Below are 126429 nucleotides of genomic sequence, written 5' to 3' on the forward strand. Positions count from 1 at the left end.
TATAGCTGCTCTAACAAGAAAAGACTTGGGTACACATATATTAACAATTAATTGTTCAAACACCATGCAGCGGGTTATTGACGGCGTGAGCTTCACTTCCTTGTAGTTCACTGGTAAATTATTCAAGTAAGATGCCAGAAGCGGCGGAAAAACTGTGTGTAGTCTATTTCTTTGTAAAAGGCGGCTGCTGCAAATACGAGTACTATTACGCTGTTTCTGGAGTGGATGAGCGCAGTGAACAGATAGAAAGATCCCTGGAACAGGTGAAGGAAAGCTGAACAGAGAAAAAACAACGACTTTAGGAAGGATGAGATACACTCGACAAGGTGACTGGTGTTTTCCAAGCTCTGAGTGACTAGGCGCATGAAAGCGGAAAGGGTGACTTCCGATGGATTGTTTTCATGTTTCCAGTTTTTTTGTTTATGTGTCTCACCGCGAACATCGCTGGGCCTCAGGCGCGCTTTCATGGCACTTATCAGCCATAGGAAGGCCGGGCAGACGGCCAGACGCAGGTTGAGGATGGCCAAAAGTAAGAGGGAGACGGATTCAGCCGCATAGCGAAGACACAGTTTCACATGGCGTATTGTTCGATCTGAAAATAAAGAAAGAAACGAACTATTTCTGTCAGTTGAACTAATCAGACTATTACTTTATTACTAGACTATTACAACTGACTGAATATTCGCGTACTCTGAATCCCGTTCCTATGAGTCAATCTGATTTATTAATATTCACATATGACAAGTCCTTCCAGACATAACACATCTTCTAGCTTTGCAGAATAAAATGGTATTTATTACCGGTAAATCTCATAAGCAAAAACTGTCTTCGTTTTAGTCACTGAAAGGGATACTCTAGATTCACGCAGTAAATTGTCCCTCATAAATAACATGCAGTTTTACTATATATGCCCCTAAAGCACGATTTTGTGAGCTTTCTTTCTTACCATCAATCGCTATAAAGATCAGACCAGCGACCCATATTGATACATTTAACGGATCCATTATGACCTTCCGCGATTATGCTTCGTGAATTAGGAATTCTTTCCTTCTCGACACATCAGAAATGAAACCGAAACACGCTTCGTATACATTCGTAAGGATCGGTCCCTGTCCTGCCCCTCCTTCGTGATGTCTCGTCGGATCAAAATACTTTTGAAGCCAGCTTCATCAGTTTGTTTGTATTTGGTTTTCTGTTGCCCTTTTGTTTCCTAGTGCTTAGTACTTAGCATGATTCCCTATTTTGATTTTCCCCGCTTCTGCTACGTTTTATTATTCCTGTGTATTCTTATATATATATATATATATATATATATATATATATATATATATATATATATATATATATATATATATAGTCCTAGTGCTTCCTAGTGTCGCTATTCTGGTGTTTTGCTGTGTTTCTTGGTTTACAGTTTTTGCTTGCCTCCCAGTTTCTGTGTTCATTCAGTGTTATTGATTTCATTTGTTGCTTGTTGTCCTGTGTCTTTTGGTTAATTGAGTTATTGGTTCCCACCTGCCCCGTGTCATGTCTCATTAGTTTACCATTTAAGTGCTTGCCCTTTTTTTCTTCCTTGCTGGTTCAGTGTGTGTGTGTTCGTTCACGATTACTGTGCATTTCGTACTCTGCTTGGTTTCTAGTCTTGTTCCTTGGTTATATATGTTCAAGATTCTTGTAGTTAGTTCTTGTTTTCCCCATTTATTTTTTGACTCCTTGAGGTCCTGTTATTTTTCTGATTTTTTAGTTTCCCCAATAAACCCCTTTCGTCTTGTAGCTGCTAAGTGGATCGTCACCTTTTTCCCTGCCAGTGCTGTGACAGTTTTTTTTAACAAAATAAATAATTAGCTTGGCCACATGAACGCTATAATTAGAGAAATGTAGAAAGTTACACTACAATCTATGTAGCATAAGTAGCTAAACTACTGTACATCGAAGCTACTTTAAAATGTAGTCTCTAGGAATAACTTAAAAATAATATTCACGTTCCCCATTTTTCAAATTATTTATTACAATCATATTGTTATGAATTAAGGTATCTGGAACTTCTACTACTGGCTGGTTAGAAACGTGGCTGCTGTGGTGCATCCAATAAGTGCGTAGAAGATGTTTTCTTCAACTTTAATAAAGACTTGAGTTTGAGAGTTAACAATTAATGCTCTGTGGTTGTGTAGTTCTGAAAGTAGAAAATAACAGTGAGAATGCATATTATATATAAAGCACCCAGATTACTAAGGGTGTCACGATCCTCCAAATCCTCGATTCGATTACATTTTCGATTCTAAAGTCACGGTTCGATTCGATTCTCGATTTAAAAAAGAAAAATTTGAAAGCACAAGCTATGCCATTTTAAGACTTTTATGCAATATAATAATATCTGACCTTTGTTCGCAATGTACCACACACTACATTGTCAAATTTAAAATGTTTATTAACAATATAATGTAACAATAACTTAAATCTTCAGTCAATTGGAAACTTATACAAAATAACCTGCCATCTAATTTCTCTTTTGTAACTGCAGTTTTCTTCACAGATGATGACATTCAAGTTCACAAAAAAAAATAGCAGTTTCAAGTTCTTGTTAAAGAGGAATATGAAAAGAGAACTGCTAAAAATATTGCAAAAATACTGTCAAAAATATTAACTATTTACATTTATATGGGCAGATTTTTTTTTTTAGTTTCATGTTCTTCTTTAAGAAAATGAGAATTTCCACATTCTCTGTGGGGAGGGCTGCTCTTTGAAATGTCACAATGTCCCCAGCTGTTGAGAACACTCTTTCACTTGCCACACTTGTTGCTTGTACAGCAAGATAACGTTTGGCAAGCTTGGACAAATTTGGGTACTGGTTCTCATTATCTTTCCACCATTTCAGTGGATTTGAATCCGCAGAAATTACTTTACATTTTGTATAGCTGAATCTCGTCTTTTACAACATCAGGCCATGGTTTGGTTTCTGATGATGATGCAGTGGAGGCTGTGCTGAAAAAATCACCAAACAGTTCACTGAGTGCTGTTCTCTTTGTTGGGGGGCTGCCTCCACTGGTTGCTATCCTCTGCAGGGTTTTGGCTGGATCCTTCTCCTGAGGCATGAGACTGAAATAGTCACACACAAAACACTGTTGTTTAAGGTAATAAACAGGCAGAAATTATATTTAAGTGTGACAACAACAAACAGAAAGGATATTGTGATTAGTCCTATTCATGAAATATTATGAATGTGAAATTATGTAAATACAAAAAACAAACTACTTTAACTTAATCATATTAGCCTATTAGCATCACATACCTGTGTGGAATGCTCTTGCAAGATTTTCTCCTCCAGACAATTGAAGATATCATTCCGAGATATGTCATCCAGGTGGGGTAAAGTTTTAAACCTAGGATCCAAGACAGTGCTCTCATTCAGGAACTGTTGAAGTCTTGAGTCTGAATACCTCTCTTCAAAATTTGCCTCTATAGCAGATTTAACATCCTTTACAATTGTTGAATCTGTGTCACTGTGTTTCAAAGATGTCAGGATGGTGTTTTGTAGGGGCATGACCATAGACACAGTAGGCTGCTGTTCGGAACTCATGAAGGTTGTAACTGTTTTCAGGGGCTTCAGTACCTGACATACATCTTCCAGAACAGTCACGTCTTGATCAGAGAGGGTGATAAGGTCTTTAGCATTTAGCTTTTTCTGCAAGTGCAGAATAGATAGCAGCTTGTTGCTCTAAATAGTGTGTGATCATGTCATAGCTGGAGTTCCACCTTGTAATGACATCTTGAACCAGCGTGTGAGGAGGAAGCTGAAGCATGTCTTGTTTTAACTTTAAGACGGCTGCTGCAGTGGTGCTTCTGTGGAAAAAAGTGACCACCCTCCTTCCCAAAAGACGGGAAATCTGGTTTACTCCCAAACCCTTCTGGGAGGCCAGATTCACAGTGTGGGCAAAACATCCAATGTGTGGAGACAATCCAGCTGCATGTGAGGCATTGACAATGTTATTTGCATTATCAGTTGTCACAGGAATTGTTGCATTTTGTCTGTTCAACTTCCATTCCAGTACCACTTCCCTCAGCACTTCTGCTAAATGTTCACTTGTGTGAGCTTCATATACAGTATGGGGCGAGTTTGAAGTACTGGATTTTGAATTTCCGAGTCATCATTAATGTAATGCGCTGTGACAGTCATGAAGCTCTGTGTTGCTCTGGAGGTCCAGCAATCTGTAGTCAAGGCTATTAAATGTGCACTGCTAAGACCTTCAATAACTTTCTCCTTCACATTATTGTACATGGAGGGTATCACCGTAGCTGTGAGATGCATTCTACTTGGGATTTCGTAGCGCGGTTCTAGCACGCTAATTAAATGCCTAAAACCGGAGTTTTCTACCACTGAATAAGGTTGCATGTCCGCGGCTATAAATACTCCTACCGCGCTTGTAATTGCCTTTGCACGTGTTGAGTTACTTGGAAGTTTTATTCCAAATGAAGACGGGAGAGTAGTTTGTGTTACACTTGTCGGTTTAACAGATAAATCTATGTTTTTGTGGTGCCTGCGGAGATGCCCTGCCATGTTAGTCGTGCTGCCGGTGGAATAATGTGGTATACGTACATAGCAGAGCTTGCAAACTGTGTTTTTTTTTGTCGACAACACGAACGTTGTCAACATAACTCACTGGAAATCCAAAATACTTCCACACCGGCGACTTCAGTGAAAGAGGAGGGGGTTCAAGTTCTATCGACGGGTCTCCTGCGTCTGCAGTTGCCATGCTATCTTTTGGCTGTTTGTTGTAGCTGTTAGGTTGACTCGCAGCACTTCAACAAGCGTGTTTTTTTTTTTTTTCGCTTGGCAAGCCAAGCTGATGTGACATGGGGGCGTGGCAGCATCGACGATTCCATTTTTTGATTCGATAATCGAGATTGAGCATGAATTTCGATCGATTTCGATTTAAAATCGAAAACGTGACACCCTTACAGATTACATTATCAAATAATCCATTTAACATTAACTTCACCGTTAGCTTACTACAACTTTACGTTGACATTCCGCCAGTTTAACAAGCAACAGTAAAATTTTATATTAAGTACGCCTAATACATGAGGCTTATGCTGGGCTAAACTAATAAACCGACATATTAACAAAGGCACTGCAACACTTAAATATGTAAACCACGGCAATCATACAAGGAAGTACACGAACCTGTAGGCAGCAAATACAAGTTGTATTATGGCAAGTCGTTTTAACATTTAATTGCTAGACTGGATATGTATTGCAGATATCTCTAATTCAATTCTTCCTAGTCAAAAAGAGCATTTCAGATATACACAATGACATTCTTCCTATCCACAATTGTCATTTCAGATATCCACAATGTCATTCTTCCTAGGAGAAATTCATGTCTATTGGGCTTTCAATTTCAGATATCCACAATTACATTTCAGATATATATAATTAACATTCTGGATATCCGAAATTGAATTCTTACTAGGAAAAACTCCCATTTTAGATATCTACAATCCAATTGTTACTAGTCATAATTTTAATTTCAGATATCCGAAAGGAAAAAAAACATTCCAGATATACTGTATATAATGTAGTTTTGAATATCCAAAAATACATTGTGAATAGTAAATATGTCATTACAGATATCCAGAATTCATATTATGACTAGTAAAAATGCAATTGCAGATATCTATACAATTAGAATTACGCCTAAGAGCAATGCAATTGCAGATATCTACAATTGTATTGTGGATATCTGTTGACGAGTAGATAGGAGCCCAATAGATATGAATGGCAAAAGTGACGTAATTTCTCCTAGGAAGAATGAAATTGTGGATATCTGAAATGACAATTGTGGATAGGAAGAATGTCGTTGTGGATATCGGAAATGCTCTTTTTGACTAGGAAGAATTGAATTACGGATATCTGCAATACATATCCAGTCTAGTGATTAAATGTCAAAACGGCCACTTATACTTTGTGAAAATTTAAAGATATCTTAAATAGAATTGTGACTAGGAGAAATAAAGTTTTAGATATCTTGAAATACATTTTCTACTAGTAAGAATGCAATTGTGGATATCTGTAGGCCTAATTGTCATTCTGACTAGTAAGAATATAATTTAATAGAAATGATATTGTGTATATCTAAAATGTAATTACGGATAGGAGTGTGACTTGATTAAATGTTAAAACGGCTTGCCATAGTTGTATGCCTTTATTAATGTTCGCTAAATGAATGTTCACTGCGTCCGAGGGACTCATTTACCGTTATCAGTATATAGATATATATCCCAACGTAAAACGCACCCTCATACAAGGCACATGTGTAAACTAACAGGTATATGAATACACATAACTAAAATGCCCGGCTCGGTATACCGGCCATTCTCTCTCGATATGAATTAAAGTCACATTACAAAATAGGAAGGGAAAGGCATAGCGGCGATGACGTTATGTTACGCGATGGCTCAGTCGAGTTCCTTATTGGTTGCGTATCCGATGACGTGGCCCATAGCAACGGAAAATGGACTTGCCTCGCGGGACACTGCTGAACAGAATAACAGCTTCGCTTAAGTGTGGGTGTTCTGTATTGCATTTGTTGTCATCTTCAGTGGTATTGATTGGTGTGGAATACAGAAATAATAGACCCCCCCCCCTCCAATAGGAGTACTAGCTCCAAACAATATTAAAGCATGTTAATACGTTGGTATAACAATGGTACACAAACAGCAACCCGAAAAAGACAAGTTAAGAACACCCCGAAAAGAGGCTGTTCACATAGTCGGATTGCAGAGGTAACTTCATATATTCCTCATTAGAAACACCGCTATTGCATTAATTTAGAAAAGGCCCTGAAATAAAAAAAAAACGCAAAAAGTGACAACAACCTAACTAGTTTCTGTTAATTTCATTACATTATCGAGGCAGGGCCTCGAAGCTGCCGCTCCCTCAGACAGGGTGAATGGCGGTTCCAGAAAAACAGCTGGTGTAAAGCGACACATATATAGGGAGATATAGCGATATAAAGTTTGTCAGAACTGACATAGGAAAACATAGTTAAGCTAATAGCTTCGCTATTTGTAGCTACGCTACTGCCCAACAATGCCAATCGCAGCCTCAAAAATGCCCAAGGTGTGTCTGTGTATGTGTGTGTGGACAAAGCGTGTGTCCTATGCTGCCTGGGATAGGCTCCATGCCCTCGCAGCCCCGACCAGTGCACGCGGTTGTAGAAGCTATGGATACCACTGTAACTCCATGTGATCGTATCACTGGGGGAAATGAGCAGGGGACATAGCATGATTGGACAGCTTGGTTTCCAAAGCATATCTCTGATGTCCGATTCGCCGAGGTGGCGTAGGGGAGGCCAGCATCCATAAATACCCCATGGAAACAGAAGCAGGTTATAATACCGTTTTTTAGTTTTTTTTTTTTTAAGCTTTAAATGCTATATATTTTCAGTCTATTTTCTTCACGTCTGGAACTTTATTTCGTACTCATTCAACTGCAAGGATTTTTAAAATCTATTACGTTAATGCTGAACATTTTTATTCATTTTAAAATATTTATTTGACAATATAAAATATCCCACGGGAGTAACTATTGATTAGTTAATCAATTATTTGTGTCAGACAAGAGGGAGGATGTTTTATTATCCTAATGTTTTACAACGACATACCGGCTGTTTTTCAACTATATGGTGAGTCTTCAAGATCTTTTTGAACCTTAAAGTGATAATAGTGATTTAGGTATGCGGTGGCGCGGTGGTTAACCCTGTTGCCTTATATTGTCTGGGATCAGGGGTTCGAGTCTCTTAAGCGTCTCTGTGGGGAGTTTGTATGCATGTTCTCCCCGTGTCGCTGTGGGGTTTCCTCTAGGTACTCCGGATTCCCCCCACAGTCCAAAAACATTCTGAGGCGAATTGAACTTACCTAATTGCCCGTAAGTGTGAGTGTGTCCTACGATGAGTTGGCGCCCCATCCTGGGTTGTTCCCTGCCTTGCGCCCATCAATCGCACTATTAATAGTCTGTCGATAACACAGGCAACGTCGTATAGACACCAAGCTAATTTGCCATATTAAAGCGATTAGTTAATATTTAATACTTTACTCATTGTTCGTGGGCTGCTGTCACAGTCAAAACCGCTTCCCACCATTCAGTCATAATAGTAACAGCGGGTATATGTCGAGCAACGCCAATAGCATAATTTTTACAGTCAAAATACAATTATTACATTCAATCGCTGCAGTCGAATTAAGAGTGACACTTTCTGTATGCATCATCATTAATGATCGGGTTTATCTCGGGCATAATCAAACCAGAAATGAAACTCTTACGGTTACATACGATTTGTAAAGCGGACGCAGACTTAATTAGAATCAGTGATTTATTAAAAGATATTCTCCACCTCGCGTTTATGCTTCGGTTCCTCGACTGTATTTAATTGTATTTGTATTTAATATAAGGCAACAGGCCTATTAGAATAAAATGTTATCCCGAGGATGATGTGACCATCCACACACGCTCTTCGGGTGAATGGCTGTGTGGGTATGCGAAAGTTCGGCAGCTTAACTGAAAATGATGGACACTCGGTGTTGGACCGTGGCTATGAATCTGTCGGTCTCTTTCGTCCTTCAGGCTAGCAGCTACGAAGGGGATCAAAATAACCCGCAGGGATTATCTCAGCGTGAACATCCAGCGCACATGGTAACGTAAAACTGTATAAATGCCTGTCAGAGTGGGCGGTACGTTTCAGTTTATTAATGTGTGAATGCAGAAAGTACAGTATAATAATGGAATGTCAGTATAGTCAGGTAACCACACTGTAAAAAATGCCCCTGTTGCCTTATATAAAAAATACGGTAAAAATACCTTAAATGGCGACGGAAAAATACTGCAGAAAAAAAATCAGGTAAAATATAGGTGAAACCAAGGGCGTAACTTTGGCTGGAACATTGTGGGGGTTGAGGTCTCCACCCATTACGGGAGAAACATGATTATTGGGGGGAGGATTGTATTAGCTGGTTTTGATTTATTGATTTATACAACCCCACCCCCCATCCCCCCATAATTTACGCCCATGGGTGAAACATAGAAAAAGAACCGTAAATGTAAATACAAAATATTTATGTATATAATACATTGTTAGACTGTACAATTTTTAAAAATGCCGTAAAAATACTGTAAAATACCGGGAAAATACTGTAAATATCAATCAGGTAAAATGCTTTTTAAAATATATAAAATATTTCTAAGTATAAAATGTATCTTTATTTAATACGATTTGTAGTTGTAACATAAATTAATTTCAGTTACTGGTGTAATCTGTAACATGATAATGACGTGAGAATATGTGTTAAAATACAGTTTTATGTAGTTCTACAGTTTATGGAAACAAGGTGTATAGTATACCGTTATGGGGGCGACATGGTGGTGGCAGTGGTTAGCAGTGTTGCCTGGCACCTCTGGCACCTGGGCTCGAGTCTCTGCCTGGATTACATGTGTGTGTAGTTTGCATGTTCTTCCCATGTCGTCGTGGGGTTTCCTCCGGGTACTCCGGTTTCCCCCCGCAGTCCAAAGACATGCTGAGGCTAATTGGAGTTACTAAATTGCCTATAGGTGTGCATGTGTGAGTGTGCCCTGTGATAGGCTGGCCCCCCGTCCTGGGTTGTTCCCCGCCTCGTGCCCGTAGCTTCCGGACCCCCCGCGACCCAGAAGGATGAGCGGTTTGGAAAATGGATGTATGGTATACCGTTATACATTAAACAGTGCTCCTGTAATTTATACTATAGCGTCGGTGAACAAAGCGCCGTCTGGCTTATTTGCATGTATCCCAGCATGCCACACTGTCGTGCTGACAATGGCCGCTGCCTATGTTATGCATGTAGTTAATGTTCCAGGTTCCATGCATTGTATGTTCTGTATTGGTGCCCTGTTTAAGTTTAAGCTTGTCTGTTTGACTGTGTATAAGTTACCCACCATGTGTAGTTTCCATTGTTCGCTCTGTGACCCTCCCCCTGTTCCTCCCTTTAGAAGTAATGGTTGTTTTTGTGTGCTGTTATGCAAGCAGGTGTTGCGGTGATTGGTGTGATTCATAATCCCGTTAAGGGCTACGAATAAAGGAGCTTTAATCAGACTGCATTTGTGACGTGGCATTATGGCCGGTGTTCTGTCGAGTTGAGCTAGTTTGTCGAATTAGGCTACCGTAGTACTAATCGATATTCCTAACCCTAACTCTTACCCTAACCCTAAAACCCCTAAAACCCTTACTTTAACCATAACCCTAACCCCTAAAACCTAACCCTAATCCTAAAACGGAGGAACTGCACATGCGCAGAAAGGCTCGATAGCACGTCTCGATAGGTAGCTCAACTCGTCAGAACACCGGAATCAATGAATACAGTAGAAAATCTGCACCTGTACATTTTACAGTTACAATTTATAGGTTTTATGGTTTTAAACTGTTAGTTTTACATAAAAAAACATAATATTTTAATCTGAAAATGTTTGGAAAACAGTTTATTATACAGAATTATAATATGTACCGTATTACATTAAATAGTACTACTGTAATTTTTACAGTGACATTCTGGCAACCACAGCTGCCAGTAATTTACCGTAAATTTAATGAATTTTTTTTTTACAGTGCCATACAATATGTATAGATTATGTATTATGTATAATAATAACAATAATAATATGATTATTAATTATATATAATATAATTAATTCATTGTATAGTTATATATAATGAAAATGATAATATATAATTTTTATTTTTATGTGCAATCATATATATGATGATGGGCATAAATTACAGGGGGCTTGTAACTCCCCCAAGAATCAAAACTGGCTAATACATCTCCCCCCAATGATCATCTCTCCCCCTAAATGGGTATTGACCTCAACCTCCCCAATGTTCAAACCTAAGTTACACCTTTGTATACTGAAGGTCTTACTTGTTACAGTATAAATGTCTGAATTGCAATTATGACAAAGATTCCTTGCCACCTTGTCTGCTGACAGCAATGACATCATGGATTATGTGCTGGTCCGGGCCTCACCTATCCACCCTGGACTGCCCCGGCCCCGTTTCTCCCTGTACCTGTCGTCCCAGCTGCAGTTTGGCGTCATCATTGTCTACCACCAGCAGTGTGTCATTCTGCTGGGTAAGGGTTGGTTCAGCACAGACGGTGCAGCACAGTTAGCACAGGGAAGCACTGAAATGGGGCCCTCAGTGACACTCACTGGCATCTGCCGTTCCAGATGAGATCCACCAGACCATTGACAGACTGCTGCGCAGCCAGAAGGTGTCCAGGATTGACCTGGTGGAATCTGACAGGTCCAGGCTCAGAGGTTAATGCGCTCCCTGGGGATAGGCCCACCTGCAGCCACAACTGAGGCTCTGTCTGCTCCCACAGGTTTGTGCTGGCGCATCCTGACTCCTTAGCTGCCCTGGAGGAGACAGAGAGGGCGCTGGACCCCTTCTTTGGGATGATGAGACTCTCCTATGAGCTGCCAAGCCCCAACACACTGATAGAGGTATGCGGGAATGCTCGGGCTCCAGTCTGACAGGCGCGGAGGAGTAAATGCTGGGCCCGGCGATGCACACGGACACCTTTAGACGTGACACGCAGCACCTGAGTTATTCAGAGCTGGTTTGCTGGAGCTGTACTATTCACAATTGCCTTAATGACCCTGGGGATGGTACTAATGCTCTTAATTACCGATGATCTAAAAGCATTAGTTTGCTGCAAGGTCGATCTGACCTGTCTGTCGTTCTTAGCAATGGGGGATGAAGGAGCCCCCCCCTAAACCTGTCAGCCCTGAAATTCCCGCGGACGGTGAGTAAAGCCGCGAGGCTCCAGGCGGCTCTGTCCCTGTTTCTCCTCGTCTCCCTGCCCAATTCCGATCTGCCGCCCGCAGGCATCACCGCCTCCCCCGAATCCATCACTTTGAGAGAGGGTGAGGTCGTGCCGGTTTCGGAAATTCAGGTATCACCTCTATGAACCCGCCACTCCCCCCCCCAGCCCCTCCCTGCGGCATCCTGCTAACCCCCCGCCCTGCCCGCAGTTCGACGGTGTGGAGCTGCCAGAGGTGCTGGACATCGTCGACATGCTGCTAGAGCAGCAGGACGACTTTCCCACAGGTCAGCGGGGGTGGGAATGATGGGCTAGCATTCTGGGCATATGATGGAATTTTCTTAAAAACAGCACGCTGTGTCACTGCTGTGCCACACATACACAGCTCATTGCATATTTATAGTGTAGCATCTTCAATGCCTGTACTGATCATCAAAAACATGAACTTGCACATGTTGATACCTGCATATGCTTATCAGTCTGAGATATCAGAGGTGGGTTTTTGGGGGTCTTTTGGGCACAAGAGTAGTCCATTTTGCCACCAGTCTGTCAGGACACGTGACAGCAGGGGTGGGAGGGCCAATCAGGCATTAAGGCGGGGCCTTGTCTTCCAGAGGAAAGGAGGGACATTGTGCGAGAGGAGCTGAGGGAGCAGCCTGTCGCCGGGGTTTCCGTCGAGCAGTGAGTCACTGTCACAGTCAGGGTACAGCCAAACACTGCAGATACAGATAACAATGACTACAGCGCCCCCTTCTGGCAGACTCAGGGTCACAGACGACGACAGCATGCTGCTGCAGGTTGAGGAGACAGTCCTTCCGGCTCCGGAGGAGAGGGCAGCCTTGCCCATCATTGTGCTGAGCCCCCAAAGGGGATTAAGAGAAGAAGAGATGGAGAGGCGTGTAAGGATGGGAGTTTCTGTAGGATGGGGAGGTTTCACAAAGCCAGATTTCTTGCTTAGCCGGATAACTTAGTTTGAGCTGGATGTACTTTTATGTTTGTTCATTTACATTTAGCCCAGACTACCTTAAATCCAACAAGTAATCCGGCAAAGCAAGAAATCCTGGTTTGTGGAACACTGCCAAAGAAGGGTGGGTTGAGGCGGTGTATCCATGTTATGCTTGGATATCTCCTGCAAAGCAGGGTAGTTTTGGAGGGTCACTGGGTGGTGGGAGTGTGATCTCATACCCTCAGGGTTTTGGGTAACTGTGCATGTGCCCCATGAGGGATTGGCTCCCCACCCAGGGCGTACCCCTGACCTGGTCCGTTCTGCATGTAACAGCAACCCCCGCGCAGGCCGAGGTTGCCCCCCTTTTTGGACGAGCAGATGCAGATCCCTAGGGAGGGGCTGCTGAGGCAGTTGGCTACACCCATGATGGAGACCAGGCAGCTGGTGAGAGCTAAACACACTGCGACGCACTGACTCAGCTTAACGTGGGGACCCCGGCGTACTGGCCAGGGATGCTGATTCAGCCTTAATACAAGAACTCTGGTATACCACCCGGGTGCGCTGACTCAGCTTAACGTGGGGACCCTGGTATACCACCCGGGTGCGCTGACTCAGCTTAACGCGGGGACCCAGGTATACCACCCGGGTGCGCTGACTCAGCTTAACACGGGGACCCTGGTATACCACCCGGGTGCGCTGACTCAGCTTAACACGGGGACCCTGGTATACCACCTGGGTGCGCTGACTCAGCTTAACACGGGGACCCTGGTATACCACCTGGGTGCGCTGACTCAGCTTAACGCGGGTCCCTGGTATACCACCTGGGTGCACTGACTCAGGTTAACACGGGGACCCTGGTATACCACCTGGGTGCACTGACTCAGCTTAACACGGGGACCCTGGTATACCACCTGGGTGCACTGACTCAGCTTAACACGGGGACCCCACTGTACCACTCGGGCACACTGACTCAGCTTAATGTGGGGACCCAGGTGTACTGCTCCGGCCTGCTGTCACTGACACCTTGTGGGCTGGGTGTGTGAGTCTAACCATCTGTGTGCCGCAGCCTGAGATAGTGCTGCCCTCGCGGAGAACAACGCCCCCAGCAGAGCTTCTCAGCAACCCCTGCTTACGTGAGTCACACGCCGGGCTCTCTGAACACCCTAATTAGACACCCCCAAAATAAAGGAGAAAGGCACAATGAACCCAAACACCTCTTCCTGGATTCTGTAACTTTTGGCAGTGCACTGGGGGGCCAGTCTCCTCTTGATAAGGGAAGACTCCACATTACAAACAAGCCTGGATGAGTAAGGCACTTGGAACACTCATTAGAGCCAGTACAGTGTTTTAGAAACATCTAGGACCCATCACAACCAGATGGTGCTTCCCAGTAAAGCAGAGATCACCAAACACCATGGTATACCACACATGGCTGTTCTGTGAGCGTAACCATCTCTCCATCCCAGCTCTGCATCCGGACATCCTGCCTTCCTGGAAATGGGGTGCCATCATGGGGGTGTTAGAAGAGAGGGAGATAGAGATGGAAGAGGTGAGGGGGTCTGTGCCCAGAGGGCTGCCGTCTGCCCCACGTACCCCTGTCCATGGTGCAGCTCCCAGTCTGTGTGACACCCCATGTGAGAGAGGCTGATCTCTGCTCCCTCGTCTCCAGATCCCGCGAGCGGCAGCAGAGCCGGCTCTGGTCCCCGCTGATGTATCAGGTGAGACCAGCGCTGCTGTTTACGTGTCGGTCGCTGTGACCAGCTGCAGAGGCAGGGGGTGGGTGGGTGCAACCAGCAAGGTGAAGCAACGAGGACGTGGAGGGTCTTCCTCTCCACTCCAGTGGCTAAGTAAAGTGTCGCTATGGTTACTGCCATTCCAGAACCGACTGAGCTGCTGCTGGAGGTGTCAGAGAGGGACACGTCTCACACCGTCCCGTCTGTGAGTCGAGGGTGAGAGAGAGCTGGGAGCAGAAGGAAAAGGGGGGAAATGGAGGTCCAAGTCAGATCAGGAGATCAGGAGGAGTGTAGGGACAGGAGGAGGAGGCAGGCAGTTATGGGAGGGAGCTAGTCCTCGGGGTGACCTAGCATGAGCCTAGCTGACAGTCAAACTGATGATCCCAAGTGATGCTGACTCCCTGTGTCCTCCTGCAAAGGTCTCCAGCAGCAGAGCTCCTCACCTCCCTGGAGGAGATAAGAGAGGAGGGAGTGCTCCTCCCAGAAGGAGAGGCCAAGGAGTGGACGGTGACTGGGGAGGGCCTGCTTGAGTAACTCTCGTCGTCTTCTCGCTCTTGTCCCGGGACATGTGACCCCTAGATCTCAGGGGTTCTCTGACCGTGTCACTCTCACGCCCCATCATCCTCCCAGACAGGTGCAGGAACCCCTGGAGGAGTTTGGCTCGGTGACCTTCCACTCGCTGCTGCCTCCTGCCGCTGATCGCAGAGACTTAGCCAGGTTCTTCTATTCCTTGTTAGGTGAGGAAAAGGCTCGGAAGCAGCAGTATTTTGGTCTTGTGCATATTAAGGATTTACACGGCTGGATTGCGTGGAAGTTACCAGTAACGGAGAGTGTTGCTCCGCTCTGGTAGAGCTGGTGACGGCAGGAAAGCTGAGCGTGGAACATAGGCAGCCTTACGGTTCCATTGTCATCTCAGCGGGGCCACTCTACAAGTGACAGGTCGCGGATGCAGAGGGGCATCACCACCATCCCCTGAGTGTCCTGCTCGGGGTGACAGCAGTTCCAGTTATCCAAACCCTGAGGGTATGAAGCCACATTACCACCCAGTGACACCCCAAACCCACCCGCTGTTATTTGAATTGTTGTTGTTGCAACACTATTAAAATTTATTTGTAGCCCTCATGGATTTCCTCAGATTTTTGAGATAGTCCTTTCTATACAGCAATAAACTGCTATAAGTTTCTACATAAAGACCGTCCCAGCTGCATCTCTCTGATAGTGTTGATATCTAAGATCATCAGTAAAAGGTTATTTAGAATTGTCACCAATAATTTTATATTTAGATTGATTACCCTCTGTATACTCCTCAAATGCTCTCTCTCTTCTCCAGTTCTCCGTTGAATCATATTGTATCGCATTAGTAGTTCATTTGTATCTTTAATGAATCGGATCATTGGCAATGCATCGAGATTGCATCACCTCAGTGATGGAGATGCACGTCCCTAGTAGGTACAGATCATATTGCAGAAACTTCCTATTGTAAGTTAGGAACATTGACTTAAAAGTTGTTAATCTCTAATGGCTTTTTCCTAAATCAGGTTCTAACCCTAGATACCACGGTTACCACACTATTAAGGCAGGATCTGCAAGTTATGAAGTTTGTGTAGTATGGCCTGGCGAGAACCTCCCCTCCCTGCTGAAATGCTTCATCTGAGTGCCTCAGAGTTTTTATAGGAAAGCAAATTTCTATCCATGATTTTAATCAATCATCAGCTGTAAGTCCCACAAGTTCTCAGGTCTTTTTAAACTGATTTTAATCACCTTAACTAAACCTACAGTCCCCAGTTATATGCAAAGACTACGTTGGAACAAGTATATCAGACAGTGTCGCCTTTTAGGATCGGCACGTGCAGTCAGACATTCACATGCGGCTTTGGCTGTGTTGGCGGGGTGTCCCGTTAAATTTTGCTACTTAGTAGCACATTGCCAAAGTTGAACTTTAAAAGACAATTCTGGGTGATGCTAAAAGTCCATAAATACATTGGAGGAAAAGGATTTCATTCCACACGTACAGTACTTCTGTTAGTTAGTGACACAACTGCAGACAGATGTGAGGATTGAAAACACTGGATGGATAATCCCACAATTCAATGTTTGCCATTTGCTTAAATTTACTGAACAGGAAAAAAAAATACCACTCTCTGCTGGAAGAGGCTGAAAGCCTTGATATGCTATTTATCAGCACATTCCACTGAGGCTTAAACTGGAATAAGTTAATATTGAGTAACTGGCTTGGGTCTGGCTCACCACAATTCCTGTCTTCATTTGCAGTCACTTATTATTCATTTGATGTGATTATTTAACCCTAATGTTAAATCTCCCAAAAGAATTGATACCAGCTTACAGTTAGTGGGTCAGAATTCAGGCTAGTGAGAGAGCAGTGCCAGGGCTGAGACAAATGCCTGAGAACAATGACACTTGGCTGAGGGTCATGTGACCTGCATCACTGTCCTCACAGGCCCAGAAAAACCCTGTCCTACTGGGCTTGGCGCACACGTACAGGGACTTTGGAGTATTACACCCGAAGTAAAATTCATCTTAAATTTTGCTTTTATATTTTTCCTGTTTCTGAACTTAAAGTCACGGCAATAAAGATGTCAACAGATGAGAGCATCAAGTTATTCTCCAGGACAATGTGCAAACCTCAGAGAGGTTCATCAGGTTCTCTGACACATTTGTAGGCAAACGCAAGCGTTTCCATCACCTTTCACAAAAAGGGTGGTAAAATCAACAGCCACACTCTAACAAGATAGCATCCCTTCATATTGCCGTTAAAATCCACCCATAAAATTTCGGCAAATGATTCACAGATTGCTACCAGCAAATTCCACTGAGTAGAGTGAGGATCAAGTGTTCTACAGCTGCCGTTTCCTTCCTTTGCTGCCACCTAGTGCTGCTGCTGCTTCATTTGTCTCGAAAACAGTTGCGTATTTTCATCCAGGTAATGTTTTTGTGAAATGGTAATAAGACCCATTAAATAATTATGTTCACAAGGTCAAATGTCTTCTGCAGTCACTCTTGCCTTTGCAGCCACTAAGCAGCGTTGATTCAAATTTGTCGCAAGATTTAAATACTACCAGAAGAGTACCCATAAAACGTGTTTACAAAGGTTTGGAAAAGATTCGCTAAATGCTTTGTGATAGTGTCTGCAGTAGCAGTGGATTGGTCCTAAATCCATTCCATTCATCCATTTTCACCCAGACTGACATCCTCATTACTTGGAAATATTGACTCCAGCTGCATACAAACATACTCCATTAAACCCACATGCAGCCTTCAGGAAGTGTGACACACATGACGGACCTGCAGGGGGTGATCAGATTCCTCAGTGTCCATAGCATACAGGCAGTCTCAGGGTTCCCGCTGCCGCTCGTCACTCTCGTCATTGACGAAAACGGAACCCATGGTGACGAAGAAAAACGGCATCAAATCGTCACTCTGGCGAATTCAATTTTCAAATGACGAATTTTGAATTTTTGAAAAGTCGAATTTCATTTTTCCCCAATTTTCAACCGTAGCACCCGTAGGTCCTAATCAAAACTGGCCCGGCGCCCCGGACACACGATCGTCTATCATCCATGTCAAATGAGCATGGGCCGTTCTAAAAGTAGCAAATGTTATCGATCGGTGTGGGGACATTATAAAACGCTTAATGTGGTTTAATGTACCAAAATAGCGACCAATAATCACCAAATTTCACACACACACATCTGGTCATAAAGACTTTCACCTGACAAAAAATCAAAACCGAAATACAAGGAATATGGACTTTATTTTACATTAAGCCTTTTCCTTATAATGGGCGTCAATGGAGGGGAAAACGCTTAACGTAAAATAAAGTCCATATTCCTTGTATTTCGGTTTTGATTTTTTGTCAGGTGAAAGTAATTATGACCAGATGTGTGTGTGCGAAATTTGGTGATTATTGGTCGCTATTTTGGTACATTAAACCACATTAAGCGTTTTCACATTAAGCGTTTTAGAATGTCCCTCTCAAAGGTACTATGAAACACCGGGAAAGTATTAGCTTACCTTATATATATAGTAATTAGAACATTATTTCCGAAATGCGTACTATACATCATGTTTTCAGCACGCAAATTTTTACACAGTATTCACGATTCTCCCAACCTTATCAAGTAGACTCGTGACTCGCCCATGCCGTTAGTTGACCAATCACAGTGTGGCTTGTTCCAAATATGGAAGAAGGGATTCCCCATGCTTTGTACCCGGATGTACTTTTTTAGTATTTCCCCGCCAAGCTAGCACCTGTCAGATGAGTGAATCATGTCGAAACAGCCTGGACTTTTAGCATTCGGGTTCTCTAAGGCTGCAAAAGGTGCTGATAACGGTGCACCTCGCACTGAACGGTCGTGAGTTTAATGATTAATTTATTAAGAAGCGGCGATAGAGTGACTAAAAAAAACGGATGCTGAAAAAAAGTGAAGAATTTGATTAGTAGAAGCAAAAATACAAAGAAAAGTGAAGAATTGAAATCAAACTCCAGGGGGAACCCTGCAGGCAGTTGACCTCCACCTCCAGAGGCTGGTTTACTCCATGACTCCCAACAGTCATCAAGCCGTTTGCTGTGCATGAACCACATCTTTTTGCTGCTTTGCCATCTGCCGCAAACAAAGCACATTTCGCTCCTTTTCCCTAGCATGTGGTCTCGATGCATGCAGCATACTGATCTTACAGGTCTTGCTAATCTCCACGTTCTGATGTGTGAATAAGGCTTTTCAGAGCATGAGAGGGGCAGTAAATCTACCTTAGAGTTAGAACAGCAACCACAGTGAAATAACATTTTTTAGGATAAGCTGCCTCCTGCAGGACCTCAGCTGAACAACAGGAGTCCTAACTGGTATTTGTACCTTGCGATGACCTGCTGACTATATGACAGCTTGTCCCTGGTGCTTCTCCAAACCCTGCAGATGACAGGGCAGCCACTGCTCCATCTCTCAGAGCAGTCAGTCTTCCTTCATGCCCTGAACACAAGAACCTCTCGGAAGCCATCACAGATCTTCCTTACAAATATTTCTCCATTCCCCAGTATTACACCCAAAGTAAAATTCATCTTAAATTTTGCTTTTATATTTTTCCTGTTTCTGAACTTAAAGTCATGGCAATAAAGATGTCAACAGATGAGAGCATCAAGTTATTCTCCAGGACAATGTGCAAACCTCAGAGAGGTTCACCAGGTTCTCTGACACATTTGTAGGCAAACGCAAGAGTTTCCATCACCTTTCACAAAAAGGGTGGTAAAATCAACAGCCACACTCTAACAAGATAGCATCCCTTCATATTGCCGTTAAAGCCAGGACAATGGGGGAACACATCGATAACTTTTATTCATTTATGATGAGTACACAGTTTGGTCTGTGGGAACAGGGGAGGGGAGAATAGCGAAATACAGCTTTAAGGGCATTAAGACAAAAAATTTAAAGAATTACCTAACATGACAGAAACAAAAAAAAAACATTACAAGTGGGAAACGGTCGCTGGAAGCAGCCAGATTCCCACAACATACACAGTAGTGCGCAAGTAACGGAGGCACAATGAACAGGGAAGGGCCATGTTGGGGAGGTCACACACACCTCCTACAGCAGCCTCCCCCGGCACTCGGTGGAGCCGCAGCAGCACAGCAGCTCCTTGCCTTCCACGCTTCCCACTTCATAGTTATAGTCCCAAGTGAGCTCGGTCCCCGCCCGTATCCGCCTGAAGGGGGCGACACAGGGCAGAGTCAGATTTGTCTCCAGAATGATATGGAAACTCTGCGGTAAATGGCAGAGCTCTACAAACTGTATCCTTGAGTCACTTGATGGTAGTGGTATTGTTTCAGGATCAGTTGGACCATCTAAAAACACAGCATCATCCTGCAAGAACATTAAAAGGCTGAACAGCCACAGAAACCCCAATCTCTGGGCAATGGTACTTACTTGCTGGCAAAGAAGGCCACCCAAGGAAAGCGCAAGTCATGAGTGTCCACAAACACGTTCTGCACAAAGAGGTTCGGGCTACAGCTGTGCTGTTGGGCAGAGAGGAAGAAGACAGTGAGCAAAGGATGAATTACATCAAACATGCCCTCTGCTTGAACATGCCTCATCCCGTTATCAGTTTCAGCCAGCTGGTCGTCCTCCTCCACCCTTCCATGCCTCCACCCATCCTGTAGCTTGCAACTCACGTTGAGATAGCGCCCAAGGTTGCCCTCCAGCTTGGCATCGATTATGTAGCAGGATTCCTCGCCATCAAAGAATTGCCTAGTGTTCTTCCTAGCTAGGCCGCCTTCTCCCCCTGCCCCCCCAGGTCCCGCTGTCCCCCCGCTTCCACCACCTCCACCAGTCTTGACCACCAGGCTATGAGTGGATTTGAGGGTGAATCCACGGGTAGACTTGACAGCCACCTGCCTCTTTAATGGCCCTTAGAGTGAAGAGAACACAAAGAACTGATGAAGAGGCCATAAATGAATGACAAAACCACCAGAACATCTTTGAATCCCCGGTGTCCGTTTCCTTTCTCCACTAACCCTGAGCCTGTCTCTCCCGCTCCTTGTCGTCAGACCCAGAACTGATGGTCTGGACGTCGTCGCTGTCGGAGAGGGTCATGACATCCTGAGGAGTAGACAGACCGTCAATCTGCCGTCATACAGTCAAACTCAAACAGGGGAAGGTGTCACTTGACAGTCCACTTCCCATACAGACAGCATTTATTCGGCAGAAATCCACAAGCACATGACTAGAAGCCAAAGCCCGGTAGCACACCATGTTGCTTCCAGGAGGCTTCTTGCCGGTCTCGGTCTTCACAGAGATGGAGCCCCTAAAAAAAAAAAAATGGAAGGATCATTGGTCACATTGAGCAGCTAGAGAGGTGTAAAATGTACCTTGCTCTAGAAGTCATTCCTTTTCCATATCCAAACTGGCATTGCATACTCCACCGTCTTTGTTTCAAAGTTCTTCATTACCAATCAACACCAGCCTCATTAGGACACAAACCCAGTGATGGACTAAGGACTTACAGCGCAGGCTTCTGGTCCAGCGGCTCCTGTCAGACAGCGAGATCAGAGAGCCCTCAATGTAAGCTCCTCAATTCTGAGGATGGTTATCAGTAAAGCCGAGAGCTGAGCCACCACAATGCACCCACCTTCTTCTCGGTCTTCAGTCCTTCCAGTTTGACTGCAGGCTGCGTGCCAGAGGAGGATGCCTGGCTGGTCAGCCAGGAGGCCACCTTGCTCTTGCCGCTCTCTTCTGGCATGACAGGTGGCTTCCTGCCCTCTGTCCCTCCTGTTGACACGCTTAACCCATCCTTACTGTCCTGGCTGCCTGTGGACCAGCGACCAAAGTCATCGGTGGAATTCTGCAAGAACTAACTTTAAATCAAGTACAGTCAGGTTAATCAAAGAGAATGGCTAAATAAAGCAAGGGTGTTCACTATGTCCTTTGGTGTGGAAACGCCGCTCCATAGTTTAGATGCCGTGGACTAAGCCATGACCTAACTTGCTGGCTTACACCCGCCCCAGACACCTCCTCCCCCTGTCTCACCTTCCTTCAGCCCCTTGGCCTGCCTCCGTGTAGTGTAGCTTCTCCACACTGAGCTGGAGCTATAGTAAGCATTCCTGATGAAGTTCTCGCCAGAGCTGTCGTCATCATCATTCGAGTCATCTTCTTCATCATCATCATCTTCCTCCCCATCTCCAGAGGAGTCCTCACCTCCTGGGTATGGCACAGAGAGAGGGGGATGTTTCCTTTCTACCCAAAAATGAATGGGGATTCCCAGTAAGGAGTATCTCTCTCCAGGAACTGTAATACTCCTAATGGTACTGACTTTGGGCGTCACCTTGGCCTCCGTTGCCACTGTTGGTGTCGTCCTCAGCTTTCTGGTAGCCTTTCCTCTGCGAGCTCCTGCCAGGCACCCGAACTCTGCTCATGTCCACCCCGCTGCCATCACTGTCAGAGCAGTGAGCCTCGCTCTCATAGCCCTCTTTGAAGTTCTCCACACTCTCAATGTGGTCCAGGTTGGCGAAGTACTCATCACCCATCTCCAGGCCTTCCTTATCGGCAAAGTCATCTGTCAGGATTTTACCTGTTGAAGAACAAGACACGCAGAAGGGAGAAGTCAAGGTACAAAGCACAGTGATGAGTTTCCTGATGGAAAAACCGAAACACCAAACCACCAACACACACACACACACACACGTTTTCATATCTTTATGGGGACTGGCCATTCATTTCTATGGCCAACAATGACAACCATAACCCCTACTCAGCCCTTAATCATAACTAACCAAACAGGGGGACACCCTAAATGGGATGCCAGTCCACTACAGGGTACAAAGAGAGACACACAGAGAGACAGACAATGGGCAATTCAGGGACACTAAACAGCTGCAGGTCTTTGCCTAAGGCAGGAAACAGGAGTACCCGAAGGAAGCCCAGCTGACATGGGGAGAATGCGAAGGTGAGATTAATACCCTCAGCCCTAGAGACAAGGCAGCAGCATTAACCAGTGAGCCAGTGTGCTGCCCAAGGGCCCGGGGAACAGGCCGAAAGCGGTACCCATCTCCATCACACACCCACCGGCATAGATACAGACGAAGGAGCCTTTGGCCACGTCATCCAGGCAGCGGATGCCCCAGCCCTTGTTCTGCGTCTTGAAGAGCTGCAGGCGCACTTGGAGCCCGTGCTGCACCAGCCGGTTGATGCACATCTGGGGGTTGCAGCGGCATCGCTTGTTACACTCATATACCCTAAACGAATGGAGGGAGAGGCCAGTCACATCATACAGCCAATAGGGAAACCGGAATCACGGGATGAGGTGAGAGCATTGGGGGGTCCCTACCCTGTGGGAAGGCACTCCTCGAGCCTCTTATAGGAGTAGCCGGCGTTCGTGTTGATCTGGCCCCCAGGGGTGCAGGCGGTTGCCTGGAGGGTCAGCTGGTGACAGGCACACTTTGACCTGCAGCAACAAGCAACTTCCCAATCAAACCGGTCCCTCATTCCCAAGCAGAGGGAAAACAGGACCAGAGGGACCAATCAAGGGGACAAATCAGGAAGGTAGCAGTTCCCCCAGAGATACATGGCATCTGGCGGAGAGCTAATGGGGGGGGGGGGGGTGGGCGTTGGGGACTGACTTGTTTCTGCAGCCATCGGTGCAATCACAGCCCACCAGGAAGTCCAGGCTGGTGTTGATGAAGACCCCGTCTGCCGGGATGCGCTCCTTGCTGTAAGCCACACTGGGCGGGGGGGTCCCGTCGATCTCGTTGACGCAGGACAACGGGATGTCCTCGCGGCCATTCGTGATGTCCTGGATGAAATAGAAGGGCTTCTGCGGTTGGAAGCGCCGGTCCACCAGCACGTAGGGGTCCAGGCAGAACATCTCCAGGAAGATGAAGTCACAGCCGGTCTGGAAGAGGTAGCGCTGGATCTCTGCCATGCTGCGCAGGCATAGCCCACAGGGCGACTTGTAGATCACGTGGAATGACATCTGGAGCCAAAGGAAAGGTTAGGAAGCGTTCAGCTGACGCCGGCGCTTGAGTGGGACCAGCTCAGACCCCCTTCATAAAACCCATCCTATGTGATCAGCACTGTAAAATAACGGCCATCACTGTGCTAAACCACAACGACCTGACAAAACATCTTGGACACAATGTCACCCCCTGCAGGCTCCCCATTTTTATGAAATATGTACAAACCTGAAAGTTTGTGATTAAAACGGCAATGGGTGGCTGGTGAATTAAAGGGGCTCAGGGGGCATTGCAGACTCTCCTAGGCTACAGGAAGGAGCACGGGCCCCCAAATCACCTTGCGGTTGACGCGGCGTCGGCCAGTCATGCGGCGGAATTCGTAGAGTAGGGGTGTCAGCAGCGGGTTGCGGCTGCGGTACTGGTCCAGGCGGGCTGGCCGGACCCGGCTTAGACAGGCGGGGGAGCAGGTGTGCAGCAGGTAGAAGAGGCGCTCGTTGGGGGCCTGATAGGACGGCTCCTGGGGGACTCGGTCGCAGGAGTATGAGAGCTGGGGGGGTGGGGCAGGCTGCAGGGAGGTGATGGGGGACACCGGGGTGAGGGTCTGGATGGAGCCCGGCTGCAGCACAAAGACCCTGCAATTATTGGAGGGGGAGGGTGGCAGGGGGAGAGAAGAAGGGGGGGGGGGGGAGGGAGTCTTGTTATTAGATTCAGGGCAGCTTCACATTTCGCTTGGCAGCCATTTTCTCCAACTACAGTCCTGTCCACTTCCAACCCCGAATCTTTGGGCCGCGTTGCTGCCCCGAGTGCTTCCCCAACCTCAAACCTACAACTGGAATGAAAAATCAGGGGCGGTGCTAAGGCCGTTTTGCAGGGGGCTTTAGCCCTAAAATGTTAATTAATCACCCCCCTCCCCCCAAATAAAGTACACTCATTACAGTGTGTTCATTTGTTTTCGCTAAAATCAGACCTCAGGCTCAGCCCTCCGTTTCAGAAATCCCTAGTGACGCTCCTGATCATAATGTTACTATGTTTCCATATAGACCCAGTCCTCCGAGTCCCAAAGTAGTTCTGGTTCCTAAAAAATGGCTCAGAAAAGGTAAACTCAGAAATCAGACCAGCACAAGTTCACTCAAACAGAATAACCGTAAAACAGACAGACTCCTGTCTTGCTTTCAGATGCCATTCCCCAGACTCCCACCCAACATTCCCACTCTCCGTCCAGCACCCTCCTCATCTCCCTTGCTTATGAGAAGCCCACCCAAACTCACCAGCTCAGCATGCGCTCCTCCATGGCTCTCTGCTTACCTGGAATTGTTGGAGGGCACGATAGCAGCAGGGGCAGCGGGGGAGGGCGTGGGCATGGGGAGGGAGAGCAGAGGCCGGGGACCAGCCACCAGGGTATCGGCAGGGCCCGGGGGGCGCAAGATCGCAGCCGGGGGGGCAACAAAGGTAGAGGTGCTCTTCTTCGCTACCTGCTGTTTGGATCGAGCCAGACTGTCGGGACTCCTGTGCAAACCCATGGGAAAATGGGGCGTGAGGGTTAAAGATCCAGACACACACACACACAGACCGTTTCTCTCATTTCAATACTCAGTTACCTAGTTCTGGTAAAATTCTCTTACTGCAGCCTCCGTTCACTACAGCCAGACAAAAAATATCCCCCCCGGTCTGAACTGATCCCATAGATTAACATCCAGCTGTGGCTTTTACTTCCGGAATGGATTTGATCATTAAACTCATTAACTTGAGCCCAAAGAAGGCTGTGAAACTCTTCTAAAGCCTGCAGACGGCACTCACACTCTCACGGATACATGTAGAGCGTGGCAATGCCTCCTACAGCGAAAGGATTCCAAGCTACACATCACCCATCAAAGCTGGGGGGCTTCTTCACAATTATGAAGGATGGATGGATGGATGGATGGATGGATGGAGGGGAAACCTGTCACAGCTGTTTGTCACACTCACTCTGTGCGGGGGTGTTGCCCTGGGGTGGTTGACTGTGGAAATTTGGAGTTCACCGAAGTGCCCTGGTTCTTGCTGGTCGCCATGTTGTTTGACTCGCTGGTGTACTGAACCACGGGTCCCTTTGTCCGAATGGCTGGTGGGAGATGGACGGACACTCGAGTAAACGTTCAGGTCATAATGGTGCAGAGTAACCCCCCCCCCCTGGTTAATGGCTTCAATAAGCATCGAGCTGCGGGGGTTAGGCTCAACGAGCAAGAAGCAGCCTATTACCCATATTGGGGCGAGTCCGCTGCTGGCCGCCCTGCCTCTTCTCCTGCGTGTTGGCACAGTTGACCTTCAGGTTGAACATGGGCTCCAGGCGGGTGGAACCCCGGTAGATCCACTCGCTGCGTTTGTCATCCTGAAACGAGAAGATGGTCACCACCAGGTTACGGTCCAGCTACGCTTAAGCGATGGCCACAGAGCGGGCAGGTGCGCCCACGGACTGCGTCTGACCAGGAAGAGGATCTTGACCAGGCTGCCGTCCACCTCCTCCACACGGCTCTTCCACCAGGTGCCCTCCCACTCAGTCTTGATGACCTGACCAGCCTTAAGGAGAACCATGGGCCGGTTGGGGTAGGCAGTGATGTACTCCTCAATGAAGTCCCTGCAGGAGGCGTCCTCGATGTCCTCCCACGTCTTCTTTACTGCAAAAAAATAAAAAATCTATAGGTGCATGCCAGAACAATCAAAAATAATGCGTTCAGTTCAAATTTATATGTACCAGTGTGAGTCAATTACATCTGTAACATATACAAATCTAATTACAGACACAGATGAAAGTTTAGTGGCGTTCCCCAATTCCGGTTCTGGAGGGCCAGTCTGTGACACGGTTTGCAGATTACCCTGCAAAAACACACTTTATTCAGTTCACCAGCTAATAGCCATGTTTAGTAGGTGTGCCTGAGCAGGAAAATCTGCAAACTGTGTCACAGACTGGCCCTCCAGAACCGGATTTGCGGAAGCCTGTTTTAGGGCTTCAGGATCAGCTCTTCTGGGTAACTATCTTCATGTATGTTTTGTACTGCTGGAGCTATTCAGGGTCGTGGGGAGGAAATAATCCATCCACACACACCCACACCTTGGGGGGGGGGGGGATGGGGGTACTGGAGGCCTGCCCAACAACAAAGGGAGACAAACCCCACACATTCATTAGGAATCGTCGTGCGAGGAAAGGGGACCCCGTGACTCGCAGGTCTCCGTCCTCCCTGGACCTGTAAAAAGGTGAGCAGGTCGTGGAACTGCTCATGGACTCTTACAGGGTCTGCAGACAGGGTAGAGCTCCGGCAGACTGACGTAGGATGCATAACCGTCGTCGAAAAATATCAGGAACCTGTCAAAATAGGAATAAAATCACGTATGTGCAAAGACCCGAGGGATGATTCTTATGAAGTTCCTAGGAGTCCATCGCCCTGAAAACCCTCAACCTAAACTGACAGCACTGTCAGACTGCATTTGCTCCAAATCATTCTACCCATAGCTGCACCTAACGAATACCACTGCAACCATTTCAGTCATAAATTTAGGTCATAATTTGAATTATTTCAATAAACTTTTTCTGCTCACTATTATTTGTTCATTTTATTTACATTCCCACCCACTTTCATTCACATCCCCACTTTTCGATATTTTTTTCTGCTATGCAAACATTGTGCCCAGATTACCGCTTTTCCACACGAGAAGTGCCATGCAGAGTTTCAGGGAATGCCAGCTCCCTCTCACCTCATGCGGTTCTTGCTGTTGGGCATCTCGGCCACGATGCCGGCATACAGCCACACCTGGTTGCCGTCCTTGTACTTGGCGACGACACGGGCGCCCACATAGAGCCGCTCCAGCGTCGGGTGGTAGTTGAAGGCCACGTGGTTCCCTGACAGCAGGCTCTTCCCCTTGTTCTCAAACTTAACTTTGTACTTGAAGCCGGTTCCTGCAATACAGGGGGGGGGGGGTGTTGAGAGAGAGAGAAAGAGAGAGGTCATTGGAGAGAGCAAGAGAGAGAGAGCAAGCAAAAGAGAGCAAGAGAAAGCAATAAAGAGAGGCAGAATGGGATAGAGAGCAAGAAAGACAAAGGGAGGAAGCGAGGGAAAGAGTGAGAGAGAATGGGAGAAAGAAAGAATAAGAACGAGAGAGAAAATGTGAGAAAGACAGCAAGAAAGGAGAAAAAGCAAGAGAGAGGGAGCGAGGGTGAGAGCAAGAGAGGGAGAGAGAGAGAGAGCAAAAAGGAGGGAGAGAGAGGGAGAGAGAGAGAGCAAAAAGGAGGGAGAAAGAGGGAGAGAAAGAGCAAGAGCAGGAGAGAGAGAGAGAATATGGGGGGTGTGGAAGAAAAGCAAGGGGAGAATTTATAATCTGCTTAATCGGTGCTAAAGTAATTTATTTGATGAATCAGCAGGATAATTTCTTAAGCAGAAAAGCAAGGGGAGAATTTATAATCTGCTTAATCGGTGCTAAAGTAATTTATTTGATGAATCAGCAGGATAATTTCTTAAGCAGCGAGCCACTGTCCAAGGCCCAGTCAGCGTGCGAAGCCGGGTTCGAGAAGCACCCGGCCTTACCGACGGGGATGATGGCGATGAGCGTGCCCGGGTGCCACGTCTTGGTCCTCTTCTTGCCCAGGATGCTCATTTCCAGCTTCATCTCGTCCTCCTTCAGGGCGGGGTTGGGCTGAGTGGGCGTGTTGCGTGGGGCTTGTGACACGAACACGGCCGGCATGGACAACTGGCACGACACGTCTGAAAGAGATGGATACAGGAGGCGGCGTCAAAACCAGCCAGAGCAGCAGAGGTGAGGGAGGGGACAGGACGGGGCGGGGAAGGTGGGGAGCTGACCTCGGCGCACAATGGTGGAAGGCAGCGGTTTAGTGGGAGTGGTGGTTGGGGTCGTCTTGTTCACAGCCTGAGCCAGCTTCTGAACCTGCTGGGAAGACCTCTGAAGGGCGGCAGAGGCCTCGTTAAACTGAGAAACAGGAGGAACCATTCAATCAGACCAACACGGGAGGCTAGCTTTGTTCCAGACACATGGCGGGAAATATAAACAGCCCCTCACCGCGGGATCCTTGGATGGTGTGGTGCCCTTCTGGGGTGGAACCACTGGAGAGGAACGGAAAGGCAAAATGCACGGATGCGTTTCAGGGATGGGTGTCTCAGGCAGCATGACTGGTCAAATCTCTCTGACAACATGTTCCTGGCATATAAGCACCTCCATTAACTTTTTTTCATATGAACGAGGACTGAACGAGATTGGAAAAAAATTCACAAACAGACAATTAAATAAGTTGGAGTTGTGCCACCAGACAAAAAGCAGTATCAGCAAATCACTTGCTTTTGCTCAATATCATCTCTATGGAATTTTACATATTTCCCTAGAGCAGAAGATGGATGTCTTTTGGTGACCAGTCCCGGATCACTTTTCCCCTCCTCCTCACTCCTTTTTTGTTAAATTTCTCAGTAACGCATCGCTCTATGACTAAATCCAACAAGACGAAAATTATTATGACTGGCTAGAACAGCGCATGTAAAGCTCATGCACAAGCAGTGCCGTTAAACTTTAGACTGATAATCTTGAAAAGGAACAATCACTTAAACTGCAACACTTGGTAAGGTTTGTTTCCTATGACAGAGCAAAAACATTTCAGCGCAATTTCATGAGGGTCCCAGTTGACTATCACGGTCCATTCGATGTGACGGTTGAACATACATAACATGCAATGTCGATAATAACATCGCACATCGTGCAGACCTCTTACGAAATGAATTTTGTTGCTGGAAATGGATACCATAAAACAATTTTATACAGATTCTCAAATAATCAAATAATGGCTCGATCCGTCTAATACGTCTCTTTTTTAAAACTATATTCAAGAGTTCTAGTGCAATCAGTAACGAACATGAGAGCGACTACATACCACAGCCAACGGCAATGACATCGTCATCATCGTCATCGTCAATTTCGATCACCTCAGATGACTGGGCGCCGCCGCCTCCCCCCTCATCTTCAGAGCTGCTATCCTTGTACACCAGCCCCATCTTGGTGTATACGTCCTTGACGAGGGTCTCGCATTCCATGACGGAACTGAAACACATATACACACGTAGGGGGAATTAGGTCATCCTCACAAAATAAACTGTTGTTTTTTTTTTTCTTCCCCAAAGTTGGACAAGCAAATGGAGTCATTAAAAAGCACCTTTTCTAAAGTGGACTTTACCAGCTGACCATGACGCACACACTTGATGTGAGGGAAATATTCAAATTTGTAGGGGGTGGAGCTTACATTTAACAATGACACAGAATTCACAACGACAGAACTGCATTTACTGCTGCATGTCTGGCATGACAGAGAAGAGGCAAGGGATAATCACAATTGTTTTACACTCATTTTTCAATGATTTTACAACCAAATTTAGAATCAGAAAAATGAAATCCTTCTCCTGGACCTTTCATAATTGTAACTTAAATGCAAGATTCGAGATATTTACCCTTTCACAGTTAACCCCATCTTATATAACCTCTTATCAATTGTTGTTGAGTGCTGATTATTAGGTCTCAATAGGCTGACATCACCTTCTGATTATCATTAAAACATTATTTCTCTAGAATGTCCTGGCTAACACTCTGATTCGCAGAATGTCCAGCAGCATGAAGCATTAACTACATTTATTCTTTATTAGCATGACGCTGGTGCAGAGGGGAAGGCCATGGCCTCGTCTCCCATGGATACGATCTTACTGCCTTCCTTGGGTATGGGAGGAATGGGTGTGAGTAGGTTCCCATGTTGCCTCCCATAAAGAATAAGGTCATTTTACTGGATCAGCATTTCTAAACAGCCTCTTATGTGCCTGGTTCTGTGTCTGCATCCTATGACAGACTGGCATCCTATCCATAAGACCCTGGGAGTTTGGGATATGTACCAGTTTTACTAGAAATGTGTACAGGACACAAGGCTGAGAAGACAGCTGGATAAAATTCACATCACTTTCAGGGTGCCCAGCTTGGAACTCAACCAAAATTTAGCTTCAGAAAAAAAACAAATTTAACAGCACAATGCATACTTGGAAATATACTGTAATATACATATATAATACACAAAAGATGTAAACAATGCAGGAAAAAGCACACAAAATGCAACATTGTATCTGTCATATAAGGCCGTATTTCATTACAGTGGTATGTCTGTTCTCGAACTTAATCCGGATGGAATCCTAAAAAGTTCGAGTTCTGATCGAATTTTTCCCATAAGAAATAATGGAAAACCAATTAATTGGTTCCCGGCCCCCCAAAATTACACCTAAATATGTTTTTTTAGCATTTAAACACAAAATGAACAGGATAAAACAAGAAGAGAATTTTTTTCTTAATGGCTTCCAAAACGATAAAGATCTTATCCCAACATTACCCCTGCCCTGCCCTGGTCTGCTCCTTCCATGTGCCACGCCCCCTCGTTAACCTCGTGTGGGATCCCCATGTGATCAGCTGTTTCTGGTTGTTGTCATTAGTCCTCTGTATTAAGTCCGCGTTTCAGTTTGTTTCCCCAGTCCGGTCATTGGGTGCGTTCAACTTGTTTACAGCACTGGCTTAAAGCAACGCATTCTGATCCTGACGCAATGCATTACGGTTAGATGCATTGCGACCTCTCACCCGGCTGCACAAACTGGAATCGCCTCCGTGACGACACACCTTTGCCCTTATTGGCTGAAGAGTTTAGTTACACGCATGACGTTTGTATCCCAGGCAGTTCCGATGCGTAATCTGCTATTTCTCCCGAATATCACGTAAAGCAGTGAGAACTGGTTTTCAGTTAATTTACCTGGTAAAATAAAGTTTTAATAAATGACATAAATGCTCTAATAGTACATGTAAGTTAGTAGTTTATTTATTGTTAGTTACCGTAATGTTGCGCTGTTTTATTTGGTTAATCGTCCAGTCTGTGAAGAAGGCATTCAAGTAAGAATTGCATTGTAGTATGACACATTTCCTGGCGCGTACAATTTATATTAGGTCAGCGTTCACTGTTCGACTTCTGATATTCAGATGGAGTTCTAGGTCAAACTGGTTTGTTCAACTTCCAAGAAATTCGAGTTCTAGTGAGTTCGAGAACCGAGGTACCACTGTATTTGTAATTTTATAATAATTTAGCAGACGCTTTTATCCAAAGCAAGGTACAATTGAGAGAACAGGGTCAGCCGGGCACTGGGGCAATCAGATTAAGGCCCTCGCTCAAGGGCCCAATGCCGACCACAGGATTTGCATCCTAACCTATGGAACCACTTACATACCATCCTTATATTTATCCTTCAAATGACTGAACAAAAAGGGACAGCCGGCTTTCAGGTAAACTTTCCACGACACTGTTTATATATGCCCCTTCACACAGTGATCTTATGCTGTTTGCAGTCCTAGAATTAATAAAGTTCTTCTTATCTTATTTAAGCAACTCAGTAACCAAGGTGAAACATGGGCTGCTCATGCTCACACACACTTACTCAGAGGCACTGCTGAAGAGCGAGTCCACAGCAGCCACCTCTCGCTCCCGCTGCTCCACCCAGTCCTGCAGTTCAGCTAGCTGGGCCTTCCTCTGCCTCACCACCTCACTGCGTTCCACCTCCTCCTCGATCCAGTGCCTGAGCTCCTCCAGTGACACACCCAGGTCATCCATCACGCATTCCTCCAAGTCCTCCATCCTTGATATGAAGTCAGAGAAGTACATCAACACTAAAACAATTCTAGAGTAGTCTTTAGAACGGAAATGGCATTATCTGCATAATAAATGAATACATGTAAAAGGAAAGAGGTCGCTAACCCACCACAGCTTCCAAAACAGCAGTTAAGACCACCTATATGTACAAAGCTTACTCTTACTGGTTTAACGTAGGAGCTGAAAGTTATAAACAAAATAGTACAGAAGGAGGGTATGCAATCGAATGCCTATGTATAGTCATCAGATATACTTAATAATATTTAAGTTTTTGCGTTCCATTGATTACTGCATTACTTTTTGCAGGAGCGAACTAAAAGGCTAAAAACTGAACAGAAATTATTTAGTACGGATTAAACTATGAACAGAAACGCAATCGCTGTGGACTAATGTAATCATCCAAGAAACGATTTTCCGGTCTTCTGAATCAACACACAATATAAAAACATCCTATAAAAAAAACCTAAAAGTCGATCAGGAACTTGTCGTTCAAGATCATGGTTATTGTAGTTTTTAACAGGAACAGAATTGTCTTTAATAATGCCTGTAGTTAAATTTAATAAATTTTTATAAAAACCGCCGTCATGAGGAATTACTAAGTTATGAAGGAGAGGATTTATATAACAATAAGCCTTAGGAGGCATTTCATTTATAACCAAAGGTTTGTCTAAATAAAACTACAACTACCTTGATTGACATCTAACTAGTTGACACCGGGAGCATAATTACGTAATAAAAACGCGACGTTTTCGCTGGACTGCGCGTGAATTCAAATGTCTTGTTTTGCTTATTTTGTACTTTAACCCATTATATAGTTCACTTAACAAAAAACACCTTTATATGTAAAAATACATATATAACTTAGAAGAGTTTCCAGGCAAAGGCTGTATTCGACCTCTATAATATCCCTTTAGTTGAATACTTCCACAACAACGTCGTCGACTCAGCGAAGCAGCTAGCTAGAGGTATTGCAGTTAACTTACCTTAATTTGCCACCTGCGATTCTCCCCCGTTTACTTCTTGTGCCGTCTCGTGCTCAGTATGTATATAAAAAGACTTATTAATTGATTTGTGCATCTATAACTTATTTTATGAATTAAAACACTACCAGTTACCGTTCAAGGCAGTACATCTCAATGCAGTATTTCAGCCCGCTCTGACAGCCAATCAAGTGGCCGTGTCTTCTATTTCCGCCTCCAGGAAATTCCTATTTGCTGATTCGCTGATTGGCGTTTGTAATGACAACTAAGTTTATGAAGAGGTATCACCAGATCCCTCCTCCTATATTTTTTACCAGTTATTCGGGAAAATGTTGGCCTCTGAAGCTGGAACCGGCGGAGTACCGGCGTGTGTGTTAAGGTGCTAATTCGTGAGCTGGACTTATTGACCGTGATTCTCAGACAAAAGGTGTCATAAATAATTATGGTGATATTGATTAACATTAATAGTAATATTTGAATATTTAACAGAGTCATTAATTGGCCATACCTAGTCTACAGAAAGTTCTCTTCCATCCATCCAGGACATTGTGCTCAAACGCCATCTCAGCTGAGCCTGTAACATCCTCAGAGACTCCGCCCACCCCCGCCACGGACTGTTCTCCCTGCTGCCCTCTGGGAAGAGGCTTTGCAGCATCAGGACCAGAACAGCCAGATTTTGTAATAGTTTCATTCCTCAAGCCATTAGACTCCAGAACTCTTAATAACTCATGGCAACCCCTCCCCATCCATGCACATGTCACTTTCAAGAACTGTTTTTTAAAAAATGTCTAGTGCAATATATCCGAAATGGTGATGTACACTGGTTTTTGCTGCTATACTGCAGTTAATATATTTTTATGTATATTCTATGTTAATTCCACTTTCTATTCTATTTTCTGTTTATTTCATATTTAAATTTATATTTTTAAGTTTAAGATTTTTAGTATTAATACACTCTGCTAGGCCGATGGTGAGTCAATGCAATGTAGTTTCATTCTGATGTGCACTAACCGCTGTATGTTTTGAATGACAACAAAAGTAGCTATTCTATTCTGTTCTTAAAATCTTTTGTGTCAAACTTTTTCAGTATAAATATGACTGCATATAGTCATATTGCTTCTGTTCTTAATTTAGAAGATTTTGGGATCGAAGAACAAACTGACAGTAATAAAAGCAAAGAAAAACAATAACAGAAAACATGATGTAGCTGGTGCTTTGCCCCTCCGTGTTTGGTTCCTGCTGTGTATCATCGATGTGGGTGCAGCTAAAAAGGAATAGGCAGGAGACTCAGGTAAGATGCAAAAACCTGCACATATATACTTCGCCTCTGTCAAAGTCTCCAGAACATTAGGCTGGATAACCCCACGTTCAGCCGTGGGTACCAGGATGAACACACTAGTTCTGCAGAACAGGACCCTGGTGGCTGGGAGACCAAGGGTCCATGGCAATAGAAAGTCCATGGGCACTCACAGGGTCTGCCTGTAAATTAAGTGGGTTGTTGAGGACTGGAGATCCTTCTTAAGTGCTGTCCTGATTAGTGAAAACGCTCACACAACCAATTGGTGTGATGTTAACCAAGAAGAGCTAACATGTGATCCATCAGCCCAGAGGGCTTCGAGCCCTGCCAGTGCAAGCAAATAGTGCACACGTTCCATTTTGGACAGGTTGAAAGTTTACAACAACAGTGCTTCTAAAATTCCATATTTGTTTGTATCTGGAGGGTTCTGAAGCAGACTTACCACTCTGATCAAAGTGGAGTTGTACGCCATGTGCCCCTGCACGGCAAACTGAACCTCCACCAATTCAAACCAAACTTTCTTCTGGCTGCAACCTCTCTGAAACATACTCGCAGAGAAAATGCAAAATACTTCGAGATATTTGGGGTCACCACGTTGGAGGCAGGTGCAATGAAAAAGGAAGTGGCCGAGTTCTAGTGAGTTGTTGGCAAAAACCAACATGTCATATTTCTCAGCAGTGCACTTCTTAGCTCCCTAAAGGGGCATCGCATCCTATCTCTACCTGTGCGCATGAACATAGGTAAGGAGTATGTAAATTATACCTAAACAGTAGTGATGGGCAAGTGAAGCTTCATGAACCATTTGCTGTATTTTCTGACTCCTCTAGATGGTGCTGTCTGTTCATAAGGGCACAAAACACGCCCCAAAGCAAACCAAGAGCCAACCCATCACAGGGCACACTCGAACACCGTTCACTGACACCTATGGACAATTTGGCAACTCCAATTAACCTCTGTATGTTTTTAGACTGTGGGGGGGAGGACTGAAGTACCCAGAGGAAACCACACAACAACATGGGGAGAACCTGCAAACTCCACACACATGGAATTCCAGCAGAAACTGTGAGGTGACAGTGCTTAGGCACAAAGCGATGATAATGCAGGGGTGGCTTACTGACTACTCTGTGAATGCCCTGGTGTGACCCCACCAGAGTCCAGAACCCAGTTGAACATCCCCAAAGAGACCTGGATCTAGCTGTCCATTGACAGTCCCCATCCAAAATGACAGAGCTTGACAGGATCTGCAGTGAAGAATGGCAGAAAATCTCCAAATCCAGGCGTGCAAAGCTAGCTGCATCATACTCAAGAAGACTCAAGGCTGTAATACCTGCAAAAGGTGCTTCAACTAAGTACTGAGTAAAGGGTCTGAATATTTAATTCACAGTTTTTAAAATAAATTTGCAACGATTTATAAAATATGCTGTTTTCGCTTTGCCATTATGTAGTGTTGAGTGTAGATCGATGAGGGAAAAAATGAATTTAAATGATTTTAGCATAAGGCTACAGCATAACAAAATGTGAAAAAGTGATGGGCTCTGAGTACTTTTTGAATGCACTGTAGCTGTATGTATCTGATTACCAGATTGATTACAGAAATTATTTCATAATGGTGGCTCTGAGGTCAGTGTAGCATGAGAAGGTACATCTTATGGGTACGTTCCCTAGTCTCTGTTTTTCACTGCATATTTTCTTTATCTTGTAATGGTTGCATATTTTGTTACTTGATATCTGAGTGCTATCATTTGCGGAGCCTGGGGTGACCTGTCCTGCTTTATGAATTGTTTTTACCTGCATCGCGGGGGTGCCAATGTGTCACACTGTGAAAAGTGGCCTAATTGTATTTTTGTGAGTTAAAACGTCCTTCAGAAGCCTCCAGTGTATCTTTATAATGAGTGTCTGTGGTGCGGTTTGTTTGAAGCTCCAGAGTGTCTATCCTTGATGTATAAGAATGGGATGGTACTCCAGTATCCAGACGCGACACAAGAAGGAGAGTAGTGAAGATAGACACTTTGTTAGGGATGTGATGACGTCCTCCAGCATGCAGTGGGCAGCCTTCATGCCCTTTGACCCCTGTGGCTGGATACAGGTGTGGCCTGATAGACCCATTGCTGATCTTACTAGGTGAGATACAATCTCAGCACAGAAACATGTTCTGACAGTAGTGGGTGATGCAGCATTTAGACTTAACTACGTATCTTACCTGGCTTAGAACAGGCATTGTTAAACTGGAACTCTCTGGACCTGCAACAGCATTTCTTTGTGCATTTTCAGCCATCAAAAGAAAATTCTGAAATTGTTGGATGTCCAACATCAACAGCCTGTTGCCTTGCTACAGATTACCTTGCAGATTAATGTTCTTATTCAGCATAAGCAACAGGCCTACATTATCATACTCTTAAAAAATAATATTGAACTTTAACTTCCCTATATCCAAAATGTGTTGTCTTTAATGCATCAATAATAAGCATGTATATTTGTCACACCCTGCCCGTCCGATCCTCTGTGTACCACGCCCCCCTCGTTAACCTCGTGTGGATTCCACGTGTTTACCAGCTGTTTCGAGTTGTTTCTATTGGTTCGGTGTATTTAAGTCCGCGTCTAAGTTTGTTTCCCTAGTCCTGTCATTGTATTGTTATGACGATCCTGTCCCGTTATAACAGAATGACAGGACTCCAGAAGAAAACGCCTCGTATGACAGAGGAAGAATACCTCAGCATTACTGATGAGGTAATTAACTGGCTTGATCAGCCCGAAATCCCGGATGATCACTTACGTCGGGCTCTAGCCCACCGGAGCAGGGACATACTAGAGGAGCTGTTCCTATCCGGAGACGCGCACCTGACCGAGGAGGTGCACGCGAATCTACGACAGCTGAGAAGAGGGGCCGCGGAGTCAATGATGCGGCGGGTAGCCTTGGACAGCGGACTGCTATACGGCCTAATGTCCAAGCTGCCTGAAGTGCCCCCGACTCCGCCTAAAACTACGGGGAAAAAATAAGCAGAAGAGCTGAAGATGGGAGGAAGCACCAGAGGTCCTCCAGGGAGCCATCACGGTCTCTGCTGCCTCCCCTGCAGTGAATCGGGAGGAAACCCTCCCAATTCTTAATCCCGTGGTGTTTGCCCCTGACACCGCCACTGCTTCGCCACCGTGGTTGCCTGACCTCCAAATCCACACCACTTTGTTGCCGGAATAAGCAGCTTACCCCTTTTCCGGGATGCACCTGGCTCTTAAAGGGGCCAGTGGCCTCATGTATAATGACGTGCGTAGAATTCACAGTAAAATAGGAAGTACGGACAAAACTAGGAATTTGTGTACGCAAGTAAAAATCCAGATGCACAAAACTGTGCGTAAACACCGATTTGCGTACATTCCCTTTATAAATCCCAATCAGCGTGAAATTTTACTCAATCCCCCCACCCGCCTATAATTATGTATATTTGAATATGCAAATCAATATAAGTACCCACTTTGTTCAACGTTTTTTTTTTTTTAAACAATGGCTAAGGCACATGGTAAAAAGAAAAATTTCAGCGAATGCGAAGTGGAAGTCTTGCTTACCGAAATTGAGGCAAGAGAAAAAAAATTCTGTTTGGTGGATTAAGTAGCGGCACCGTAAGAGTCTCAACACCACTGGAGGAGGTAGCGGAATTCCGGGGCTAACGTTGCTGCTGTTATTGGGGACTCACTTTTAACGGGAATCTTGCCAGCGGGCGAGGGGGACTCCGACATCAGCGTGGGTGAGTTTTTATCTGTCTGTCTGTCTGTCTGTTGTACTTGTTTGATTTATTTGCATGGTTAAATTGAACAAGCAGGCAGCACATGCGTCAGTACTCATGTTTATTCTGTTTCAGACAATAGTTCAAGAAGCGACCCCCGTGCTTTGGATGATACTTCTGGCGGTGAAGGCGCTGCTGTGCCAAGCACATCATCGGGCGCTGGCTGCACACACTCCCGTGCCTCAGAAACCGAGGGGCGACCATCCGGACGTGTGCTCACGGAAGCTGTGCTGCAGTCACAAAATGCAATAGTAAATGCTGTAACAAATGTTGCAAATGAACTAAAAAATATACATGCTGTGCTATGTGACATTAACCACACGTTAAAAGAATTAATGAAAAAATAAATTCTGAGTTTGATTACCTGTTTTTACATTCTTTCTATTACATTCAAATGAAGTTGTAACGCTGCCCCATTTGCCAGAACATTTGGTGGGTCGAGGTCAGGTTAATCATTCCTCATCTCTTCAGGCACAGGCAAGCCACGATGCTGTGCCACATTATGCAGCACGCTACATGCGTGCACGATGCAACATACTTTCTGTGGACTATAGAGCAGCACCCCACCGGTCTTGTCCAGGCATCACCAATGGCCCTTAAGCTGCCCTATAGTGTGCTCTACCCTGTCATTTTCAAGATTCAAGATTCTTTATTTGTCACATGCATAGTTATACAGGTACAACACGCAGTGAAATGTATCCTGAACCGCTCATACTTTGTGCAAATAACAAAGAGACTAGAAAATAAATTGTAAATAAATAATAGAGTGTAAACAGAAAAAAAGAAAAATAACGTATGTGTCACGCCCGGCTCCGTCCGATCCTAATGTGTGCCACGCCCACCTCGTTACCTCCTGTTTCTGCCTGATTGTTCCCACCTGTTGCTCGTTACCCTTAGCTTGTCTTTTGTATTTAGTCCGAGTCTCAGTCAGTCTTCCCCAGATCCGTCATTGTATTGTTATGCGTGTTAGTGGATGTCTGCCTTCTCGTCTCGATTAAGACCCTGTTTACCCGTTCGTCCGGCTCCTCTCGCCTACTTCCCGGCTCACCTGCTCCTGACAGTATGAGTTTACAAGAGTGTATATACAAATTACAGGATGAAATACTGTGCAAGAAATGCTTATAGTCAGTTTAAAGTGCAGTGTGCAGTGTCAGCACAGCAGTGTAAGGTTGAACTGATAACCATAAGACTATGACCGGGAGAGTGGCCTGTCTTGGTTGAGGAGTCGAATCGCCTGAGGATAGAAACTCCTCCTGAGTCTCTCCATCTTGGCCACAATGACACGGAACCTTCCGCCTGAATGCAGGAGTTTGAACAGTCTGTTATTGGGGTGAGAAGTCCTTGATAATCCTAGCTGCCCTAGTCCTACATCTCCTGATGTAAATGTCCTGCATGGAGGGGAGAGCTAAACTGCAGCAGCGTTCAGCTGCCCGGATAACTTTCTGGAGGGCTTTCCGGTCCTGCACACAGCTGTTCCCAAACCAGGATGAGATGTTCTGTGTGAGGACGGTCTCAACTACGCCCGAGTAGAAAGCCTTCAGGACAGCAGGGGAAACCCCAAACTTTCTCAATTGCCTCAGGTGGTACAGGCGCTGCTTTGCTCTTTTTGTCTGAGCACAGATATGCTCAGTCCATGTCAGGTCCTCCGAGATGTGGATGCCCAGGTACTTAAAACTGCTCACCCTCTTCACTGGAGCGCCATTGATGGTGAGGGGTCTGTAGTCATGTCTCCTTCTGAAGTCCACCACCAGCTCCTTAGTCTTACTGACGTTCAGCTGGAGGCAGTTTTTCTGACACCATAGTGCCAGGTTCTCCACTTCATCTATGTAGGCCGACTCATCGTTGTTGGTGATGAAGCCCAGCACCACCGTGTCGTCAGCAAACTTAACGATGGTGTTGGAGTCATGCGTGGCCACACAGTTTGAAGTGTAGAGGGAGAACAACAGTGAAGAAAGAACATACCCTTGTGGAGTACCTGTGTTGATTGTGATGCAGCTGGAGATGCACCTGCCCACCCTCACTGTCTGAGATCTGTCCGTGAGGAAGTCCAACACCCAGGCACACAAGCGTTTGAGTCCTAGATCCCTCAGCTTTGTGAACAGTCTGAGGCACTATTGTGTTGAATGCTGAGCTGTAGTCAATGAACAGCAATCTCACATAGTTACCTTGCTTCTTATCCATGTGGCTGAGAGTAGTGTGCAAGACATGGGAGATTGCATCCTCTGTAGATCTGTTATAACGTCGCTGTTGTTCACTCTGTGGGTTTGCGAGAGGGGTGAGAAGCCACGTCTTCAGTGGATACCCTCCCCCCGTGGTTCCTGCGCCGGCGGTGGCTGCTACGCTGCCCGAGGTTCCTGCGCCGCCGCCCATGGTTCCTGACCCGATGGCTCCTGCATCGCCTCCTGAGGTTCCGGTTCCCAAGGTTCCTGCTCTTGCCCCCGAGGTTCCTGCTTCGCCCCCAGTGGTTCCTGCACCGCACATTCCAGCTCTGCCCCCAGTGGTTCCTGTCCCAGTGGCTCCAGCTCAGTCCCCAGGGGTTCCCGACCCTCCGGCTCTGCCCCCAGGGGTATTTGATCCTCCTGCTCTGCCCCCAGTGGTTCCTGACCCTCTGGCTCCGTTCCCCCCGGCCCCTGACCCGGCTCCCATGGCCCCAGATCTTGTCCCAGAGAAGGTCCATGACCGCCTGACCACCGCTCCTCCCTGCTTAGTGGAATTGGAGGAGGAACTTGAGTGGGACCCCTCACTCCGACCACAACCACTGGGTGGCAAATCCCAGCCAGGACCCCGGCTCTCTGTGTCCCATAAGGGGAGGGACCATCTACGCAGAGGTCTGGTCCTGCCCGCCCTACCCCCTGGCTCACCTTTGCTTTCTCCAGCTTTGGCTCAGCTCTGACTCCAGCTTGGCGGTTGCCTGTGGTGCCCCTGGCTCCTATTCGGCAGTCGCCTGTGGGTCCCCCTGCTCCGACTCGTCGATCACCAGCTCCTTGGCTGGCTGTGGCTATACCTTCGCCTGCCTGCTTTCTCCGGTGTCCCCTCCATCTTCCTCCTCGCTCCCTCCGTCTGTCCCTCTGCCTTCCTCCTCGCCCCCTTTGGCATCCTCTCCGGCTCTGGCCTTCCGGTCGTCAAGGATACCTCCTGCTCCACCCTCTCGGTCACCCATCACCCCTGTGACTTCTGTATTTCACCAGCCGGGGTTCCCTCTGGCTACCTGTTCCCCCCCGCCCTTTGCCTCCTCCCTTTGTGCCCCCTGTGTTTGCTCCTTGTCCCTCTGTTTTGCCTGTGTTCACGCCTGGTCCCTTTGTTCCTCCAGTTGGTGTTCCCCCTGTGTCTCTGTTTTTGGTGCCCTTATCTCTGTAGGCATTCCCCGTGGTTTGTCAGTTGTTGTCCGGGTTATTGTCCTTGTGCCTATTTTGTGTGTCAGTCTTGTTCCCGGTGCCCCGTTGATGTTCTTGTTTTTTGTTTTCCCTGGTCCCATGGAGTCCTTGGTCTCATCCTGTGTGTGCCTTAGGGGGGGGGTTCTGTCACACCCTGCTCGTCCAATCCTCCTGTGTGCCATGCCCCCCTCGTTAACCTCGTGTGGATTCCCCGTGTTTACCAACTGTTTCAAGTTGTTTCTATTTGTACGGTGTATTTAAGTCCGCATCTAAGTTTATTTCCCTAGTCCTGTCATTGTATTGTTATGATGATCCTGTCCCATTTACATCTCAATGTGTCCATTAAAACCCTTATTCCCCAAGCCTTCATTGTCCTCGCCTGCTTCCCCGGTCCGTGCCCTGCATGGTTATAACAATTTTACTAGATCATAAGTTTGAAATATTTCGATAACACTTTCTATTAATGCCGTGTCTATAAGAATCTATGAACATATTCATAACACATCATTATGCATTCTTAAAGCATTATAAATATAGCTATAAAATCTCATAACACATTATAGCTATATTTATTATGAATTCTTTATGAAGCTCTATGTTGCACTACAGATACCTTCATAATGCAGTACAAAGCATCCTTAATTCTTATATTTGATAATGGTAATGCATTAAGAAGGTATCTATAGTATATTAAAAAATGAAAGCTTTGTTAGAACTTATCAATTATTATAATCAACACTCTAATACCTCATGACTGTAAATAGAAGATATTATAATGCTTTATTAATTCTACTACCCACCATTATAATGCTTCATAAAGGAGAGCTTCACTGGAGCTTATCAAGTTTTATATTCAACACTATAATGACTGTCAATAGAAGATGCTGTAGCGACTATTATAACGCATTATTAAGGTATCTATAATGCATTAGAGATGTAAGTAACGTTAAGTAAAGTGTTACCAACATTTCAATTACAGTAAGTCTGTCACGACAGGGAAAGAAGCAACTCGAGAGCTGGCGTAACGTGAATGAACAGGGGCTTTATTGGACAATACAGAAATGGTCAAGGGAGAAACAAAATAGGACCGCGAGGGGTCCAAACGGGAGAACATGAAACCATGAGGGGAAAAACCCAGGGTCAGACGGAAACTAGCACCGGGACGGGCATAGGCAACAGGAGGAACGACGTCAATGACAGCTGGACAACTAGAGCTGACGACACAGGCACAAAACTAACAAGCCACAACAGACAACAATCAGGGCCACATCGGGGGGGGGACAGAAGGGTCAGGCAGACATGACGGACAAGACGTGACAAAGTTCTGCTACAAAGCAACTAGATTTACGCCAAATGAAATAAATTAAATAATAAATTTGAGATACCAGTGCACAACAATGTAATTATATGTATTTAAATAACAAATAATAATAACACATTAATACATTATATCACAAACATCTCCAATGGGTCTTACACGAGTCTCCCGAGAATTGCCCATTAACCGCTTCAAAAGAACGTACCAAACTAGCTAACTTGCGAGTCGAGTGCCCGCAGTCTACGAAAAACAAGTGTACGTGAATTAAAAACGTTGCTGTGTTTTATTTGATCATTTGTCAGTTTTAGATTTTTCTGTGCAATGCATTGAGTGGCGTAATACAAAAAGTTCGATTCTTATAAGCATAGACCTAAAACATAAATCTGAAAACCAGTTCAACCGATTCAGAGCCAGTGCAAAGGAACGATTCGTTCATATGCATATGGTTAGCTGTATTTGCAAGTCGTGTTTCTTGCTAAGACCGCATCGCGCTGTCGTTCGCTAATTAGTGGTTTTCTTTCCGACTGAAAATTGCGCAAATATAAATAAGATGCCACATTGTATTGGATTTGGATACTAATAAATAATACATCAGTCTCGTTACAACATGATATCACGTCTTGTAGCAGGACTGACTGTATTGTATTTTTGTAGCCCTTAATAAGTTTCCTTTAAAATCCTATGTATGTTGTTTTATGCATTTAATACATCCTGAAAAGGGGTCCATAGACTCACATAGACTTCTGCATGGGCAGAGGGTAGGAACCTCTGTTTCAGGCACAAAAGAAAGCACATCACACCAATAGTGAGGGAGTATCACGGTTCAAGAGTCTATAATGCGGACCATAGAACAAACAGCCTGTGTTGCCTGGAATTGCCCCCCCCCCAATAAGAGGGTGATAGATGTGTATATGAAAATCAAAATTAGCCTCATTTAAAAAAGTGCAATAACTCTACTAAATGCTCATCTTAACACACTAGAAATTGCCCATCAATCTTGAGTAATGTGAATGCAATGTAACTTCAAAAAGGCATGGATTGGATAGTGCTGGCCTCATCAGGAAGACTTCCCCCTATGTTTCATGCGTGACTATTGCATCCCTCAATATGATTCACAGGACAGCCAGTTTATGTTTGCTGACTTTGTAATACTGGTTGACAAATCCACCTCTCTAACATAACAGCTATTCTGAATGAATCATGTCAATATTACACTTTATGTCAGTAATATTTCTATTTGATATTAAATTTAAATATGTCGCTTTACCCACACAGATGAATTCACACACAACCCAAGCTGAGAAGACTGAAAGCTCCGTTTTCCTGTTCCAGATTTGGTGCATGATTGCATCCCTTCTCTCAGTTGTTGATCTGCTCTTCCTGGTAGGTGGAGGTGGAGATGGCGCTGTACGGGTCTACTACCATGCGGGCGCAGCGAACCACAGTCACCAGCAGGAAGAAACAGAGCAAGAAGATGAAGAACAGAGCAAAGCCGAGATCGACGTCCACCTCCAGCTTGAAAGAGGGAGCAGTCTGGTCCATTTCCCTGTTGGTGGTGGGGCAGGTTTGTCTGCTGTTTGTCTTCCAGCACAGTTACTCTGCTGTTCGGATGCGTGACCCTCTGGCAGCTCGACACCACTGTGCTCCTTAGCCTGGATCCTGTGGGGGGAGTTATGGTAAAACACCAGCAGTTGCCTCAGACTGTAAGAGGATGCATTTAGGTGCGTGCGTGTGAACACGTGTGAGAACGTACAGCCTGGGAAAGCCACCTGAACATGGACAAGGCCAGTAAACATCCCCTTCATTCATCAGACTGAGAAAGGATGCAAAACACCCTGTTTGTCTGACTTTGTGTACAGCTGCATGCAAGAGGACTCTTCTGTATATATAAACAACTTACCTCCAATATCCCTCAGTCCTCGTCTAAATGTCCAACCAAGTGACCAGTGGAGTTTCCTTAGGGACTCAATGCCTTTGCTCCATAATTACAGCTGTTTCCTGTTATCTGTCCAGCTCTGCTCCTCCTCATCGTTATGCCAGCGGCATTCGAGTCCTCCCCGTTCTCCCGAGGACGCCCCCGCCCCCAGGTCCTGTGCTCTACATGAATAGTTAAAATAGACAGGAGTCTGGTGGCTGTTTGGCTCCAATCCGCCTTTTCCAGTCCAGTGGCCTCCACAATATGTACATGCGGGGCACCCTGAGGGCGGTCAGGTATCATCAGCGATTAGCAAGTAGAAACAACATTTGTTATATTATTGGCTTGTTTAACCTCCAGGGAACCAAACATCCTTGCCTGGGTCTGGTCCCGAGGATGCGTGGGTGCACGCTGAATGGGAGGCAGTTTGGGGCAGGGTGTATGTGGACCCCAAACACCACGCTGCCCTGGAATCAGGCATTTGTAAATGAACAGGACATCATGTTTCGGAAAAGGTAAAGCGATATCACACCATTAGGAGAGATTACTCCTCATGCAGGGAGCAGAAGCTGATACCATGTGAGCGAGATGGAGAGGCCAGCTGTGCTCTGCTGCCAAGGGGGGGGGGGGGGGGGCAACGTGACACCATGTGGGGCATTGTTGGCCTCTCTCCTCCTCGCAATGATGTGCAAAAGTGCTTTTAAGTTTTAGGGAAATACCCAGTCAGTGCAGCAAATCCCAGCACAAGAGCCATTCAAAAAGAGCACACAGTGTTTCTTGACAATTTAATAAAAAATGTTTTTTTCCCCCCCACAATTAATGTGTACATATATTCATAATTGAGTATCTATGCATTATATAAACTGCAATTCACATCAGTTAAAATGTGGACATCAGACAAGTGGTTTAAAACATGAGAAGTCGCTGAAACACCGCCCTCTTCCAGAAACTAAAGAAAACCACACGTCAACTTAGACTGTATTATACACACACACACACACACACGTGTAAATATGAGATCTCACATTTGTATATACACATACAATTTCAGATAGAAGAAAATATATATCATTTACAATAATTTCCAGGACTTTTGAGAGCCACTCCCAAGAAGCACAAAATTCACACCCCAGAACTAGAGCAAGAGTCACTGCTGCTGTTCTGGTCCAGTCTGGTGCTGGTGGCGGGGAAACTGGGCTGTGCCGGCTCCCCGCCGCAGATAGTCTCTGCAGGTCCACTGTAGGTGAATGGCGGGAGGGTGCGCGGGACTCGATTACAGACCGGAACCAGAAACAGTCATCAGATCTCACATTTGTATATACACATACAATTTCAGATAGAAGAAAATATATATCATTTACAATAATTTCCAGGACTTTTGAGAGCCACTCCCAAGAAGCACAAAATTCACACCCCAGAACTAGAGCAAGAGTCACTGCTGCTGTTCTGGTCCAGTCTGGTGCTGGTGGCGGGGAAACTGGGCTGTGCCGGCTCCCCGCCGCAGATAGTCTCTGCAGGTCCACTGTAGGTGAATGGCGGGAGGGTGCGCGGGACTCGATTACAGACCGGAACCAGAAACAGTCATCAGCGTATATCGTAAAATTCTTGTCTTTTAGTATCAAAATAATCATAATAAAATATACATTGTAACAACATGAATGGCTTTAAGATATTCCTGCTGATAATTATTGCTTGATCTTTTATCCCCCTAAAATTATCACAAAAACAGATTTTAAATGCTTTTAAAAGATTAAAAAAGGCCATACACAGGAGTGAGGAAACTGCACTGGTACCATGGAGAAAGTTTGACAAGAAGCATTAAAACAGATGCATAAGTGTGCAGGGACACACATGTCTTAAGAGTTGCACATCTAGACATTTCATGTATTAGCCAAGCGAACGGGTAGTTAAATTTCACACCCAGACACCCAGGCTACATTTCATCACTGAAAATACTGCTGACTGAAACAACCATAAAAAGACATTGACAAGATTCAGTGGATCCACAATTCAAATGCTCTTTGGAACAATACAGCGCATTTCTGTGCTAACATGCAAAAAAAAATGGGTCGAAGGAAGGATCGGGGGCTTTGCAGTGCCCCAGTACGGCTCGCGGGCAACTGGGGTCCATGCCTCAATAGGTGTGGGTTCTGTAAAGCCCTGTGATGCAGACATGATGCCGTTGCGGTCTGTAAGACATCAAGCACTGAGCTCAGCCCTGCAGTTCACATTCCTATGGGAGGCTAGTTGGCAGTGATGTCATCACCTACAAGCATCATCTGTAGTGTGAGGAGAACTGAACTAGAAACCACTGGTTTTTCACATTCATCTGGTTAGATTCTTAGCCTGACAACCGAAAATGGCATCAAATCTCTTCTCAAGCTCAACATGCTTTCCCTGTGACCCTTGGGTTGCATCTATGAACACATAGACCCAATAAGCAAACGATATATGAAACTGATAAATGTTCTCACGCTGGCATAACACAGTATTTCTCCACGTATGTTGTGCAGGGTGTTGCGAGTGAGTAGTGCCATGGTGACACCATCTGCTGCCGTCTCCGTGAGAAGCCCAGTCTTTACATAAAGGCTAAGTCCGCATGGCGTCAGAACAACCCGACTGGCCGCTCAGTGTTGGGCGTTTTCAGCTGTGTGCGTAGATACTGCAATAAATTCCCTCTCCTCTCGTTAACCCTGCTCATTTTGTCCACCATTCGACTCCACCCACCCCCAAATTCCTCCATCTCTCTAACTCTGTAAAATCCGTTGTTGCCATTGACACATTCTCTGCTACCTGCTCCATGATAAATGGTGAAACACTGAGGTCAACAAAAAGACACAATACAGACTTGGGGCGGGGATAGATGGCGACGACTTAAAAGCACAATGATACATTTGCACTATGTGCAGTCATGAAAAGGCGGGAAGATGGGCAGCTCGCTGAAGTCCTCGTTGTTGAAGGCTGGTGGCTGATCGAGCATGGATAGCACATCCTGTGAAGCGGAAGACAGCAGACTGTTACGCGCAACCTCTCTCTACACACACACAGACTCAAAGTCACATGCAACATGAGGACCTACAGGGAAAATCTCAGGCTGCCCAGCCTGGGGGTGTGTCTCTGATGTGCCTTGTGCATGCGACTGGCTCTGCCATTGTGGCCACACTGCCTCCGCTGCTCTGGAGGGGAACTGCATCGTCGACTGACTTCCGTCTGCTGGGAATGGGGAGAAGTGGCAGTTGGACATTGGTACTTAAATATGTCCCCAATGTCCTCTAGATGTCCTCTGCCCTTTGGACAACATGTCAGTTTAACAGACCAGACTTATTCAGATTCCATTTAATCTAATTCAGCTGATCAAGGACAATAACTGTGTCTTACATAATATGTGGTTTACATTGACTTTTACCCAAAACTGCTCATCCAGTACAGCAGTGGCATTCAAACTTTTGATAGCCCCCCCCTAGGGTTGTTTACGACACATTTGTTCTTACACTCCTCCACCCCTAACACATACACACACACATACGTGTTTGTATTCACATCTTTGTAGGGACCTTCCATTAATTTCTATGGGCATAACCCTAATCCCAACAACGACAACCGTAACCCCTAACCATACAGTATGTAACCAAACAAGACTTCTGTCATTTTTAATTTTTTTGATTGCAGTCACACATCTTTTTTTTTTTTTTTTTTTAAATTGAGTTTCCTGTGGGGACCAAGAAAATGGTCCCCACATCATCAAAATAGCAGGTTGTTATCACATTGTGGGAACATTTGGTCCCCATGATGTAATACATACATAAGCCGTCAGGCTGTGACTCACCGAAGCTGTTGCCTGGGGTGCTGCTGCAGGAGCTGAGGGAGGGGTAGCTGGTGTTGCTGGATGGGGTTGAGGCCGCAGTACTGGGCACTGCATTAAAAGTGGACGATGCAGCTGTGGCAAACCCCCCTAGTGCAAACTGGGGTGACTGGATCTTGGACTGTGCCACCTAGAGATCACAGTTAAAAGTTCAATGACACACTCCATGCTTGCCAGCAGGATTTTCACTGTGATTGACCTTACGGAGGGAGCTCTGACCAGCACTGACCTGCGGATTAAACGAGGACCTGCTTCCTGCCCAGGTCTGGCCTGCTGCCGCTGCCCCAGCCTGAGCCTGAATGGGGCTGTTATTATTGGGGGGAACTACAGAGGGGCAAGTGGGATTGGGGGCATTTTGCCGAGAGATTTGAGCCAGCATTTGCCCGGCGGAGGGTGACGGTGGGACCAAATGTTCAGCCATTCCCACCGGCCTGGAACAAGACGAGGCATTTTCACTACAAAACCTTTCACATTCTAACACTCTCCCAAGAGTTCCCTTTTCTGAAGGTGCGGGTTGTTAAAAGGGCCCTCGTCCCGGGATGCTGCTTGCCTGAAGGAGTCAGTGGAGCGGGCTGTGCTGTATGAACTGCCCTGGGGGTAGATCTGTGTTGATGGGCTGGATGTGAGGACCTTGGGCTGATCTGTGGGACGGAGGGAGAGGTTGCATGCATCAGCATTCCTCCGCATGGGCTCCTAAGGAGGTCTCCTTAGCCTGAAGTAGGCCTGCTGAGTCTGTCTGACCCATTCCCCGCAGCCCACTAAATCAGGTCCGGTGCATGTGCAGGACCAACTAATACAATTAAGACTGAAAAAAAGCCTGTGCATATCCCAGAAGGCACAGCGGGATGTTTATTTTACTATTCTCAGGTCTGTCTGCAACCTCATCCTCATTGCATATACTTATTGTTTACTCATTCTTACTGCACAGTTTTTTCTTGTACTGCATTACTGTCCGGCATAGGAACTTCACTGTGTTCTCAGCATACATAACAATAAAACTAGGAACTCAGGGTCTTAACCAAAACAGGTGAACATGTTTAAGGACTGGGAGCGAAAAACAGGTTAATCTCTTTACTGCCTCGCACATCACAGCACAGGCTGTACTGCACTGCACATTACAGCACAGCACAAACTGGAGAGCACAAATTGCACTGGACTGCACAGAACAGACACCTGTGAACAGGTCAGGATAATGGGCCTCTCTGTCTGGCGTGTACAGCTCCGCCTTGTCCAGAGGCTTGCTGCGGTCGGACCCCCCAGCTGCCACAGGCTGGACCGGCACCTGGTGGGGGGGGGTTAAAAGGTCACGCAGAGGTCACCAAAACCTCCAACACTGGGCTGAACGGGGGAGGAGTCAGACCCACCTGGCTGGACTCGTAGAAGCCCAACTCCCGGCTGGTGCCCTCCAGCTCGGCCTGCTGCTGCTGCTGGAGCTGCCTGTGGAGGGGAAGGGGGAGATGGAGGGGGAGGGGGAGGGGGAGGGGGAGGGGGAGGCAGTGAGCGCAGCCCGTGGGACGCCGACGGTCCGGCCCAGTGCCTCGCACAGAGCCACACCCACCACCATTACCACCATCACCAGCGGCAGCAGTGACATCCCAGCAGGGAAGGGGGGAGGGGGGGGCGGTGGAGGCACCCAACACAAGGACACCCAGGGGTTTAGATGGACAGAGAGACAGAGTGATGGGGTCCAATCAAGCCGAGGTTCCCAGTTCCCGGGACGTGGCAGGGTGGGGTGCGAGGTATCTATCCAATCTCACCTGGTGGTCACCTGCCCTGGGCTCAAAGCTGGGGGGCAGTTAGGGCTGTTCTGCCCCTGTGAGGGTGGCAGTGCCATGCCCGGGGAGGAGAGGGGAGAGAGCGAGTCCTGACTCGGAGCTCTACTGTGACGCAAAAGGGGCGAGGCGGGAGAGAGACTGGTCAGGGTGGTACAGCAGACACAGGGAGCATGATACAGCCACTGGGGGGCACACAGACACACCCACACAGACACAGAGACACACCCACACAGACACAGAGACACACCCACAGAGACACACCCACACAGACACAGAGACACACCCACACAGACACAGAGACACACACACACAGACACACCCACACACACACACACACAGAGACACACCCACACACACAGAGACACACCCACACACACAGAGACACACACACACACAGAGACACACCCACACACACACACACACACACACACACACAGAGACACACCCACACACACAGAGACACACCCACACACACAGAGACACACACACACAGAGACACACACACACACCCACCCGCACAGAGACACACCCACCCGCACACATCCACACAGAGACACACCCACCCGCACACACCCACACAGAGACACACCCACCCGCACACAGAGACACACACACCCCCACACACACACCCCCACACACACAGAGACACCCCCACACACACAGAGACACCCCCACACACACAGAGACACCCCCACACACACACAGAGACACACCCACACACACACAGAGACACACCCACACACACACAGAGACACACCCACACACACACAGAGACACACCCACACGCACAGACACACCCATACACGCACAGACACACCCACCCACGCACAGACACACACACACACACACACAGAGACACACCCACACGCACAGACACACCCACACACGCACAGACACACCCACCCACGCACAGACACACACACACAGACAGATCAGTGCAGTTCATTTATTCCTCTCATTGTGGGGAAGCAACATTCATTTCTATGTCATAGCTAGGATTAGGGTTATGCCCAAATTAACCCCCTACCCAGCCCTAACATTAACCATAAGTAAACAAACAAAATACAAGACTTACAGACAGAGAGACAGACAGAGAGACAGACAGAGAGACAGTACCAAGAGCTGTCCCCTGCTGGGGATCATCCATTGTCTCCTATGACCACTGTGCTGGGTCACACGTGGGGTGAGACACAGACAGGAAATGTTTGGGGGGGGGGGGGGACTCTGGGATCTGCATCTATCACTCACTTGACGTTGGCGTTGGTGCAGATGATGTACTCGATCTCCTCAGAGAAGGGGTTCTGGAAGGTAAAGGAGCTGGTGCGCATCCAGATCCACTCGCGGGACTTGGCGCGGAAGCGGAACATGACAGACAGGACCTGCCCCTTCAGCTTGACCACCTGTGGCAGGACCAGAGAGGAAGGAGGCGTCACACTGCTGCGAGAGGCTCAGGCGGGCCTCCAGCAGGGGACCTGGGGCCCTAAGGAAGCAGACATACCTGCTGGAAGCTATCCCTCAGCAGGCCCTGATCCTCGGGGTGAGCAAACTCCAAGATGTCCTTCCCAAGCATCTCCTGGGGGTGGGGGAGGAACGGGACAAGTTAGAGAAGCGGCTCAGAGATGGAGGCCTGCAAGCAGCGCTGGGGAAATAGGGTCCCACCTGAGGCTGGAACCCCACTGTGGCCACACATCGGTGATCCACGAAGGTGAACAGGCCCTGGCAGTTGTGCCGGGAGATGAACTCCACAGGAGTGCTGAGGCTGTCGATGTCCTTGTTCCCGGGAGAGCAGGTCACCTGGGTGGAGGCAGATGGGTGACTGTACTGAACAGCACCGGCTGGTGTGGCAGCTCTGTGCAGAGCGAACAGGCCCCCCTGCCTCTGTGCCCTGCTCCATCTCACACACGTCTACATCCTCCCCCTCCCCTCCACCCCCCCAATCCCCCCCCCTCCCATTAAGCCTAGTTTATACTTGTCCTTTTCGTGTGCGCTTTCAGGCTGGGGACAGGCAGCTTGTGTTTATACTAGCTTTGGCTGTGGATGCGGATGGCTGCAGTCGGTGCATGCAAACAGCAGCGATACTCCATCAGACCAGCAGAGGGCAGATGTATTGCAACAAACACAAACAAGTAGTGTAGTGAAAGGGGTAAACTTTTAGGAACACTTTTAAAGTTAATAGCCAAGGCCTGGGCAGCATTACTGTAATAAGGCACACCACAGGATTTTTATTCCTTATGACAAAATTAGCCAGGACCCCCCCCTCACCTGCTTGGTGAATTTTATTGGCAAGAATTTTAAATGCTAGAGTTGTGCTGCTTTGTAAAATACCATATGTGGCTACCTCCTACCGTCCTTATACAGCTGCTCACCGTAACTACTACAACAACAACAACAACGTTGATCTGTGAAACTCCACCTTACCACCTACTGCAAATACCTAATCAATTGTCTTGCACAAGCATGTTCAATGCGATTGGTTTCTGCTAGACACAAAAATCTGGGCTACACATACACCGATTGCAGTCGCCCGCAGCCAACCCCCAATAACGATATTTACGTGACATCCCCTCATCTGCAACCAAAAGCGTGCAGAAGAGTGAAGTATGAATTGGCCTAAAATCAGTCCCTCCCGCCTCCTCCCTCTCCCTCCTCCCCTCTCTGTCATATGATACCTGCAGCCGTCCAATGGCCACCAGGCAGAAGCGGCTTCCCTGGTTGCTGTCGGTCTCCTCGTCAGAGAGTGACACCCCTGCAAGGCAACACTCACGCTGAGTTTCCCCAAAGACGCCCAGGCCCCAGCAGGAACCTCCCCACCCCGCCAGGAGCAGTACGCACCTGCAGGAGGCCATGACTTGATGTACCCTGTGCAGTGCACCACCACGAACTGCGGCTCGCCCTCCTTTGTTGGGCCCAGGCCATTCCTGGGGGAAGGGGGCAGTGAGACCAGAGTGGGAGGAGGTAGGAAGAGGGAGAGAGAGAGAGAGACTTTGACTTTTGCACCAGCCTTTATTAAGTCAGTCAACAACAGAAAAAAACCCTACTGCAACTTCAAATCGCAAGATGGGTCGTTATCACAAAATCAGACAAACGGAAAACAAAGTAAACAATCAACCACAAAAAAAAAAACAAGAGAAAATCACCAGGGCAACAAACAAAAAAAGGAAAAAGAGAAAAACAATACAATGGGCCCAAAAAAAAAAAAAAAAAAAAAAAAAACATACGGCGGGCCAAGGAAATAATCGACACCTTCAAGATAATATTAAAACTTCAAGATTAAGTCCCCATCATGGGTCAAGTCACATAGAACCCCCCACCATAACCCCACACCTCCGAAAAGGTCACAAGGTCACGAGAGAGAGATACTCACCGGTTCCTATTCCTCAGGAGATTAAGTCTGTTCATGGAAATGGGTTCCACTGGAGTCGTGCCACATCTAATAAACACACACACACAGGTGGATACTTCACCTATTGCTTCTTGAGCTACTTTTCATGAACTATCAAAAACCAGAGGTCTCATTTATTGACTATGCATATTAACAGATTTGTGCATAAACCGCGTGTATTTGCATTTTTACACATAACAATGGCATTTATCAATTACTTCCTGTGTGTAGAACTGTGCGTATATGTTCCCTAGCAGGAGAGAAGCGTAACTGAAGCAAACCAATCGGCACTTAAGATACGCACAGACTCCCACTAAATTATCAACCTTGACAGATTGCAAAAGAGAATGATCTAGTTACGTTCACACAAAGTGTGCGCAGGCAAATCATGCTCATGACAAGGAATCGTTTAAATATTGATGGAGAGACGCCTGAGAGCAGACGCAGTAGGACGTTGGTGGGGGGGGTATTTCTTAGTGTAACAGGTGCAGGAGAGTGGACAGCACTGCTGGTGGAGTAATGACCCACTATTCATGTCTGACATGTAATACAGTATGCATACAGTGACGTATGTGTAGTGGACAGCTACAATAAGCAGACATGATACAGATATAGATACAGTACCTGTACTGGGCTATTTCCTTACATAAAAAGACACTCACCGTACTGCACAATAAAAATTCACTGCAGCTTCATGTGCATTTTCAGCTCCTATTGTTTACTGCCATGCATCTTTAACTTCGTAGTGCAATTTATGCCTTTTATTTTGTGAAATTTGAATGCGAGTGTTATTTTATATTTACTGCTTACATTATTTGCTGTAGAGTACTTTGCGTATTTTACCAAACTGTACTTAACGTCTTACCTCTCCCCCGTAACTATCAAGGTATGTCCAAACTGATTTGCGTTCGTGGTCCCAGACCCAAATGCGGACGCAAGCTGATGCATTAACTGCATATGTCACCTGTCCCCCTGCTAGGTCCTTCTCTATCGTCGATCGGCCACTGGTAAAGTCGCCAAACAGTACAGACTTATTTATTTCTTTGGTTTTTTTTTTCCTGTTACGTCCAGCAAAACTTTCACTTCATTCTCGGTGAAGTTCTGGTTTTACCCCTTGCTCATTTAAAAAAAAAACTTTATTTCTCTATAGTAAAAGTGCAAAATATATCAGAAACAGGAATAAGGATATAAAGGTACGTCTCTTCATAGTTTCTATTTGCAACCTGTTCTTCTATCGCGCGGTGTGATGTGTGTTCATGTGGAAGTTATATGCCCAAATATGGTTCATTAACCCTCTGGGGTTTAGGGGTAGGGAACACACTTTCACTGACTGGGGCATGGTCACATATTTCATTCAATATCATAAACTTAATTCATGGCAAATAAATTATTTCTTATATGTTTGTTTTGGCATTACATTCATCTTAATTTTAATGTACTTTGTAAATATGTAAGATTTATGTTAAGTCTGTAATTTGACATGAAAGTATAGACATTGCTAAATGCAGTTTGGAACACTTGCAGAAACATTGTAAAAGTACATAAGAAGTAATGCTGGCAGTTTGTTTTGATCCCAGATATCTGATCACCAAAGTCTGTTACATGAAGATGACTAAAAGGTGTAGTTGCGACATTCAGTTGGTGAAAAAGCTAACTCATGTCACTATTGAATATGTAGGAGCTCTCATGTGTATGCATGAGCCATTCACACCTGGCCACATCCCCCCCCCCCCCTTTTATGGCGCTGATGGGGATGTATCTGGATCGCGTTTCACCGTTGCCTTGTTCATCAAATTACCATGCAAATGCAATTTCAATATGCGGTAATGCGGCTTTTCAGAATGCAAATAGCGATCTTCACGTGAGGGCGGCACTACACGCCCCCAATGCAGGTAAAACAAAGAAAGGTGACATGGTTTACTTTTTTTTACCTATTTAACCTAATTTTTAAAACTTTAATACTTCCGACAATGGACGTTTTGAAAAGAAGACAGATTTAGTCAGCGTTTTTTTCATGTTCCTACAATAAGATTTCAGCGAGTTAACCGTCGCCCCAGACGGTTAAGGGCGTTTCTTTATTTAAATTCGTCCTGCCGTCTCATTTAAAATGTGTGAGATTTAGCAACATTCACTTCGTACGGCTGTTTGTATGTACGAGTGATAAATATGAATTTGCCTGTGGGTACCGCACACTTTGAGGAACTGTTCTACGCAAAGTTTGATAAAGGAGACCCCAGAAATGTTATGGGAGGCTAAACAGCACGGCTGCCATTTACGATCACGCTGAAGAGGTCCTTCGACTAACAGGAACGTACCTCATCCTACAAATGAAGGACCTGCGGGACCCCATGCACATCCTGACTGAGGACTGTTGCCCCTCCTTCTTCACAGTCCCGGTCTTCAGGTCCAGCATTCGCCCTGAGGGAGGATGACAATGGACTCAGGGTGCAGTACCACAGGACACCACTAGAAAGTGATAGAGAGGTCAGCAGGAAAATGTATGGAGATACAGGACAATGTCAGACAGGGAGGCCAGGAATGGCACGGCAAGAAGCTGCATATTATATCTAACTGGCAGATGGGAAATTCAGGATGGGCCAGCAGGGGGCACCAGCGAGGTGACTCACCGCTGGTGCTGCTCTCGGTGGTGGAGAGTTGCTCGCGCAGCTTGTCAGTGTCGTCGGGGTGAAGCTGGTCATACAGAGAGCTGCCCAGCCAATCGGACTGCGGCTGGTTCAGCACCGGGGTCACCGAGTCGGACACATACACCACCCGGCCCGTCTCGCACGACACGACGAACAGGAAGCCATCGGCTGCCTCCAAGATGAGGTGTTTCAGCTCCTGGTCGGTGAGGAAGGAGGGCTTGTAGCTGCCGTCGGGGGCTGTGCTGCCGCTCCCGCGTAGCGTCTTCATGTGCGATACGGCCATGCGGAGGATGGTCAGCTTGTCAGGCTTGCGGGCCAGGGCACTGCAGGTGGGCACCATGTCCGACAGCTCCGTGATGTAGGCCGTCATCTTGTTCCGCCGGCGGCGTTCAATCTCGCTGTGGTTCTCTCTGTTGGGGGAGTGGAGGGAATCCCGGCCCAGGAGTGCAGGAGGAGGAGGAGGAGTGGAGGAGGAGGAGTGGATGAACAGAAGCAGGATTTGAAGTGAAGAAAAAAAAAAATAACGAAGCAAGCCGATATGGGGAAACGGAAGAAGAGAAAAAGAATGAGAAAAAACAGGGGGAGGTCAGGAGGGTCAGATTGGAAGAGAGAAGTAGTAATGAGGGCATGTTCATCAAAGAAACCAATGACCAATGAGCTACAACCAACATAAAGAATGAATGGATCTCCATGTCTCACAGAGAAACAGTGAAATAGCATCTCCAGCGATCCTGGGGGGGGGGGGGGGGGCAGAAGAAAGGGACGCTTAAAACATGCACAGAATGGGGAGGGAAGTCACCGAGATACTCCGAGCGGTGACGGGGACCCCCCACCCCAATGCGATGGGGGGCCAGATGGGCGGCTTTTTCAAACAGACCTTCCTTATGGGCACAGTGCTGCTTACCCAACCCGGGACAAAACCAAGCTGCTAAATATCACAGCAAGAAAGGCGGCCATCAAAGAACCAGGGGTGGGAGGCACAAGCCGCAACGTGTGGAGAAGCAACAAACTGCCCCCAGCCAGATCAGAGAAGCAGGAACAGCGCAAGATCGAACGGTAACGGGTATCCCAGCGTGAGAATCGGGGGATAAATAACCACACTTGAGGATTTTAGAGAGCAAGCGAGAAAGAGACATCTACCTCAAATGTCAGAAGAATGGATACAAGCAACGGGTTGGGTTTCTTCAAGCGATCACATTACTACACTGCCAACCGATAGACTGTATGCTGGGATAAAACCAAATGTAAGAATTCAATTACCGTCCAAAATAACATTTTAAAGATCCAGAAGAGATGAAACATAAGCTTAATGTGATGGAGTTACTTGGAAATGTGTCCATGGGAAAAACAGACATAGAGCAAATCAGCATGGCTTGAGACCTGCATCAGCCAACAGGCCACGGCATGTTTTCAACAGCAACATGCGGGACAGCTTCTGACCCTAAGAGGGCGCCGCACTCACGTACGGGTTCCGGACGAAAGCGTGGCAGGTTTGTCGAGGTCTGTGTTCTGTACAAAGGAATCGCTGCACACGGGAGAGTCAGCCATACCTGACACCATTGTCCGCGGGAATAATCACCCTGGTGCTGCGTAACCTCACATTACACTTCTAATGTTCTTATATGCAAAGTAATCCCATGCTTTCATCAATAAGTCATCATTCTAAGCCAAGCAGAAACTTGCTGGACGACAGATAGAACACAGGGATACCAAGGAAGAGTGAGAAAAAAAACACAAGAAGGAAAGGCCCTTGTGCTTTTCAGGCATGATGCTTCGGAGGCAGGCATGAGCGTGCAACAGATCACCTGTGAGAGCCCCGGAAACAATGCGACACCTTCATTGTTAAAGAATTTATGTCAGTCCACCTGAATGACATCTGTGACCAGGGAAGGTGACAGCATCTCACTTTTCCCATCCCCTGGCGCAATCTACTGCCTTTTCTCTTCTCCAGGACATGGTTACATGTTTTCTACAGCTTCCTATAAACCCCGAGCCGTCCCCATCATTCCCAATGCCATCTAGGCACATTCCACCGGGTATCCCCACCAACTCACACACATACCTGGCAAACCGCTCTTTGTCACTAGTCCCTCCTGCGTCGTCATCGCACCTGGAGAGAAAGCAGATCATTGCTCAGACATGGTGACTGCCGGTACGCTCACACCCAGATGAACGTTTCAGGTACATCAGTGTGACGTCAGGCAGTCGAGAAGACCAACCTGAAGACTTTGCTTCCTTCATCATCATCGGTATCTGGGCTGTTGGAGGAAGGGTGGAACCTCCATTAATAACACATACAATAATAAAATAATAATAATAATAATAAACTATGCAATTCCACATTGCTGCTAATACATCATGTTCAGGAAAGAAAGACATCTATAACCATTACCCTTATTAAGACATTTTCAAAGTTCTTTAAACTCTTACTTTCAGGATGCAAAAATTCGTTAAACCATACACCTGACATTTCTTTGGTCAGGCAAGCAAAATAACTCAAGGTTTGCTAGTGACTGCAGAATGCACATGACCACTCTGGGGTGGAGATTCTGATGTCCCAGTCATGGGAAAGACACCTATCACGACACGCAGAGAAAAACCACATGGCGTACTAAGGGAGACATCAGCACGAGATAGAGAACAAAACACATACACTTGATAAAAGAGGAGCATTTAGCCCAAAAACATACATTTCTTTAAGATCAGCGGCAGATTTTAGCTCGTCGCTTCTTCACTTACCTGGCTCGCCTCTTGTTTGCACCCTTCGGAACTACGGCCCCCCCTCCGGCCTGGTTCACCGTGGCACTCGCCATCGCCAAAGAAGGCATGTCGGACACGTCCGAACCTGGGAAAGGCAGAGGGACAAGCAGCCAGCCAGTCCGTTAACCTCGTAAGGCACATATGTAAATAAAGGCACACCCTTAATTAATTAAACGTCATTATTACTCCTGTGTCACGCATTGACATCGGGCCACACCGGGTTTGATTGTGGCAATGGTTTATCAGCATTAACATAACCAGGAAGATCCCAGGAACTGATTCTCAGCCTCACTCAAAACCTGATTCACTTCATAAAAATAAAGCGAGGGACTAAATAGTTCTGCAACTGTCCGGACAGGACTGTCAGATAAATTCCAACCACTATCAAAAACCCAAAATCCCAACACCTGCAGTATGTCAAAGGGAAAGAATATTTCTAAATATTCTAAATGAAAAAAATCCCCATATTAACTTCCCATGGAATGGAAAGTTTCAGGAAATTTTCCATCCCTGTGCAACCCTATTCAAAAATAACTTTCAGACAATGAAAATCTCACTTTGGCTGACTGAAAGCATCATGCATTCTATTCGTGATATTAAACTATATCAAATAAAACGTTGTCAGGGCTGTACCAAATAATCTCAACATTTAAAATAAATGATAGCAATGTAAAACCAATGTGCCTCGTGTTCCCTTGGGGTTTTTGATAGTGGTTTTGTGGGATATTAGTATGAGTCACGCACACACAGGCATTTTGGATAGCGTTCCCTTAACGTGTGTGTGGTTTTAAAATCAAATTAATTAATAATGTCAAACATAAAATACAATACAAAATGCATTTTCAGGTATATATCAGGTGTTTATATATTATATATATATATATATATATATATATCACATTTCAATAATACGCTTCCGAAGAGGAAGCGTATTATTGCACTTTTACTGCTCGCTACCCTGTGTTGCACAACATGAGCAGCTAGCAACAATTGCACAATCCCCATTTCCCCAAAAGTGGTTCATTAGATTTCTAGTACTGATAAGTAAACGGCAGAGGTTTAGATTGCGACATCAAATAAAACTGTCGCCAAAAATGCATTATATTAAGAGACGCATAAAACCATAGTCGAAGTACGTGTCGCCAGAAAGTGAGGATCTCTGCCATAGTATAATATACCATCGAAAGTAACGGCAATGACACTGTGGAGGGAAAAATCGAAACAAATACATAAATATGTTTGGTGTACATATGCAATCGCTTGACTGCGTGTTAAATTTGTTTTGATAGACACAAATCTGTTTTGTTTCAGTTATTCTCTATATAACACAGAACGCAGTTATATATATACACAAGGTAAAGTCTGACTAATCGGGATGATATAAAAACGAAGTTATTAGAACTGCACTTTGGGGTCCAGTTTATAAAACTGTCAGGCGAGGCAGCCAGCTTCATGTCAGATGTACAGTCCCCATTGGTCCGTGGCGTCTTACAGTGTTCACCGAAGTGATTGGAATAAGAAACTCGTCTTTACACAACAACACTATTATTCCCGAAAAAACATATTTATGTACATTTCATCGGTGACCAGTGGCGAATACAAAGTCGGCTCCAACCCAAGCAGCACACGATGGAGGGCCGGGAATGACACGTCCAAGGCGGCTCACATAACCCGTGACGGAAAGCGACCCAATAGGCGCAAAAAAGTAAAAATAACAAGCAAAAGCCAAGCAGGTGGTGTATACATATATAGGTGGGTGTCCGTACCTGGATTAGAAGAGGCCATGTGCGAAGTGAACATAAACACAACACCTCGGCACTAATGAAGGAAATTTCTCTGACCCCGTTTCCTCCTCCAAAATATATGCAAGATATATTCCACAAGGATTATACCTGGGGATACTTCATAAAAACGGTGTAACGGTCTTTATCTTTTAATTATCATGTCCTTTACATAAAATAAATACGCGTAAAAAAACAAACATAAACTATTTATTTCCTTTCCTTTTTCGGGTTTTAAATCCTTTTCGATCCAAGATGGCGGCCAGACATCGTAGTAAACTCCTCGAGACAAGCGAACTATGCAATTTCATCGAATGTGATTGGAGGATACAGAGTGACGTTAACGCAGACCCACCCCAAACTCGGTGACCCCGAAAGTTGTTGCGATATCGTGTGGGTTGAACTCCCGTACAGCAGGTGGCGACATTATGATTATTCAGATAAAATGGTCGTAAAAAAACCTTAAACAGTTTGAGTGACAGAGTCAGTACTAAGTGGGAAGGCTGAAGACTGAGGCGATTTTGCAGGGACTTTATTCTATAAACGGGTTCCTCAAGTGGCGGAATCCGGTGTTCTGACGAGTTGAGCTACTTTGTCGAATTAGGCTACCGTAGCGCTAATCGATAGCCCTAAACCCAATCCCAAAACGGTGGAACTGCACATGCGCAGAAAGGCTCGGTAGCACGTCTCGATAGGTAGCATTGGTCGATAGAACACCGGTTCGCATTCGGACCGAAATACAATTAATTTCGGACGCGTGATCGATGAGCCCCCTCCTGGGATTTTTTTTAGTAGGCCCTGGAACTTGCCTTTGTGATGTTGATGGAATTTGTACCTCGGGTAATAATAGTTGGGGACCCCTGTTCTGTAACGATATAATTTATACCCAAAAAGCTAATAAGAACGAACGACTAATAACAGTCAAGTATTTGTGTTTCTAAATATATAGATTTTAAATTGAAATTCATTGTAACTGATCAGTAAAATCGACAATCTGTGTGGTCATTAGATTGTTACCCCAACAATATCCCGGATGTTTATGCTTGTAGACAACACAGACATCAGCTCACAGAAAATTAAATCAGCATGGGAACACCGGCAGATGACAAATTTAGACAATGCTTGTGATTTACAGTTATGTTTTATTAATAAGTTTTTGCACAATAACAAAAATACTAAACAAACAATGTAATTAGGACACTGATGTTTTGGTGGCAACTGCTTTAAAAAGCTGGAGGTCTGGGCATGGTTAGCAAATGATGTGTAGGACAAGTGCATGGGAATAAGACAGGGTAGAGGAGGAGGAAGGAGATACAGAGAAAAATAAAGAAAACAACGAATAAGAAGGTAAGAAGCGAAAAGCCAGGCAAACTATGACAGCCAACACGAGGGAACTACACAACAGATCAGGGGGAAAAACCCTGTTATTCGTCATGTGCCTCATCAGTATTCACACTATTGAATATTTCTCATAAATTTTAAAAACTGTAAACCTGTTTTAAAAAATAAAAAAAAAATTGGAATCATAAACAAATTTATAATCAGAAGATAAAAGTCTGGCTCTGTCATAATAGGTCATTGCCATCTCCGGATAGTGTTATTTCGTTCTGACCTGCAGTTACTCCATACACCTCGTGATATATTACACCTCCAATACAAGCAAGTGTACTGTATATAAATGTACCAGATGACATCACACCGCAAGAGTGGATCAGAACGTTAGAAGAAGGTAAAATGAACTCATTCTCACAAGTTGCCAAGAGACATGGGTTTACCTTGAGTTCCCAGTACAAATTAATTTAATAAGAATAACCAGTTCTCCTATGGGAAATATCTGTAAAACATAAAGACTTCAAACAGTGAGCTTTTGGTTCTTGGGAAGGGTCTGTGTTTAAGACCAAAGCACAGAAAAAATGTTGAGACATATAACCCGAAAAACCCCCTCTCACCCACCCCCCCAAAAAAGACAAAAAGACAGCACCATTGGAAATAATTATTAGAAATGCTCAGAAATATGCATTATTCTAAATGGAAAAATTGTATAAAATTTGTTATCATGTAACCCAAAAAGGTAGTAGACTGATGAATTAAAAGTAACAGGTACTCTTCCACTGAGTAAGATATGCTGTCAGTAGTATTCCTGGACCAGTTATGTATACCAGCTGGGGGGGAGGGGGGTGGGCTTGTTTCCCTGATGCCGAAGGAGCAAAGTGGAAAGCTGATGCTTAGGGTCCTGAAGTACCACGCAGCCCTGTTTAGCATGAGTGCAGAGTTTAAGCAAGATGTTGTCCCTCGTGTATGGCTCTGAAAGCTGGTAAAGCAGGTGGACAACGGTGAGAATCAGCACTGTGTGATGCAGCTCCATGGGACAAGAAAGGCAAAGACACCATAGAGCAGAAATAAAGAAGAGAAGACATCTGCCTGCTATTAAGGCACTTAAGGCTAAGCTAGGCGTAGCACCCGTGCCTCTCTCCATCTCATCCTTCCCCATTTTATTACCCGCCCACCTCTATGCTGTGCCTCAGGAGACTGGCCTCCATTAGTGTGATGCACTGGGTCAACGGAAACCACAAATGATGGATCCTTGTTTTTTGTGGGTTTTGTTGTTGCAGCTGTGTGTGTGTGTGTGTGTGTGTGTGTGTGTGTGTGTGGGTCTGTGCTGGCCTGAGTGTGCTGTCTCGTGTGAGATGTTGTGAGTTCGTTTCCGTTTCTTGCTGAAATGCCTCCTTCCTTCAGTCGATGTCCTCCCAGTGTCCTTGCCGGTAGTCCTGTCCACACTCCTCTCAGGCCTCACTCTGCCTTGTGGTGATTGTTGTTGAGGACTGGATGACCGTTCAGTACCGGCCCGTTCTTCTTCACCTTGCAGTTCTCCCCATCCTTCTCATCCTCATCCCCTGACTCGTCTGTTTCCTCTCTGTCACTCCTTTCATCCTCCACAATTTCCTGGAAGAGATGAAGGGACCATCAGACCAGAAACTGTATTGGACCTGTTGTGTATGACTGTCCCCTGATGTCTTCAATAACACTTTTCACTGCAACCATGTTACTGAGACGTAAACAAATGATCATCAGAAAAGTAACCATTCCCCTCCCCCACCCCACCCCCCCTTTATGTACTAATTTTGTCAGGTCGTCAAAAACCATGAAAGTAGATAATGTCAGGCTCTTGCTTACGGCTGGCCATCTTACATTGTTGGTGATGAATTTGATGGCCATTCGCACAATGAGGATTGCCCAGAAGATGTGCAGGAACTGTAGTACCAGCAGTAGCCCGTTGAAGAAGTAATATCCGAAGAAAGGGGGATAGAGCGTCACAGGGTACACCCAGGTGCAGTACATGATCCTGCGAGGGAAAACATGGATGTAAGACCAATATTCCCAAACATACATTCCAAGCGAGAGCCAAGACTTAATCAATCAATCAGTCTTTATTTATATAGCACTGTTTTAACTACAGGTTTTATAAAGTACTTTACAGACATTTAATACAAAGGAAATAAAATATGCATACACAGAAAAAAATAATAAAAATAGAATCAATTTTAAAATGTAAATAAATAACAAAATGGCATCAAAATGCTAGATTTTAGCCACCTGTGTTCTCATTAAGGGACTTTGAACCACCCTCTGTAGTCCTAGTACAAGAACACATGAACCACTGCCACAATGGGACCCAAACCAAGTGTTCTCTGGGGGAAGCAAGTCCCAGTCGATGTCGATGAAGAAGGAACCCAAACCCTCCTTCTGCTCATAGTACAACACTCCATATTTCAATACCACTACCACAAGACCACCCTCTCTGGTTTCTGTAGGGGAAGTCATCAGAACTTGAAAAAGAACCAGATGGTGCATTCAAAACTGTCACAGCTACATGTGACCCAAGAGGGGCTATTTCTCACCAGAAGGGGAAGATAACGAGACGGGTCACTATGAAGATGGCAGCAAAGATGATGAAGATGCAGTTGCAGGTGTTCTTCCAGCCGGCATAGTTCAACATCTTCGCTGACTACCGGGGGAAAGAGATTAACCACTGAGGTGACTACCATATGGTGTAGCTGCTCACAGATGAGCGAGATTTGTTTACTACTACTGCTGGGTCTGTGTACATCAACAGACAAAACACAAAACAGACTACAGGAATAGTGGACAGTTGCTCTGAAGCAACAATCTCACACCACACTTCCTAAATGAGATAAAAGACATTACACACCATCTAACGGTGTTACACACCACTGGATAGTAACATTGACTTGTGATTCAGTCTCATCGGCAAGTACCTCCAGCAGGTAGTCCGATGCATCGTGTATCAGCATGATCAAGGTTCCCGCGCGGATGTAGTTGACGCACCAGGAGAAACTAATGAGTGTGATGGTGGCCACGTGGTGAACAATCTGCTCCTTGAAATCCTAGGAGGAAGAGTGTTTACTAGTAACACTGTCGATGGTTAAGGCCGAGGGGTATCTGACTGGCCCCTGAAACCAATCATGATTTATTAAGAACAACCTTAATCGGAAGGTTAAAACAATGTCTGGCTCTGTAAATAAAACACTTAATTGGCAAACATTTCCCAGGTTGAACTGCAAGACTTCAGCATATTATATGGCATGTAAACCTGAAAAATAAAACCAAGTGCAAGGGTTCAGTTAAGTCCCAAATGTATGTTCAGTCATACGAATAGCTGTTCAGGTTCCAGGACCTTGTGAGTCCCTCTACCAGCCAGGTCGCTTAGGAGTCACCAGCAAATTATAAAAATAAAGAAGCTTCCATCTCTGATGAAGAACACCATCATGGGGAACAAAAGTCAGCTGGCAGGGTGCCTCAGTGCATAGCACTGAGCCCTTAAACCTGCAGGGATGGGCTTCGAGCCCTACCCTTGTCTCTGTGTGTGGAGTTTGCATGTTTGTGTGTTAAGCAGGTTTCCTCTGAGTACACTGGCTTCCTCTTTCAGTGTAAAAAGATATCATTAAGATAAATGAGATAAGATATACCAGTGTTTCCCAGTCTGGTCCTCGTGGACCCGCAGACAGTTCACGGTTTTGCTCCCTCCGACTCTCTGGCAGGGTGCAAAAATGTGGACTGACTGTAGGTCCCCGAGGACCGGGTTGGGAAACACTGAGATATATTTTATTGATAACAGGAGGAAATTCTTGATCTGGTGTCTATATTGCTCTCAAAACAGCCAAATAGACTTTTCCCGGTTTTATGCCCCGGGCTTCCTGGGATAGGTCCCAGATCTTCGGCAGCCCTGTACTGAACTGAAAATGGATGGACAAAAGTAGCCAGGACTCACAGGTTCTGGCCTATGTCCCCATGGTCTGCGTGCCCCATGGCTAAGCCAGACTTACAGAGATAAGCACATCAAGTAACCCAGTGTTTACACAGCTGTGCAGTGGGCCATTCTATGAAATGCACAGCTCTAGGTGAAGCATGCTGGGGAGCCAGTAAGAAGAACTGAGGAGCAAATCTCCGACTGCGGTCCGTGCGAGGACAGGCCCAACTGGTCGGGGGCAAGCGGGCGTGTCATCATGCCTCGAGTTTCCCAAAAGGCACGTTTGACACAAGGATGGTGCTGTGTTGCAGAGGATGGTGGTGGGGTTGCACTCACTTTTCGCTTGACGTCCGATGCCACACTAATGAGCAGGGAGGTGTAGAAGGCCAACTCCAGCATGTAGTACCAGTACTGCGATGGAAGCAGTGTCTGCAGAGCGGAGGAGGAGACATTATTTACACACAGAGATGAGCAACGCTGGGTGGCAGACTAGACCAGTGTTACATACAATATACGTTCTGGTAGGGAGCAAAAATGTGGACTGTCTGTAGGTCCCCAAGAACTGGGTTGAGAAAAACTGAGCTAGATGTAACGAAACAGAACAGTGTGTAACCACAGGCTACATACCAGGGTGGGGAATCCCTTCCACATTTCCTTAAAGTCATACAACCATGGTTTCTGAAGAGAGACGCACAAAAAGGCAAAGTTCAACAGTGCATCGGCAACTTACAGACACATTCTCCATTAACAGGAAAGATAATGGCAGGTAGGATAGATATGATTATTCTGATTAAGGCAGGAAGAGAGACATGTTTCAATCTAAAATGGAAAAAGACAAAGGGCACTGAAGAGACTGATGAGGGAACGGTACTCACATCAATGAGTGCAGCCAGGCCAGCAATGAAAGCAACAAGGTAAAAGGTAAATCTCCAACTGCAAGAGAACACACAGACTCAACACCAAAAGGCCACCATGCCTGGGAAACACTGTAGCTCATGAGGGCATTGTGGCCTGGACATACTACATGACACAAGCCATGCTCCAGACTGGGCAGCGGTGAGGACCAGCTCCACATCGTAACGCCACAAGCTGTCAGCTACATTTCTACAATTATAAGGCTACACCTTCTCTCTCAGAGGCAGCAATTCGATAGGAAATGAGTAGAAACAAAGTAGAAGAAAGACAAAAGGAACAATGACAGAACATGAGGAGGAGGAGAAGGAGGAATGGCCATGGACAGAGCTGGAGAGGGAGAGATGTCTGGAACAGGGAGTCCGTTGTTTGCAAAGTAACAATGAGCCGATTCAAGACCTACACGACATGGACGGTCAACGCAGCAAACATTAACGGCGTCCACGGCCGTACACATCCCACAGCCCCTGTAACTGCCAGTGTGGTATTTTTATTCACTCACACCATAAAAAGCATTACAGCACTAACAGGGTAACAGATACACTCACATATCTTTATCTAGGTAAAGCCTATTTCATTTCTTAAGTGATGCTTCTACAATAAATTTAGCTAAGTCTATACGAGGGACATGATCAGAGGCTCTTAGCAGACTTGTTTAGACCTCGGATGGCATTGTTCACAAATTAGCAGCTGCACCTGAGAAATACAGCTGTACGGATAGATTGTGTACAACATAACGTCGTTAAGGCGGTCAGACTGGAGGAGGGCAAATAATCAACTCCACCTTTTTGGCACAATCTCGAAGAGGACAGGTGTTTGGATGGGGCGAGAACAGCTTGTGGCTCCCTTGAAACGTTCTCGTACAGGAAGAGGATCAAGTAACTGAAAGAGACTGCTTTCAGGGCTTAGCTTATTATTGATCCTCTCTGGAACCATCTCAATAATGCCACGAGGTTCTGCCGGAAGGTCACTGATGACTTATGGGCTGTTTGGTAATTAGCGCTGTCCCCATATGGGACCATATTGCACTTTACTGGCTATATAATGATTGCTTTGGTTCAGCGACTGCTGTGCTTGCATTTGTAGTTACGGCACTGTGAGAGGAGTCCTTGCCTGAAGTCACAGATGCTCATGTCCAAGATGGTTACTTCTGTAGCTTCCTAAACATCTAATTAAACCGTAAAATGGAAATGATCATTGCACTGTTACTTCCTAGATTAGCAGCTTAGACATACAGTGCAGGTTATGACTTGGCTTTACGTTTTTTGTTGAGTTTGTTCAGTCGCCTATCTGGCTGGTTAAAATGACTGACTAAACGGTTTTTCTATGCAAAACTTTTTAGGAAGTTCGTATTGCGTATTTGGGCAGTTACGCAATGTTGCCTTTGTTCTGAAAATGTAGACTCTGCGTAATGGACACTTTGCCATCTCACCATCACACGGCCGGGAGTTGGCTGTTCTGGATTTTTGATCAATAAATACCTTGCTTCCCGAAACTTCTTGAGGAGACTGGGTCGGTCCTGATTTCGGCGCCGTCGGAACCATCGTTGGATGTGACGCACCGAGCAACCTGTCACTTTACTCAAATTCTCCACAGAACTCTGAAGGACACGTGAGGAGAAACGAATGGTACATGGACGTGAACTCTTTCAACATGGATGTCTTGGAAGTCATGACAAACAGGCAGAGGTTATATTTCACTGAAAAACAATCATCACAGAGTCATAAATGTGTCTGTGTAATACCGATACATCTTGTAATTTCTTATTCCGGTTATAGTTGCTTGGCGACAGCATTCGACACATGACTGAGGTATGACATAGGATGCCAGTCCATCACCAGGCACATAAATGCCCATTCATACCCAACAGGCAATTTAGAAACCCTGATTAGCCTAACTGCATGTCCTTGGCCTATCGGAAGAAGCTCACACCACACTGGGTTAACACACAAACTCCACACACACACAAAGCAGAAATCCGATTTGAACCTCCAACCCTCTGACAATGCTACCCATTGACCCACCATGTCACCCTCTGGCTAATATACAACATGATCATTAATCAGCCGAAGTAGCCATATTGAAGGCACAACTGCATTCAGTTCTGATACCAAATCATCAGAGAAAACCACTTAAGTTTTAAACCTTACTACAACCTACACCAAAGCCACTCGAGGCTTCCGCTTCATACATAAGTATGTCAACATAACTGCGTCAACATGACGTCTGGCAAAATACCTGTGGAGGACAAAGCCATTCATTGCTATTTCATTATAAGATAAGATAAGATAAGAAGAACTTTATTTATCCCAAGGGAAATTCTTTTGTCATAAACATGCTCAGTGCAACAAGAGGAATAAAGATAAGACAGTAAAGAGCTTAAAAAGAACAGTAGTAATAGTACAGGGTATTATATTATTTCTACCCAAGCTGTTTTAAGCTATATACTGTAATCAAAAAAATTACATATGAAATAAGGTCACCTAAGTGCAGTTATTGTTCACGCAAGATGCTGAACACCAATGTTTGTTTACCTGTGTTGGGTGTATTGTTGTGTTGCAGTAGTAGGTCTCTAGAGTTGGGTTGTGTCCTGCTCTGGGGCGAATTCTGTCCCTCACCCCCAGGAGAGACGCAAGTGGAATGGCCACCGTCCTAGAAAGCAGCAAAGGGAGAATGTAAAGTTGGACATGAGGAAGCTGACGAGAGGGAACAGCAAGAGCAGACGAATGTAAGGAAATGTCTGAAAAATTCTCAGAACATAAAGATGTAATACTCAGAAGGAAGAAAACTGGCAAAATGAAAGCTGTAAAAACCAAGGAGTACTGAGGGGTGCCAACACAGTTGGCAAGTAATACAGTTGGAGTATCATTGTGAGAGGAGAGGGTGAGGCCAAGGAAGGTGGCACTGACCTCTCGAAGATCTGCCGCACTATGAGGAAGCCCAGGGCAAGCGGGATAACAACCCACAGGTCCTCCACCTTGGCATAGACCCGACCATCCCGGTCCTGTAGGTCTTTCCAGCCAAGTCCCTCAGGGAACCACAGCCGCTCCTGCCAGAAGCAGTCACTCAGCCATGCCAACATACTAGAAGAGGAGCAGAGGAATATGATTAAATGGCTTTCTGCATGGAGAAAAGTGTGCTTCCAGTTCATATCCAAACAAAGTATTTTTCCTCAAATTAATTATACTTAGGTTGTACCTGGCTACATCAACCAAAATCGTGTGCCTGCATTGAGAAGCCTAGATCACTTCCTGCTGGATGGTCTGTGTACAGTGCTGATTTAAGACTGCAGAACTTGTTGACGGGGGATTTGTGCACCACATCAACGAAAGGCTCATGCCCATAGGGGGTACGCCGGCCGGCCCACCCCAACCCAACCCAGCCCCAACTTATGATTCTCACCGCTGTGAGTTACAGCCACGGCCCAGGCTTGGCCCAGGTACAAGTATGTGGTGGATTTTTAAAAGATACAAACACGGAGATGGAGGTAAGAATGTAAAAACTGTTGGCTGCTAGACTACAGGGATTACACTTAGGTGGATCAAATGCCTCCCAGAACAGGGGGAGGTCAGCTGTCAAACTAGGATATGAAGGGTAAGACCGTTCAAAGATGGTAACACAACAACACAGGGCATGAACTCAGCCGGGCAGCAAAGCCGTGCTGGATCTGAAGAGAGGACTGCAGTCACATTCACCGGGGACCCCGATTCCATCCTCCCTCGCCTCTGGAACAGGCCAGCCAAGAGCAAAGGACGCCCAGTGCATCTCCTACAATTGGGAGTATTGTTCCATAAAACCACACAACCGTGCTCATTGATCAGCAAACGCCACAAGGACACAAGCTCTCCCTGAATAGGGCGGCACAGGAGATTGGATATGCTTTTCGGAGATGTGCTTCCTGGTCTTATGTACAGGGCGACATACAGGGTAAACCGACTGGGTACATCCCACACGCCAAACACATCTGCTTAGGTTATCTGCTGTCTCTAATTTGCCCATGGTCATGTCTTTCATGTGTGACACTGTGCCCTGCAATGTACTGACATACCACCCAGTGTCCCCTGGAATGTACGTCCTGAGGGAGGCTCGAGGTTCATATGACCATTTACTGGATAATGATTATGGAAAATGGATGGACGTTCACATTTGCTAAAATGGACAATTCAGGTTAGAAAAGAACTGAACAGTAATCATCAGCCAAATCAAGGTCAGGTGTTTAATTGTTAATTATTTAATGAGTCTGTTTGGATAAGATTCTTGTTTAGAGTATTTGGGTGTGTTTAATTAATTTAATCCTCTTTCTGTGTATTTCAAAGATTTATTAGGATTTTGACTAATAAACTCTCCCTTATTTCTCATAAAAAAAAAAAATCTCATGATAATATATGGCAATATGAATCGTGCAGCGACTAACACTTAGAAGCAGTGGTCAGAAACAGTCAGTACACAGCAAGTGCACTTTTCACACCATAAATTGTCTTCATCTCTTGGCAAATAAAAGTGCCAAGATTTATGCCATTGTGGATCTAAACCATTCGGGGTGCCTTCGAACTCCTTCCTGCACAGTTCTGCTTTGGCAGTGTGCAACCACCGGGGTTTTGGTGGCTGAAATGGATCTTTTAACAGGAACTGTAAATGAGCTCATCACAAACAGGCCCCCACTTGTCATCCTGAAATTGATTAGGTATCACATGTACATTTCACTACTCCCAAAACGTTTATTTTCAGCATCTTTCTTACTGTATTATTCTCATGGTGTTTTTTTCTATACTATTTATCCTACACCCCTCACCTGTTTTTAATACAGGAATTACTTTATATTTTGAGATCATATTTTAACCATTAAAACCTGCATCTCACTAATAAGATCTGCCTACTAATTAGGCCGCAATACATTAAATCCATATGGAGATAAGGGAGGATCAGAGTGCATCTCTCATCAATTGGAACTAAGGGCCTAAAAGTGATATGGTTACTCTGCCAGGCATGAGATTTGAACCCATGACATTTCCAAACACAGGGATTTGAACCCATGACCTTCTAACACAGGGATTTGAACCCATGGCCATCCAAACATGGGTACAGACCCGTAACCCTCTGAGCCACACACTTATTAATAAAAGCAATCAACCTTGCTCCACAGTATCTACTTCTCCATATTGATTTGCTGGCTCAGGTGACTGGACTCTGGACTATTCTACTTGTGGGCCCACCAAGAAAAATAGGGACGTAGAGAGATTACTGTTCTGTGTGTCAATATTCACTCAGTTTTAAACCAAATCATTTAATTTATTTATTTTTCTCAGTATGAAGCTGGAGGACCATTTGAAAGTGAGAGTGGACACAAGAGTACACATTTACCATCTTTGAAGGAGCACTGTGTCAAAACTACACCCTGATAAAAGTCATCGTGCGATAACGGTATAATTTATCCTCAAGGGTTTCATCTCCCTTAAAAGGGCTGCTAAGTTTCATCTAGGGAAGATCTTCTTGTGCCAGGCAAGAAGTATGTCCAAAATAACTGAGCAATTTACTAAACTGAGTGACTCACTCAGTCTATGTCAATTTGTTAAGAGTGGGTGCCTGTGAGTCAGAGAATAGCAGAAACTCTCAACAGTGGTTCCTAAAAGTAAATAAACCAAGAATCAATCTGAATGTTCCCCCCGGTAAGTGTCTACTTTCAAAACACGATACTCTATAGAAAATGTGTGTATGCTTTTAACTAGCAAAGAGAATAAACGTAAAAGCAGCTTTGTCAAACAAAAATGAGAATTTATCTAGATGCTGGATATGGATGCTTGCCATCTTAGGACACAAGGATTGTGGCGAGCAATTATTGAAAGGCTGGTGTAAATCCTGGGAAAACGCAAAGAAAGCCAATGCATAACTGTGTATGAGATTTTTAAAAATGCCTCTTCCCTTCCTTACACTCCTTGTACCATAGAAGGCACCCTTCCATCCATCCATCAGTTGCTTATCCAATACAGTATTGTTGGCCATTTAAAATATATTTCACAACAAAAATATAACAATAATTATGAGCAAAGAAGGCACTCCACGTATGGGGGCTCTGTGCACATTTCACCAGGCTGTAATGGCCAGCAGGCTCTTCTACGCTGTGGCTGGCTGAGGAAGAGCCATAAGTGTGGGCGATGCCAACCACCTGAACAAACCCACCAAGGTGGTCAGGTCCATCAGAGGACTGACCATGGACCCACCGGAGGTGGCTGTGGATAAGAGGATGATGGTAAAGTTTATCAATATTATGAACAATCCTGCCAATCTTCTTCAGGGGGCGCTATCCTGGAGCATTTAGCCACTGGCTCATTACACCACGGGTTGCTGAAAAATACTACAGGGGATCCTTTCTGCCTGCTGTCATCAGACATCATAACACCTCTCCACATGCCACTCCCCAGCCCCAGCCAAAACACATCAGGAAGCACCCTGTATTGTTACAGTAAAAGTCTTGTGCTTCCTGTTCTAATTGCATATATGATATCTGATCATTTATTATTCTAGTCTATTATTCTGTCTTCAGGATATTCTATTTGTGTACTATGTACTTTTAAATGTGTTTACACTATGTTAACTTTGTACCATGTCTGTTTGGCACTATATGCATGTTTGTCTGTGTACTATGATCCTACTGCTGTATACATCAGAATTTCCCACTGGCATCAATTAAATGCATCATAATCTTAAATGAGTAAATGCCCACTCTGTGATCCATATTAAGAAATAACATCTCAGGTTTGATGTACAGTCCTCTCAGATTACTGCAGCAGTCCATTTCACACTTGAGCCGTACTCCAAGGCTGTTGTATTATTGTACCTATGAAAAAGAGATGACTTAAGCCAAACTGTGTGTACAGCCACATATACACGTTGCCAAAACAGATACTGTAAACACTGGCAGTGGATAAGGTAAGAAATAACGCTATGGTGATTTTTTTTTATCTAAATAAGGTCGAGAGGTTCTTATGAATTCCAGTCTTACTAGGTTATAAAACAATTGTAATGGGAGTACATTAATGAAAATGGTACTATAAACTACGACTATAGTAATTATGAATACTTCCTGTAGTGAGATATGATTAAAACGTATATTGCATTGCATTCCGCCGGGTTTTACTTAAAGTCTGAACATGTACAGACGTGTAACAATGTTGGCATGTGTATTTAACGATTAATAAAACTAGTAATTAGTTAGGAACTAAACCAATACACAGAAATGACACCGTATAACGTTACCCCCCAAAAACATCATATTTAATTTTGTTCTCTCCTCCCTTCCCGTCTTAAAACGTTTTGGAAAACATTGGTCACAGACAAAGGGGAGCTAACAAAAACGAAATTTGACACATCGTTGCCTGCGCACTGCGTAATATATGGTGGAAAAAAAGGATTTCAGGATCCGTGAGTTTCTCTGCCAACAGGCCTGCAGCTCACACTGGATGGCACTTCCAGTAAATCAGTATGCAGTTACTGACATTAATACAGAAATGTACCGCTTCGGAGGGAGGATGGCTTTTCGTTCTGCGAATCGTTACAGTTTAACAAAGGGCGGTCAGGGTTCATCACTGCACATGTGGCCCGAGGCTCCCGCCGGACTTTGGAGCTTCTCGTACACGCTGGATGTAGCGTCAAGGCGCTCCGTATCGACCCAGTTCACCTCGAACAGGCCTACCGCCGTGAGGGGATCCGTCCGGCAGACGGACAGCGTACACAAAGCTGTATCAGACACGTAATTTATATCAGGAAGGCGCATGACTCAATCGTACCACGCTGGAAATGAAGACGCAGACTCTCAGCGCGCATTCACTCTCTCCCCTCCTATGTTTTCATCGATAGGCCTAGCAGATCCCGTCATGTTTAATCTACCAGTGCTCCACGAACTGCAAAAACGTCTTCATATTTTGAAATTAAGGATAAATTACGTCGCTTCTGCAAACCGCACTAGCCCTCTCAGTCTTTACACGATCGACGAGTTTAACGGGCGTCTTATAGTAAAGGCGTTATTTACTGTATTACTCTGGGTTTATACAAACAAATGAAATAATGAGTCCTTGTTTACGGGCATTTTTTAATCATCGTTGCCCGCAGCGCCATTTTTTTTTAACTGCTGGGGGTATTCAGTCAGGCGTCCACGACCCCCCTTGGGTCCCACAGAGAAGATGTGGCAGTCCTAACCACCCCAGGGGTTTCAAGATTATTCAAGCGGACCGCCACTCAGGTCCCTAGTTACTTATGTGATCACGCTTCAGTGGGGTGGAGGATCCTCTGCTCGTCTTTCAGTTGGGATTCCCTGCTTTAGCAAAGGTTGTCATCTCCTGCTTTAATGAAATCGACTGCTGCTCAGCCCCCGACGATGTAGTTAAACGATTGACAAGGATCTACAATAACTTGGTGAATCATCAATGCCAAGTGTTAAAAATACCAAATACACAGCTGCCTTTCCGGACAGAGAACTCGAATCTAAACAGGAGCAACACAACTGGTACTTTGTCAAATAAAGAATGGGCACCGAAACTTTGAAATTACCCTGTTACATAATGTCATGATCTCTTTGTTTTAAAACTGCGTTTAATAGTCATCTAGGCTGATAGATTCACTTTAGCAAAAACACGGATATTTTGCCATTAGCTGATCCTGATCCTGTTTATATATAATTACCTCAGTAGGCTATGCAAGTGCTTCTTCCTGATCGTTGGAAATACCAAGGAATAGTGCTTTATGTTGATGCAAATTCCAGCAACTCTGATGAATGAAATAGGGTGATTCTTCTCCATGGACTAAGTCGCGTTAAGTATGACGACTGTTTTTTGTTTTTGTTTTTTTACTTCTGCACGATGGCCAAACACATGATGACATATAGCGGACCGATCCATGGCTGGGCGATTCTGTTCACTACACAGACCTTTCGCTTGCGAAAAGTGGAAATATCTCACATTTAGACAGATAACGGTACTTACTTCAGTCCCGAGTTGCACGCAGGTCGGAGGCGAATGAGGCTGGATGTCGGCGATATGTTATCGAAATACACAAAGAACAGCACTTAAACAGTAATACGTCATACAGTCCGTCCTAATTTTGGAAGGAGTCGCGATTTAGAGGGGCTGGCCAGCCGCTTTGCTCATACGTTTCACCGTTTCCGTGTTTTAGTGAATTAATCGTCCGCCCTCCGTTTCTCCGCTTACCCACATCTTCCTCTCCCAAAAACTATCTTCACGGGGGGGGGGGAATAGGAAAAAGAATACAACGGGGTCAAAACGAGGTAAATGATACTGTGTATACCTTTCCTTCGTATTTCGAATTGTCTTCTTTAGTTTCAATCCGACTTAGGTGTATACTTCCAGTTTAGCAGCCTCAAAAGTACTCCGAGATGTGGAATGCAGCGCTTGTCCGCCGAGTAAAGGCGTCGGTCAGCCCGACTGCTACATCTACGGTGTAGGAGGGGGGGGAGCCAGGGCAGACGGAGCGAAGAGGAGGAGGAGGAGGGAAGGCCCAGGCCCAGGCCCAGGCCCAACAATGACGATCACCGCATTACGAGAGCAAGCAGCTTGATGAAAAAGGAGACTGCGCTGTTGCTTTTTTCCGGAGTGTTGTAACAGCAATCCGCCTCCCTCGGCTGATTGCTAACACGCAGGTTTTGAAACCCCAGCGTTCATTACACGGTTTTCAGTAGTGCCGCTCCCCCGTTTGGTGCGCCGTGTTTGCCCCCGATATTTGGGGCTTTCTTCCTGGACTCTTTTCTGCATTTCAAATATTGATGATTTGTGTTATCTCATTTCGCTTGAATGCTTAACGTAGCTGCTCGAGTTTTTAAATAGAAGTTTTTATATGCAGAAGGGAGGAGCGGGGGGAGAAAGCGGTCGCTGATTGGGCAGTGTAGTCTAAGAACTGTGTATGTTGGGTACAAAGGACGAGGACGGTGGGATCCACAGAAATCTATTACTTCGATTATTTTTTGAGTTTTGGGTTCAAATACAAGCACAATAGTGTAAATTTTAAAAAATTAGTTGATAAGTAATATAATTTAATTACAGTTTTAAAAAAAAACTTACAGTGAGTGTGTTTTGTTAAGAAATATACAGAATAAAGGGGATGAAAAGTTTTTTTGAACTGAACATATACGATCAGTTGTACTTTTATCCCATGCGGTCAATGTATAAAAATGTAACCATCTACTCTACGAATTATGTTCTACTATGGATTTTTTCCCATTAGTTTTAACCTTACATATTCCATTCAAATTGATGTCACTGTCACTGAAGAATATGGAAGAGCTGTATCCTCTTGCTTTAGAACACCGCTGTCCGTGAGGGGTCCGTGGTTAAATTCCCCGCTTTACTGAATTTGCTCCCTCTTCAGGGTATTTAGAGGAATCCAACATAGAAACCGGATATACACACACACACACACGCATTTTCCCGACATCTACAGCTAACATTCACTCATCACCATATCCATATCACAAAAAGGGCAAAATTCAAGTTTTGTCATGTTTTTTTTATTTTAACTTAAAAAGAGAGATCAAAATCAGAATCAATAAATAAGAAATAAATTATCATTGTGATTATTAATTCATAATTACAATTATGCAATCACAAAGTCTGACATACAGACCCACAAAAAATCATTTCTCTAAAAAATCCTAAAATTAAAAAGTCCTCCAATTCCTTTTATTTAGCATTCCTCCTATCATCAAAAAGGAATTAACAGATTGATTAATAAATAAAAAATACTTAAAATATTAAAACTTACCCCCTAATTTCCAGCCCTCCCACCCATATATCAACAAAAACTAAATCGAGATTTTAAATCTTTTCAGTTTTCAATCCTTTCTCATTTGTAAATGCAATAATAATAATAATAATAATCTGATTTTTTTGTAATTATTTTTATGTATTTTTTTCACTTTTTATGGGTTTTTAAACTTTAATCTCCTTAAACTAAATTATTTACAAGTATAAGGTTTTTTTCCCTTAGTCACACTAACCTACACTTTTTGTGTAAATTATTTTTCCAGTTGCCTTTTTAAGAAACAGGAGCTATCACTTAACAACATAAGGTAGACTAAAAGAAGTGATATATTCAGTCGTTCCACTTTCCATCCGTACTCATCACCATCGTCTGTTTTTTCCCTGCCTCCCCTCTTTCACAAGCTGTACACCATTGTCAAATGCTCCTTATCAAACTGGGTTCGTCGGTACGGCCAAGATGATCGACGTGTGTTCCTGGTGAGTGTGCGTGTACATGTGCGTGTGTGCATGGCTGCATATGCACCGGGTCTTCGGTCCATACACACGAGTAAATATGTTTGTACTGAGTCGTCGGCTATTTTCACATAGCTGTGTAGTCGGGTTGCCTGGCTGTCTAACGGACGGAGACGCAGAGGAGGCGCTGAGAGTGCATTCCGCTTGGATTTCTGTTACAGGAGTCTACGGAAACGTTACCTGAAGGAGAGAAAGAGAGGATCTCTTTACACATTGACCGTGACCATCGCAGCTGGCCACCCAGTGTCTTCTGCCCTTCACCCACTAAAAGCCCCCAAGAGATTCAAACTGGCAGCAGATCACAGAGGCCGGGCCTTTCGGCTAGATTTTGGAGTTGCAGCAGTTCGACACCCTTCCGGTGCTACTTTTACTGAGTTGTACGGCAACCGTTTCTCATTGGATAAATTTTGTGCATTGAAGCGAAATGTGTTTGATCATTTTTTTCTGGTCTCTGTGCACATCTTGGGACAGCAGGGTCTGAACAGGAGAAGTCACTAAGTGGAGATAAATCACGGCTTTGAGCCAGCAGGAGGTCATTTGGACACCAAAGGTTTTATCCTGAAATTAGAACCATAATTTTTAAGAGAATGGCTTAGCTTCATAATATCCCACACCCGAGAGAGAAAGCATTCACATTTGTCAAACTATCTCAAAGGTAGCAGATTTTTAACTAAAGTCAATGCACAAAAAAATTCAAATGAAGGGTGCGTTTTATTGAGAGTATTAAGTACGGTTGACGTGTATATCTAATATGTTAAACATATTCAGCTGGGCAGACCTTTTTGGTTTCCCCAAATAACCCAATAGGCTAATTGAGAAGAAGTGTGTCTCTCAAATATAGCCAGTTTATTGTAACACATTGTAATACATAAATATTACACCCTTCACTTGAAACAGGTCTGAGGATTTGATTAAAAAATGCTTTTCATAATATATCACTATTTAGATATTTACCACAATTTGTAGCCCTTGAGGACAAGTTAATGATTTGAACCAATAAAGAAATGGGTTGAATTGAACTAAAACCCAGAGTGTTAATGTTACATCACTTTAGAGTACACAAAGGCACTGTGTGATATTGTCTAGGAAGCCTCTAGTTTGAACTTAAACAATCACTGTCAATTGAAGATATTTTCATGTGCACATACAGTGTCCATGCAGGTCTCACTGAAAATGTTCAGCGTGTGTGGATGCGACCACAGATGTGTCTGTGAGTGTATGAGTAAGTGTTGTATCATTAGTGACAGTATAGTCTGGATTGTAATTGTAGCGTTATACTTGGCAGGCAAACAATTCCCAACATGCACCACTTTCTAGCGGTAACTGCGATATAAGAATTCTGGGTAACATTTTGGCTAATAGTCATATTTATTCATATATGATTGTAAAATATTTATTAAAATATTCTTGTATTCATTTTTCTGTATTTCTCATTCTCATATTAGGACAGATTCTTTATCATACAGAAAAATGAAATTGTATTCCGAAATAATAACTATCTTTAACATCGAAACTTAAACCGCTATTGCAACTGTACAGTCAAACATTTTAAAAATGCGTAATCTGACCAACAGCTCTCAGGAATTTTAAATGTCTTTAGCTACCCAGAATCCCTAATGAGGAAGATTTTCTCCAATCGGCACAAGGCATTTGTGTTTCACCATGACAACCACAAACCATTACCTCAAAACACAGGCCAGGGAGAGTGGAGGTAAAATTTTGGAAGAAATAGAAGGATAAAGGAGAATGAAACAGAATGGGGGAAACTAAAGAAAAAAATGGCAGGGAAATAAAGTCATGTGACCTTCAACCCAATCCACACTTACCCAGCCAATCAGCAGTCCAGCACAGCGGAACATCATTTCAAATAATCAGGAAAATAAATGCATTTCTGCCTGTACAACACAGTACAGAGAATATTGACAAAGTTTAACATATTTCAGTTGTAGTCTAATGTACAGTTAGCTTCCTGATTATTTCAATGAGATTATTTTGAAAATATTTCCTTGCCTTGTAAAAATGTTCTTCATAATTTTACTTCACTTTTCCTTAGTGATCCAGTGTAGTACATTTTAAGGAAAATAATGATCTGTTAAACTGGATTGGACTGGATTTGGCGGGTTCCCTGGGGGAGAGATCAGGTTGGAGCTCTAATTTACAGAGGGCTTAAGCCACACAGAACCGCAGGTCACAACCACAGAACTGTGCTCCAACTTGTCTGAGTTTGTCAGGAACAAACGGCGCTGTAGTATGAGGGCTCCGCCAAAAACACCCAGATATGCAGAGTGACACACTGGGAAAGGGCTGTGTACGCACTCTCAGCCTTTCACACTGGGTGTGCCTGTTTGTACTCCCAGACACACAAATACACTCATACACAGAGCACCCACAAAATATCTAGTTTAGTAATGATAACATTATAACATGATCATGTTAATATGATAATGTTATTATGGCAATAGTAATAATAACATTAAGAACAGGAAAAAAGTGAACCACAGTCACCACAACAGTAAATATGTAAAGTCATGATAATAATGGACATAAATCAGCAAAAAACCGACTGGAGAATTACTATTTTTATCATGTATAAAATTGTAGCGATAAGTCACTATAAAAATGCCCGAGTCACAGTTATTGATCAATGTGAGCAGGGATACAAGTCAAATAAACTCACAGTGCACCAAACACAGTCCGTGGTCGCCACGGCAACACGGCATGCAGTTCAGCGCATGGCCGGTCGCTTGGGGCAGTTGGCAAAAGAAATAAAATTTCCAACAGCAACCCAAACACAGGCAATCGCCACGGCAACCCAAACACAGGCAATCGCCAACGGCAACCCAAACACAGGCAAATCGCCAACGGCAACCAACACAGGCCAATCAACTTACAACCACCTGAGAGGAAGGGGGACGGGGCTTTATCGGTTGCTAGGTAACCATAGCCATAGCGACGTGGTCTTCACGATTTATGATTGGACAGGAGGATCTTGAATGTGGTGTGTTGTTTTCAGGAAAAAATTAAAACAGCACAAAAAATAAATAAAAGCAAAGAAAATTTAAGTAGGAGAACAACATCTTTAACGTTTTTAAGGTCTAGTTGTCTAGATAAATCTAGCTAAAATCACAGCATTAAAAATCAATGAACATTCAACGTTTGAATCCTTTGGAGTGCTGCTGTAAAAGCTGTAAGGCGGCTTCCTGAGTGTTATCTTTGGCAGAAAACATGAGCTGACAGTACCCTGCGCTTCAGCTAATTTGAAAGACTGTCACTCATCTTCCTCTCTCCTGTTCATCTTCCCTTGCTTGCCATCTTCCTCTCTCCTGCTCATGTTCCCTTGCCTGCCATCTTCCCTCGCCTGCCGTCTTCCCTCGCCTGCCATCTTCCCTCATCTGCAGTCTTCCTCCCACCTGCCATCTTCCCTTGCCTGCCATCTTCCCTTGCCTGCCATCTTCCTTTCTCCTACCATCTTCCCTTGCCTGCCATCTTCCCTCACCTGCTGTGTTCCTCTCTCTTGCCATCTTCCCTTGCCTACCATCTTTTCTCGCCTGCTGTCTTCCTCTCTCCTTCCCTCTTCCCTCGCCTGCAGTCTTCCTCTCTCTTGACATCTTCCCCTGCCTGCCTTCTTCCCTCACCTGCCGTCTTCCTCTCTCCTGCCGTCCTCCCTTGCCTGCCATCTTCCCTTGCCTGCAGTCTTCTTCTCTCCTGTCGTCTATCCTTTGCCTATCATCTTTCCTCGCCTGCTGTCTTCCTCTCTTCTGCCATCTTCCTCTTTCCTGCCGTCTTCCTTCGCCTGCAGTCTTCCTCTCTCCTGCTCATCTTCCATTGCCTGCCATCTTCCTCTCTCCTGCTTGTCTTTCCTCACCTGCTATCTTTCCTCTCCTGTTCATCTTCCCTCACCCGCCCAGGCCGTCCTCACCTCTCCCCTTCTACTGGCATCTCAGTATGGCCGGTTGGCGTCCTTGGGCCTCTTCAGCTGGACCTTCAGCCGCTTCATGCCAATCTGGAAGCCGTTCATGGCCTGGATGGCTGTCTGGGCACTGGCCGGGTTGTCAAAGCTCACGAAGCCTGGGTGGGCACACATGGAGGACCAGTGCTCAGTTCTGTCTCAATGGGTCGGAGATGCAACCAAAAGGCAGGGCTAGGGCCACTTTAAAGGATTGTACACTGGCCAATGGGAGGCTAGGGTTCTATTTGACCTGCTCTAGGACATAGACAGCTTTAAGTTTGATTTATGAGTATAAAATATAATTTGTACCTCCTGGCATATAAGCGTGACTCAGCAGAGCGGCTCTGCCTGTCGCCTCCCTGCCTTCAGCCACCCTCCCTGCCCCCGGCCCCCCATCTCCTCCACCCCATCCACACCTCCCTGTTCCTTCCATCCTCACCGAAGCACTTGCTCTGGTTGGTGGCACGGTCAACGAAGACCTTGGCAGAGATGACGTTGCCGAAGGGCAGAAACATCTGCAGCATCTCCGAGTCAGTGAACTCTTGGGGCAGATGGTAGATGAAGATGTTACATCCCTCTGGGCCTGCAGGACATGTGTGTGAGAAGGGGCAGAATAGTCAGAGAGGGGTTAGGGGTGAAGAGGTGTATAAGACAGCCAGGCCTCACACGCAGAGTGTGTAACAATGGTAATGACCATTGTTAGCAATCACTGCACCAAGAGGATGAGCAAAAGAACTGAATGGGTAGGAACTGATGGAGTGTAACACCGGTGCTCACACTACAGATGCAAGCATGACAACAAGGTTCATAGCCTGGCAGGAAATTACATCACCTTCTCTCTGCTGCTGTTGCTGGGGTTGTTGATGTTGCTGGGCAACCAGGGCAGGTTGCTGTGGGAACGGCTGGCCAACCAATCCATAGGCAGCAGGGTAGGCTGCTGTAAGGTGGGGACAGACTGGTGATAAGTTAGGCATTGAAGCCACAGGTTTTGGAAGCACACAAGCACATGCTTCAGTGTGCTGATTCACAATGTAACTGCACCCACAGAAACACAAACACACCTGTGTAGTGTTGCATTCCTGCATAAGCTTGCTGCAGTGGATCCAAAGCTGCAGCTGGACTCTGAGCTGGGGAGAGAACAGGCCATCAAGAAATATTAGAACATGATGGAAGCACAGGGACAGTTTCAGCTCCTGTGCTCCTGACACAGAGAAGGCAGGCATGCCCAGATTTACATATGTATACACAAGGGGAAAGATTAAATATTTAAAAGTGGGACATTGAGTTTCAGTTTTGCACGACTGGATCATAACCTTGGTAAGGATGGACACCATTGGTGTACAGAGTTTCAGATGCCGGCTGCCCATTGGCTTGAGCAGGTACCGGGCTATAGCCGTTGACTCCAATTGGTGGAGGTAAGGCTGGCACTGGTGTGGCTGCGATGGTAGGGGGGGTATTTGTACCTGCAGACCAGGAGGACCAATCACAGCACAGGATGTATTGTGAGCGATGATTAACAGAGACTGAGAAAAAATAAGGTGGGAGGGGAAAAGACTAACAGCTCGGTGGGGCAGAGGGGGTACAGAGGGGGTGGCACTGACAGATACAGCAGCATTACCTGAAGAGGGCGTGATAGGTGTTATGGGCGTGATGGGCGTGGCAATGATGCCATTGGCATTGAGGGCGGCCATCTGCTGCATCTGCACCGCGGCAACTGTTGCCACGGGCGACAAATATGCCGACTGCGCAACCAGGGCCTGTTGCTGGACCAGCTGAGGAGACAGAGAGTGAGGGGCAGGGGGAGGGGTGAGTAGAGAGCGCAAGTTGCCTTGCATATTGAATTACATCCCATAATTGGTTGGAGGCAGAAGAGCAGCGATTTTATGACCGTAAGATGCACGACCCTTCCTGCAGGGACAGTACATAACCAGGATTCCACTGTCAGGGGTGTCATCGCTACAGTGCCATCTTCATTTGCCCCCCGCACTCACTGCCTGCGTGTAGGCGTTGTAGGCCCCGAAGTTCAGCGTCATGGGACTGAAGATGCCCAGCTGGGAGGCCACCTGCTGCATTCGGCGCAGGCCCCGCTCCTTCTCTGTGTCAGCAAACTTCACCACCAGGCTGGAGGAGGCACCCTGCCGAGGGACGGGCCGCCAGCTCAGGGCAAACAGGCCATCGGGGCAAATGGGGTGGGGGGGCACGGGATGCAGAGGCGGCCAAACTCACCGGTAATGTGCGACTGCCGTGCAGGGTGTTGATGGCAGCCTGGGCTTCCGCATGGCCCTGGAACTTGACAAAGGCGCACCCTGCAGGACACCACAGATTGAGCACCTAACCCACATCCCAAACCCCTCTGAACATCATACACATAGTTCAAGTGGGAGAAGGTTTTAGGTCATGATCCCAGCAGAGACACTTCAATACCCTGCAGCACTGAAACACTCTAATGCTGTAAGATTGTAATAGTGTAACACTGTCAGTCTCTGTAATGCTGTAAGATTGTAATAGTGTAACACTGTCAGTCTCTGTAATGCCTAAGATTGTAATAGTGTAACACTGTCAGTCTCTGTAATGCTGTAAGATTGTAATAGTGTAACACTGTCAGTCTCTGTAATGCTGTAAGATTGTAATAGTGTAACACTGTCAGTCTCTGTAATGCTGTAAGATTGTAATAGTGTAACACTGTCAGTCTCTGTAATGCTGTAAGATTGTATCGTTGCAACACTGTCAGTCTCTGTAAAATTGTAATGCTGTAATGTTGTAATAGTGTGACACTATAAATCTCCATAATGCTGTTACATTGTTAGAGTGTAACACTATAAATCCCTGTGATGCTAAAACTCTTTAGCCGCATGACATGCTAACGTTGTGCCACCATTACGCTGTAATGCTGTAACAGTGTCTTCCTAGGCCAGACCCCATTACCCTTGCTGGTGCCATCAGGTCCCCTGAGCACTGTACACTCCTCGATGCTCCCGAATGGCTCAAACATCTTCCTTACATCCTCGTCCGACTGCTGCTTCCCCAACATGCCCACAAAGAGCTTCCTGTCTTCTGGCGGAGACGTGGCAAGGCAGAGGGGGGACAGACAGGGGACACGGGGAGACACAGGATGGCGTGTCAGGAAGCAGGAGGTGGGGGAAAGAGTAATCGAAACGAAGAGGAGAGGAGAGGAGAAGAGGGGAAGGACAGAGGAGGAGGTGGGGGTCACAAACAAGATTAAAGCACTAGAAATAACCCAGGGAGAGGAAAGCGCACACACACATACACACACATACACACACACACACACATACACACACACACACACACGCTCACACGTACTCATTCTTGATGATAAGGGCGCATATTGCGTTACAAGCACTAAAACAACTGCATTATAAAGACAGAGACTATCATATCTACTATCAATTTTGAAAATAGAGTGCAGTAAATTACAATCATGACATGATATAAGTACTGGAAACTAAGATGTTAGATGTTATATGCAAGGTCATGCTGTATAAGGTGCCCACCCAAAAAAAAAAAAAAAAAAAAAAATCCCTGAAGTACTGCTTCTGGACACCAGAGGGCAGTGGTGGCTGTACAGTTATCACAAAGGCCCCTGGCACAGCACTGGCCTCCCTGTAAACCTCCCATTCTGAGTCTCGCCAGGCTGCCTCTCTATGTGTGCTTCTGGCTTGCTGGGTCGCACTTCAGCCCTGGCAGCGCTGAAAGGGCGGACAGCCTGGCACGTTTTACCTCCTCTGCCTTCGCTGTCCGCAGGCTTCACCTGGATTGGCCGGTTCATCTGAAACACAGATGACAGAAGAGCATGATTCCAGCGGATCACATGACCACGGTGACGTTCGATGCGCGGTGCCGCCACCGCGATGTCATGACACTGTATTTCACAGGTTACTGATGCCACCAGGTTATATAACAAGGGCATAATCATCTCTGCTGCTGCACATGAGTCTGTCTGGTAAACACCCAGGGGAGCCCAAGGACCCCCGCTTTCTACTCTTGGGTATTGCCAGCCTCCCCTCACCCCTTCACATCTTCTCTCTCACAGGATAACACGCTCAAGCGGGATTGGGGGAAGGGGGGCAGTGAGATTAAAAATGCCGGCCAGCTGATGTGGATTACGGCACTGCCCAGGATTGAAGTGGTGGGGGGCAGGAGAGGTTATAGGGGCAGAGAGAAAGCAAGGGAGAAGCAGAGAGAGAGAGGAAGAGAAAGAAAGAGAGAGAGAGAGAGAGAGAGAGTGAGAGAGAGATGGTGATGGGTAAAGAGCAAGACTGGAGGTGGAGAGGTGGAAGGGGGTGTGGCTACAGAAATTCTGAGAGGACACAACTTTAAGAGGAGAAATAGAATGACAGGAAAGAGGATGACAAAGACGGGTAGGGCACTGTCACACAAAAAAAAGAGGAGGGTCTGGAGCGTGGGATGAGAGCGGACGAGAGGGCAGCGGATCTCATCCGTTTCGCTCCGTCGTGACTCGCTCGGCGTCGAAATGCCACGAGCGGTAGCGACGCAGAGAATGAGTCACGGCGACCGTGCACCGCTGAGTAAGGCCGCTCTAGAAGTGGGGGAGGGGGACCCAGACGGCAGCAGTTCCAGGGACACGGTGAAGCCGGCGTAATGACGCTGTTAATTAGGCAGCAGGCGTAATTAGAACAAGGCACTGATCGATAGGCCTGATTGATAAGCCATAATCTGTCAGCACAAGGTGGTATTGATGGAGGCTGCCCCCCACCCCCCGAGGACTTCGCACCAACCCGTGTGCCGAGTCTGAGATGGACGCCGACACTTGGATAAACACACACACACTGCTAGGAGGTCACCTGATCCAGAAACCAAAAAGGGAAGAATGTTAACCAATCACAGCTCAGCATGACAGGGGAGACTCCGCCTTCACAAGTATCTCCAATAAAGGCCCAGTAGCTTTCCACCCCGACAAACACAAGATACGGCTGCCCTCCACTCTGCTGCTCGACAGGCTTGTGTGAGGAACCAGCTCCTCTCAGAATGTCCTGCTATCAGCATCTTCATCAAAGATGTGGAGAGCCAGACAATGGTGTGGGGGTACGCCAGAGGGCCCATCCCTACACGCTCAACCTGACACGCTTTCTACACACTCATCTTCCTGTCTCCCACTCTCCGTACACTATACACCTCCTGTTTATTAGCAGTGTGTGAGACCTTCCATAACTTTGATTCATTCCCTCCATCACTGGCTTCTTAAGTTCTTTGTGCTCCCAGTGGTTTTGCTGCATTTCCTGGTGCTCCATTCAGGCATGTCGTATCAAGGGTCGGTCTGGGTGCACATTCACTGTATACATAACACAGCCCGGCATCAGGCTCCGCTAAAAAGCAAGTGTCCATCTCTATTCATCACTACACCCATTTCCGTGTGCCTATATTTGGCATCGCACCAAAAATGGCCAAAATAACGGAAAGATCAACAAAGGAGCAAGAGGGAGAGAGGGAGAGAGGGAGCAGGTGAGTGGATTTAGTGACAATGACACTCCATGTTATCATGGAAACCGACCCCTTCCCACAATCTCTGCTTGCATTTTGGTCGCCGTGGCAACACAGTGACGACATCCTCAGCAGGTAAACAAGGATGCTTGTCGCCAGGGGCAACAACCATGTCCTTTTCGATAAACATGGGGGGGGGTGGGCTTAAAAAAACAGGGATGGGAGACGGAGAAGTGGTGCAAATGTTGAAGAAGGTGGAGGGAGGGAGGAAATACAGAAAAAAAGAGAGAGATGGATACAAAAAAGAAAGGTTATAGTGGTTCGTTTCATGCAGTACCGTGAAATAGATTCCCTCAAGCAAGAGAGGGAAAATGAAAATGAATTGTAATTTGCTCTCAAATTCAGCCTCCATTTCTCATTTACCTGATTCACTTCCGATACTCTCTCTCTCTCTCTCTCCCTCGCTCTCTCTTTCTCTCTCTCTCCCTCTCTTTCTCTCCCTCCCTCTCTCTCCCCCCTCCTTTTCGGTCACAGCCACACAGCAAACGCCCGTCTTCCCATGATCCTCTAGCTGCTCCCTCATCTCACACACTAAGTTAGCCATGTTTCACTCTTTTAAGAGTGATGCCTTTCCTCCCGTTTTCCTCTCTGGACAAATTACCTTCCAATTAGTGATGTTCCAGACGAGTCTTAATTATGGGAAACCATCTGCACACAGGCACACACACAGAGCACATAAACGTGGACTTGTGGGACTGAACCCACACAACAAGGCACACATTTAGCCACGCCCAGTCACAGGCTCCCACTGCCACCACACCGCTCAGGGAAGAAGGTGGAGTTTTACCATTTACCTCCAGTATACACACGCACACGCGCACACACACACGTACACAGACACACACACACACACACACACACACACACACAAACACACGCACACAGAGTTAATCTCAGTCCCCACAGTAATGCTGAAAGGATTTCACAAGGATTATGGGATATTAAAGCCTTGGATTATCCAATCAAATCACATTCTATTCCCCTCCCCCCAGCCTCACAGCCCCGCTGTGGTCCCATAGTGACACACCGGGGGGGGGGGGGGGGAGTTGGGTGGGTGCTGAGGGGGGCTGGGCTTGCAGGACAGTGTGAGGCATCACACCGTCACTTGGATGCACACTCCAATAAAACACTAGATATCCAAAAGGACCAAAAGCCTTCCATCAGTTTAAACAATTCAGCATTGATTTGACTGAACATCTTGTGCGTGTTAAAGGACCATTTACGCTGTCCCCCTCTTCCCTTCCCTAGACAAAAATTGATAATGGCATGACATTTGCTTTTCTCTCTTGTGCTCAGAGACGCCACACCATCATCCACATGGCTCTGATGCTTTGGAGCGAGTCGAAGGGAACTCATCGACAGGGGAAGGCGCGTTCAAAAAGCACAGCGACCATTCCGATCTTCCATCCCTTTCACACTGTGTTAGTCACCGCATCACGCAGGTTACCTAGCAACCTAGCATCTCTCATTCCACCGTTTCTTAGCAACAAGACCTGCCACCAGACCCAACCTCCCAACCCTCCTCCCCCCGCCCCTCGCCCTTTCATTCCCTCTACACCACACACACCTGGGAAGTGCCCTTCCCTCTTCACAGCTCAGACGCGGCCGGCCACCTTTGTCTCCGTCTAAAGAGAGTGTCGGCCTGCCCGCGGCCCCTCTCCACCTGAGATCACACATCGGTATTCAGGCCTGCCCGTCTGTCTGTACCAACTGCTCAGTAATTGTTGTTTTGCATTTGCATCCCATCTCGCGCCGTTCAGGTGTCTGGTTGCCGGAATAATTAATTCAAACAGAACAGCGACGTGGCCTGAGGCCGACGGAGCCCAGCAGGGGGCAGCGAAACCAGCAACTGGCGGGGGGGTGGCACCCATTACACTGCAAAGCCGACTCCGAATGCACCTGCAGGATAAAGTACGCGTCCCTCTGTGTCATTCTGGGTGGCATTTAACTGGCGAGGTCGTCGTCGAGCTCTGCTGGTCTCAAAAGTTGGATCGACGTCAATCACTAGGGTGTAGCTACAGGTATCCTGACCCCCCCCCCCCCACCCTCACACTCCAGATTTTGCAGGTCTTTGCAAAACCTCCTTCTGTTGACACACAAACTGAACCCCCCCTGCCTCAGGATTCACGTGCCAGCGCCTCTAGTTGGACAGCGGCGGCCTCCATTAACATATTTACTTTTTAATTCCCCCCCCCCCCCCGTCCTGGTGTTGTGATCCAAAAGGTAACCTTGTAAAACAGATTTTCATTTGCAGTATGAGCTAAGAAGGTGACCCCCCCCATGCTACACCTTCCTTGGCCTAGTGCAAAATAGCTGGGAACCCCTCCCCCCCCCACCAGATGTCTCTATTTAAGCTGACAGACTTCCGCTCTGACCCCCTACCCCTCCTTCGGCGCAACTCATTATGTCAAACTTTTGTTCAGCACCCCCACCCTCTCCCCCAGCCCCCCCTCCTCCCTATTCATCCCCCCTCCCCCATTTCATTCAGCAGATTTCCCAAACGCTCATGCACTTGCCCCGACCCCCCCTGCCCCCGCCCCTAAATCACCCATTCTTACTACCACCTCCAACCCCCATTCCATTTGAAATATTCTTCCTCAATGCGTGCCTGGATGCAGAGGGCAGGGCCTGAAGGCGACGGGATCGAGGCACCTGTTTCCCTGCACCTGAAGGTATTACCAGAAACACCAGGACAGCGCCCCCTTTTGGTCCGTTGCGGTTATTCACGCCTCAAAGCCCACCCAGTGTTCGCTAGTGGATCCTAATTGCATCCCTGAGGATCTGGCATTTCAGATGCACTCGACCCTCACCCTCCTATCTCTTCTTGGTTCTACACCTGTCGTTTCAGTCCCCCCCCCCCACCACCACCAAAGCACACACACAAACACACAAGCAGCTGTAAATAGAGCGGGTGGCAGAGAAGGGCAGCAGGAAGGGAGACCGAGGCTGTATGATGTAGAAATTTACCTTAAACAACAGAAGCTGTACTTTTGCTGATGGGTGCTCTATCACCTGCCCCCTCCCCCAACAGGGAGTCCCCCTCCCCATTCAGCACTCCCAGTGAAGGCTCCCCACATAGATGGAGTAAGACCTGGTGCCCTGCCTACAGCAAAGCCACAGACCCCCCACCCTCGGGCAGAGCTGTCTGCCCCCCCTCCCCCCCCCACACACTGGGCCAGCTGGTTCCTGAGACCTACAAGAAGGGGCAGCCTGGGACGATCTTTTCACAGACCACGATGTGGGCCTGGCATCCTCAAAGCGGGGGTGTCGGGACAGGCTAATGCGGGGGAGGGGGTGGGGGCAGGCATATGCCAGGCAGGGCCGCGACCGGCGGAGGGACAGAGCTGCGGAAATGGGAGGCTCTCGCCCCCTGCTGCCCCTGCAGGCCATCCCCCGCTCCTGCGGCCTTCTCCGTCTCTATTAATTATCTTTATTACTGTTTTATGACTCTGTCCACAGGGGGCGCCGTCCCCCCCTCCCCCCTGCCCCCTTGGCTCTCACACAGTCCATGTTTAAAAGCAACCCGGCGAAGGACGAGGAACCGGGAATTTAAATGCCAAGGGGAAGGAAGATCAAGGGGAGCGATATGGGAGGGTGCCGGGAAGCAGGCAGGGGAAGCAGCAATATGCGGGAATACGCCGGAAGCCAAAGGGCAGCCCCTGAAAGACTGGGGTATAAACCTGGTGCCTGCCGGTAACAGGACAAACGGGGCAGGCAGGTTTCTGTACAGGCGGCAGAGGCAACCTGGATTCTATCGGGACCCCACAGTAATGAGCAGCGAAATGGAAACTGAGTTCAGTGATGGGTAAAGAAAGAGAGTCAGAGCGGGAGATAGGGAGGAGTGCAAGGGGGCGATGGCAGCGATAAGGGCAGGGGATGGTGATTCAGACTCTTGTTTACTCGGCTTTTCAGTTTATTAGTCCCCCCCCCCCCCCCCACGATCTCTCTGTCCCTTTCAGCTGAGATTAAACACACGGCCGAGCAAGGCGCTGATAAGACCATCTGTTCAACCTCTCTCCTTCCTGCCTATCTGCGTGCAGGCAGCCCGCCCAGACAGACACGCACACGCCAGCCCCCAGTCCCTGCTCAGCACCGCACCGCCCCCCCCCCCCAACCCCCCACTCCTGCCCTCCACACCCCGATCCAGGTACACCCGCTCAGCGGCGGGGCGTCTCCCAGAACCCCCAGGACCCGGGACCGCACTTCCCTCACCTGTGGAGAGAGGGCGCCACATCCACAGGATTTTAACATGAGTGTTAACAACCGTAACTGGGACCATCGCCGTGGCCAGTTACTTCAGTGGCTTGCGCTGCTGTGATTACGGCTGCTAATTAGGAATGACCCCCCCCCCCCCCACCATCACACTGCCCACCCCCCTTCAGCTCTCCCCCCTGCCAGATGCCCGGAGAAGAAGCTTGACCGTGGGATGAGACTGAGTGCAAATAATCTGGCGGGGGTGGGGGGGGTATAGAAAAGGTGGAGAAGGGGAGGAGAAGAGGTGAGACAGTTGGGAGGTGGGATCTAATGAAGGGGGGGGGCACACCTGGCAATGAGGACTTATGTGGGAATTTCGAGAAAGAAAAAAGGTTTGAGGAGTGGCTCAGGGCCACGAGGTGAAAAGGGAGGTGTTTCCCTGGGGGGGGGCGGGGGGGGGAATTCGGGATGGGGCATTGCGATAACGAATCACAGAGGAGCATTTGTGAGCATGTGAGGAATTAAAGTTAAATTTAAAAAATACTACAGCTTAACCGGAGATCAATACAGGCGTCCAGTTGGGGAGTGAAATATGCAGATGAAGGGAAGTACGGCCAAGGCGGAGGCCAGCGTGTGCAAATTTGGGGGGGGGGGGGGGGGGGACTCGTCCGGGGAAGAGCCGCCTCTCCAGGCATGGGAGAGTGGAGTCGCAATGCTAAGTGGATTAATGTTCAGCAATAACACCCCCATTGTCCCTGGCCTCCTGCCCCCCGGTGCATCTCTGTCCACCGCCTTCTGCCAGCAGCATCCGCCCCCCCAGCTCCGCGGCACTGACGCGGAGGAACAACTGGAGAGAGGAGGGAAATGTCCCTGACAGAGTCGCGGATGGAGGAGAAGGTTAAATGGAGGGAAGGGAGAGGGATGGGGGGGCAGGCTGGAAATTGTGCCTTTGTTTTCAGATCCATCCATTATTGCTTTTTTATTGTTCCTAAGCATGTAAAGCTGAAATGCAAGCCTGCTGTGAGATGTTGTAATATCTAATTTTAATGAAATATCTGCTCGTCGACGTTCAGTGGCACATTCTGTAAATGGCTTGGCAGGCCTCGTTATGCCAGCAGAGCTCGTTCCCAATTTGATTTGCGGGGGGGAGGGAGTGAGCAGGGGGCGAGGGGAGGGGGGGAGTGGGGTGGAGTGGGGGAGACGTGGCATGACTCAAGAGGACTATGCTCACGGCGCGGCTCCCGGCCCAGCGGGGGCAGGTCAGCGCGGACGGCCGGCATAGCACACAGTGAAGCCCAGGCGGGCGCAGGGAGGTTGGGAGGGGCACCGGCCAATCGCAGGCATGCTGACAGCCAGTGGGTGCAGCGGAGACACACTTACTCCCGGGAGAGTCTTCTGCTCGTGCAGGGCGCTCTGGGCCTTCAGGGCTGACTCTCGTGCGCAGTATGTCAGGAAGGCACATCCTGGGGAGAGACGGAGAGGCTCAGACACGTAGCCTGCCAGCCCCACAGATGGCAGCACTGACAACACTGCTCTCCTGACACCTTCCAGCTAAAGGACATCATTGGAAAACAGGCGATCAGGGGAGCAACCCTACGCAACGTAAAAGAAAAGGTCTGGGTGTCTATGGATATGGGATCACAGTATGGACTAAGGTCAGCACAGCACAGCACACTGAAGACAGGACAGCATATGGCATCACTGCACTAATTGTGCAGGGTGCCACCGCAACACGCCGTCACTGCACACGGCATCACTGCACTCACTGAACACAGCATCACTGTACATGCTTTCACTGCACAAGGCATCACTGTACATGGCTTCATTGCACTGCACTGACAGACACAGGCCCAGTGCAGTGGGAGTGGAGTGTCTACAATCCAGTACGGGTTGAGTTGGAACAGACAGAGACACCAACACACACACACCATTCTCTCACTCCTTATTCCCTCACCTCGTTCCTGTCTCTCTCTTTCTTCCTCTTGTACTCTTTCCCAGTCTCTCCCTTTCAGTCCCTCTCTGTCACCCACTCTCTCTTTCTCACTTGCTGTCTCTCCCCCGTTCTCTCCCTCACTCTCTCTCTACCAGTCCCCATCACCCTTTCCTTCTCCTTCCCTGTTGCTCTCTCCCCTTCTCTCTTTCGATTTCTCACTCCCCCCTCTCCCCCCTCTCAGCTCTCTCTCTCTCCCCGTCTCACTCTCATCCCTGCCTCCCTCTCTTTCTCTCTCTTTCTCGCTCTCACTCTCTCTCTCTCTCTCTCTCTCTGCTGTACCTTGTGCGTATGGCTTGGCGAGCTCACGAGTGCAGTTCCTAAACCTGTCACGACCACTAAGACAACAGGCAGGAGTTAATGTACCGAGATCCGCCATCACATGGCACATGGCACCTGCCCCCCCCCCCACCCCCCACCGCCCCTGCCGCCCACCACTGCCAGTGTAGTGGGCGTCCATGTCTGGGTACCCTGGTTAAAGCTTGTTACGATACTGATCAATATTCAGAACTGCTACACAGATACAGTGGGGCTGGAGAGGGGACACACACACACACACACACACATACACACACCACAGGCTGCCAAACACATATTAATAGCCTAGCGAGGCAGTGCCCCTGCAGCCCAGCCCTGCACAGGGCTACATGCCCCCTGAGATCTGCGCACAGCCGCTGATTCCAGGCACCACAAAGCACACAGCATCACCCGCTGGCGATGGCCACGTCCCACACTAAATCACGCACATCTGCGCTCCAGCACTGGCTTCCCGGCCACCGCGAGACAGCACCCCCCCATTACTCCCCATCCGTCAGCTCTGCTCCCACCCATATTAATATTGACATCTGGCTTAAGTATAAGATAACAGGACTGGTGTGGGCTGCAAACCTCAAAGAGCACAGTCTGATCACCTGCCTACGACCCCACGACAAATTATATCATTTAAACCACAGAAATGTAAACATTACGATAACATATCTATGATCATCTCAGTTTCAGCTCAGCCTGCACATGAGTAGTTGATGCGAGCATCCAGAGAGACTTCTCCCAGTTTACAGGAAAGCCTTTCACTGGAACTTTCCCAATTATGGACCTTCTCAGTGGTATCACAGGGACTCTCTGGGGACTTAAACCAGGAGCCTTCAGATCGGTTTGGGGGAGAGCAGTAAAGGCTGGGATAGAGTAAAACCACTAATCTCTCAATTAGAGGCAGGAGATGCAGATGTTTCCCCACATAAGTCCTCGTTGCCCCCCCCCCCCCCCCAGGGCTAATCGGAACAATGTATCTAGGGAGTGCCAATTGTTTCCTTGTCATAAAAAAGATGTTTGACACAAAGGCCCCCAGCGCTACGGTAACGTTGGATGGGGGGACACCTGCAGCACAGTGACACGGTTTGTGCAAACCCCACAGTGGTGTCCCCGTTAAAGGCTTGCTCACACAGCGGAGGGGGGAGAGGTTCTGGGTGGCGGCAGCGAACGGGGGAGGGGGGGGGGTCAGCCATCGGCTGAGTGCCGAGAGCTGACACGCACACGCACACACACACACACAGGCACACGTGAGGCACGCGTGAGCCATGCCTGGAGGACACGTCCCCCGACTCCGCTTGCTCAGAGATGCTGGCAGCGTGTCAGGATCAGGGACGCTGGGCCTTAGCAAGGAGACGGGACCCCTGCCCTCCATCACTCTGGCCCCCAGTACAGAACCCGTCACTGAGGCAACCAGATCCTACTCAATGGCTCCCAGTCCCTCCCAGTGGAAGCTGCATAGTCACATAAGTACAAGGAGCGGAAAAAATATAGGTGGCCAGGGACTGGTAATGCTAAGAAGCAGCCATACACATCAGCCGCAGGAACACGGATGGTGTGGAGGAGGTGAGGAAGAGAGGGATTAAGAAACGCGGCCGTGACTCCGGGGCCGCCCTCCTTCCCTCATACCTAACTTCATTATTTCTTATCCCCGGGGTATAACGTGGAACTCAAACACCCGAAATGTTAAAAAAGAAAGAATCAAACAGGCGCTTGAAAAACGGGAACCAAAATGTTATTGTTGTGGGAGCCAGCAACAACGCATTTCACAAAACGCCTTAGTCATAATTTTGGTACAACGTACCCCTCCCTCATATACTCCTGTCTGTTTTATAAGCAATTATCTGAGTTTTGTACAACACATTAGCGGCGAAAAGCATCAAGAAAGGTAATAATGAAATGATCGATGCAAGGTGCGCAGACGCTAAATATGGACACGGATTATGCAACCTGATCATGTTTACATGTTCACCGTGCCTCCTGATGGCCAAGCGCGCTGGGGGGGTTCTCAGCTCTCAGCCAGGTCACACTCGCATCTTTTCTTTACCACAGATCTGTTTACAGTCCTGTCTGTTTGGGATGTGCCGGGCTGCCCTTACCTTTGTGCATGCCGGTATATTTGTCCTTTATCACCGTAAGTTCGTAGATCTTGCCGAACTGTTCAAAAATGGGCTTCAGGTCCTTTTCCTCCAGATTGCGAGGAATCTGCCCGATGAACAGCTTGATCGCGTCGGGCTCCTTCATTGAGACGGTGCGGGAGAGCGACCGACACTTGAAGAGGGAGCGGAGCGAGAGGGAGACTCGGGGACTGGGGACAGGAAGGAGGGGATTTTATTAAAGGGGTGGATGTCGGCGTGTGGGAATAGTCGAGAGCAGAAACACGAAGGATGGGAGGAGAGAAACAGGGGGGACGCGTCCTAATGTTGTCTTCATTTGTCAAACAGTGCGATTTTCACCATAAAAGCATCTCTAACTATGTTGCATAAATATTTAGGCTGCATATTTACCTCAAATGCGATAAAACCAATGGAAAAAAAATCATTCAATATTTTAAACGCCAGGAATCAAGCCCTGTTACTGGTACTTATAAGCTAATAACAATCATGCAAGCGTTCATTAGCTATTCAAAAATCAATTACATAATTTTACATATATTTAAATAAGATATGTAAAATACAAAATAATACTGGTTACGTTACCTTCTATTAATAATACTGTCTTCGGAGCCCCTGTTCAAATGTGAGATCTTATAGTAAATCAAGTGTAACTGTCTTTCTGTACGTTTCCTTTGTTTAACCAGCTGGACGTATAGGGTGCCTTTATGTCAATGTGTCTCTTCTCTTTGTCCGGCTACGTTAACGTTACAGCTAAACGCATACGTACAGACTATATGCAAGTTCGAACGAGCATCAAAATAAAATTTGGAATAAATTCAGAATTTCAGACACCGCTATTAAATCAGATATGTAATATTTTATATATATATTAGTTTCTTTGTCCTTATCTGTTTGTTTGGCTTTCTCTTATGTTTCTCTCCTGTTCTTCTTCCTTGACTTTATTCTGGGTTTATTTTAATTCCTTCCTTTTTTGTGGTCCTTTCCTTGCTTTGCAGTTCTAGCTCCGGTCCTTTGGAGTTCCCGTTAGGATTTCTGCGCTGCCAAGTGATCACCAGCCTACTGATAACAAATCCGTGCCTCCGTCTCTCTCCCTTCTTCACAGATGTCTGCGTGTGTCACTCTTTTTTCTCAGACCGTCCTTTTCACTCTGAAATCTCCGTCACCTCCCTTTACCCTCGTTCTCGGCGCCGTTACTTCTAAACCAATACAATTTCTTAATGCTTAACTTGCGGTTATTGTCTTTATTATTGCTTAGTGTTATTATTACTGGCTTTTGTTCTTCTTGTCCACAATCACGCCCCTTATATTTACCAATACACTTTAAATAACATTGTAATAACCGAGACTGTTTTTTGTTATCGTTTTCCTCCCGTGTTATCCCCCTTTTTTCTCCTCGCCGCTTTTGACGTCGTTTGCCGGTGTCTCCCTCTCTCTATCTATCCTCTCCTCTCCCTTGAGTTCTGACAAGCTGTGATGTAACAGGCAGGGACCGTCGACAAAATGTTCCCAGCGCGGCCCCGCAGAGTAAGGAAAATCGAAGCTGTACACATATGAAATGAAGGTAAACGGATAGACCTCGACCAGATAAGACCTGTCAGGAACGATATTAAGTGCAGTCTATTGGATAAAGCTGTAGAATACTTCCATTCGTGATTTATTTAAAATGTTGTATCTCGTTACAGGAAATTCAAAATTTGTTCGTTTTTTATCATACAAATAGCAACATATCAATAGATATAGAAATATATAAGGATACTCCCTGCGAGCTTCTATACTCGGTCCGGCCAGAAGTTTCAATACACAGTTTCCTCAGGCATTTTCAGTTTTGCGTTTTTCTCGGCGGTGGCGCACTTTGCCGGCGTGCCTGACATTCTGGCCTGCAGAGCTGCCTATTGTTCTCGCCGTGAGCTCTGACCGTGGTGCTGAAAGCTGCGCGTACGGTTTAAACGCGAACCGGGGGCCCCGGGCCACGCAAACGGGACGAACAGGCCCTGGGCAGCATCATGCACACACCGGCTAACCAGCGTCCAGCAATCAACAGTAAACAGGAAAATAATGACGAGCTAATACTACGCTGAATCAATGCAACTATACAAAAGCCTATTCATACAACAAAGGACGTAAATGTGTTTGCAACAGTAATAGGCTAAATAAATTATATACGTAAATATAGATCATGGTATATTAAAGAATGTATTAGTTGCTTTTCCCCTACACTTAAATATGTAATGGGTTTCTAAGTATGTAATGTACATTTTATGAAATATAATCACGCACTTAAAATGACAAGTATACACGCATGTTCTGTACCCCAAAAGCCATAAAATATAGGCCTCTGGTTCTGAAACACACATTTGTGTTGCTATTTGCCAGCTTGCCTCATATCATTCTGTAACTGTGCCTGTTTGGATGTTGAGAGTGATCTTCACCATCTGCTTTCCACCCGAAGCTCCCTTTGCCCTCCCCCAAAAAAAACCCTATTAGCACGAACATACTAAAGTTACGCCTATAGAGACCGTCTCCCGGTGTTACTAGTTTCACGAACGGCTGTAGAATGGACTCGGTAACCTGTTCGCGTGATGCAAGCTGGGTTTAATCTTCATCTTATTTTCAGCAACCCGCTGAAATCTGCGGACACAGAACGGCGACCCCTAGCGGCAAATTCTGAAACTTGGCTAAAAACGAATCCGGGATTCCTGTGCTTGGGGCCGGAGGGCGCGCTGGTTGTCGCTCAAGTTAAGCGCTTAATTGCCTTATTGAATAATGATTTGGGTAGTAATTTACCTCACCTACCGTTTCAGCCATCAGTCATAGATTAATTAAAACTAATCCCAGAACCTGCAGGACTACAGTCCCTACACAGCAGCATACACAGTCACTTGATTACAGACACAAGTAAGTTGTAAAAATTTTATATATATATATTGTGCGTGTTCACATTAATATATTTTAATATTTCGATTATTGAAAAAGCATTGCAAAATGTTAGGAATGAAAGAACACATACAGCAAAAAAGCTAATAAATTGACACATCAGATGTTTAATTAATCATTTATTTCAAACGAGGCAGTGTGATAACATTCCTGTTTATCTTTTGAAAATGTAAAAAGGACCAATCGACCTCAGCAGAAGTCGAACAGTAACATAGCAAAGCTCCTTCAGAAGACAAAAATAAATTATGTGTTTTTTTTATAATAGATAAATTACTATTGATTTTCTGCCTTTTAAATATAAAAGTTTCATTTCTAATAAAGCAATTCTTGACACAAAGGAAAATAAAAACACAGCGAATACACATCCATACATACACACGTATCTGGGTATTAGCGGAATCCGTAAGAATTTCATCATCTGTGTCAGACAGATGAATTTCGCTCAGTCTGATCCTGAACTGTCCGTATCCTGCAGCTGAGTCCCAATTAGTCCTCTCCACCACAGTAAAAGCCCATCCCTAATAACGCCACTGTTTGCCGTCACGATCATGTAAAGCCTCAACTCATCTCTATCAATCCTTCAGAAACCACTGGGTATGACACAACACTGGTGATACGTCACACAGGTCACTGAGGTCAGGTGTGATTTGCATACCTATTCCAGTTGGTGTTACATACAGTGCGTTCTTACCGCAAACATCAGATTTGTCCAGATACAGATGCTTTTGGGGTCCTGAAATGCAAAGTCATCATTTCACACGTGATTCTTAAACGAGAGGTTCTCGGTAATTTGAAATGCGAAGCCTTAGAAAATACCATTGATCTAACTGGCACCCAAAGCGTTTTCCCAAAATGAGTGACATTTTTATCCATTAATCGCGACCCACGTTGTACTGAGCACTTCAGGAGGAGCACAGCGAGTCCCCCCTCCAGCTGCTCCAAAATGTCTTAAAAACAAATGTGTTCAGTAATATATTAACACTTTAATAACCAAAAAAGTCTATTGCATTATATGTGAATTTCAATATCTCAGTTGCAATATATATTAATATAAATATATAGGGAGGTGAAGAGCATTAACAATTTTAGTAATGTGAATGTGGTGTAATATTTTTTTTTACCAGAAGAGAATATGTAAATATAGCCAAAATATATGTATAAAAATATAACATTGCCTTAAAAATATACTTGATACACGTGTGTGTGTGTGTCTCTAAACACCGAACAAACATCACAACAAAACAGTAACAACAAATGTTTCTATACATAAAATCCAAGCAAAGAGTGGACAGTGTGACATCTCACAGATCAGAGGGCTGGTTGGCAGGTACTAACATAGGGGTTAGGGTTTGGTTCTGGGCATTCAGAGAGACAATGGGAATCTAAGCAGGGGCATGTATGTCTGCGCAGACGGATAACGACGCGACACGGGACAGAGGCTGCGGTGCGGCCTGTGCACAGAATCACCCCTTTCTGGGTGAGTGATGCAGCTAAGGCACACTAATGCTGTAAACATTTCATTTCTCTGTGAAATTATTTCGTTTTTTGTGCCTCAGGGAAACATCTGTCCTGTACATTCAGAGTGATTAAAAGGTATTTTCTGCCAATATTCTGAGAGCAGGAGCGCTTATGTAACTTAGAATGGGGGCAAACGGTCAGGCAAAGGAGAGATGAAGTTTGCTCGTACTCAGTGACTGCAGCATGGAGCCGGACTCGCTCATTCCTACCTCAGGATGGTGCTATAACTACCATGAGGGTGATGGGGGTTTAGGAGACTAAAGTATTTCTCAGGCTGCTGGTTAACCTGCCCCCTCACCTCTCCACTGAAATGAATTTGCGTTTCCTGTGACGTAACCACCGCCGTGACACATGTGACACAGCGTTACTCATCCACGGTGTTGGGGTACAGTTCCGGTGGGCCCTGTGGATACCCCCATGGTTGCCATGGTTGCCCGAAGAGTGAGGGTCTCCACTGCCCGCTTCTGGGATTTCCTCTTTGGCGCATATGAAATGCTATGTCAGAGAGCAGGGTGCGAGATGGGTGTTACCTACACGACAGGGCAGAAAGCACACTTCCAGGGAGTGGCGGGGAAGGGGGGGGGGGTCACTGCCTGCGGGCCCTCTGCGTGCTCTGAGAGCAGGATGCACAGCACACTGTCTTGTAGTAGGAGTACACACAGAGGCGGGCCTGCACCACCATCATGCAGTTATGTCTCTTGTCCTTGCAGTTTTCATCTGGAAGGGGGGTCACAATGGGGGAGGTCAGAATGAGAAGGTGGGGAGCATGGGGCACTCAGGGCTGGGGGGGATGGCTGGGTACCTGAGACCTGCGGGCCGCAGGGTAGGGTGTTACACGGCTGTTCCCTCTCCGGCCTAGAGGAAGCGTCACAGGCCAGGCTGGGCCGCCTATCCACCGTCAGACAGCGCACCTCCCTCGTCTGGGAGCCTCTGCCACATGAGCGGGAACACTGAATGTTGGGGGGAGACAGAGGGGATCTCGGTGAAACGGGGGCGGATTCATCCTCTAGGAACAGAGGCCACGCCCCAGCCAGCCGCCCTCCTCACCGCGCTCCACTCGGTGGTGAACCACTGCGGCCCGCAGGGCCCAACCTCACAAGTCTGCACCAGGGCCGGCTTCTCCAGGTGCGCGCAGCTAGCAGATGGTGTCACGTTAAAATCGCTCCCCAGTTTCTGGACACAGATGACGTCCCGACGCTGGGTTCCATTCCCACATGAGGAGCTGCACTGTTTCATAGATAAAGATGCGATCAGCGGTATTAACATCCGCCCGGACGCCTTATGGCTATTGCAGCCTTTGTCTGGCTCCACCCTCCCCTTCTCACCGGGCTCCAGGGTCCAGTGTACCACAGCTCAACGGGGAGACAGCGGCCCCCATTGCAAGCCTTCATATCTAGTGGCTTCTCTCCCATGCAGTCACCTCCACCTCCCCCGCTGGACAGACACAGCACCTCCCGCCTCTGGATGCCGGGCCCACATTGGGCGGAGCACTAAAAGGAAGTGCGGAGTGAGAGAGAAGAGAAGGAGGGAGGAGAAGATGAAGAGAGAGAACAGAGACAGAGGGGCAGAAAGCGAGGGAGATGGAAATGAAGGAAGAGAGGCCAAGATGGAGAAGATTGGAGAAAGAAAAAGAAGACAGATGAAGGAGGGAGAGATGGAGGAAGGAGAGAGAGGTGGAGAATGGGGGTGAAGCAGGGGTCTCAGGGGTGAGTCACTTCTCCCGCACATGCTAAAAACATGCAGCAATTAACTTTTTTCACTTAGTGCTTTATACTGTATGACTCACCCCCCCACAAGCTGAGCGCCTCACACAGAAAGGGGCATGACCTCCCCCCCCAGCCCAGTTACACTCAGTCCCCTCATTACCTACTAGGTACAAACTCTGTGACCAGTCTGCTGGTCTCCTAGGTTACGAAGAGTAAATCTGTGCTATTCATATCACGCGGAAGGGGTCACCAGGTACTCAGTGTACTCAATGTGCTGGCACAGCGGAGCGTGATTTCAGCATACTCACAGTCTGCGTCCAATCAGTGAAGTACCAGTTTGTGATACAGGGCCCCATGTGACAGTCCTCTGTGCCCTGGGGGCGGAGCCTGGTACTGCACTCCCTGTCACTCACAATGTTGCCCTGGTTACTGACACAGCGGACACTGCGAGTCCTCTTCCCTGAGCCACAGTCCACGGAGCACTGGTAAGTGGGACAGGACAGATCATGTGAACGACCGCATGGGCACCGAGAACACCCCTCTCCTGCTGCTAATGGCGCTCGCCCACTCACTGCACTCCAGTTGGTGCGGATCTCCCACTGTGAGCAGACGCGGGGGTGGCACGGCTGTGTGGCATTGGGCCGGACCAGCGAGGAGCAGCGCTGGGGGTGCACCATGGTGGAGCGGTTCCCGAAGCTCTGTCTGCACTGGACCTGCCTCTGCTGGAGCCCGGAGCCGCAGGTGACACTGCAGTCGGACCAGGAGCCCACCTCCCAGCTGCGGGAATGTGGGCGAGGCCATGGGGGAAGGCAGGGGGGAGGGGGTATGTGCCCAGTAAGACGTGGATAAAACATGCTTCAGTAATTACGGCAGCCCACAAATCAGCTAGCAACAGACAGCAGCAAACGACTCTGCTTGTGTACAAGATTGTACCACGGTAATTTGTGACACGGCGGTAACTTCAGTCCTGCTTAGCGGCGCAAACGGCCAGAAAATCCCACGCGTCAGGAAATCACGCCACAGCGGCAGCTCTATTATTTAAGGGGCCAGAAGGACGGAGTTAATTCTGTTATGCTGAGGATCTAATGAATTCCTATTGATCAGGTCTTTAAAGGCAGTTTTAAAGGGTCTTAACGTGTCTGTGAGCAGGGTGTCGTCCTCACTCAGTTGGGGGGGGGGGGGGGTTCTCTGTTACCCGTCAGCAGTCATCGCAGACTGGATTGGACGACAGCCAAATGAGGCGTTTTTATCATAAAGGATTTTGATGAAATTATATCGCACCAATACCTAGAGGTGACATGTTATAGGAAAAAATTATTTGGATGAATGATTGGATGGATAATTTGGTGGTAATTTCCACTATTCCATTAACAGCGCACAAACACACACACAAACACAAACACACACATGCGTACAAACACACACACACACTTACAATGGTGGACATGGGTGGAGGTTACAGGGCTCCTCCTCTGTATCTGGCTTCGTAGCAGAGTCACATTTAATTTCTGGCACTTCCTGTTCGGTGTGACGGTTGACACAGTACACAATCCTGTGCTGAGTGCCTGGCGGAAATGGCAGAGGGGACATTAATCACGTGTATTTAATTAACGGGCCTTAGCACTGTGCTGAAAAGAGCAGTGTGGTGCAATTCCTTTGGTAACCACATGGTGGCGACATATTACAACAAGACTCGAAATAGCAAAGGCAGGTTTGACCATACTTGTGCGAACACAATTGTAGCCAGACATTGGGAGGTTCAAACCCATGTATTGACACACATATACAGGTGAGGGTACAGAAGTGATTGGGAGATAGATGTCAGTACTAATGTAGCAGGCGGCAGCTACTGACCTTTGCCACAGGAGGCAGAACACTCAGTGAGCAGGCCCCTCCTCCAGATGAATGGCGGCTGCGTGTCGAGAGGCTGGTCGGTGCGTGGTGGGATGCGGGCGTTGCGGCTGGGGCCCAGGCCTTGTGCCCGGGGCTGTTCAGGAGCCCAGGACCGTGCCGCGGGAGACAGGGCAGGGGGCGGGGCACCGGGGATGGAGCTGTCCAACACCGGAGAGCGGACACCTGTAGGGGGCAGCAGAGTGAAAGTCAGAGACAGTGAGGTGGATGAAAGTGAGGAGGAGAGGTGAAGTGGGATGCGGGGAGAGGGGGGGAGACAGAAAGTGAGGGGGAAAGAGTGAGAGACAGAGAAAGAAGAAGGGAAAGAGAGAGAGGGTTTAAAAGCCAAAAAAAAAGCTGGCTTGGATTTGCGTGAAGGTTCAGCCGTCAGTGTTGCAGACAGACTGACAGAACTCAGGGACTCACTCCAGGCCTGTCTGCCAAACTGACTGGAATTTCAGCCGCGTCTGCCGTGAAACAGTCAGACATACGGTAACGATTCCCAGTCGCGGCTGGAGACCCGGGCAGCGCTCACCTATCTCCTGGCGGAGGCCTCTCTGCTCTCCGCCCTGCTCGCTCTCCACCGGGATGTAGAACTCATAGTCGATCCCTGGATTTTTTCGATGGTGGATGATCTGCCACACGGAGAGAAGATCAGGGAAGAAATCACAGATTATTCTATCATCATAAAAAAGTTCCAGTAATTCCCCAGGCATACTAAACCAAATATGTAGCAGAAATAAAACAGATCACTTATATTTACCACGAGCCAATAGCTTAAGTAATGTGAATATTCAACCAATCAGAAAAAAGCACACAGAAGTTCCATCACCAATCAGCAGTGGCATTACTCCCCAGCAGCTACTTACATAGAGCTTCAGCAAAGTGCTGGTGGGGCCGGGGGCCATCAGTGTCTCCCCCGCGCCATCGTCCCTCCCCTCGGCGCTGGCCCGTGGCCGGCTGTAGGAGAAGGTGGTGCCCCCCGCCTGATACTCCCCGGGAGGGTCCACTGCCCAGCGGCCATTCACCACAGACTGGCCTGTACCACTGCGCAGAGCTGGGGGGGGGGTGGGCAGGGGGTCAAACAGAACCGACACATTCCGGAGGATCCAAACAAGTGAACCACCGAGGGCATAAATGGACCCAGGACCGGCCCACATATATGGGCCGGTAGAAACGCATGCAGGAGTCACATGAGAATCGCTCCATGTTTTGCTCTCCAATGCAGTGTATTCAGAAAGTCTTCCTGGCATCAGTACATGACATAAGCTTTGTACAAGTGCTGCCAAGAAATTAATGGAGTCTGCACTCTGTTTGATCAAAAAATGTCCCCCTCTGTAATTTTCAGGCACTTGATGGAGTCTCACCCAGGTAGTTGGGGCTGGCCTTCCTTTCTGTGATGTTGATGGCTGTCGCTCCCACGGGGATGTCCAGGATGTGATGGTAGCCCAGGGGCACGCTGGTGTCATTGAAGGTTGCGGAAACTCTCCGGCAGGATGCATCCCTGCCCCCGCATACACCGCACCGGTCCCGCACCAGGCCTGAACCCAGAATGCCATCACAGCCCTCGCTCTGGCCAGAAACGGGGGGTGTGGGGGGATAGGGCAGCACTGGTGAGATCACAAGAGTCACGCTGCCAGATGTGGCACCCCTCCCCCACAGGTCCAGTGACGTCCTATTCGCCCTGCTTACCAGGCAGTGCCCACCCACGCACACGCCGGCCACGGTGCTGTTAACGCAAGGCGTGCCATCTCTCACCGCATCTGCCTGCCGTACGTAGAATCGGAAACCCGCAGGCCGGCAGGTGAGCTCACACTGTTGAACAGCACCCACTGAAAAGGAGACAGGGAGCAGTCGCAGTGTCGGATACAGAGTGTTTATCAGTGTCTGCTAAAGAGCGGGTATCAGTGTCTGATACAGTGCGGGTATGAGTGTCTACAAAAGCTGGGTTTCAGCCTGGTAAAGAGCAGGTATCAGTGTCTGTTACAGAACAGATATCAGTGTCTGATAATGATACAGAGCGGGTATCAGTGTCTGATACACTGCAGGTATTAGTGCCTAAAAATGCTGGGTATTAGTGTCTGATAAAGAGCAGGTATCAGTGTCTGATACAGAGTATCAGTGTCCAATAAATGCTGGGTATCAGTGTCTGATGTAGAGCGGATATCAGTGTCTGTTACAGAGCGGCTATTAGTGTCTGATAAATGCTGGGTATCAATGTCTGATAAGGAGTAAGTGTCAGTGTTTAATGATGAGTGGACATCAGTGTCTGATATAGAGGGTATATAAGGGTTTCTGATACAGAGTGGGTATCAGCGTGTTACAGAGCGAGTATCAGTGTCTGATAAATGTTGGGCATCAGTGTCTAATACAGAGCGGGTATTAGTGTCTGATACAGAGCGGGTATTAGTGTCTGATACAGAGCGGGTATTAGTGTCTGATACAGAGAAGGTATCTGGTAGTCAGACATGTGGGTCATGCTCTATGAGAAATGCTAGTTGACATTCATGCGTTCAGGAAACCAAAAGCAGACTTTATATAAAGCGAGTCTGTCCCTCCCGACAGAGTGGGGGGACCTAAAAAGGGGAAAGGAAGATGGATGGAATGAGATCAAAAAGTCTGTGAAGGAGTTGTGAGTGGGGGGAGGGAGAGAGTCTGTGTAACTCATCACCGGTATCCACTTGAAACAGGTGAAGCGGTCAGGGAAAGGCGAGGGTGTGTCAATGTGGGAACGAAGCCAGGTGACCTGCTGCCAGCTCTGAAGGCAGCAGCGTATTGGGGGTGGGAACAGGCATCCTTTGATCGCCTGGCTCTCCCACTCTGCGGTCGCCAACCAACCCGACTCTGCCCCGCCCCCCTGTCAGGATCCGGACACACAGACACTGCAGGTACACGCACCCACGGGGAGGCCAGCTTCTCTCCCATAATGCACCAGTGGTCACTTTTGACTTCTGAGCACGAGTGCCAGAAAATGTGAAAGAATGTTCCCACCCTAACCCCCCCCCCCCCAGCCATCGCCCGCCCCCCCCACTCGAAGTGCCTGCTTTCCTGTTCTGTTACAGTTATCTTAGTGAGATTAGAGTGGAGACAGTGACAGGATGGTTGAGCAGGAAGCGAGAGAGAGACTGAGAAAAAGAAAGCAACAAAGACAGAGAAAGAGAGGGTGAGAGAGAGAGAGAATAGTGGGCCAATGCCACGCCCCCCCCCAACCCCGCTGCTCGGCTCTCTCTGCTATCGGGCTGAGATTAGCACGCAGACAGTGGAGTACATTCAGTCTAAAAATACAGGCTGCTATCTCGGGCTCTATACAAATGACAGGGAGATGGAATTGGGGGGCGGGGGGGGAGGGAGGTATACAAACCCAGAACAATGTGAGCCTCAACTGTCAAGTTCGGGGCTCCCATCTGACGAGCTCCGAATGGTGTTATGCTGGAGAGCTCAGCCCCTCTAGCCGGCCCCCTCACATACAGCTTCTGTTTATATACCTCAGCTGTCGAGGTCCAATCCCAAAGCCGGGCCCTGGTGTAGCAGTCAGCCCCCGCCCTCAAAAAGCACTGAGAACACTTTGATCCTAGTTCCAGTGTTCTGAAGAGTTTACATGCGCCTACAGGATTCAAACAATTATTTTTTCCTTTGTATAGTAAGCAGGCTCCTATCTATTGTACGTGCTTAAACAGAACGAAATGATACAAAAATATCCCTTGAGGACATTTCAGTAGAAATGTCTGTTTCAACGTGGAATCTAAAAAAACAAGTCCTGTTTACAGACTCCCTTGTTACACGAAGCTGATATGAATGTGCAAACACTAGCCATGTCAGACGTAGCATTGTTGTAAGAACACGTGTGTGCTGTAAACCGGATTCCTCATTACTATCCACAAGGGGCCGTCTTTAGCTGCGGAGACTCCGACAGTCCAAAACGGCCAGGATTCCTAGGAAAGGCCGCTGGGCTCATTTTGCTTCAGAACCTTTAAGAGGAAGATTGAATTTCAGTGGTGGGAGAGACACTAAGAGAGCCGAATCCATCTCCACTCTGCACTCCATCCTTTGTCTTCCTGTGAATGCAACGGAAATTCATCCCAGTGAACTGTTACGTAAATTACCTAGAGGGCGCCACTGGGATTCCATGGGTAGCACTGTAGACATGCACCTGCACGGCTCTGGGTTCGAGCTGTGGTATTTATACAGTTATCCCTGTTTTTATGAGAGTGTGATCCCTGTTATGGACTGAAATTATGTAGACTATACATTGCCATGAATGAATGGATGTGTTCTGCCAGTTCTGGTGCACTTCCCCCAGCACGCTCCGGAGCGCCCCCCAGTGTGTCCCGAGAGACACCATTTGCTGGGTTACGGAGAGCGGGGCTGGCCGTTTGTTATCAGAGTCGGAGTCAAAGTCAGTCTCTGTCCGGTAGGGTTAGGGGTCAGGGAATGCACGCGTACACACACACACACACACACACACACACACAAGGTGTGGAGGTGTGTCTGTTCTATGCACGTGTCTCCCCAGCCTGCGGGGGCTGCGTTCCCACACCATGCTGGTATCCCTTCCCCTAAAGCGCTCCGGCCGCCGATCTCCCTTTACACTTCTCAGTTACTGCAGCCTGTTCCCAGAGCTGCCCCCCCCCCGCCTCCCTTTTCCAGCCTTGATCTGTCCCCAAGCCCCCCCACCCCCGATCTCTCTGGCCCTCTTTATCTCACTCTTAAAAAATCCTGTCGATTCGCTGAGGGAGCTGGGTGGAGGGACTTGGCGGTAAGGACAACGAAGGAGGGAGGGAGGAAGAGAAAAAAGAGGGAAACAGAGGGAGGGAGAATCAGAGCAGGACAGGGAGACGGAGAGGGAGACAGAAGGAAACCGAGACAACAAGGAAGAGCGAAAGAGAGGGAGAAATAGAGAGAGAGTAAGAGAGAGCGTGACAGACATTTGCGAGAGAGGCAGAAATGGGGCTGTGATGCCTTCTGCGAAAATGAAGGCCAAGAAGGACGGCATTTCCTCCTGGACGTCTGCTAACTCCACCCCCCCAAGTCAGCCTGGGGGGCATCATGGCCTGTCCCTGCCATCCTCCCATCAAACTGCCACCATCCCTTCCACCGTCACCCTCAGAAACCTCATTCTCTCTTTCTGCACTTTTGTCAACTCTAAAGTTTACCAAACCTACCAAGCACTAGGTTTCATTTCTTCAGACCCCCCCAGGCTGTATGACCTTCCCTTCGACGACCCCCCGCCGCCCCGTGGAGTCACCGTGCAGTTTTGATGCCTCTGTTTACGCCTTTCTGCTTAATAAGCTGAAACAGATCGTAAATCTGCTTCTGGCACAAATTCACGGGGGCTCACAGCACTCTGAGAAATATATCATTAACGTCATTAACACCTCCCGCTAAAAGCACTGCCCTAACGAGTCTGACTCCCCGGGACGCACAGTCGCCCGATTATGAAGCTCTGTGCGTAATTAATTTCACCCCATGTGCCTCAGGTGGGGGTCACTGGGGGGGGGGGGCTGATGGATCAGATGCCGCAGGTGAAATCCAGGAATCCACCAAACTCCATAACAGAGGAACACGCGTGACGCAGAACCAGATTGGTGATTCAGCCCATAGGGGGTGGAGCTTAACCCAGGTAATATAGTGTTGGGGTTCCAGTCAGGGGCAGTAAAGCTTGCCAGGCAGGTGGGTGCAGGTTAGGGATTTGGGAGAGGGGGGGGGGGGGGGGTCCCAGCAGATCGACTGGCAAACCAGATTTAATAAGTTAAAGTGTTTCCATTTTTTTTTATGTCGTCAGAAGACACAAATGTTGGGGATCTTAAAAACAGGGTGGCTAGAAAATATAAAGTTTATTTTTGGTAATTATTCAGCCCCTCCCTCAAGCTCCCAGTGTGCTGCGACTCGTGGAATACACCCCCCTGGTACAGAAACCTACATTGGATTGCTGCCCTCCCACCTCTAACTTACCCTCAGTGAAGGGCTCCCAGTCATACAGCCTGCCCATGAACTCCTGGCTGTTGAAGGACGAGCACTGCTCCACCCTAGGGTCCACGGCGCCCCCTGGGCACACCTGCTGGAATTGAAAGTACAACGCCGAAAAAAATCACCGACGCACTAATACAAACAGACAGACACATGGATACATTAACCGCCTTGTGGAGAGTACGGAGTTGGAGGAGGGCAGTAAATATTGCCAGTTACAGCTTTTGATGGTGATACTTTCCAGCAGCCTGAGCAGAGACACAGACACCTTGCTGCAGGCGTCTCACACACATGTGCGCAGCAGAGTGGAGGGTCTGCGGGCTGGCATGGCCATTCGGGTTTGGACTTCTACGTTTCTCATGGCCGTGTTCAGTCTCGCACTTGCACTGACCTCCCCAGCACAGCGACACCCCCCCCCCCCCCCATCTCCCCGCTCCCTAATTCTCTCAGCAATCCGATTCTCAGTCATCTCCACACACAGCTGCAGCAAACAGCTGGAGCATTTCAGAGCACACTGACGAAGGTCGGTGTGCTTTCTCTCATGAGGGGACACACACTCCAGTGCGTAAACACACTGCTAGCTGGTGGCAGCCTGATAAACAAACTGAGCAAACATTACTTGCGGGATGAGACTAAATGACCCCCCCCAGCACACAACCACACATTCTTTAAAAAAAAAAAAAAAAAACAACAACAAACAATTGTCCTGTGGAGAAATCCGTACACCATCTGTATTCCCGTTTTTGGTCGAGCCATGGCTCTGAGACACACACACGCCCCGCACACGGAAACACAGCCAACAGCTGCACAGCCGGTGAGTGTGTGACCCCGCACTCCAGCCCGGGCTCCTGCTTGCGGCTCGACTGCTCGTTGTGGTCAGTAATGGCTGTAAATATCTCTGCTGTGCTGTGTAAACACTCACTAACCACACAGTGACCACACGGTCCCGGCTGGGTCAGGGGGGAATGGAGCGCAGCGGCGTCTCAAAGGGGGCTGGGGGTGGCTCAAGCCATCCCTCTCAGGCCCCCCCCATGCCATCTCATCCCCCACACCCCCCCCCCCCATGCCATCCCCAACACACTGTTCCCCCTGCTCACTGTCTCCTCTCACGCTATCCCCAATACACCACCCCCCCGTGCCATCCCCTCACTCACACCGTCCCCCCCATGTTGTCCCGACACACTGTCCCCCCCACACCCTCCACCCATGCCATCCCCGACACACTGTCCCCCCCACACTGTCCTCAATACACCGCCCCCCCACACTGTCCTCAATACACCGCCCCCCCCCCACGTTGTACTTGACACATCGTCCCCCCCACGCAGTCCCCAACACACTGCCCGTCCCACGTTGTACGTGACACATTGTCCCCCCCACGCTGTCCTTGACACAGCATACCATCCCCACATATGCCCCCCCCCCCACCCCATGCTCCTGACACATTGGGACGAGTGCGAACACAGAGCCAGCACTGCCCTGCCCGGCTGGGCGGCGGGGGGGAAGTCACTATGCACACTTTAAACTGGCTGTGTAAACAGGGAGCCGCTGTTCACACGCAGAGAGGAAGAGGTACAGAGGGTAAACACAGCAGGGGCCTGGATACGGACAGGCACACAGGGGCATGGGGGGGACAGAGGGAAGAAGCACACACACTCACAGAAACACACCAATGCACGCTCACAGAAACACTGACACACACTCACAGAAACACACCAATGCACGCTCACAGAAACACACCCACACACACAGTTCTAAACACACCAATACACGCTCACAGAAACACACCCACACACACAGAAACACACCAATGCACGCTCACAGAAACACACCCACACTCACAGAAACACACCAATGCACGCTCACAGAAACACACCCACGCACACAGAAACACACCAATAAACGCTCACAGAAACACATCCACACACACACACTCACAGAAACACACCAATGCACGCTCACAGAAACACATCCACACACCCACACACACAGAAACACACCAATACACGCTCACAGAAACACATCCACACACACACACTCATAGAAACACACCAATGCACGCTCACAGAAACACACCCACACACACACACTCACAAAAACACACCAATACACGCTCACAGAAATACACCCACACACAGACGCACACTCACAGAAACACACCAATGCATGCTCACAGAAACACACCCACACATAGACACACAATCACATTAACACTCTCACAGAAAAACACACACCAATCCAGTGCATCTAATTCATAGACACACACTCACAGAAACATACGCAATCACACACACACACACACCCACACACACACAAAAAAAAAACACACACACACACAAATCAATCCAATGCATTGGAATTCTCCTATTAGCTTTTTTAAAGGCAAAAAAAAAAAAAAAGCTTTTTAAATAAATCTCTTGGGGATGCCCCAAAAGCATTTGCTTTTTACAGCATCTGTTACAGATGTCCCCAAAAAGACAGTTACCCATACACACACATAAACAAACGCACACAGAGGTGCCAAGGCAACCCGAACTACCCCACCACCCTGCCGGATCATTCACTTTTCCAGATCTACCGGCACGTCTGACTAGTCATGAGTCTGAGGTCATGTGACCCACCGTGACCGTGTCCGCATGGCACCGGATTATAGTGGCGGGTGGCTGTGCTGCAAAGGGGCCTCAGCGTTAAAAACCAGCTTTTCAGCCCCTGTCCCAAGCACTGAGAGCTCAGACTGGGGGGGTGGGGCAGTACCAGATGAGCATGAAGTCGTGCTGTGGATGCTGCTTCCTCTATCCTGGGGGGCTGTTGTGTCGAGTGCTGCCCTGTCTCATTTCAGGGTAAATATTTGTTCACCAGTACAGATGTGGGGGGATAATTGAGTGTTGGGGGGGGTGGGTTCTCAAAGGTCTTATTCACCCCACAGGCCTCCTCAGTCCTCCCCTGAGCACTCCCCACCAGCGTGGCACGTGCACGTTGGTACCTGGTGTCTCTACTCCTCTGCCTTGTGAACCCGCCCCCCCGGCGTCGGTAAATCTTTGCCTAGCGTGTGTGTGTCCCCCCCCCCCCAAATGTCACTATTCCTCTGCCATGCGTGCCCTCCTCCAACATCGCTATTCCTCTGCCCTGCGTTCCCCCCCCCAGCGTGACCCCACAGCCGAACACAGAGCACTCTTTCATTCCTCTAAAAAAAACATGCCTCACTCCATCTCTACCCCTCCTCACTCCCACTTCCTCTTTCCCTCACTTCTGCAACTCTGATCTTTCCAAAGGACACACACGCACACACACACAAACACACAGAGCACCCATATAACAAAGAGACACACCCCCCTGCACATGTGCATTCTGGTCACCCCCCCCCCCCCCCCCACACACACAAAACAGTGAAGATATGTGGCCGACGCCCCAGTGACTCAGACACCACAGGACAAGCTAATGTCACTGATTTAGCAGATCGGCCCCCCCTCCCTTCCCTCCCCTGTCCAGCATTCAAAAGTGGATACAGGATAAATGCCACAGGGCCTCACAAAAAGCAGGGTGACATGGCACTGTGGAAGCGGACACGTCACATAACACCCCCCAGCAGCGCGGGTTCAAATCCCACCTCCATCTCTGAAAGGACGGCCTACTGCCTACAGCCGCACCGACAGCATATGAACACCCAGTATCCATCTTGCAGTAGCCGGCACACACGCACATGTCAATTTCCATGGTAGATGTATGAACCTACATGGTTCAAAACCCCACTAAAATGGCTGTCAAACCTCCGTGAACGTGATAAATGGCCAAAACATAGTTCTGAGCAAACATCAGGTTTCCAGGCCCTCTCTCAGCCCCTCTGCCCCCCCCCCCAGCTTGTAAATCGCAGACCAACTACTTCACACACAGGATGTGCAAATCATGCTGGTGTCTGACGGACAATACTTCTACCCCTTAAAAAATGTAGGCAAGCATGCTGATAAAGTGCAGTGCAGTTGGCCGCAAACTCCCGGCCCAGCGTCGCAAGCGGTATTTAAGCACTGCATGTGCTGTGTCATGACTGTGAGCGTCTGTTTCTGAAGAAGATGAAAATACCTTCATATCTGACCAGCACTCACCTGGGAGCTGCATCGGCGATACTCCTTCTCTGGTCCGGAGCACTTGAAGTTTCGCGGGGGCGGCCCGCCGGGCCTCCATCTGCCTCCAGCTGGCCTCAGTTCACTCGCTGCCTCACCCCCCCCTTCTGGCTCTTCGCCAGGCTGCTGGGGAGGCGGCAGCCAGATGTTAGGGTTTGAGGGCGAACCTGGTGGCAGCTGCAGGGGGCGAGTGGGGGGCAAGGGGGGAGCAAAGCTGTACAGAGGCTCCCTGTGGGGCACAGGCTGCCAGAAAGGGGGGTAGGCCGGGTGGGAGTTTGGAGATGGGGCCCGTCGCTCAGGCTGCCATTCGCGGCTGGGGTGGGGCGGCGTGCGGACACGGGGGATGAAGTGGGCGGGCCTGTCTCTCTCCACCAGACCGGGTGGGACCTCGTCTGGGCGTCCGTGCGGGAGTCCGACGCTCCTGCCATCTGTGGTTGCTTGACCCGGCTCAACACGTTCGTCCGGTCTGGGGTCAGGGAGCCCCGCAGAAGTGATGCTCCTCCCCACCTGCCTCTCTGGCTCTACCTTCCCCCAGTCCTCCTCGGCTCCAGGGTGCTCCTTGGGTTCAGCCGGACCCACACCGCCGTGCCCCGCCGGGGGGGGCTCTTCGGCAGCAGCGGCAGAGCTGGAGCTGTTGCCCCCGTGGACGGAGTGCCGGGCTTGCCGATTTTGCCGATGCAAAGGCAGAGAGAAGGGCATCCGGCCGTAACCGAACTGACCTGGGCGGATGGAGGATCCTGGCGACACGGACCTGGAAGCAACGGCGAGGGACAGGCAAGTGGGAGAGATGGAGACAGAGCAGGAGAACTCAGAAAGAAGCTCATTTCTCAGTCAGTTTATTGCACAAAGGTGGCTGGTCTATTAACAGGAAAACTCATGCCATTTCTTTTTTTTAGTAATTCAAAAAAACAGTAGCAGCTTGTTGATACTTTAACCAGCGACTCCAAAACACGGTGCACATTTCTTCATGGCAGACCTGCAAAGATTAACATCTGCAACAAACTGCTGCTCACCTTCTGGGAGACACTCCATCCTGATTGGCTGGCACTGACCTCCTGGTCCCGCCCCCAGCAACTCTGCCAGTGCCCTCGCTGTCAGGTGGCCAGGGGGACCTTCCCACCTGCCCATAATTAATGGAGGAGGAGGGGAAGGAGGGAGGACGATAAACAGAAACAGACTCTTGATTATATGGAGGAAAGTCTCTCCAGGACAGGGGAGCCTCAGGCCTGGCCTGATCAGGAAGACCAGATCCCTGACTGCGTCTAAACACTGGAAGCCTGCCGTTCTGATTGGCCGATGACGACGGCGAATAGAAAGGGCGTCTTTCGCCACCACTGTAGGCATACGTATCGGTTAGTGGGTACTGGGAGGGGTAGTGGGGGCGAATGGCTGAAACAACAGGGGTGTGGTTAGGAAGACCCAGGGACAGAAAGGCCGGCAGCTCCCAGCTGTGCGAGGCGCGGGGTTTGGCCAGGCATCGCCTCCTTCGGTCGGACACGCCCACGCCACACGTCTGTGAGCAGTCCCCCCACGGGCTCCATGGCCCCCAGCTGGCCTCCAGTCCCTCTGTCTCCTGGGTTTGGCGAGCTTTTCTCCCAGAGACCTGGACGCACGCAGAGAGATGTGTTTCACACCACACGCCCTTCTATAACAGCCCCCCAATCACCCACCCACCAATCACTAAGCGCTCTTCTGTAACAGGCCCCCAACATACAGCCTCATCTGCCCACAAATCACTAAGCGTCATTCTGTAACAGGCCCCCAATCACAGTCTGACCTGCCCACCAATCACCACACACCCTTCAGTAACAGGCCCCCAACACTGTCTCGTCTGCCCACCAATCACCACACACCCTTCTGTAACAGGCCCCCAACACTGTCTCATCTGCCCACCAATCACCACACACCCTTCTGTAACAGGCCACCAACACACAGCCTCACCCGCCCACTAATCACTAAGCGCCATTCTATAACAGGCCTCCAACACACAGCCTCACCCACCCACCAATCACCACACAGAAAGGCTTCCAGAACTCACCACTGGTCATTTATATAATCTGTTAAAACCACAGCTGTGACCCAGGCTATTACATTAAATGCCTTCCCATTACGGCCTTTGGAAACCATCTTTATATTGAACGAGAGCAGAAATTGTATTACATTATAAACTAGACCGCAAGATGTAAGAGCTACATATGAAAGTTTAAATTCATCCAATCAAAGTCGATAAATCCGGCGAAAACTAATCAGGGCTGCTATGCATTACAGAAATTTGTGATCTAATCCATGTCGGGTATGTATACCAAAGTGCTGTGTACATGGAAGGGTTGCTATATGTTGTTATTGAGGAATCACTTAACCCCCCTGTGCCCAGCCTGTCCATCTTTCACTGTAACGACATTACTCACCCGTGCTTCCGCCCTTGTCAGAAAAATCCAGATAAGCAGAGAAATCCGCAACACCAACACGCTATAAGGCAAAAAAGACGGGTTCATTTTTCCAAAACTGCTGTAAAATAAAACAAGAATTTGATGGCGAATATCTGAAAACTTATTTCAATAAAAACAAAATGACGGCCATTTTTAAAGCAGCTGTTTATACACAGGCTTTGGCCAATTGCACGCAACAGTGTTACATGATGAAATATTTCCATGCAGATTTCGGGAGTCACTCCAGATTGGCGCGGTTCATTGCAGGAGATCCATGGTCAAAACGAACGCATCATGCACTGATCCTGAACACGTTGCCGGGTGTGGAGATGGATTAGAGCCCCGTTTTCCCCCAACCCCAGCCATGTCCCGATCAAATTCCCACCATTCTCCTCTCCAAAGTGGCTTAACCATTAATCTTTTAACCCAAAGAAGCAAACCATGCCAATTATCGGACTCCAAGTTCTTGAAAAATGATGCGTTTATGAAGCATCGTGGCGTTGCTGATGGATCCCGTTTGCAGTGTTATTAAACACCCCATAAAACTATCCGGGACAGTGGCATTTTGTGTATGTTTCTTATTGCTGCCTGTGAGCAGTAGAGCATTTTAATGAAACATTTCGCACCCACCCAGCGCCGCGACACACCGCTGCGCTTTTACACCCCTAACATCCACCACAAATCTTCCCGCACTGTGGTAAAGTGCAGCTAGTGAACTGGCTGTCCGGCGGTAAACCAAGGTAAATCCGACCATACAATTAAGGCTTAAAAGGGAAAAGGAGCTAAAGCGATCCAGGACTGAAGAGCTGCAGGAAGGACCCTCTGCCCACGTTGCACTAGCCGCCTCGACTGGGACTTTGTACAACATAAGAAACTTTGCAAAGTTATGAACTGTAAACGTACTTTCCATGGGAAGGGGGGGGGGGCTTTCCACGTAGCACCAAACAGGGAGCAAATACAGTGGAATGAGCACCATCTGCGTTATAACCAGCTCAGCGGACCATCTCAGCAATCCGTCCCAGATATGAATTCCAGCCGCGATATTGCCGATCGCCGCTGCGCCGAGGCGCACTTGGGGACCGCGAGCGCCGCAGCACTTTCCCGAGCAGGCGGCGGAGCACCGAGTCAGTCCCTCTCAGCCGACTTACCTGCGCTCAGATTTGCTCTTCATACTTTGCCGATGTCCTCTCCCTCTTTCCCCTCCACTTGTAGAGGAACCGCCGACCTTTACCGATCCGTTTGTTTATTAGACCGCTGAAGTGCGGGTTGCTGCTATGAAAAGGAAAACGCTGGTATGCCACTAAGGGGAATTCTTTCGCGTGCACCTCTCCCTCCCTCACCACCCTCCCACCCTTTCTATGTCGCCGTCACCGTCCTCTCCCTTCCTCTCCCTGTCACCCACTTCTCTCTCTACCCCCCCTACCCCCGTTTACGCAAAAGCTAAATTCTCCGGGTTGTTGTTTCCTCTCTCGCCATGTCGACAACTTTTTATCCTTGTTTTAAGTCGGTGTGACGTCTACCAGCGTGGAGGGGGGCAGAAAGAGAAAAGGGGGAATCAAAAAATTACACAACCCACACTCTCTCACACCCTCAGACACTGTGTGTACACTGACACACACATACACAGTAACCTATATAGTCTGGGACTATAGCCAGAATGACAACATGAGATTGCACTGCTACATGTCATATTGGCCTAAATAATTACAGAAATGCCGAACTTTTCTAAAGCACATCGCCTCATAATGACCTCAGCATTTTCTCACAGATGGCGAAGATGGTGTTACTGTTAACTGACTGAAGCAAATGTGCAGAGATTATTGCTTCTTTAACGATATCATGCTGAAAACGGAACAACACGCCACTTTTTGGCGCTGGTGAATAATCGACCTGACGGTGCTCAAACGAGAAAAGTTCAACTTTAATGGCCAATTTTTAAAACAAAAAAATCACCTCAAAGATTTTCAACGTGCTTCTGGTGGCATTCATGACAAATGACTAGGTAAATTATGGTTACGCACTCCAGCGAGATTGTCAACCACGTACCCCCCACCCCAAAAAAACGGTACAATTCTGAATGTTGATAAGCGGACTCACTCAACAAATGTCCCCCCGGGAGCAAGATTAAAACGCCACACTTAACTGAAAATAGAATAAATATAGACATTTTTAACTAAAAATAAATCAACATATTTCCGCAGGGACAGGAAACATAGAAATCAGCCAAGTTCCTTCATATTAGGAGGTCAAACCTGAATACGAAAAACATAAACGTATTAATAACCTACACAATTTACATTCCTGGTAAGTTATATGAGTACAATACCTAAAAGAATATAGACCTATACAATATATACTTTCCTATTGAACAACCTGCATGCTGCAGTGCAATCAGACCATTGCAGTATCCAGCCAGCTTCTACACACTCTCACCCAGTACAGGGTAACACAGTGGTAAAAGCACCCTGCAGGGGATGCCAATCCAGGAGAAACCCATGTAATGCTGCAGTGGGCACGCAAAGACATGGAGCAGAAGCGAGATTACAACTTCTAGAGATGTGAGACAAGAGCCACAACTGCAACACACATGGCTGCATATTTGAAAGAAGCACCTACCCAGGAAAAGAAAGACACTGAGATTTCCCACAATTCAGTTAGGCATCCTGTTTATGGGTTGCCATTGCCTGGATTTGCATGTAATTTGTAGGACCTGCTATAGATTATTATTATCATTATTATTATTACCACTACTTTTTGTGGCCTAACAGCTGCTTGTAACACAGACTGACAGACTGGCGACTCTCTGAAATAGTTTCCCAGTAGGTGGTAATTCCATGCAGACAATTATATCTGCATATATAATCCATCCATGCATCCTCTAACCATATCCAGAGCAGGTTCAGGGGCTTGCAGACGTGCACTACCATTTTGACATAAATACCTGTGTCATCTCCTGTCACTAGTGTGGTTTCCTCCCTATAAACTCCCCCTTCTCTGAGCCAAGTATAAAAAAGCTCATTTAAATCCAGAACTGATACTGCTTTTAAACTATTCTCAGCCATGAGTATCAAATATAAAGCCTAAATAAAGTAGCTCTGATATAGCTGCAGCATTAACACATTTAGAGATATTTCCTAAAAGAAACAGACTCACGTAATCGTTGTGCCCTTTGCGCCAGAATAAACGGCCTCAAACAACAGCGAGTCATGAATTAGAGACTTTGGGTCATTTTTGTGGTGGCGTGCAGCAGATTCCCTTAACCAGCCTGTTCTAGCGTGGTTTCTAAAGCCACAGCTTAAGGCTGTGTTTAGCTGTGTGAATACAGGCGGTTTACTGGCGTGTCTGTCCATATGAGCGGTTTGTTATCCGTATCGCATCACTGCTGTGACTAATTTCATAACAGGTCGGGGCAGTTCCCTCCTCAGGGGCTATTATTTCACCCTCGATGTGCCCCTCCTGTTTTGTAGGGTTTAAAAATGATGGAAAGGTGCCAGATTAAAACGAAATAACCCTAACAGGAAGGTAGAAAAGATAAGGTCTCCTAAAATTCGACATACAAAAAATGTAAAATGCGTCCAGCCTTCTTGTAACTCCAGCCCCACGTGAGAGTCGGCGAGGGGAGGGATATTTAAAGGGGCAGATTAAGGCAATATTTGTCGGAATCAAAGTGATATTACTGTCGGTGGATAAAATGTGGAGAATGCATGTTCATACGTGTGTAAGCGAAAATGAGAGTCCAGGATTAGGCGGGACAGCGATACGCCACAGCCTGCAAAAGACTCAGACCATAAACGGGGGCGGGATGGATAGCTGGGGAGGGGGGCGTGGATCCAGTGCGTGAAAGAAGATGGGGCTGCTGCTTCTGAATGCGGGAATAACAAAAGCGGTAGTAAAACCCTAATTGGGTAATTTCACTGCTGTTCTCATACTTCTACACGCTGAATATCTTTAGCATTAGCCTTCTTCGGTGTATAGCTGCGTAGGCTTAGGCAACAATGATTCTGTCATGCCAATAGCTCTATTTGGATTTTAATTAATGAGAGAGGAAGGAAAGCACGAAGGACGACAATGGCGGACCAGGGAGAGGGGGGCGTACTGATGTGGATGGCGCGGGCATTTTGTGACTGCATGATGCCAGTTGGATGTCTAATGAATTTGTTCCAATTAGCGCAGTGTACAATACTTTGATTTCACGTGGTGTAGTGGGGTCAGTTCACCGAGCTGTAATACGATCCAGTCTAGTCTAATATATGAAGCTACCCAACATTGGTTAAAGGAAAAAAAAACTATGAATTAAAATTAAAAATAATACTAGCCCACCCTGGGCGGTGACTGTGGGAAGGTGTCATCATTTTCTAAAAGCATAACGAACCGGAATGCTACGGTTTCATCCAAATACGGAATAAATGTAAATCTTCATGACTGTCAGAGAATATTAGTAGGCACGGTATAATACCACACTTATTTAAATGCTCCACAGAAATAAACTACTCGAGGGCGTAAGCTCGAAAAGGGCCTGTGTGCAAGATCCCGAAATCAAAGTGCAAACTGGGCCTGCTACCGTCGCCGGCGGGTATAAGCGCTCTCCGGGCGTATTCACACATTTTTAGTTCACATTTCTGAGAGAGAACTAATCTGAGAGCTTATCGAATAATTTAAAACAGCAATATGAGCACATTTCACCATGCAAACATTCCTTTTCATATTAAGTTGTAATGCCACAGTTAATAAATCCCAGTTGTAATAGTGTTGGTTACAAACGAGTAATGACAATAAAAATGTGTCAAAATTTGACATGCAATCATTTTATTTATTATTTTTAATAGTTTGGTATATAGCCTATGACTATTTCCCTAAATCCCAGTAGCTTCAGTCTGATGGACGCGGTGATTGACATCAGGTCCCTAAAGTCAGACCCGGACATAGAAAACCTATAGACAGCTTCCGCTCCATAGCGCCCCCTGCCTCTAGACTGTCGCTGCATCGTTGGCGTTTTTCTTTCAAGTCGCCGCATTTATCTAAAGCGACAAATGCAGATTACGTTGGTTCATTTTACACGTTTAAACAGCTGGACCCTCGCCCCACAGCTCAGCGTATTTGTGTCACTGTGTTGGCTAAACAACAGTAAAACAGAAAAAAGCACCGGCAATCTGAGGACAAACACTGATCCTTTGTGTGAGTTGAGAAACCGATCCCGGGCAGTTTTTCTGTGAAAAAAGAGGAGGAAGAAGAAAAGATACTGCTGGAGATTGTTTTAATGCAATGAACTTTCCGTTAACTGAGATCAAAATACCTCAACTCATTAGGGTTGTGGAAGTCATAAATACAAAAAGAAATGAACAATGTTATGTTATTATATTACATATAACTCACGTAAGAATATTTAAAAATATTGGGTGCAGTTTATAATCTAACAATGAAATCACATTGTCAAGAACCCGAGCTATCTAAATCCAAAGATATTTGTGCGGTTTTAAACCTATTTTCCACAGTATTGTAACCACGGCTCCAGGAATCATTCAACTTTCCGGGGAAAAAATTAAACCGACTGGAAGAGATTTTCACTGAATCAAAATGGGCCAACAAATTCTCGTTTTCCTGAGTGGTTATGAGTCCAGAGTCGATGGTACCAGACATGTTCTCCAACTTCTGTACAGGAACATCTCTCAGCCCAGAACTTACTGGAAGGAGAGCCAGATTAGGAGGCGCCATGTCAAATACTTTACACCACCGATGGCCTCGTTATTTTCCAGCTCTGTTGCTTTCAAGCAGTTCACTAAACATGGATCGAGCACGTTCAAGTCACAGTGCTGCAGTACAAATCAACTTAGTTTCAATAACCTAGCACTAACTGATAAGCTTCTCATTCCGTGTGTTAATTTCAGAGGTCATAGTAATTTGACTAATTCATGCCACTGATAAACTCCAGATAATCGGTCAACAGGAAAACTTGTATAATTACATCCGGAAAAAACCGTAATAGACTCTAGGGGATAGGCCACTAATAATCTGGGGATAAGACATGTACAATAAATTAGGATACAACAGCAGAAGGATGCTGCACTTGCACAGAGCAGAGCGGATCATGCTGTACATCGACTAACAGGTGTTATGCCGAAAAAGGCATCCCTGCCGTAGAATACATGCCGGTGTTCTGACGAGTTGAGCTTTTAGGGGTGTTTTGGGGGTTAGGGTTTTACGGGTTTCTTGGGGATTAGGGTTAGGGCTATCGATTAGCACTACGGTAGCCTAACTCGACAAAGTACCTCAACTCGTTTCAGATCAGCGACCAATCGGTCATTTAGAGACAGGCATGCATTATACGCAGGGATGCCTCTTTCGGCATAACACCGGGAAGCAAAGACGATTTGCGGAGGAGAAAACACGCGAGGGCAGTATTTGACCTGCCCGATACCGAACTGTGCCTTACGGCGTGTTCACTCAAAATGGACGGAAAAATACCCCAAATGCTTTATCTGTCATCCTCGTTTCCATTCCTGTTAAGCATGCTGGATTCATTCTACGCAGCCTGACGGTGTTCCTTCCGTTACGACCCCACCGAGTCTCGCAAAACGGCCCAGGGAGAGTGGTTTGTATGTGAATGAGAGCGAGCTCACCTCGGCGAGGGTAGCGCAGCGATACCTTGGAAGGGGGATGCGGTTTAAACATTCCCACTAGCCGGCCGTCCGCGCCAAGCTGGAACGCGGGGTGCTGAAAAGATCATCTCCCCTGTTTTTCGCAATGAGCCAGCCATTCTCCTCCAAACACGTGGTTTGCTTTGCTTGGAAGAGAGATTTCATCTGCTGGCATCCCTCTTGAGTTTACTTTAGTATGTAGAGCTTGGTCTGATTTCAGCATTCTCTGTACCAAGAATATGTTCTGAGAGTCATCTTGTTTAATGATGGCTAAAAGACTTGCTATGCATATTCACTGACACACAGACACACTAACTAACTAAATAAATATATATATAACAGGCTTTAATCTGTGTGATTAAGGCATGGAACAGTCAGCTCCTGAAATTAACAAAAAATAAGGCAATTACATGTAACACTGAAAGTCATGGTGTTTTAGACACTATTGTTGAGTGAATGAATGCCATACATGGAATCTCCTTCAAAATCTGCTTTTTAAAACAAGAAATTGAACTGCGGAGGAAATCGGAGCACCCGGAATAAACCAGCATGGGAAAAACATGGAAACTCCGCATGCCCTGCAGTAATGGTGTGAGGCAGCACCGTCATTCTCAGTGAAGTGAGCAGGGGGAATTCTGGGAGACGATGGCCAGACACAGGTACAGTCTCTCTCTCTGTCTGCCTCATCTGTTTATGTGTCACTGCCAGGAAGAAAAACTCAACCCTTTTCCATCTGCCTGCCTGCCCTCTCCCCCGCTCTCTCTGAGAGAATATGAATTCAGGTCACACTCTCTGCTGAACATAGCAGGCATAGCTGAGAGCAGGACCGTGGCCAGCACTGCTGATGTAGTGCACACTTCTCTGGCTTTGAGGCGGCGTGGAGCGCGAAGGGCCATCCACTGGCGGGGGGGGGGGGGGGGGGAGCAGGCACACGGTGGTAAATGGGCCCATTCAAAAGCAGCGACAGCAGACAAGATTCATCTGCAGGCTTCCTGATCGCTGTAGGGGAAAGTGACAAAAAATGACGTTGGAGACAGAGAGGAAGCTACTGGGCTCAGGGACCATTTTTAAAAAAAAAAAAAAAAAAGGGCACAGATTCAGAGCTGCTATTGTGTTTCTGGTTGAGCCCTGAGCAGCGATTTGCACGTGAGGGGGGGCAGCATGGCGTATGCAGAAACACGGCCTGTCTGCAGCCATGCATTTACCAAAAACTGGCCTGGCTCTGCCTGACACAACCCAATGCCAATTGCCACTCAGCCCGTTACAAAAGTGGATTGGTCAAGGGTGGTCAATGCTGAGCACGGCAAGTGCTGATGGGAGGGCGGGCGGGCAGGGGGGCACAGGAGGAGCACACTGAGGCTGTTTAGTGAGAAATTCCAGAACCTCCCGTCATTGTCTTGGTGGCTTGGGCACGACGGTCATGCCACTGGGTTATTTTTAACCAGGTGGGAGGGACAAACAAAACAGGACAGCTACAGAGGCCTGTTTGAGGAGGGGTCACGGTCTCCTAGCGACAATTCAGGCACGATTGCCACAGGGCATCCCCTCAAAGCAGACAATGCCTCCCCACACACTGTTAACTAGTCTTACTTGGAAACTCTACATATAAATATCATATCATGTAATGGCTTAACTTTCCTTCCTTTGGTGTTAAGCCCCCCACCCCCACCTTTAATCTCCTGCCCTCTGGCTATAAACAATTTAAAAAGAATGGAATGAAGGCTGTCTTTGTACAGGAGAAGGGAGGCAAAAGGACAGAGGAGCAGAGTAAAGAGAGATGAGGACCAGACAGGCAGGGAGTCCTGGGGGAGGGAGACCAGAGAGGCAGGGAGTCCTGAGGAAGGAAGACCAGAGAGGCAGGGAGTCCTAGGGGAGGGTGGGGCGGACTGGTGGAGGGGCAGGGAGTCCGGGTGGTGGGGGGACATGACAACCATCTGTGACATGGACCAGGTAACAAAGGCATTTTAGAAGCAGCTTTTATCTTTGTCATCTGTTATCCCCAAATCTGCATTGTCCTGTAGATGAGCCTGCACTTATAATCTGCTGCCACAGCCCATTCTGAACACTGGGGGCTCATCTGACTGGTCCCAACTGGCCCATTTACAGCCTCATGTGGAGGGGGTGGAAAATACGGCCACCTCCAGCCGGGTTTCCAAAAA

The 126429-nt window shown here is 47.1% G+C and overlaps 7 protein-coding genes and 3 long non-coding RNA genes across 29 annotated transcripts; 3 read left to right on the forward strand and 7 right to left on the reverse strand.

Moving 5' to 3' along the window:
• Nucleotides 1-2476: 2476 nt before the first annotated feature.
• On the reverse strand, nt 2477-8131 carry LOC111853304 (uncharacterized). The gene is made up of 3 exons (XR_002840431.2): nt 7918-8131; nt 3290-3380; nt 2477-3096 (listed from the first exon to the last, which is right to left on the reverse strand). It is a non-coding gene; the product is annotated as an uncharacterized lncRNA (long non-coding RNA).
• On the forward strand, nt 6544-15648 carry LOC111853303 (meiotic recombination protein REC8 homolog). Of its 4 annotated transcripts, none has more exons than XM_072716655.1 (18): nt 6544-6564; nt 8624-8692; nt 11012-11154; nt 11252-11327; nt 11407-11527; nt 11772-11829; nt 11912-11979; nt 12059-12134; nt 12462-12528; nt 12608-12746; nt 13127-13237; nt 13860-13926; nt 14260-14342; nt 14463-14511; nt 14673-14742; nt 14946-15056; nt 15157-15263; nt 15377-15648. In XM_072716655.1, exons 3-18 carry the CDS (start codon nt 11022-11024, stop codon nt 15460-15462), a joined length of 1422 nt encoding a protein of 473 aa, XP_072572756.1. In that variant the 5' UTR covers nt 6544-6564; nt 8624-8692; nt 11012-11021; the 3' UTR covers nt 15463-15648. The 4 variants fall into 4 exon arrangements, with proteins under 4 accessions (XP_072572756.1, XP_072572755.1, XP_023685796.1 ...); XM_072716654.1 differs by lacking the exon at nt 6544-6564 and adding an exon at nt 6671-6783; XM_023830028.2 differs by lacking the exon at nt 6544-6564 and adding an exon at nt 7367-7685.
• Nucleotides 15649-19854: 4206 nt separating this feature from the next.
• setdb1a (SET domain bifurcated histone lysine methyltransferase 1a) lies at nt 19855-33855 on the reverse strand. 3 transcript variants are annotated; one of them, XM_023830083.2, is made up of 25 exons: nt 33656-33855; nt 32461-32658; nt 29886-30052; nt 29027-29070; nt 28810-28936; nt 28537-28713; nt 27710-27911; nt 27247-27320; nt 26444-26634; nt 26219-26348; nt 25949-26081; nt 25289-25489; nt 24321-24615; nt 23651-24003; nt 23359-23475; nt 23097-23266; nt 22357-22602; nt 22062-22232; nt 21664-21842; nt 21539-21564; nt 21285-21339; nt 21050-21134; nt 20708-20943; nt 20463-20551; nt 19855-20241 (listed from the first exon to the last, which is right to left on the reverse strand). In XM_023830083.2, exons 2-25 carry the CDS (start codon nt 32655-32657, stop codon nt 20124-20126), a joined length of 3783 nt encoding a protein of 1260 aa, XP_023685851.1. In that variant the 5' UTR covers nt 32658; nt 33656-33855; the 3' UTR covers nt 19855-20123. The 3 variants fall into 3 exon arrangements, with proteins under 3 accessions (XP_023685851.1, XP_023685849.1, XP_023685850.1); XM_023830081.2 differs by having other exon boundaries at nt 22345-22602; XM_023830082.2 differs by lacking the exon at nt 33656-33855 and adding an exon at nt 32782-33100 and having other exon boundaries at nt 22345-22602.
• Nucleotides 33454-34503, forward strand: LOC111853330 (uncharacterized). Its single transcript, XR_002840439.2, has 3 exons — nt 33454-33637; nt 33970-34031; nt 34195-34503. It is a non-coding gene; the product is annotated as an uncharacterized lncRNA (long non-coding RNA).
• Nucleotides 34504-43133: 8630 nt separating this feature from the next.
• Nucleotides 43134-45481, reverse strand: LOC140592518 (cortexin domain-containing 1 protein). Its single transcript, XM_072715912.1, has 2 exons — nt 45318-45481; nt 43134-45076 (listed from the first exon to the last, which is right to left on the reverse strand). Exon 2 carries the CDS (start codon nt 44957-44959, stop codon nt 44777-44779), a length of 183 nt encoding a protein of 60 aa, XP_072572013.1. The 5' UTR covers nt 44960-45076; nt 45318-45481; the 3' UTR covers nt 43134-44776.
• A 622-nt stretch (nt 45482-46103) lies between these two features.
• Nucleotides 46104-61840, reverse strand: LOC111853315 (aryl hydrocarbon receptor nuclear translocator-like). Of its 5 annotated transcripts, none has more exons than XM_023830058.2 (20): nt 61523-61840; nt 59736-59841; nt 59216-59254; nt 59059-59106; nt 56979-57406; nt 56667-56769; nt 54334-54399; nt 53802-53887; nt 53639-53715; nt 52629-52763; nt 52468-52542; nt 52218-52369; nt 50952-51071; nt 50559-50631; nt 50368-50476; nt 49745-49835; nt 49424-49625; nt 49159-49324; nt 48412-48542; nt 46104-48324 (listed from the first exon to the last, which is right to left on the reverse strand). In XM_023830058.2, exons 1-20 carry the CDS (start codon nt 61554-61556, stop codon nt 48232-48234), a joined length of 2334 nt encoding a protein of 777 aa, XP_023685826.1. In that variant the 5' UTR covers nt 61557-61840; the 3' UTR covers nt 46104-48231. The 5 variants fall into 5 exon arrangements, with proteins under 5 accessions (XP_023685826.1, XP_023685824.1, XP_023685823.1 ...); XM_023830056.2 differs by having other exon boundaries at nt 50952-51074; XM_023830055.2 differs by having other exon boundaries at nt 48412-48545; nt 61523-61839.
• An 819-nt stretch (nt 61841-62659) lies between these two features.
• LOC111853313 (ceramide synthase 2-like) lies at nt 62660-77255 on the reverse strand. Of its 4 annotated transcripts, XM_023830052.2 has the most exons (12): nt 77016-77255; nt 76694-76732; nt 70628-70801; nt 70253-70370; nt 69200-69318; nt 67682-67739; nt 67434-67484; nt 67143-67235; nt 65815-65943; nt 65437-65543; nt 64727-64880; nt 62660-64480 (listed from the first exon to the last, which is right to left on the reverse strand). In XM_023830052.2, the coding sequence occupies exons 3-12, from the start codon at nt 70798-70800 to the stop codon at nt 64328-64330; spliced, it is 1155 nt and encodes a 384-aa protein (XP_023685820.1). In that variant the 5' UTR covers nt 70801; nt 76694-76732; nt 77016-77255; the 3' UTR covers nt 62660-64327. The 4 variants fall into 4 exon arrangements, with proteins under 4 accessions (XP_023685820.1, XP_023685819.1, XP_023685818.1 ...); XM_023830051.2 differs by lacking the exon at nt 76694-76732; XM_023830050.2 differs by lacking the exon at nt 77016-77255 and having other exon boundaries at nt 76694-76834.
• LOC111853314 (uncharacterized) lies at nt 76857-79416 on the forward strand. Its single transcript, XR_002840433.2, has 3 exons — nt 76857-76995; nt 78887-78961; nt 79159-79416. It is a non-coding gene; the product is annotated as an uncharacterized lncRNA (long non-coding RNA).
• celf3a (cugbp, Elav-like family member 3a) lies at nt 78210-98523 on the reverse strand. Of its 7 annotated transcripts, XR_002840432.2 has the most exons (15): nt 97659-98523; nt 97059-97267; nt 94044-94126; nt 86688-86736; nt 85872-86000; nt 85173-85252; nt 84938-85081; nt 84565-84718; nt 84260-84409; nt 84008-84073; nt 83779-83901; nt 83386-83529; nt 82917-83065; nt 81895-81985; nt 78210-79177 (listed from the first exon to the last, which is right to left on the reverse strand). XR_002840432.2 is itself a non-coding variant. In XM_023830048.2 (14 exons), exons 2-13 carry the CDS (start codon nt 97201-97203, stop codon nt 82938-82940), a joined length of 1374 nt encoding a protein of 457 aa, XP_023685816.1. In that variant the 5' UTR covers nt 97204-97267; nt 97659-98523; the 3' UTR covers nt 78210-79177; nt 82917-82937. The 7 variants fall into 7 exon arrangements, 5 of the variants coding, with proteins under 5 accessions (XP_023685816.1, XP_023685814.1, XP_023685815.1 ...); XR_011993077.1 differs by having other exon boundaries at nt 81895-83065; XM_023830048.2 differs by lacking the exon at nt 81895-81985 and having other exon boundaries at nt 83779-83883; nt 85872-85997.
• Nucleotides 98524-100112: 1589 nt separating this feature from the next.
• On the reverse strand, nt 100113-119630 carry adamtsl4 (ADAMTS-like 4). Of its 2 annotated transcripts, none has more exons than XM_023830043.2 (17): nt 118784-119630; nt 117615-117675; nt 116220-116809; nt 115189-115957; nt 111077-111179; nt 106817-106956; nt 106492-106696; nt 105994-106181; nt 105660-105759; nt 105089-105310; nt 104670-104799; nt 103807-104011; nt 103543-103716; nt 102854-103018; nt 102576-102755; nt 102331-102478; nt 100113-102245 (listed from the first exon to the last, which is right to left on the reverse strand). In XM_023830043.2, the coding sequence occupies exons 1-17, from the start codon at nt 118804-118806 to the stop codon at nt 102115-102117; spliced, it is 3534 nt and encodes a 1177-aa protein (XP_023685811.1). In that variant the 5' UTR covers nt 118807-119630; the 3' UTR covers nt 100113-102114. The 2 variants fall into 2 exon arrangements, with proteins under 2 accessions (XP_023685811.1, XP_023685810.1); XM_023830042.2 differs by having other exon boundaries at nt 111077-111182; nt 118784-119628.
• Nucleotides 119631-126429: the final 6799 nt, after the last annotated feature.

Source organism: Paramormyrops kingsleyae, chromosome 9, assembly GCF_048594095.1.
Source record: "Paramormyrops kingsleyae isolate MSU_618 chromosome 9, PKINGS_0.4, whole genome shotgun sequence".
Classification (NCBI taxonomy): Eukaryota; Metazoa; Chordata; class Actinopteri; order Osteoglossiformes; family Mormyridae; genus Paramormyrops; species Paramormyrops kingsleyae.

Bases quoted from the DNA above. Each gene is read 5' to 3' on its own strand.
- LOC111853315 (XM_023830054.2), bottom strand. From the start codon at position 61,556: ATGTTCACTTCGCACATGGCCTCTTCTAATCCAG. The intron at 59,107-59,215 runs GTTGGTCTTCTC...CTTTCTCTCCAG, and splicing joins GAAGGAAGCAAAGTCTTCAG to GTGCGATGACGACGCAGGAG. The intron at 57,407-59,058 runs GTATGTGTGTGA...CTCCCCCAACAG, and splicing joins GACAAAGAGCGGTTTGCCAG to AGAGAACCACAGCGAGATTG.
- LOC111853313 (XM_023830049.2), bottom strand. From the start codon at position 76,510: ATGGAGAAGAATCACCCTATTTCATTCATCAGAGTTGCTGGAATTTGC. The intron at 70,371-70,627 runs GTCAGTGCCACC...GCTGCTTTCTAG, and splicing joins GTGCGGCAGATCTTCGAGAG to GACGGTGGCCATTCCACTTG. The intron at 67,236-67,433 runs GTATGTAGCCTG...TCCGCTCTGCAG, and splicing joins GGAAGGGATTCCCCACCCTG to ACACTGCTTCCATCGCAGTA.
- LOC140592518 (XM_072715912.1), bottom strand. From the start codon at position 44,959: ATGGACCAGACTGCTCCCTCTTTCAAGCTGGAGGTGGACGTCGATCTC.
- LOC111853303 (XM_072716654.1), top strand. From the start codon at position 6,704: ATGGTACACAAACAGCAACCCGAAAAAGACAAGTTAAGAACACCCCGA. The intron at 11,155-11,251 runs GTAAGGGTTGGT...CTGCCGTTCCAG, and splicing joins GCAGTGTGTCATTCTGCTGG to ATGAGATCCACCAGACCATT. The intron at 12,135-12,461 runs GTCAGCGGGGGT...CTTGTCTTCCAG, and splicing joins GCAGGACGACTTTCCCACAG to AGGAAAGGAGGGACATTGTG.
- setdb1a (XM_023830081.2), bottom strand. From the start codon at position 32,657: ATGGAGGACTTGGAGGAATGCGTGATGGATGACCTGGGTGTGTCACTG. The intron at 30,053-32,460 runs GTAAGTGTGTGT...TATGTGTTTCAG, and splicing joins CTCTTCAGCAGTGCCTCTGA to TTCCGTCATGGAATGCGAGA. The intron at 25,490-25,948 runs GTGAGTGTGACA...GGGTTTGCACAG, and splicing joins GGGCAACACCCCCGCACAGA to GAGTCCCGACAGTCTGGCTC.
- adamtsl4 (XM_023830042.2), bottom strand. From the start codon at position 118,806: ATGAAGAGCAAATCTGAGCGCAG. The intron at 116,810-117,614 runs GTGAGTAATGTC...GCGTGCGTCCAG, and splicing joins TGACAAGGGCGGAAGCACGG to GTCTCTGGGAGAAAAGCTCG. The intron at 106,697-106,816 runs GTAAGCAGGGCG...GTTTCTGGCCAG, and splicing joins GCGTGGGTGGGCACTGCCTG to AGCGAGGGCTGTGATGGCAT.
- celf3a (XM_023830045.2), bottom strand. From the start codon at position 97,203: ATGAAGGAGCCCGACGCGATCAAGCTGTTCATCGGGCAGATTCCTCGC. The intron at 84,719-84,937 runs GTGAGTGCGGGG...CTGTCTCCTCAG, and splicing joins ACAACGCCTACACGCAGGCA to CTGGTCCAGCAACAGGCCCT. The intron at 83,902-84,007 runs GTGTGTTTGTGT...ACTTATCACCAG, and splicing joins AGGAATGCAACACTACACAG to TCTGTCCCCACCTTACAGCA.